Source organism: Notamacropus eugenii, chromosome 6, assembly GCF_028372415.1.
Source record: "Notamacropus eugenii isolate mMacEug1 chromosome 6, mMacEug1.pri_v2, whole genome shotgun sequence".
In the NCBI taxonomy this organism is placed as follows: Eukaryota; Metazoa; Chordata; class Mammalia; order Diprotodontia; family Macropodidae; genus Notamacropus; species Notamacropus eugenii.
This window is the reverse complement of record NC_092877.1, coordinates 196,802,256-196,946,434: the sequence shown is the minus strand read 5'-3', so window position 1 is coordinate 196,946,434 and position 144,179 is coordinate 196,802,256. Positions and strand designations below refer to the sequence as shown.

The 144,179-nt window shown below is 38.1% G+C and overlaps 1 protein-coding gene and 1 non-coding gene across 2 annotated transcripts; one reads left to right on the top strand and one right to left on the bottom strand.

Moving 5' to 3' along the window:
* Window positions 1-8,238: 8,238 nt before the first annotated feature.
* On the top strand, window positions 8,239-8,342 carry LOC140513004 (U6 spliceosomal RNA). Its single transcript, XR_011970048.1, has one exon. It is a non-coding gene; the product is annotated as a U6 spliceosomal RNA (small nuclear RNA).
* Window positions 8,343-32,755: 24,413 nt separating this feature from the next.
* Window positions 32,756-135,932, bottom strand: SLC9A4 (solute carrier family 9 member A4). The gene is made up of 12 exons (XM_072621732.1): window positions 135,025-135,932; window positions 109,696-110,159; window positions 89,957-90,216; window positions 87,683-87,900; window positions 68,135-68,337; window positions 66,087-66,173; window positions 63,190-63,260; window positions 57,743-57,904; window positions 51,946-52,042; window positions 48,321-48,452; window positions 46,151-46,238; window positions 32,756-41,019 (listed from the first exon to the last, which is right to left on the bottom strand). Exons 1-12 carry the CDS (start codon window positions 135,317-135,319, stop codon window positions 40,667-40,669), a joined length of 2,430 nt encoding a protein of 809 aa, XP_072477833.1. The 5' UTR covers window positions 135,320-135,932; the 3' UTR covers window positions 32,756-40,666.
* Between the last annotated feature and the right edge of the window lie 8,247 nt (window positions 135,933-144,179).

Here is a 144,179-nt window from a genome sequence, read left to right as displayed (position 1 = left end):
AATCCTGCTTTGAGAGGGCATTATTGGACATGTGGACAGTCTATACTCACCTTCCGCTAAACTGGAGAGGTGTTTGTTACATTGGATTGGTGAGACCTAAATTCTTTTTCTTGCCTGAATCAGGAAAACAGCATCTAGGGGTCCCTCTATATGATGATCTAGCAAAAAGAAAGAGGAACATCGACACCTCCCTCACTCAGACTGGAAATGCAAATGTGTGGGGCGATACTTGGCCTCCTGAGAGGATAATCAGAGCGTATGGGCCTGCAATTTGGGCTTAAGATGGGAGCTGGGGTTATAGAACCCCTATATATCTATTAAACAGACTAATCAGACTCCAAGCAGTAGTTGAAATTATAACCAATCAAACAGCAAAGGCTTTGGACTTATTGGCTGATCAAGCCACACAAACTAGGGAAGCAGTACTGCAACATAGATTAATCTTAGATTATTTACTTGCAGAAGAAGGAGGAGTTTGTGGGAAACTCAATTTATCTGCATGTTGCTTAAAAATTGATGATAATGGAAGGATAGTGAAAGAGATCACCAAGAATATCAGGAAAGTTGCTCATGTTCCCATACAAAACTTGGGGCTCCCCTTTCAATACATCCTGGTGGTCCTGGTTTGAGGGGAGCTGGTGGAAGAGGTTACTGTGGTTTGGCTTTATAGCAATTAGTGGTATTGTATTATTTCCTATTTGTTTATCTTGTTTGACTTCACTAATTACTAAAATAGTTAGAAATTCTTTACTAAAACTTGCTAGAGCAGGAGAAAGGACTGAAGGAGCCATTCGACTGATGATATTAAAGAAGGAAGGTTGGGCACCTGTGGAGACAAGAGGCAGGAATGATCCTGATTGGGATGAGGAGATTAATAGACAGTGTGAGATCATGTTACAGAACTTTGAAACATTCATGAGAAGTCTTCAGGTTGATAAATAAGAGGAGGGATTGAGTGGGATAGACTTAGTGAAGACTCCTCAGATTGTAATTTTTCTCCCAGGGGTGAGGTAAGGCCTAAACGCTCAAAGTTACAATATTTTTAGAATAGAATAGTTCCATAGAAGGATATAAAACTGTGTTGTGTATTAGGGTCTCAATGATTGGACAAAACTTACATAATTCCTCGATGTCTTCATTTCAAAAGGGATTGGTTAGATTTCGTGTCTAGAATGTAAGACCATATTCTCAGCTAATGAGGATAATGGTCAGTGGGGGGAGGAGGGACTTGCGTTAGGGTCTATATAAATCACTGTCTTTTCTTTGTCTTCAGCTTTCCTACTCCTACAGGTGAGCCCCACTTCTCGAGAATAGAATAAATCTCTTTTCTGTCATCACTTTGAGAGGCCTCTGACTAACTGTTTTATGTAGGGACCTGAGCCATCCCACACATACCTTTACTTGGAAAATGAGCCTCTGAAAACCTATATGTAGCCCAAAGATGGTTAGCCTATTTTAATTTTGGTCCCCACCTGCTGCCAAGTTGTGCAGGTCTGATCTAAAGGATGCCTCCGATTACCTCTTAGCAGTTCATGTGTGCTATTTTTGTCTCATAAAGACCAGTATGAACCCCAAATCACTGATTCTTTTTGACTGACCAACAATAAGTCCCAGGCCAAACCCTGCGTGGTCATTGGGCTCCCACTGACTGGCTCAAAATGAATGTAAATAATAACTGTTTCTGTTCTGGCCAGAAACCCTGAGGGTCTTCCCCTCCCAGATCTCTTTGAAGTGTCATTCTTTGCCTCATTTCTTATTAAGCCTTAATCACTGAATGAGCCTGCAAAAGATAAGGTCCTGGGGGCGGAGCCAAGATGGCGGAGCAGAAAGACACACATACGCTAGCTCCGAACCCACAGCCCATAAAATATCTGTAAAAAAGAACTCCCAACAAATTCTGGAGAAGCAGAAGCCACAGAACAATGGAGCAGATGAGATTTCTGTTCCAGAGGGACCTGAAAACCTCTCGCAAAAGTCCTCGTGCTGCAGACCCAGAGCCGAGCCCAGCCCTGCCTTGGCTGTGCGGCACTGAGAAGAGCAGATCCGAGCGGGCTTCAGGGACGGAATCTCCAGCAGCTACGCAGGTACCTCCACCCATGGGCCCCAAAAGTTGGGGAGATGGTCTTCTTGGCTTGCCGAGAAAGGAGTGGGGTGCCCCCATAACTCAGGCCCCTTGGGAGGCAGCAGCAGAGGCAGGAGAAGACTGGGGCTCCCCAAGCAGGCAGGAGCCCAGATCCATTGTTGAAGGTCTCTGCATAAATCCCCCGAGGGAATCAAGCCCTGTGAGGTGGCCTTGTCCCCACCTGAGCACCTGAACTTGATCTCACACTGAATAGCAGCCCTGTCCCCACCCAAAGCCCTGAGGCTGGGAAGCAGCATTTGAATCTCAGACCCCAAGCACTGGCTGGGTGGATCTGGAGGCAAAGTGGGTGTGAAGAGAATATTCAGAAGTCAAGTCACTGGCTGGGAAAATGCCCAGAAAAGGAAAAAAAAAAATAAGACTATAGAAGGTTACGTTTTTAGTGAACAGGTATTTCCTGCCTTCCTTTCTGATGAGGAAGAACAATGCTTACCATCAGGCAAAGATACAGAAATCAAGGCTTCTGTATCCCAGCCCACTCAGGGGGTTCAGGCTATGGAAGAGCTCAAAAAGGATTTTGAAAATGAAGTTAGAGAGGTGGAGGAAAAACTGGGAAGAGAAATGAGACACATGGAAGTAAAGCATGAAAAACAAGTAAACACCCTGCGAAAGGGGACCCAAAAAATGCTGAAGAAAATAACACCTTGAAGAATAGGCTAACTCAACTGGCAAAAGAGGTTCAAAAAGCCAATGAGGAGAAGAATGCTTTCAAAAGCAGAATTAGCCAAATGGAAAAGGAGGTTCAAAAGATCACTGAAGAAAATAGTTCTTTCAAAATTAGAATGGAACAGATGGAGGCCAATGACTTTATGAGAAACCAAGAAATCACAAAGCAAAACCAAAAGAATGAAAAAATGGAAGATAATGTGAAATATCTCATTGGAAAAACAACTGACCTGGAAAATAGATCCAGGAGAGACAATCTAAAAATTATGGGCCTACCTGAAAGCCATGATCAAAAAAAGAGCCAAGACATCATCTTTCATGAAATTATCAAGGAAAACTGCCCTGAGATTCTAGAACCAGAGGGCAAAATAAGTATTCAAGGAATCCACAAATCACTGCCTGAAAGAGATCCAAAAAGAGAAACTCCTAGGAACACTGTGGCCAAATTCCAGAGTTCCCAGATCAAGGAGAAAATATTGCAAGCAGCTAGAAAGAAACAATTCAAGTACTGTGAAAATACAATCAGGATAACACAAGATCTAGCAGCTTCTACATTAAGGGATCGAAGGGCATGGAATAGGATATTCCAGAAGTCAAAGGAACTAGGACTAAAACCAAGAATCACCTACCCAGCAAAACTGAGTATAATACTTCAGGGGAAAAATTGGTCTTTCAATGAAATAGAGGACTTTCAAACATTCTTGATGAAAAGACCAGAGCTGAAAAGAAAATATGACTTTCAAACACAAGAATGAAGAGAACCATGAAAAGGTAAACAGCAAAGAGAAGTCATAAGGGACTTACTAAAGTTGAACTGTTTACATTCCTACATGGAAAGACAATATTTGTAACTCTTGAAACTATTCAGTATCTGGGTACTGGGTGGGATTACACACACAAACATGCACATGCACACGCACACACACATAGAGACAGAGTGCACAGAGTGAATTGAAGAGGATGGGATCATATCTTAAAAAAATGAAATCAAGCAGTGAGAGAGAAATATATTGGGAGGAGAAAGGGAAAAATGGAATGGGGCAAATTATCTCTCATAAAAGAGGCAAGCAAAAGTCTTATTAGTGGAGGGAAAAAGAGGGGAGGTGAGAGAAAAACATGAAGTTTACTCTCATCACATTCCACTAAAGGAAGGAATAAAATGCACACTCATTTTGGTATGAAAACCTATCTTACAATACAGGAAAGTGGGGGATAAGGGGATAAGCGGGGTGGGGGGGATGATGGAAGGGAGGACATGGGGAGGAGGGAGCAATTTGAGGTCGACACTCATGGGGAGGGACAGCATCAAAAGAGAGAATAGAAGTAATGGGGGACAGGATAGGATGGAGGGAAATACATTTAGTCTTATACAACACGACTATTATGGAAGTCATTTGCCAGCGTACACAGATTTGGCCTATGTTGAATTGCTTGCCTTCCAAAGGGAAGGGGTTGGGGAGGGAGGGAGGAAGAGAAGTTGGAACTCAAAGTTTTAGGAACAACTGTCAAGTACTGTTCTTGCCACTAGGAAATAAGAAATATAGGTAAAGGGGTATAGAAAGTTATTTGGCCCTACAGGACAAAAGAGAAGATGGAGACGGGCAGAGAGGGATGATAGAAGAGAAAGCAGATTGGTGATAGGGGCAATTAGAATGCTTGGTGTTTTGGGGTGGGGGGAGGGGACAAAAGGGGAGAAAATGTGGAACCCAAAATTTTGTGAAAATGAATGTTAAAAGTTAAAAAAAAAAAATGATAAAATCCCCCACTGCCTCCTGGGATATCTCCAGTTATCCTGATCCATATCTCGCCACTGGACCCAAATGGCTCCAGAGGAGAAAAGGAGGCTGGCAACTTTGCACAGTCTTCTCTGACTTAAATCCAATTCACTTGCATGTCATGGCATCCCTGAGGTCACTATCTTCTTCTAGAATGGAGGACAGAAGGTGGCGGAGTAGAAAGACGCACATACGCTACCTCCGAACCCACTGCCCATAAAATACCTGTAGAGAAAAGAAACACCAGCGAATTCTAGAGCAGCAGATGCCACAGAATGGAGCAGACGAGATTTCCGCTCCAGAGAGCCTGAAAACCTCTTGCAAAAGGTCCCTCGTGCCCCGGACCTGAAGCAGCGCCCAACCGTGCCTCAGCAGCGCAGCGCTGAAAGGAGCAGATCCGAGCAGGCTTCAGGGACAGAATCTCCAGCAGCCGCGCGGGTCCCTCCACCCACAGGTGACAAGGGTTGATGAGAGGGTCTCTTTGGCAGGTCGAGAGGGGAGTGGGGTGCCCCCATAGCTCAGGCCCCCTTGGGAGGCGGCAGCGGAGGCGGGAGCAGACCAGGGCTCCCCAAGCAGGCAGGACCCTGGATCCATTGTTGAATGTCTCTGCATAAACCCCCTGAGGGAACGGAGCCCATGAGCCAGCCCTGCCCTGACTTGAGCACCTGAACTTAATCTCACACTGAACAGCAGCCCTGCCCCTGCCCAAAGCCCTGAGGCTAGGAAGCAGCATTTGACTCTCAGACCCCAAGTGCTGGCTGGGCGGATCAGGAGGTGAGGTGGGGGTGGAGAGGACACTCAGAAGTCAAGTCACTGGCTGGGAAAATGCCCAGAAAAGGGAAAAAAAATAAGACTATAGAAGGTTACTTTCTTGGTGAACAGGCATTTCCTCCCTTCCTTTCTGATGAGGAAGAACAATGCTTACCATCAGGAAAAAATGCAGAAGTCAAGGCTTCTGTATCCCAGCCCACTCAATGGGCTCAGGCCATGGAAGAGCTCAAAAAGGATTTTGAAAATCAAGTTAGAGAGGTGAAGGAAAAACTGGGAAGAGAATTGAGTGACATGCAAGCAAAGCATGGAAAACAAGTAAACACCCTGTTAAAGGAGACCCAAAAAAATGCTGAAGAAAATAACACCTTGAAAAATAGGCTAACTCAATTGGCAAAAGAGGTTCAAAAAGCCAATGAGGAGAAGAATGCTTTCAAAAGCAGAATTAACCAAATGGAAAAGGAGGTTCAAAAGCTCACTGAAGAAAATAGTTCTTTCAAAATTAGAATGGAACAGATGGAGGCCAATGACTTTATGAGAAACCTAGAATGGAGGACAAACAGCATTAGGTGGAAATGGAGAAAATTAAGAGTGAAATGGACAAAATTAAGAGAACCAAAGACAATTTCAGACCCCTCAGAGTTTTGTCTCAGGATAGACCTGCTTTATCTACTATCATTCTTCCAAATTTCCCATTAAGAATTACAAGGAACTTCAATGTTAATGTTATAATGTTGTGAATATGTGTAGATACATATATGTGTGTATATATACGTATATACACATGAACATACATACCTCACTTTCTGAGAATCTGCTAAGATTTTAGCCTAAAATGGCCAGGATCTCACATTGCATTCTGGGACATCTCCAGTTGTCCTGATGAATATCTAGCCATTGGATCCAGATGGCTCTAGAAGAGAAAGTGAGGCTGGTGGCCATGCACAACATCTCTCTCACTCAGATCAAAGTCCACTGAGAGTCATGTCATCATCTTGATGTCACAGTCCTCTTTGAGAATGAAGGACAAACAGAAAACAACAACATACCTCAAATACATACACATGCAATTAAATGTGGATATAAGACAGCATCGTGCAGTCCATGGAGCGTTGGTCTTTAAAGAAAGAAGTCAGTTCAAGCTCCATCGCTGAGGCATACTGATTATATGACTCTGGACTAGTTTCTTAATCTTTCATCAATCTAGACAGCATCTTAAGATATACATTGCAGATAAAACACTGACTTGCTTTGAGATCCTTCACCTTTGGAGTTCACTATAACAGTAGAATCATAGGTCCAGTTCCTTTCTATAGATTACATAGATACAAGATCTATAAAAAAGACTATATACTAATACTATATACTCATATATATATATATGGAGAGAGAGAGAGAGAGAGAGAGAGAGAGAGAGAGAGAGAGAGAGAGAGAGAGAGAGAGAGAGAGAGAGATACTGGACCTATAATTTCATTGGCATACACAATTTTCTCTGACAATTCAGGTCATCACTTTCTTTAATGTATAGTCTTACATAGTTACCTGGGCACTAAGAATTTATGTGATTGAGCCAGGGTCACTAAGAGACTGCTTTTGTTTTTCTTTTCTTTTTATTTCCAGTGGTTAGGGTAGTATCTGAGAAAGAGTAGATGCTCAATACTTACTGGTTGACTGACTAATATATCCATATATATGCATATATATGCATATATACACACATACACATATTTAGTATATGCATTGTATGTATAGGTAGACAGATAGATAATACACCAACAGACAAATAGACAGAAAGACAGAAAATTTATCTGGTATGGGGAAGGGAGAGTTGATGATGGTGTTAAAAAACTTCTTGTAAAAGATGGCCTTCAGTTGAAATTTAAAAGAGTCCAGGCAGAAGTTGATGGTGGCAGTGTCAGAGGAAACAAGGGGTGGTCATATATAAACAACATTTATTACAAAGGAAAAATTGTGAGGACTTGACTACAAATTGGATTTTTTTATATTGCTTATATGCACATATGTTACTATATATGTATTATATATACATGTGTGTATGTGCCAGTATGTGTATATCTTGCACATATAATTTTATTTTATCCAGATTAACAGGAGACTAAACCATTATTAAAGTGACCATCAAGGGAATCTGAAGTAGATCTTACTTAATCACTGTCTCTCCATAATAGAACTGAATTTTCCATGTTAGGAATGGGATTTTTTTTTAAAGGAAGAAAACAAAGAGGTCCATTCAGTGTGGTGTCCAGTTGAATTAATTTAAGGTCATTTAAGGATTCCTAGAGCTCTGTTTGGTGGGCCCTAGGAAGGACATATAACATTGTTGCAAAAAGGAACCTCACCCAATACATTCATCTCAGGTTTCAACCACAGTACTTTGAGACCAGAGAGAGGACACAGTGGAGGGCAGGGAGTGGCCCCCATTATGTCACAGAAGTTGGCCTAAGAGAAGAATAAAGCTTCAACAAGCCAAGAACTCATACAGAAAGAAATGAAAGAGAGAAAAGAAGAAAGAGAGAGAGAGAGAGAGAGAGAGAGAGAGAGAGAGAGAGAGAGAGAGAGAGAGAGAGAGAAGGAAGGAAAGAAGGAAGCAAGGAAGGAAGGAAGGAAGGAACGAAGGAAGGAAGGAAGGAAGGAAGGAAAAAAAAGAAAGAAAGTAGAAAAGAAAGGAAGGAAGGAAGAAAGAGAAGGAAGGAAGGAGTAAAGGAAAGGAAAAGAGCCATTAGATATGCTCTTTTTGAGGGTGAAACTGTACTCAGTACTGCAAGAAACTATTTTTTCACTCCTTATCCTCAGTGATAACAAGATCAAACACCAGGTACTAGGTCCTAAAAGCACTAGAATACAACACGCCTCTAGAAAGTCAAGCTTGTGCTCACTTCAGCAGCACATATACCGAAACTGGAACGATATAGAGATTAGCATGGCCCCTGCACAAGGATGACATGCCAATTTGTGAAGTTGTCCATATGAAAAAAGAAAGTCCTGCTCAATGAGAGCTGTATTCTGAAGTCCTGTGCCTAGATCGGGGGTTTACCCAGTAAAGACGTCCAAGGGTCCACCTTTGTCTTTCATCATGCATCAACAGCTTTTGGTTGTAGCTGTTTGCTCACTGCCTTCTCAGCTGTACAATTCTGGAGGAGGGAACCTCGATCAACAGATTTTTTTTTTTAAATGAAAGATTTAAGAAATAATTCTCCAAGGAAGCAATAAAAGAATTGAGTAGAAGTTTTGTGGGAAGAAAGTGCACAGATTATGTGGGCACACACAAATTACATATGCACCCACAAGTTTTCAACACCTACACTGTATGCTCACTGCTGTGCTACGTGGGCCCTGAAAGGAAGACAGAGAAACTATTAAGATGCAGCCCTCATTCTAAAGGAGCTTATATCAAGTAATGCTTGAAACAGTTCAATGACTGCATAATATAAAAGGTATGTGATTGAGTGCCCACACTAGCATTAAAGGAGTTCAGAGCACGGGAAAATCAGTAGAGGCTGAAGTGGTCTGAGAAGGCTTCATGGAGGAGAGAGGTGGGGTTTAATAAGCTGGATCTTGAAATGAAATGCAGCCTGGAACAATGGAGAAAAATAGCTGACTTATACCCAAGAAGACTTCAATTCATGTCTCATCTCATATTTGTTGTGTGACTCTGGTCAAGTCACTTGACAGATCAATCCTCTTCTAGGCTAAAGAGCAGGTGTCATTCTGTATTGGCAAAGGGAGTTTCTTTATTTGAATGTTCCCTTTACCAGTGAAGCCATAGATCCAGTAACTGGGATGAATTTAGGATTTTGAGAGAGTTGAGATCATTTTGGGGAGGGAGGAGAGAGTCAAGAAACAGTAACAAGTCAAGAGAGAAAAAAAAGAAGAGAGAAGAAGAGAAAAAGAATATAGAAAAAAGAGAAAGGAGAGAAAGAAGAAAATAAAGTGGGAGAAAAACAAGAGAGAAAAAAGAAGAAAGGAAAAGAGGAGATAAAAAGAAAGGGAATGAGAGAATGAAAGGTAAGGAGGATGTGAGAAAGAGAATGAGACAGAAATATATATGTGCATATATATATATATATATATATATATATACACGTAGAGAGCCAAAGATACACACACAGAGAGAGAGAGAGAGAGAGAGAGAGAGAGAGAGAGAGAGAGAGAGAGAGAGAAGATTAGAGATATGAAAAAGAAAAGAGATGATCAATGGAGAAATGTCTAAGAGAAAATGAGAAAGGATGGAAACAAGATTTGAGTCAACATATTTGATGGAGGTGATGTATCAGTAAGCACCCCAACATACACAGCGGGGGACTGTTATCACAGTTTCTTAGATCTGCATTCATAAAAGGAAAAGCAACTTTTCAGGGGTTAACAATCACTTTAATTAAGCACATGTATCATTCCTTTAACCAAGCACATATATCATTCACCTGGTTCAGGGGAGTCAGCAACCTAAACTTCAACGAAAATACAGAGAAATTAAAAGTCAACAGATATGGCTTCCTCTGCCTGAATTCAACAGGCAGTTCCAACTGTCTGACCATCGTTACCAGAGACGGAAGCACTGCATCTGGGTTCTGAAAGCTGAGGGGCTCCTTAGCGGCTTCCCAGAGTCCTAGGCTGACCAAACAAACAAATGCTTCCAGTCAGTAAACCCCAAAATAATCAGCAGACATGGATTCCTCTGCCTGATCATAATTCAACAGACAGGTACAGCAGCCTGCCCATAGTTACCAGAGAGAGAAGCATGCCATTCAGTTTCTGAAAGCCAGGGGCTCCTGAGAGGCTTCCCAGAGTCCTCATCTGACACTCAAACCTTCTTATCAAAAACTCAGCCTCAAAGTAAAACCTCACCCTCAGAGTATTTATACCGTTTTTAAGAGCCAGAGGGCCTAACTCCCTCACCCAGTGCCTCAAAAGAAAAAACAAAAGGCACTAGGGACCCTCCTAAAAAACAACTCCCCTAATCAAGCTTCCCACAATAGGCAGGCCCATCAATGACTGGGAAAGATCTTTAATCACATTATTCAATCAGAGGTACTTTTAGTGAAACAAAAAGAGCAAAAGATCTTAATTTGATTGCCATCACAGGTGAGGGACTATGGATATAAAATGCTGCATGCACTTTCAGATATGGTTGCTGTTAACTTATTTTGTTTTATTGTTTTGTCTGTATATGGCAACATTGGAAAAATTATTGTGACTAAAATTATGGACCTTTGCTGTTATAGAAAGCACAGGATAAGTAAGAGTTCTTTGTAGTTTTAGGAAAGTAATTCAGATCACTTTTTAACTAAAGGTCAAATTCATCAGCTGTCCCAGATAAACAAAGTTTTACCCAGGAACCTTGAGGGTCTTCCTCTCCCAATTTGATTTTTTTTTAATTAAAAGGGCCATCTCTTTTTTTTTAATTAAAGGGGCCATCTTTAAGTTACAAAGAGTAACTTAAAGAAGCCTGTTCATTGAATGGGTGTATCTCACTCAAAGTGAGATTGTGATAAGGTTTTAGCCCAAAAGGGCCAAGGTCTTGAATCCTGGGCCATCTTCAGTCATCCTGATGAATATTAGGCCACTGGACCCAGAAGACTCAGGAGAAGAAAGTGAGGCTGATGACTTTGCACAGCCCTCCCTCACTCAAATCAAAGTCAACTGCAAGTTATGCCATCATCTTGATGTCATGGTCCTCTTCGAGAAAGAAGGACAAGCACAACTCCTAGATAAACTCCATAATATATTCAATTAGAAGAGTGTTGAAATAGACATTTGTGTATGGACAATGGACATTTGTCATACATTTGGATGGATGAGTCAATTGTTTTTGAGTGACTTCAGATCTTTTCCAGGAGATTCTGCAACAGTTGGGGCTTGAAGCAATTAATTTTGTTGTTGTTCAGTTGTGTCTGATTCTTTATGACACCATTTGGGGTTTTCTTGGCAAAGATACTAGAATGGTTTGCCATTTCCTCCTCCAGTTCATTTTACAGATGAGGAAACTGAGGCAACAAGGCTAACACAGTAAGTTTCTGAAGCCAGGTTTGAACTCAGAAAAATAAGTCTGCTGGACTCCAGGCCCAGCATTCTGCCCACTACATCACCTAGCTACCTCAAAGCAATGAATACAGTATCATTAATGAACAGAGCATGTGGAAGATTTCAGCAACCACAAAGAATCCGTGCTTAACCTGGACTTTGTGCTGGATCTTTTCGGTCACAGTCAAATCAAAATGACAAACTTCTATTAAGTGCCTACTGTTTGCCAGATACGTCACTACTAGTGGCAAATGCTTGTGCTTATCAGAGGTGATCGAACAAAGTTCTGGTTCTAAAGACATGAAGGTGAAATAAGACATAATCATTCCTCTCAAATAGAAGTGGGATCATCTGATAAATGGGGGATGGGGATGATAGTGGGGGAGAAAGAGAGAGAGAGGAGAGAGAGAGAGGAGAGAGAGAGCGAGAGAGAGGGAGAAAGACAGAAAAACAGAGAAAGAGAGAGAGAGATACTTTGTAAGATGAACAAATAGAGGGAAAATTGGTTTCTTCTTCCCTTCATAGAGACTTCAGGGCATTTTCCCCTGGTTGGGATTGAGACTTTTCTCTTGCTTTAACTGAGACTTCATCTCACTTCCATTTGAAAGGCTCATTCACTCTAGACTTGGAGTCAGATAAGACCTGGGTTCAAATCCTCCTTCAGACATGGGAAAGTCTCTTCACCTTCTGGAGTTTCAGTTTCCAAACCTGTAGCATAGTCATAACATCTGCCTTACAAAATTGTGTGGATGAAATAAGATCATTTCTGTAAAGTATTTTGGGAGCCTTGAAGTACCATGTAAATGTAAATCACGCACAGCTGGATTATTTCCCAGTTGCTCACATCAGGGGAAGGCCTAGTGTTCCAAACAATTACAACAAAGTGACCAATGTTGGATTTGTCTGTAATACAGCATTCTCTTACTTCAGATTTGATACTGGTGCAAAGGAGTACTTGTGCATTGAATAGTTAATAAAAGGTGGTTTACTTTGCCCTAATACAGCAAGAACATACAACAAAGATACAGTGGGATTTAACTTCTGTGGACAAGGCAACCCCTGCCTTTATACATGAAAAGCATGACTCTTGTAGTCTTCCCAAATCTACCACATTGGAAAAGTTCTGCGTCCACATGACTGGGACTTTCTCTGTCCTTAGGTGACCAGGAAGCTAGGGCCAATCAGGCCCCAGGGATAGCTTTGTATCCTTCTAGGAAAAACTCATCTCTGTCTCAGGAAGGAAGAGGCAGGACTAACCCATGTTGTAGGGAAATGCTAGTGGATTTCCCTCCTATCACAACCTGCTATGACAATAACAAATAACGAGCATTGTGCCTTGGGAAAATTCATAAAAGCTTTGGAAGGATATTTTTACACATCCAGACATATTCAATAACTCCAAATGTCATCAGAAGAAAATACAGAAATAAACATTTTAGGAAACTGAAGAGACTGATCTGATTGATCTAGCCCTCCCATTTTGTCCCTGGAATACTGCCCTCAGGAAATTCCAGGTAAGACCGGTGAATTGAAAAATATGAATGCTGAAAAATATTGGAGTTCAAGCCTATCAAAATCAACCCTCCCCCTCTATTATGCAAATACTCTCCCTATTTGTACAGTAAATACTTTTCTAAGTCTGTTGGAGTATGTATTGTTTATTAGTGCTCTCACCTTCTTTGGGAATGTCATTCTCATTGATCTCCCCTTTGGTCAAACCTTCCCAGACAGGGATTCAGCTTAATCCCCTTCAGTGTAGTTTTGTATTCTATAATGAGATTTATTACTGCTTTTTCTGAATAAATACTCAAGTTTCCTCATGCCTATAGTCAAGTTTAAAAAATTCTTCTGTTCATTGTCCAACCTTATACCAAATAAAAGTCATTTCTCTTGGAACATTCTGGTTTAGGGCCCAATTTGATGGCATGAGAATTCTGTATGTGTGACACCTTTTCCTAATCACACATTAGAGCTAAGGTACATGTTGGAGCTATAAATAATACAGTCCAATACCAGTTAAGCCTTCAGCTGTTAGGGGACCCTCATGTGTTCTAAGGTTTCAAACTATCAGTATAGTTTAGTGGAAAGAGTTGGAGGCTGAGTCAGCAGACCTGTTTCTAATCCAGGCTTTATGACTAACTAGCTGTGTGTCCTTACTTTAGGAAAGGCAAAAACTTTCCTGTACCTCCATTTCCTCAACTGTAAAATGGATATAATGATAATGACACCTGCCCTGTCTTTGTCACAAGTAGATTTAAGAATAACATAAAGAATTAAGTGTGAAAAAGTTAAATTTACTGTTATGATCATTATTATAATATTGATATTAAATAATAATCATTCTCATTAATAATGACTAGCATTTGTATAGTGCTTTAAGATTTGCAAAAAAGCTTTACAAATATTAGCTCACTGTATTGTCACAACAACCCTAGGGATTAGGTGTTACTATTATCCAGTTTCACACCTGAGGAAAGTGAGGCAGATAATGAGATTAAATGACTTGACCAGGGTTACATAGCTGTTCACTGTCTAAGGCCAGATTTCAGTTCAGGTCTTCGTGATTCCAGACTCAGCACCCTATCCAGCTTGAAAATCTTTACTAGTCATCTAAACAGAAGGAATATGGTGTAGTAGATATAGTATTGGACCTAGAGTCGAGAAGATCTGGGTACAAATCCCACCTGATAAATTCACTAGCTATATAATCCTGAGCAAGCTGTTTGGACCCAGTTGCTCACCTGTAGACTACACCTGTAGGGTTTGGACTCGACCTTTAAGGGGAATCCTATTTCCAACTATATGATTCTATAGTAAGAGCTATCATTAATAATGTGATTTAGGATTTACAAAATGTTTTCAATGCATCTCATTTGCGCTAGGAGGTAGGTGCTTTAAACATCTTCCATCATCACCATTTTATAAATGAGCAAACTTAATCCCTGAGATGGAGAAACTACTTTTTCAAGGTAACACTACAAGTTCATAACCTTTTGCGGGGTTGGAGGCAGGGGAAGAAGGGTAAAGGGTTTGTCTTAACTATGATTTTCAATGTGGTTGCTGATCATTAATGGGAATTAATTTATATAATCTCAGAGAGTTGATAGGAGGCACTGAGAGGCATAAAGTGACTTACCTCTGCTCTCACAGCTAATATGTGACTAAGACAAGATTTGAATCTTCGACTTTTAAAATCCAAGACTGACTTTTATTCCCTGTTTGATGCTGCACAGTGGATAGAGTTGTACCTGGAGTCAGGAAAATTTGAGTTCAGATCTGTCCTCAAATAGTTAACAGCTATGTGACCCTTGGGAAAGTCACTTAAGTTCTGTCTCCCTCAGTTTCCTAAACTGTAGAATGAGAATGACAATAGTACCTACCTCCCAGGGTTGTTGTGAAGGTCAAATAAGGTGATATAAAGTGCTTAGCACAGTGCCTGACACTATAGAAGTGCTAGCTACCAGTAACAATCATTACTGATGCCATTTTCCATAATGTAGCCACAAAAATTGCATTGGTTTAAAGAAACTGCACTATCATAGGATTTAGAATTAGAAAGGGTCTCAGAGATTATCTAGTTAAAGCCCTTGACTAACTCAAGTCTCTCAATTCCCCAGGCCCATAATCTAGGTGTCATCCTCCAGGCCTTATACTTACCGTCTCCCTGCATACACATTTTTTTTTTTTATCAAGACCTGTGGATTTTATATCTTTTGAATATGCCTCCCTTCTCTCCACTGATACTGTCACCACCCTGGTGCAGCCCCTCATCATCTCATACCTGCACTATTGTGATAAAAATAAAAGAGAAGTTTGGAAGGAGTAGATTTCAGGGGAAAGATAATGAATTCAGCTTGGTACTTGTTCCCTTTAAGATGACTACAAGACATCCAATTTGTTTGTCTGATTGCCAAAAGTGTCTCCCCACAACAGTCCACTTAACTGCCAAAGTGATCTTTTGGAGGTGTGGTTCCCACTATGTTAGCCTCATCCCTCCATTTAATAAACTCTTTTGACTCCCTATTGCCTCTAGGATCAAATATAAATCCTGTTTGACTTTTAAAGCCCTCTATAACCTGTTCCAGGACAATTTGGTTGCACAGCAGGTAGAGCACTGGGCTTAGAATCAGGAAAACTCATCTTCATGAGTTCAAATCCAGCCTCAGACTCATCCTAGCTATATGATCCTGAGCAAGTCACTTAACCCTATTTGCCTCAGTTTTCTCATCTGTAAAATGAGCTGGAGCAGGAAATCGCAAGTCATTCCAATGTCTTTGCCAAGAAAACCCCAAAATGGGGTCACAGAGAACTGGGCACATTTGAAACAACAGAACCTGCTCCAGTCCTCTTTTCCAGTCCTTTTACACTTTATCCCCACATTATGATTGAAGTAACACTAGATTACCTGCTTTTCTTCACCTATGACTCTCCATCTCTCAACTCATGGCATTTTTACTGCTGTATACATATCATTTCTACCTCCTGCCTTCCTTCATGTCTTAGCTAAAACTTCATCTCTTATATAGGAAGCCTCTCTCTGTCCTCTTTAATGCTAATGCCTTCCCTCTGGTGATTTATCTCCCATTTAACCTGAATATATCTTGTTTGTACATAATTATTTACAGGTCTTCTCCAGCATTAGAATGGGAGCTCATTGAGAGAAGGGACTGTGTTTGACCTTTCTTTGTATCCCCAGTGCTTAGTGCATTGTCCTAGCACATAGTAGGTACCAGAAAAATATTCATTGAATGACTGACTTTAAAGGTCACACATGTAGTAAGTAATAGAACTTATATTCAAAACCAAGACTTCAATATCCCCATACATACCCCTTTCCCTGCCTAGACTGTAAGTCTACCTAAAGATAAGATTTTGAATGCCAAATAAAGTGTAGTCTACCGCATTGATATGACACTTCCTTAGGCTCTTTCACTCACCACTGTCAAGTGCGTCACTCTGTGACACTGGTAAAAATGGGAAGTGACAAAGAAAATTCCACAGGTAGAAAGATTTTTGCATTCTATATTTAGGCTCTATGTTGATTTTTAACCTCTATGCTTTATGTGAGACTGACTTCCTTGGGGAGAAGAAGAGAAAGACAGACAAAGAGACAAACAGAGACAGAGACAGAGACTTAGAGACACAGAGACAGACACACACACACAGAGAAAGAGAGCTCTTTTGCCTCTATCACAACAGCAAGAGTAATTAATTGGTGCTACATATGAATATTTTTAGAAACCAGAAAACATAGAAACTGAGTACAAAATGAGCAGAACATTGAAGAATTTTTTCCTCCAATTAGCTAGATATTTTAAATGATCTTGGGTCATTTTTTTTCACTTGTTTGGAATTTTAACTTTAGTCTTTAACTTTGCATATCTAAAAAATATAACTTGCTGATGTATCCAAAGCCCTGGGGTACCATGTCCTCTCCCTCTCCACCAAGAGAAATTTCTGTTCTGGATCAAAGCATGCAGTGTATGGGTTTAGTCCTGAGGAAACTTGGCCCCTAAGGAAAGATGTTAAGCCCCTTTCCTTACACTTATTACACACCTATGAAAAACTCCAAGCATCTGTTTACTTAAAACTCAGATTTGACTCATGTCTATCTTCTCCCCAAAATTGGGGGAGGAGGAGGGAGAGGAAGGGAAGCAAGTAGAAGGGTACTTGATTTATAACATAAATCAGTCATAGGACAGATATTTATTTCCTTCACACAAAAGGAGAGGTAAACATAAAAGACTCACACAAGCATGCTATGGTAGGCCAAGTACAAATGAGACTTAGTCAAACAACTCAAGTTTGACATTTTATCATGCAATAAACACTTGTGAGCCATAAAATACAATTAAAAACCAGTTTATTAATTAGAAGATAAAAGAACATACAATATAAAGATCCTATAAAAAAATACTATCCTCTTGCAAACAGCCTGGAAAACATTCTTAGGAGGATAACAATAAGTAATATAAAGCTTCTGATCCCCAAATTCCCAACATACCTCAGGCAGCAAGGAAGCCAAATGGCCTCACTGTCCCCTTAAAGTACCAATCCAGCCTACACAAAATGAACATTGTTTCTATCACAGCCCCCTTTTTCAGGGCAGAGTTTCTAAAATTTTCCGGAAGATTTTCTACAATTAAAATAATCATAAATAAAAACCTGGCTTAAGCAGCACTGAAAGAGGAGCTCAATACAAACATGAAAAGATAAAACAATAAAACAACAAAGAGTTTTCTTCAATTAGTATGAAAATGATGTCAAGGATGGTTTCTAAAAGCCATTGGGGATAAGATTATTCTGATGGTCAGGAAGGAGCAGCACCAGCAGATCAACTTCCCCAAATAAATGATGATACTTTTGACACCATAAGTGGTTCCCGTCACATGTTTGGGTCTTTTTATTTAAAATAGTTAAGTGGTGATACCTCTCTTAAATGTAACTTTTCTCAATATTGGTATAGGAAATTCCTAGTGAAGGAAATTGTACCAAAGTACATTGGCCCTTACAGTCTTAAAGAATTATTGAGACTCTTGAGAGTGGGTATAAGGTCACTCAGCCAATACATATCAGAAGCAGGACTTCAGGTTGGGTCTTCCCAGCTTCCAAGGCAGTTATCTGTGCACTGTGTCATGATGTCTTTTTTCAAAGACTCGAAATTGAAATAAAGCACTATTCCCCAATGGATAAAAGGTCAAATGATATGAATATGTAATTTTCAGAGGAAGAAATTCAAGTTATCAGTAGCCTAATGAAAAAATATTCTAAATCACTAAAAATTAGAGAAATCCATATTAAAATAACTCTGAGCTATTGCCTCATACCTATTAGATTAGTAAAGGTGACAAAAAGGGAAAAGAAAAAAAAAAGTAGAACTGTGGGAAAACAGGTACATTAATGTAATGTTGGTGATGGAGCTCTGAAATGGTCCAGGCATTCTTGAAATCAATCTGGAACTAGAGTCAAAATGCTATTAAATTGTGTATACCCTTTGATTCAGGAATACTACTACTACTAGGTATATAATGAAAAGAAATAGGAAAGAGACTTATATGTATTTTTTAAAAAGTATTCACAGCAGCTTTTCTCATAGTGGCAAAGAGTTAGAAACAGAGGAGGTGTCCATTAATTGGAGAATGACTTAACAAGTTATGGTCTATATATATGATGGAATGCTATTGTATCATAAGAAATGATGAAGGGGGTGATTTAGAAAAACCTGGAAAAATTTATATGAACTGATCCAAAGTGAAGTGAACAGAGCCAGGAGAACAACATAATGGAACAACATAAAGGAACATGTTGTAACATACCATCCCCATACAGATAGAACAGTGACAGATTCAGAGTATGAACTGAAGTATAATTGAGGGTGGGGGGTTGGCTAATGTGAGAATTTATTTTGCTTAACTATAATATTTGCAATGGGTTTTGTTTTTCTTGCTTTCTCAAAAAGTGGGGGAGGTAGGAGGGAGAGGATTTGAACTGAAAATAAAATGAAATTGAATTTAAGAAATAAAATTTTAAAAAATATTCCTCAGCTCTTCCTGTAAAATCAGAATAGCCAAGAGCTTTGGAGCACTCCTTGAAGGGTAGCAATAGGCCCAACTTGCCTTGAGCTGAACCTTTGATGCTTTAGTCAGCAAGAGAACAAATGACTACCCTGTCACATTATAGAAACACCCCAGTCTACATTAAAAAGGTGCCATTCCAGCACATTTGTGTTGACAGAAATTTAAATAATCAGCATTTAATAAACTACTTTTATATTCTCCCAGGAGGCTCGGACTTGTTTTTATCTCAGAAGACTTTTATAAACTATCTCTGGCATCATTCTTCTATTTTAAGAGGGTCTTTGTTGTTCTATTGCTGTATCTATTTATGTTTGTATTAAGCTTCTCCTGTAAGCTTGTGTTAGGGCTGTTTTTAAGATTATTTTAATTGTTGAAAATCTCCTGGAAAATTTTAAAGACTTTGCCCTGAAAGAACATGGAAGAATGTGTAAAATTGTGTAACATTTAAAAGTTTTAGAGGCATAATTTCTAGATAATTAATAATTTTATTAGTAATGTCAGTATTATAGAAAGAGGTCAGTGATACGCTCAACTGCCAAAGATTCCTCATGGCAGTGGACTTACAGTTTATATGCCCTATACAATATGAGACATGACCACCTCAGGAATTTGTTTTAACTTGTATTTTTCTCTTTTTTTCAATGGTGAGAATGAAGTAGGGAGAAGAAAAAACAGATTTGTTTGTTTAAAAATTAAATAGGGCAAGAATAAGGAAAGAAAAATATCTCATTGTCTCCATGAGTCACAGAGGGTGTAAAGTTAGATATATACAAGAACTGAAGTTGGCTTTATTCTATTTTGTTGGTATTAAGCAAATAAAAATGGAAAGGAAAAGAGGATATAATAGGAAAGAAGTATGGAAGAGGAGGGAGGAACTTTTAAAAATTATTTTACTTATTTCATTAAATATTCCAAGTTAACTGGAAATTTACCTTCCTTTGGAGAGGAGAAGAAGAGGGAGAGGGAGGGGGCAAGCTGAGTTACTCAACTAGCTGGGTCCCCATTCAGGCAGCTTAGTCTACTCACAGGTTGTATTTGTCCTTTGTTTTAGAAGAGGACCATGACATCAGGGAAATGATGGCAAGACTTGCAGTTGACTTTGATTTGAATGAAGCAGGGCTGGTAAGCCAGAAAAGAATTAAGGATTTCAATAGAATTTTAGAAAAGGTAGATATAAAGGATCTCTATAAATAACAGTAGGAAATGAGAGAGCATACATATACCTCAGCTTTGCTTGGCACTTTTACAAAAAGTGACCATGTTCTAGGGTTTTAAAAAAAGTCCACATATACAAATTCAACAAAGCAAGACTATTGAACACATCCCTTACTGAACACGATTTAACACAATCAATAAAGGGAATCTGAGGACAGAATTCAAATTTAAATGGAGACTAAACAGTATAATCTTAAGAATGTGTGGCTCAAGGAGCAAATCGTAGAAACAACAAAGAATTTTATCAGAGAAAATAATAATGAGACAACATATCAAGACACTTTTGGTGTACAGCCAAATCAGTCATTTGGGGAAGAATTAAATCTCTAAAAACTTTCAGCAACAAAAGAAAGAAGAGATTAATAAACTGAGCATACAACTTAAAAAAAACCTAGAAATTAAATGTCAAATACTATAAGATTGGTGTTGATTCCATTGACCAATATTGCAAAAAAGAAATTAGATAGAATGTATACTAAAATAGAAGCTGAATTTCTACATTGTTTTTTAAAAGTTGACATGGGATTGTTCCCTGGTAAGTAGGCTACCACAGGGGGAAAGACACCATATGCATTTTTATTAGCGAAGTACAAAAGCACTGAGAAGCCTGATTGGATCCCCCAGTCAAAATCTGATATCCTGACTTGAAATAATAACTAATCATTGCTATTTACTACTTTATAAGTTTGGTTAACTATTAAATTAATATTTTATTCCCTACTTCCTTAGAAATCACATCTCTTGACATTGGCATATAGTTTACAGAAAACTTTTCTCTCAGTTCTGTGACTGTAACTCTTTCAAAGATTGTTATTCAAGAAAAATATAAACTCCTTAAGTGCAGAATAACTTTTTGTTTTGTTTTGTCTTTGAATCTCTAGCAATTAGAATTGTGCCTCACAATGGAATCTGCTTAATAAATGCTTGAATGAATGAATGAATCTGCATTTAAATATGAAGAAACTGAGGTTCACAGAGGTGACTTATTCATGATTACACAAGCAGTGAATATATCTGTCTGGTGATCAAATTCAGGTGTGTTCTTCCTACTGTACTGCCCTCCCCTCTTGAAAATATTAGACTGTGATATATCCATTGATTTTGATGAGTTTCTAGGATAGAACCACTTTATGGGATTTAGAACTATGTTCATGTAATGATCCTTTGAAAGCTGAATGACTTTACCCTTAAATGGCAAGCAAATTGTAATGCTGAGAACTCTCCCTCACTCAAGCAAGAAGCATTATGTCATCCAAAGAAAGCAAGACCTAGAATTAGGAGAAACCTGACTTCAAATGGCAGCTCTGTTACTCACTAGTTGTGTGACTCTAGGCAAGTCACTTAATGTCACTGAACCTCAGTTTTTTCATATGTTTCACACAGCTACTGCAAGATAAGCACTTTAGAAAACTGAAAATGTTTAATAAAGTTGAATTGTTTCTTCACTTATCTAGTTTCATTGCAGAGACAATCCTTAGAAGGATAGGGACAACACAGAGATACAACCACACAGCAAGAGACACTCAGACACACAGACAGACACAGACACATAGACACAGACACATAGACACAGACACACATAGACACACACAGACACACACAGACACAGACACACATAGACCCACACAAACACACACAGACACAGACACACACACAGACACACACACACACACACACACCTGTCCTGAATTCTGCCAGACATGCCTGTTCATGATGCTATCAAAACTTTTTCTTTTAGTGCTTTATTTGATCATCTCCAGTCCCCACCCTTGGATGAACACATTCTTGTCGTGCTTCTTTAAAGACTTTAAGTCTGTTTTGCTATTTTTATCGCTTGGCCATAAGAAACTCCTTGTGGTTGTGGAGTGAAACTTCAGAAATTCCAATTGCATTGTCTGACTTCAAACGTTAATAGTCATCTCTCGGGAAGTAGGCTGGAATAGCACACTGTATTGCTAAGCCTGATGCACATTGAAACTGCCAGGCTTTGTACTGCCCCACTTTGCATGTTGTACCCTGTGGGAGTATCCTGGATGCTGGATCCTGGATCTCTCTTTTCATTCCTTCCTTTTGTGACTAACCTCCTTTTCACAGTACTGTATATCCCCCTCCCCCTTTCCTGTAAAAGCTTAGCCTGAAAGGTAGTCTCGTTTACTTTGGATTTTTTAAAGACTTTTTCAGCTCCCTTTTTGAAGATAGTACAGTTAGATAACACAGGAGCAACCTGAAACATTTCCAGTAGAAGAAACACACTGAACACAAGGGCAACCTTGACTTTGGAAACAGTATACCAGTGAAACCACAAGTCAGAGTTTCACTTGCTATTAATTACTCAGGAAAGATTCTTATAAACAAAATAAATGAAGCACTGTGGTACTTCCTTCCTTTTGAATGGTCCAAGGTCATGCTGATGAGGGATACCTGTCATTTTTTCTGAGGTTGTAAAGCAATGCCAAGCATTTTTGGTATTTCCATTAGTCTAAGCAAAAAAAAAAAAAAAACAAAACTCAAGGCAAAAATGAGATTCAGTATCTAGACAAAATGATCAGACCCAAGCATGATTTTATCCATCGTAACAGATGCAGTTCACTATGAAATTGACTTGATAACAGCCATGAGAATCAACCAGATGTTAGAAGCTTCCCTGCAGTCATCACCTGATTATCTTTTAATACCTGGTTGGCATCTCACGTATTTAAGGGAGGTAGGAAAGAAGTACTAATCTAAGTCAATCCAACAAACATTGCTTAGCATATTAATGTGTGCAAGGCACCCTGTTAGGCAATAGGGATACAAAGACAACAGTGGGTATAGTGTAGAGAGTCTTGAACTTGAAGGTAGAATAATCTGAGTTTGAATTTTATCTCAGACACTTATTAGTTCTGTTATCTCAAGTAAGTTGCTTACCTTCTGAACCTCCATTTCTTTATCTACAAAATTGGAAAAAAGAATATTTGTAACTTTAACTCATAGTGTTCTTGTGAGGACTAATTATACGTACTATACTCACACACATAATGTTTGTGTGTATATATAGATATATGCATATATTGATGGGCAGCATGGTGGCACAATGGGTAGACTGCCAGGACTGGATTCAGGAAAATCTGAATTCAAATCCATCCTCAAACATTTACTAGCTGTTACTTCACCAGCTTTGCCCTATTTCTTTTCCTATAAAATGAGCTGGGGACAGAAATGGCAAACTATTCCAGTATTTTGCCAAGAAAATCCTAAATGGGTTCACAAAGTGTCGAACATGACTGCAACAACTGAATAACAACAACAGATATGGAAACACATATATACACATAGATAACAAGCATATGTACATGCATACAACATATATACACATACATATACATATACACACATACATGTATACACATACATATATGTGTGTATATATCTCAGTCTTTATACTTATATCTATAGCCTATTTCTACATATATATTTATAATATTTTCTTTAGGTCCTCACAAAAACTCCATGAGTTGATGCTCCAATTGTTATTCCCCCAATTTATTGTTTACTATATGTGAGTCACAATACTAAGGAGTGGGGATACAAGTGTAACCAAAATACAAAAACAAAAGACAATTCCAGCTGACAAAATGTTTATATTCTAACAAGGGAGGACCACATACAAAGGGAGCTGAAAGGCGTGGGAGCGGGAAATGGAGATGAAAGTCATTGTGTTGAAGTCTAGAAAGTCAGAATCACAGCTGGGAGAGGAATGAAGGGTGACTGGCTATACCTCTCTCTCTTCCCTGTGCAGAGAAACTGAGAGAAACTCTCCCATAGAAGAAGGAACAGGATGGCAGATGCATGTTACAGGGTGAAGAAGCCCTAAGTGCAGAGGGAGATTCCAGGCTCCAATAGAAGCTTATGTACAATATGCGTGTAAACACATTCATGCAAATGGAATGTGTGTATATGCATGCATATGTGTGTACATGCATGTAGATACACAGATAGGTGTGCATAAAATCTAAGTAAAACGTATATAAATCTACAAATATGCGGGTATGTGATCTAAATATGTACATATGTTCACATTCCTGTGCGAGGTGTATATATAAATATGCATGTGTCCATATAAATACGCATGAATACATACATATAAAGCAATTTGGAAACCTTTAAGCCCAATATAAATGCGAGATTTACTTTAAAAGATAGTAATGCAACACTCCTTGCTCTCAAATAGCATGCATTCTACTTCTGAGAAATAGCCCGATCTAGAGTAAAAGGTCAAACAAAAGGGATATTTGTAGAGTGTGATTTGGATGTCTTTTTGCATGGTGAAGAGCAGGCTTCTTCTAGTTTCAACTAATCCTGGTCCTTGAGGTACAGCAATAGTCCTCTCAGCTAGAATGCTGATGTGCCTGTTGACATGGGATGCAGAGCAGCATGATCTAACCCTGTGCTCCTCCCTGCCCTGCCCTCCACCCACACACCACGTTTTAAGGAGGAGCTAGAGAGCAAGTACAGGTGGACAGGTTTTAAGAGGAGTGGAAAAATACCTGTGGCTTTGTGTTTGTGACCTTGGACACAGAACATAGCTTTTGAAAAGTAGGAAGACTAAAAGCCAAAATCACTGGCTTCTTCCATTTTTTTCATTTCTGTCTGTCTGACATGAAGGTGCCTTTCAGCTGGGGGTGGGCAGATCCCTGTGGGAGTGATGTAACCTTGGTTTCAGAGAGTCTATAACCTGAGCATTAGGACAGGGACAGATGTAGCTAAAATTTGCTTCCGTCCTCCCTGTGTATGTGAATATATAGAAAATGGATTTTAGATTTCATACTAGGGAGGAAAAAAATTTTTAAAACCCTTTTTCCCTTTCCCCAGAGAAAACAGACATTTTTGTAATGTACTTAATCAGATAACCCCAGCTCTTAAAGTTGTCTCTATGTGTATGTGTATATATGTGATTTATGGTGGGGGTAGGGAGAGGAGGAGGGATAGGAGAGAGTGACAGTCAATGAAAATTCCCTATTGCCACTGCCCGGATTCCAGGATTTAGAAGATTCGTTCTATAGGGATTTTCTCAGATATTCTCAGAAAATCAGAGCCACTACTCATAGTCAGTACAGTCTTTGAGAAAAACGATGGGAGGAATAGACTTACCTGAGGTGGCTGTCACTAATTCACCTAGACTTCTGCCCAGCCAGCAGTGGTGATTTATTAGTTTCATCCTCAGGGCAAGGGGAAAAAAACATGCTGGAACCAGTTTTTCTCTGCTTTGCAGATTTTATCAAATTTCAGTAAATCAAATTATTTATATCATTTAGTTAAAGCTCCTAACCAGAGTAAAGTTTGGCCCTTTAGACAGATGTTCAAACTTCTGTACTTTCTTTTACTTCTGTATACTATAAGACATGCACCAGCCGTCTTTTAAAGTTTTCCATTTGTAAACAGGGAAACACAGATCAAAAGAACTTAACAATTTTATATCTATAGTGAGAAGGCTTGAAAGTAGTAATTTAATCAGAAATTATATACAATCTTAAAGAAGAGAGAAATTCTGTAATAAATCTCTGCCATCTTGTCAGAAGAGGAAATAGGAAGGGGCATTAAAGCATGTCACCATCTTTCTTAGATCTCCTGAGGAGAAACATTTGAGCAAACTTCTCTCAGGTTCCTGGAAGGTAGAAGCAGTGACCTATGGGTCCAACTTGCCTTCAATACTCAGTCTTTCTTCTCTTGATTCAATTTCCATTTCCCTTCTTTCCTCCCTCTCATTTAACTCCAATTAAATCAGGTACCCAGCTTCTTTTTCTCTCTTCCCTAAACATCAAGTCATCCAATCCTAACCCTTGTTTCTTGTTCTACAGGTTTGCCTCACTCAAATAGTCTCAGCTTTCCCTATGATGAGAATAAAGAATACAGTTCATTTGGACTATATTTCCCAAAATCTCATACTGCTACTCTCTGAAAACCTCCCTATCTGTAGAGATCTGTCTTCAAAAGTTTGCTGTGATTAATAACAAGCAAGAAAATCCTAACACAGGTAGGACAATTTGACCTTGTAAGTACCACTGAGACTTAGTGATGTAAAAAACAATAATTTGTGATATAGCTCTGGAAAGGTATACTTTATTCAAGAGAAGTAGGAAAGTTGAAAGGGAAGGGAGAAGAACAGTAGTATTGTGTATTAGGAAAATATACCTCCGTAATGCTTTCTTAGGGCTCACTCCCCCAACTCATACTAGGATTGGCAGTTTAGGTCTTCATTGGGGTAGCTACTATTATAGATTTTGGGTAGCTATCATAATAAACATAAACTCATGAGCCTCTACTGGTGTGCTTCTCCTTCATCAGCTCATAGATTCAGTTAGTTCTTTAGTAAAGGTATTTACTAGGTGGTACAATAAATAGAGTGTTGGGCCCAGAGTCAGGAAGGTCTGAGCTCAAATCCAGCCTCAGATACTTACTAGCTATGTGGTCCTGGGCAAGTCAACTAATCCTGTTTGCCTCAGTATCCTCATCTTTAAAATAACCTGGATAAAGAATGACAAACCACTTCAGTGTCTTTGCCAAGAAAACTCTAAAAGGGGTCACAAAGAGGCAGATGTGACTGAAAAATGAATAAACAAAGACAACAAGGTATTTAATCACATGACCTTGTAAGAACAGTAGTTACAAAACATTCTCTTTTAACAACAGAGATGTAGTGTCCCACAAACACACTCAGAATCCAAGAAGCGGAAAGAGTGGGCAGGAACAGGAAGTAGAATGGTAGCAAGGCATACAAGTAGGAAAAACATGTAGCTAAGGCAACTCACAAGACCAGAACAACAGATGGGAGATGTCCTTTTTTCTCCAGAGGGTGCTTGCAAAGTTCACTATAAATCAGTAGGCTGACTTTTTGTAAGACTGGCTCTTTGGAGAGTTCAGTGTCTCTACTGGACCAGTGGGTAAGCTTTTGGTAGTCTCGGCTGCTCCCTCTAGTGTTCAGTATCTCAGCTGTAACACCCAAAAGACTTTGAAACTGTATTAAGCAGGTCATTTAGTGGCTGTGCTTGCTTCTCATATGGTTCTGCTGCTGCTGGACTGGGCCAGTCACTCAGAGATTGATGGTCAGGGGTCAGGCAGGTCACTCTGTCAGACAGAATGTTACTGTACTTTTGTCGGTGGGAATGCTACAGAGCTCTTTTTTTCTTCAATGTCAATGACCATTAACTTAAGATCAGCATAAGATTTTTCCCTTTAACTTCCTAGAGGATGTTGTTTGCTAACTCCAGATAGGGCATGAGATTTGCCTTTCCTTTGACATGATGAAATTCTTCATCTGTTTCTTCCTCTTATACACTCAGCTATTTTCATCTCCCATATTGCTTTGGGAATCTAATATAAATAAGTAGCTTAAAAACAAAGGTGTGACTGTAGTCTATTCCCCGGAGGTATGTTCATTTTCTTACTGGCTTCTTCATAAACAATTAACATAAGCCTATTTTACATCCCTGTTTTAAATACCTTTCAATATCTGTGCCTTTTGTCCTCTATAGACCATCAGCTTTTGCTGAAGTTTCTTTGGGACAGCCTCCCTATACTCATGTGAGAAATCCAGGAATCAGAAAGGGAAAACTTCTTGAAGAACACCTAGCTAAAGATCAAAGGAAGCAAAAATAAGGAGACGATGTCTTTAGAATATACTATAGACCACCTAGACAAAAAGAAAAAATAGATGCCAAGTTTGGGAAATGTCACAAGTTTAGTATAGAAGTATGACTTAGTAGTGAAGAACTCCAATAATATAATCTTCTGATGGAACTCTATACCCAAAGCAGAGCAGCTGTGTCCTAATAATTTCATTCTCTAAAATGTGGAAAAATCATAAGAAGAAATTTTATGTTATCAGTCAGCCAATAAATATTGATTAAGTGCCTATGTTCTAAGTACTGTGCTGAACATGAGAAATACAAAAAGAGGAGAAAGATAGTCCCTGTTCTCAAGAACCTTACAACCTAATGGAGGAGAAAATAACAAAATATGTACAAGCAATCTATCCACAGCAATAATAAGGAGAAAGGAGTCCTGGAATTAAGAGAGGCTGGGAAAGGCTTTTAGTCAGAGGTTGAAAAAAAAAGTCAGGGAAGCCAGTAGGTAGAGATGAGAGGAGAGGGTATTCCAGGCATAGGGGAAAGACTTGGAGCCAAGAAATAGAGTGTCTTGTTTGTGCAGCATCCCTGGTATAAAGAGTATATGGTAAGGGGTAAGGTATAAGAAGATTGCAATAGTAGGAGGAGGCTATGTTATGAAGGGCTTTGAATCTGATCCTGAAGGCAATAGGCAACCACTGGAGTGTATTGAATAGGGAGATGACATGATCAGACTGGAGCTTGGAGGGTGAATTGGAAGGGAGAAAGACTTGAGAGAGACAGACTCACCAGCAGGCTATTGCAATATTCCAGGCATGAGGTAATGATGGTGTAGCATTTGGTGATAATATCAAAAGAGAGAAGGAAAAAAATATTCAAGAAAAATTGCAAAGGAGAAATTAACAGACCTGTGCAACAGATTGCATATGGATGATGAGAGATAATGAAGAGTCTAGGATGACGCTCAGGTTATGAGCTTGAGGGAATGGGAGCATGGTTACTTTCTATAGTAATTGCAAAGGTGGTAGTGGTAGAGAGGAGAAGCAGGTAAGGGGAAAAGATAATAAGTCCTATTTTGGACTTGTTGAATTTAAAATGTGTATAGGACATTCAGTTTGAGACTTCTGAAAGGTAACTGGTGATGGAAGATTGAAGGTCAGTGGAAAGGTTGGGGCAGGATATGTAGATTTGAGAATCATGAAAGATGATAATTAACGAGTTGATCAAATAAAGTAGTATGGAGCAGAAGAAAACAGGAAACAGAACAGAACACTGTGGGACACCTGTGGAATGCAGGTGTGTACTGGATGAGGATCTAGTAAAGAGCACAGAGAAAGAGTAATCAGGTAGGTAGCAAGAGAGTGTCCTGAAACTTAGAGAGAAGAGTGTCAAGGAAGAAAGAGTAATTAACCAGTGTCCAAGGCAGAGAGATCTCAAGAAGAACGACAATTGAGAAAAGGTCATTGGATTTGCTTAAAAAGACAGTAAGAAAAGAGAAATAGAGGCACTTATTGTAGCTGACCTTTTCAAGGACTTTATCTACAAAACCTTCTGGGTCATATTTTCACTGACAAGGAAAAAACGGTTGATGGAGATGGGGGTCAGTTGGCATACATAATGGAAATTAAGCAGAGAAACTGACCAATCCATCTTAAATTTGTGATAGAAAATGAGAGAAAAGTTCAAGTTGTTTTACAACGTACCCTAGATTCACGGAGAGAAAATCTCAAAGAGTTCAAAGAGAAGACAAAATAGATCTAATGGACTGAAGTCTTATGGAGAGAATCAGCCCAAGAGGATAGGAAACTCTGGGGAATTAAATTCTGAAGACCTAAAGAGAAACCATTTTGGTAATGAAAGAAAATGGATTGCATAAAAAGATGCATATGGATGCACATAAAACTATATATATATGTATATATACATATACATGTATATGTGATACACATATATACACACATATATGCATACACACAAATATATATTAAAATAAACATTATACATTACTCTCTAGATATTATGCTAAATATTTCTAATATTTGGCATCTACTATTTAATATATGATGGATGATATTTCTGTATAGACACCTATATAAACATAGATATAGATATATACAGGAAATGAAAGCAAGGACAGACAATGGAAGATGGATAGAAAGTGAAACACAATACCAAAGCAATGTTTTAGGGGTAATAAAACTCAAAATAGGCTGAGGCTGGCCTTAGGATGCTAAAGATTCCAAAAATAGTTTTTAAAACTATATTAGGGGAAAGCAGTGGATGAACAAAGGAATCCAGCTGCTAGATGAGGAGAGTGGGACATTGATAATAGGTGACAGAAAGAATAATATTGAGCTGCTGCACTCTTATTTCACTTTTTTCCCCCTGCCAACAATGATCTTTGAATAGGAAAGGACAAAATATCTAAGTTAATATCCAAGAAGAGTAAGGAGAGAGTGAGAGAGCACCTAGCTGCCACTGTTGAGTCCAAATCACTTAACCCATGTAAATACCCTACAGTACTAAAAGTACTAGCAGATGTGATCCCTGAATCACTGCTAGTGATCTTTGAAGAGAATGAGATAGATAATGAAGGATTGGAAAAAGAGAGGTGTACCAAAAAGGAAGTGAATGCAATCTGTTAAATACAAGCCATTAAGTTTGACTTCAATTCCTGGCAAAATTCTAGAACATGTTATTAAAAAATAGTAAACATCTAGACAAGGAAGTGGTGAACACGAAGAGCTAGCATTACTTCATCAAGAACAAGTCATGCTAGACTAACGTCATTTTCTTTTTTTGGCAGGTTTAAAAGGGTGGCAAAACAGGGGAATGGTACAAATGTAATTTACTTAGATTTTAAGGACATTTGTTAAAGTATTTCATGCTATTTTTTGGAAAAGATGGAAAAAATGTAGGCTAAATGACAGTTCAATTGTGGTGATTTGAAATTGGTAGAAGAACCAAATCCAACAAGTAATTATTAATGTTTTGAAGTCACCTTGGAAGGAGTTCTTCAGTAAAATGATCCAGGGATCTATGCTTGTCCTTATACCATATGATTTTTTTTTTATTAATGATTTGAGTGAAGGCATAGACAACCTGTTGTCACCAAGTAGTGTGAGATAATGAAGAGAGAACTGAAATCAGTCAGAAGACATAAGTTCCAATCCTATCTCAGATGGCATGAGCTGTGTGACCTGGCAAAGTCATTTTATTTCTATGAACCTCAGTTCCCTTCTGCAAAGTACAAGATTTGATTCATTTGGTCTTCATGGTCCTTTCAAAAGAGATATTTGTAAAATGCTTAATACAATGGCTTAATACAGTGCTTAATAAGTGCTTATTCACTTTTATTTCCCTTCCAGCTCTCAAATTATAATTCTTTGACATTTGTCAATGCTATCACATTTAATCAGGATCAATGTAAAATCTTATAAAACAGTTGAATGAGTCCACTACACAATAAGATAGTAGATTGTCTACAAAATATTTTGGAGTTTATTAGACTACAAACATTAACCTGTTATTCATTAATGTGGTATGGCATCTAAAAGAAATAATCAAATCTTCCACTCTAATGAGGAGAAGCACAATTTCCACATCAGGAGTGTTATTTACAATTCCGGATGGATGATACAGTTTAGGAAGAGCATTGGCAAGTCGGGCAATGTACAGACAAGGGCAATTAGAATAGTAAAGGACTTTGGGTCCAATTCATATAAGGTCTAGCACAATGGAGAGAAAACTCAGGGAAAAGAGGATAATTGCCTTCAAGTATTTGAAGGGATTTATTTGCAAGAGGTAACCCAAAAGACTACATTAGGATTAAAGGGTGGTAGTTGAAAAGATACTACCTCACTGGAGTCTTCAGGTAAGTTCTGGGAGACCACTTGTGGGTTTATTGTAGAGGTGAATGTTGTTAGGACATGGGTTGAATTAGGTGGCATTTGGGGCTTTTTCCATTTCTGAGTTTCCATGCCTATTTAAGAGATGATACCCCCAAAATTTGAGATGCTGCTCCCAGGGAACAAGTTTACTCACTTCCAAACAACCACAAAATTTTCATTCAATTTATTTTTGTAATACTTTAATTTAAAGTCAGGGTCACACCCCTGCCTCTTCCTCATCTGTTCACTGAAGATTGGCTAATTAAAAAGAACATAACCCACAGAGCAATTACCATTCAAAAGAAAATCCAATTCAGAAAACATACAGTGACTTCCTTGCTTACATGAGTCATCAAAGAAATAATTTTAGTAATTTTAATGAATGGACTAGTTATGCTCTCATCCACTTTCCATATGTCCCACATATTTTGTGAAAACAGAACTTCCAAATCTCCACTGCTCCCAAGGAAGATCAGTTAGTCATTTTTCAAAAGAGGACCTATGAGGAAGTATAAATACATTATGGCAGGTTGGAGTCCCTCTGTTTCCTGCTACTAGGTTTTCTGCATCAGAGAAAGGGGAACGTTGATGTAAAAGCACTTTGTTGTTCTTCATTCTTCAACACTGAATTCTGAGAATGTGGAGTAAACATCAAGATTTCCTACTTTGATTTTCATTTTGTGTCACCTTGTACTGGAACTGAGATCCTAGTCCTCTTATTTTGTAATTAACTTGCATTTACATGGTGTTTTAGAGTTTGCAAGGTATGTTCTTCCCAATCCTTATGCACGGTAGACAATGCCAATATTATTAGCCCTATTACAAAATAAGGAAACTAAGGCTCTGAGAGTTTGTGATTTGCCCTTGATTATACAGCTAGTATTTGTAGCAAAATTCTGCCTCAATTGTAGTCTTTTATCCACTTTATCACATCATCTCCCATTCCACTTGCCTAGCAGAGCTTTGATGGCTTTGCTAAGTGCTTAGCATCTTGAAAGTAAGCCTGGGCAATGGAAAATTTGATTTCTCCTCCATCATACTTGCTGAGGCACCCACAAAACTAGAGCTCATTAAGGTCTCAGTGTGAAAGATGAAAATTTATTAAATCAATTACCAGGTACAGATGAAACAACAAAACACTTTATAATTGCTAGATTGGCTGGCATTGATACAAGTAACTTTGAGTTTCTCTTGGATTTTTACCCAATTAGCAATTAACAGTGACTGATGGCCCCAGAGAAAGCTTTCTATTTACTCTGTTGTCTTTTCTCAGAGGAAATTAGAAATAAAACAATTGACAGAGTAGAGTTAGGAGAAAAAAGAATAAAAAAACCTCAACTCTTTATTTGTGTATGAAATATGTTTGCAAAATCCTTGAAGAACATGAATATATTTTACGGCCTCTTAAAAGGAAAGAAGTATTTTTTACCTTTTCTAATTTTGGGTAGTTATGAAGGTAACATTTCCCCATACTTAAAATCTTACACTTTCTCTTAGGCTTTCTTCTCTAATATTAAAGAAACAATTTTAGGAGGAAAATTAGCCCTGCATCGGCCTAGGAACCTAACCACCTACCTCCAGTCTCTTCCCTAGAGGGCCTTTCCAGATCATCCCAAGTCATTTCAGATGTAGGCCATCTCCCTCTGACCTCTGCAGTTCTCCAGAGACTAGTCTCCAGACTAGACTCATTGATACTTCTTGAACACTTTTCCCTCTTCCTGCCTTCTATAAGGCTTCCCAGGATATAATATCAATCTGCCATGACTTTAGACCTCAAGGAAGAGTTGATCTAATTACCTGCCTCCCTCATCACACTGTTCCTCAACCGCTGATATTCTGCCTAAACTCATTCCTCAATGGCCAGCATACATTTTCCCCCTCATACTCTACCTATCCCAGTGATTCTGAACCCCTATTTGCAGAAATATTATGTTTCCACTCCCAATTGCCTTCTCCTTTACTCACATCTTCCTAAACTTTAATCCCCATAGTCTCACTCCAAATCTACCCACCTCTCCACTGGACTTTCTGGCTATCTGCTCTATAATTAAATACACAATTAAATACACAAAAGTGTGTATGTATGTATGAATGTATGTATGTTCGCATACATATATGTATATATACATGCATGTATGTATTTGTTTCATCTTAATTTTTTAATTGTCCCACTCCTGTCTCCTGCCTCTCATTGACTTCCTCCTGATGACACTGAAACCCTGGGCACCCTTTCTAGTAATGGGTGAATTTTCATGCCTCTCTGATTCAGTCATAATGGGGAGCTGGCATATCCCTTGATCAAGATTTTAACTCCCAGATTCTCCCTATACCAGCAACAGCCTCTCCTTTGAGGTTTAAGTTATTCAAATTTATCACCCTGTCTAGATCCTGATGGTTGTTTTCTCTCCCCTCAAGTTATTCTTTTATCGATAATGTCAGTGCATGACCAAGAGCTTTTCTCTCCATTCTAAGTCTTGTCTTCCTACCAGGGAAACTGAATATACATATTGATATTCTCAAGGACCCTAACTTCCTAGTTCTCATTCTTTTCAATTCCCATTGCCTACTCCTCCACTCCACCTCAGTTACACAGTTATTTATATCTTTGATTTTGCTAACACTTATAAATGTTCAACTTCCAGGTTAAATTCCTTGATCTAGTCACAATTATTATTCCATCTAACCTTCTGCCTTGTCTCACATGAAGAATTAAAACTTCTTTTTGAAAGGTAAATGCATACATATACCTTTGATCCCACAAATTGTTCCCACTATCCTTATTCTCTTTCTTCTTTAATTTCTCTGCATCTATTGGCTCCTTTCCTGCTGCCTACAAATATGCCAATGTCTCCCTTATCTTAAAAAAAAATAGCACCTCACCTGATACTACCATCCTGTCTAGATACTGTTATTTATTTCTCCTTCTTTTCCTGGCTAAATTCCTTGAGAAAATGGCCTATACTCATTGCCTCCACTTTTTTTTCTCTCTATTGTAAACATTCTGCAATCTGGCTTCCAGCATCATCAGTCAACTGAAACTACTCTCCCCAAAGTTATCAGCGATCTCTTAACTACTAATTTAATGAATTTTTCTCAAACTTCATCCTTCTTAACTTCTCTTGTAATTGACACTATTGATCATACCCTTCTTTTTCTAGATGCTCTCTCCTCTCTAGATTTTCCTCTTCCCTGGTTCTTCTCATAGTCTCATTTATTGGTTCTTCATTCAAGTCACATCTGCTAATCATGGTTGTATCCCACAGCTCTGCCCTGTGTCCCCTTTTTGCTCTATGCTCTCTTGCTTTGTGATTTCATCAGGTGTCATGGCTTCAGTTGTCTCTATGGAGATGATACACAGCTATCCAGCACTGACATCTCTCCCAAGTTCTGTTCACCAACCTCCTTTTGGATATATTGCACTAGATGTCTTAAAACCATTTCATACTCATCATGCCCAAAACAGATATGATTTTCTCTCCCACCACCACCTTAAGGTTCCCCTTTTCTGAATTCCTTTATTACTGTCTAGGTACCACCATTCTGAGTTACCCAGACTCACAAACTTGCTGTTTTGAACTCACTTCACATATGCCTATTGGTGGTCAAGTCTTGCCATTTCTACTTTCACAACATTTCTTGTATACATCCCCCTCTCTCCACACACTCTGCTTCTATTCTGGTCCAAACCCTCATCCCACTTCATGCCTGGACTATTATAATATCCTTTTAGTTGCCTTCCTTCCACCCTCCCATACAAGTCTCTTTCACTTCAATCCATCCTCCACTCCCAAGGTGATTTTTTTTTCTCAAGTGTGGGCAATGTCATCCTACCTACCCCTGCACAATAAACACCAGTGGCTCCCTATTATCTTCAGAATCAAATACAAAATCCTCTGACTTTTAAAGGCCTTCATAAGATCTGTTTAGTCTTCTTAAACTTTGCTTACTTCCATGTACTCTATGGTGTAGGTATGTTGGGTTTCTTATTCTTCCTTATTCATGGCACTCCATCTCCTGAATCCTTATCTTTTCATATCCTTCATGTCTATAATGCTCTCCTTCCTCATCTCTCTCTCCTGACTTCTCTGGATTCTTTTAAGACTCATTTCATATCCTATCTTCTGCAAAAGACCTTTCCCACCCTCCACTGCTCATATCTCTCCTCTGAGATTATCTCCATTTACCCTGCTTGTACAAACAGCAACTCGTATGCTGTTTCCCCCATTTGAGCGTGAGCCTCTGTAAAGCAGAGATTGGTTTTGTTGTTGCTGTCATTTTGTTTTGTTTTATATCTTTCATTGTGTCCTTAGGGGTTAGCTCTGATTGTTGTGTTCATCCTTCATTGCTGAAGAAGACCATGCCATTAGAGAAATGATGACATGACTTACACTTGACTTTGTTTTGAGTGAAGGAGTGAAGGAGCACTGTGCAAGGTCACCAGCCTTATTTCTCCTACAGAGCCATCTGAATCCAGTGACCAGATATTCATCAGCATGACTGGAGATGACCTAGGATGCACTGGGAGATCTTATCCCCTTCAGGCCAAGGTCTATTCAGCTGTTCACTTAGGGTGAGGTAAGGCCTACTCATTGAATAGGCCTGTTTAAGAAGTAGCCGGGGGGGGGGGGGGGGGGGGCGGCCTTTACTGAGACAAAGAAAAATGAAGGCATCAGGTTGGGAGGGAAACAGCAACAGTAACTATTGACAATCACTCTGAAGCCAGGAGGGTCCAGAAGACAGCCCTTAAGCAGGTGATTAGTTTGGGGAAGGGAAGGGAAGGAAAGGGAAGGGAAGGGAAGGGAATCTAGCCAGAAAAATCCAAATTAACTGAGCATCTTCTGGCCATTCAAATTTACCTTACTTTGGAGAGAAGGAAGGGAAAGGGGAGACAGACAGGAGTGGAGGAGCTGAGTTACAAAGTCCATAATAAATGCTCATCGACAACAGAGTTATCTGAAGCACTGGATTTAAAAGTCCTTTGAATTCCCTCCTCCCCGTCCCCCATATGGAGATTTCCTCCTCTGGACCAGTTATAAATTTCTCCCATTCTAGGTCCCATCAGAATGAAGACAACTGCATCTTTTCAAATGGAAGGCTTATGTCCTTTTTGCAAAAATGCCTGTTTTGGAATTAAACCATGATTAAAGTTGTTAATTAGATTAATTGGCTCACAGGTGGAGAAAAAATGTGCCCACTTCTGGTTAGCAATACTAAAGTCATTGATATGAGTTTACTTCAGATCAGAAATATTAACTCAAATCTGTCTTTGTTCAATTACCCAAACCTTGCAGATAGCAAGATTGGAGAAAAGGTGCTCTTAGCCTCATTTTTCCATACCCAACCACTCCCTCCATAGCCCTTTGGTTCATAGATATAGTTCTAAAAGGAGTGGAAGCCATTTCACCCAACTTGATCATTTTACATTTAAAGAAAATGAACATTTCATAAGAAGATCTACTTCTGGGGAGTTTTAGCCTTCTTGATATTTTTATAGGATCTTGCATTCTTCCTCGTTGCCTACTTCTAATTTAGGAACACATTTGGTTTAGTTTGGTAGCCTGATTTGGCTACTCACTTTCAAAGCACCCTACCCCCCCCCCCCCCATCTACAGGTGCCTTGTATTTCACTCCCATCATCCTTTCTATTATCATATGCTCATAAAAATATCTAATATCCTTCACTTATGCCTTAAATGCCAACTTAAGATTTTTTATGACACCAAGTTTTTTGTTTTGTTTTGCATGTTAAGCCTTATTTCTAATCATATTGGGAAAGATTTTGTTCCAGTTTAAGGAAAGTCAGCTATGGCAAGGAGGGTTCCTATTCCTATGAAATCATGTCACTACCCAAGATGGGTGGAAACCTCTTCAGGGTGGGTATGAATTATCTCAGTGAAACCAATATTTTTTAACCCTATTTGACACAATCCTTAGCCCTTTCCCAGAAGTCATAAGAATGAAGCTCCCTTCCTACTGTCTGAGAAAGAAAATCCATAAATCTAATCCCTAAATTTATTCCTTTAAGGTGCCTAAGGTGTGGCAACATGGCCTAGTAGAAAGTTAGAGCAGGAGCTTGGAAGACCTGGGTTCAAGTTCTGACTTTGATCTGGTTGTGACTCTGGGCAGGTTACTTTTATTATTCTAGGTGGTTCTTTGAGACCCTAATTTGCAAGGTCACAATGTACATTAACCAAAGGAGTTCTGAAATTCCCTATATCAATGAAACCACAGCCCACTCCATTTTCCCATTAATTTTTTTCCAGAAAAAAAATAGAAATGTGATGTAATTCTGAAAGAAGGGAGGGAAGGAGAAAAGAAAGAGTAAGAAAGAAAGAAAGAAAAAAGAAAGGGAGGAAGGAAAGAATGAAAGAAGGGGCTAAAATATAGATTTAAAAAACAACTTTATATAAATTCATATTTGGTAAATATGTAAGTTACCAAGTGAAATTATGACTCTTGCTATCATTTTGAGCTTGACAGCAGAAAGTCAACCCACTCTCCCACTCTCCCAGGTCCCTTGATGTCACTGGCAAAGACAAACTACTGAGTGATATAACAATACTTCTTCTCTTTTGTTTCCTTCCCTGAGGGAAGGAAGAAAAAAAAAGCAAGTCCTTTATTATCTAGCCAAGAGGGAAACCATGCTGTTGACACTGCAGATTCACAATTGTGAGCTGGGCTCTTGATGCTTGTTGGAAAGCACATTATGTAAAACCGATACTGAGGAGAATACAGGAGTGCCCATTACACACTCGACCAATCCCCTGACTGCACTGCCAACAAGGAAAGCATGAAATGGTGATTGCACTGTAGACTGAGACAATATTGGGTGATTAAACAAAGAGGCTTTTATCATTTTTTTTAATTTTGATTTGAACGGGTGCCATTTTTTTTTCCCTCTTTGAACTCTTCAAGTCAACTGCAGCAATCAAGATCTCTAAAGGGGCCCTCTGTATTTCTTGTTCTTCCTTCAATCAGCAGCTAATGGTAAAAACTGCTCAGTTAAGAGGTACCTTTCTCCTTTCTTTATCAGATTTCTTAGAGTTGTCAGGGGTGACAACTGATAGCTTTTCTAGATGGCCAAATGCCATTACAGCAAATGACTAAAAATGATAAAAGGTTTCAGTTCCGGTATATGTCATACCTTGATGAGATATAATTTCCAGTTTCTTGAAACTATCTGGAAAATGATACTAATATTTAAGAGTAAAAGGTCACCATATAGTCAAGTGGCAGAGTGGCTCTAGCACTGAACCAGATGTCAGAAAGACTTGCATTCAAATCCATCCTCAGATATTTAGTAGCCATGTGAACCTTGGCAAGTCATTTGACCCCTAACCTGTCTCAGTTTCCTCAATTGTAAAATGAGGAAAATAATAGCACCTGTGATGTGAGGATCACATGAGATAATATTTGTAAAGTTCTTTTAGAGCTTAAAGCACTAAGTAAATACTATTATCGTTATTACATAATGATTGGATTCCCCTGCTTGCTATTTTGTGCCAATTAGTACATGTACACATTTGAAGATTGGTTTTCTGTGTAATTTTGGGAGAGTATGAGAAACTTATAAATAAGTGACAGAAGCCATCCTCCCATCAATTTGCCCCACCATATTTCTATGTGATATCAGATGCTCATTTTGGATACTTCTCTCTGTATTAAGCTATCTGATAATATTTTACTACTTTCCTATTCTGGTACTGTAAAATTCATATTCATAAAAACAGCTTGAGAACTCAACTTAATGTGCAACTCAACTTAGAAAGAGAACATTATTATTTAGCATTTATAAAAATTAAATTTTTATAGAGATTTTTCAATAAAACATAACTTTTCAGAACCAGTATTTGAGACATGATTAATGGAGTTTTTATTTATTTATTTTTTTTATGAAGAGCTGTACTGCTGTGACTGGAACATTGCCCTGAGTTGGATGCTTTCTATAAGGCTAAAGAAGAGCTATTAGCAGGGCAAAAACATAAAAGATAAATCATATTTTGCTCTCCACTGATTGATGACTGACATGTATGTCTAATATCAGATTATTAGCTCCTTGGGGACAGTGACTGCTTTGTAAGAGCACTGGATGATAATTCAGGACATCTGGACTTTTGGTCCAAATTGGTTTTGCTACTAACTACTCATTTGGTCTTGTGCAAATATCTTCACTTTTCTAGGCCTCAGTTTCCTCATCTGTAAAATATGGTTGTTGGATTAGATGATCTTCTGTCTTCCCAATGCCTAGCTGAGTATACTACACAAAGATAACACTCAGTTAATGTTTTTGTTTCAGTGATGATATTCAAACATTCAGTTGGAATGATAATGATGTAGAAACTTCTGTTTGTTTTTGAGGCTTGAAATATAAGGTTTTGGTCACACTGTATATTTACAAGTTCACTTCATAGAGACTAATCCTATGGTCTATGAATTACCTGTTATTTCGTATTGAGCAAATATTAGAAAGTAATTACAGCTCTCATAATTTTTGATTCTATGGATTTATCTACCCCCAAAATAAGAGACTGTATAATAATGTCCAAGTAGGAAATACACCAGAGCACACATTTAAAAGCTACACATTTACATGGTACAGCATGCACCACTGATTTACCTGAATTATTTAGCATGAATCTGAATCTCATGCTATACCACTTTATGGTAATTCTTAGTAGTTAATTGCCTTCAGAATAATTATCTTTCATCACTCATTAGTAGTTCTCCCACAAAACTGTGTCAGCTAAGAATGTGGTTCAACTTGCTTAGTTAAAAGTTAGAATTCCAAAACATGACTCCACTGACCTTTCCACAGATAATTTTTCTTCTGCGCTCACAGATACCTACCTAATCTTTTCCTTAGCTTGGGAAAACAAACCCAACCTAATTGTCCTCCTTAAAACTCTGAAAAGTCCTCTTTGAAAGCAACAAGCAAAATACAGAAGACTAACTTGCTGGAGAAGAAGGTAAAGTCTTATGGAGAATAATATTATTTTCTGGGGAGCAGAGGACTATGGGATTTGTGGTACTCTTTTCCATTTCTGGGTTCTGCGGTCCATCTAGGCCCCACCACTCTTGCCCCTTCCTCTTCTTCTTCTCCTGACTCATACTCCTCATCCACTGCATGAAACTGTGGCTTTGGTATTAAAGGTGGTCTTACTCTGCTCATTTGGTCTCCTCGGGAAGCCTGTCTTTGGCCACCCAAGTTTAAAGATCTTCCCCCTCTACGCAACCTCTCCATTGGAATCATCTCTGGCTGCTGTCGTCTTTCTTGAAGTGACCCTGTTCGAGCATGTGGTTTAAATATAACAGGAGGGAAAACCGAATCACTGCTGTCATCATCTGAAGGACAAAAACAAAATTTGAAAGGAGTAAGGAACATAGAGCAAGGTATTCAACTCAGATGGTCAATATGTCTTGATGAAAACTTCGTTCTTGGTTATGACATTTACATTGGGCAAGTTGTTTGTGGTTTTCGTCTCCCACAACTTTCTCTTCAGTATAATTATTTTCATTTTCAATTCTCGGATAATATTTAACACATTTGCAATATTTTAAGTAAATACTCCCAAATTTCTAGCCCATTTTCTACCAGCTTACTCTTTCCTATATTGGTCCATTTCTCTTACCAAAATTCTTATTTCCCTGGATTAGTAAATTAGTGACTGTTTGTATTACCAGATTAATGCTTACAAAGTACTTTGTTTCTAAAAAACAATACAAAGACTAGTGATGTCATAGTGTTAGAAAACTATTTACAACTCATCGAAAAGCATAATTGAAAACTGGGAAATTAGATGTGACAATGAACAAAAAACTATTAGTATTCTGATAACATTGTTTTTTATAAAGCTTTTAGTTGTTTTTCAGTCATGTCCAACTATTCAAGACCCCTTTTGGGATTTTCTTGGCAAAGGTACTGGAGTGATTTGCCATTTCCCTCTCCAGCTCATTTTACAGATGAGGAAATTGAGACAAACAGAATTAAGTGACTTGCCCAGAGTTAAATAGCTAGGAAGTATCTGAGGCAGCTTTTGAACTCAGGAAGATGAGTCTCCCTGACTCCAGACCCAACACTCTTTCCATTATGCCACATAGCTATAAATAATTTTAAACGCAATTATATGAATTTCATCACCCTTTGTTTATAAAGAGAGATAGATAGTACAGTGGATAGAACAATCGACCTTGACGTACAAAGACCAACCTGAGTTTAAATCTAGCCTCAGAGACTTACTAGTTGTATGACCACAGGAAAGTTACTGAATCTCTTTCCCCTTCACATTTGATGATAGCAGCTGCCTATCAGGGTTTTATAAGGATAAAATTAAATGATATACGTAAAATTCTTTGCAAATCTTGTTGTTCTTGTGTTGATGCAATAGTTAGTATGTTTGCAAACACACAGCGGAGAAAATAATCAAAAAGTTATTGATGGATTTAACAAAAATCTTTCTATTGAAAAATAACATCAATATGTTTTCAGCATCTAGTTTTCAAGGTGATAAGTGGAAATAGAATACTTCATCATGAAATGAAATAGGTGACATCACCCAGGTCTCATTCTACTTATATTATACTTACATTTGGTATAGCCTGTTTCTCTGTTTGCCAATTCAGGTATAATTGGAAGAAAGTACCATTTAAATATCCTTTTAATTGCCATCTTTTTAATATCAATCTTCTATTGGTTTTGTACGTTTCCAAGATATGGAACCCAATACTTTCCAATGAATTGAAAATGAGTATTTTACAGAGAACATATGGGGAGGTGTTTGGTGGGTGAAGGCAAGCTGCCATTTGTGAGACAAGGGAAGAATTTAGAGGAAGAGTAGGTCTAAAAGATGCCATCAGGAAATGTGTGAGAGAAAAAGATGACTGGGGGGGCGGAGCCAAGATGGCGGAGTAGATAGACACACATGCACTAGCTCCGAACCCACCACCCACAAAATATCTGTAAGAAAGAACTTCCAACAAATTCTGGAGCAGCAGAAGCCACAGAACAATGGAGTGGATGAGATTTCTGTTCCAGAGGGCCTGAAAACCTCTCGCAAAAGGTCCTTGTGCTGCGGACCCAGAGTCCAGCCCTGCCTTGGCCACGAGGCACCGAGAGGAGTGGATCCGAGCAGGGAGCAGATCTGAGCAGGCTTCAGGGATGGGATCTCCAGTGGCTGCGTGGGTCCCTCCACCCACAGGTGACAAGGGTTGGTGAGAGAGTCTCTTTGGCAGATCGAGAGGGGAGTGGGGTGCCCCCATAACTCAGGCCCCCTCGGGAGGCAGCAGCAGAGGCGGGAGTAGACCTGGGCTCCCAGAGCAGGCAGGAGCCCAGATCCATTGTTGAAGGTCTCTGCATAAACCCCATGAGGGAACTGAGCCATGAGATGGCCCTACCCCCACCTGAGCACCTGAACTTGATCTCACACTGAATAACAGCCCTGCCCCCCCCAAAGCCCTGAGGCTGGGAAGCAGTATTTGAATCTCAGACCCCAAGCGCTGGCTGGGCGGATCTGGAGGTGAAGTGGGTGTGAAGAGAATATTCAGAAGTCAAGTCACTGACTGGGAAAATGCCCAGAAAAGGGAAAATAAAATAAGACTATAGAAGGCTACTTTCTTGGTGAACAGGTATTTCCTCCCTTCCTTTCTGATGAGGAAGAACAATGCTTATCATCAGGGAAAGACACAGAAGTCAAGGCTTCTGTATCCCAGCCCACCCAATGGGCTCAGGCCACAGAAGAGCTAAAAAGGATTTTGAAAATGAAGTTAGAGAGGTGGAGGAAAAACTGGGAAGAGAAATGAGAGAGATGAAAGAAAAGCATGAAAAGCAGGTCCACACCCTGCTAAAGGAGACCCAAAAAAATGCTGAAGAAAGTAACACCTGGAAAAACAGGCTAACTCAACTGGCAAAAGAGGTTCAAAAAGCCAATGAGGAGAAGAATGCTTTCAAAAGCAGAATTAGCCAAATGGAAAAGGAGATTCAAAAGCTCACTGAAGAAAATAGTTCTTTCAAAATTAGAATGGAACAGATGGAGGCTAATGACTTTATGAGAAACCAAGAAATCACAAAACAAAACCAAAAGAATGAAAAAATGGAAGATAATGTGAAATATCTCATTGGAAAAACAACTGACCTGGAAAATAGATTCAGGAGAGACAATTTAAAAATTATGGGCCTACCTGAAAGCCATGATCAAAAAAAGAGCCAAGACATCATCTTTCATGAAATTATCAAGGAAAACTGCCCTGAGATTCTAGAACCAGAGGGCAAAATAAGTATTCAAGGAATCCACAAATCACTGCCTGAAAGAGATCCAAAAAGAGAAACTCCTAGGAACATTGTGGCCAAATTCCAGAGTTCCCAGGTCAAGGAGAAAATATTGCAAGCAGCTAGAAAGAAACAATTCAAGTACTGTGAAAATACAATCAGGATAACACAAGATCTAGCAGCTTCTACATTAAGGGATCGAAGGGCGTGGAATAGGATATTCCAGAAGTCAAAGGAACTAGGACTAAAACCAAGAATCACCTACCCAGCAAAACTGAGTATAATACTTCAGGGGAAAAATTGGCCTTTCAATGAAATAGAGGACTTTCAAGCATTCTTGATGAAAAGACCAGAGCTGAAAAGAAAATTTGACTTTCAAACACAAGAATGAAGAGAAGCATCAAAAGGTAAACAGCAAAGAGAAGTCATAAGGGACTTACTAAAGTTGAACTGTTTACATTCCTACATGGAAAGACAATATTTGTAACTCTTGAAACTTTTCAGTATCTGGGTACTGGGTGGGATTACACATGCACACACGCTCACATACATAGAGACAGAGTGCACAGAGTGAATTGAAGAGGATGGGATCATATCTTAAAAAAATGAAATCAAGCAGTGAGAGAGAAATGTATTGGGAGGAGAAAGGGAGAAATGGAATGGGGCAAGTTATCTCTCATAAAAGAGGCAAGCAAAAGACTTATTAGTGGAGGGATAAAGAGGGGAGGTGAGAGAAAAACATGAAGTTTACTCTCATCACATTCCACTAAAGGAAGGAATAAAATGCACACTCATTTTGGTATGAAAACCTATCTTACAATACAGGAAAGTGGAGGAGAAGGGGATAAGCAGGGTGGGGGGGATGATGGAAGGGAGGGCATGGAGAGGAGGGAGCAATCTGAGGTTGACACTCATGGGGAGGGACAGGATCAAAAGAGAGAATAGAAGTAATGGGGGACAGGATAGGATGGAGGGAAATATAGTTAATCTTATACAACACGACTATTATGGAAGTCATTTGCCAAACTACACAGATTTGGCCTATATTGAATTGCTTGCCTTCCAAAGGGAGGGGTTGGGGAGGGAGGGAGGAAAAGAAGTTGGAACTCAAAGTTTTAGGAACAACTGTTGAGTACTGTTCTTGCCACTAGGAAATAAGAAATATAGGTAAAGGGGTATAGAAAGTTATTTGGCCCTACAGGAGAAAAGAAAAGATGGAGACAAGGGCAGAGAAGGATGATAGAAGAGAGAGCAGATTGGTGATAGGGGCAATTAGAATGCTCGGTGTTTTGGGGTGGGGGGAGGGGATAAAAGGGGAGAAAATGTGGAACCCAAAATTTTGTGAAAATGAATGTTAAAAGTTAAATAAATAAATAATTTAAAATTTAAAAAAAAAAAAAAAAGAAAAACATTACTGATTGTTATATGCCAAGGGTGAGGGATAACAAGGTAGATAGCTAGACTGTTGCTTCAAATGGCAGAGGAGAGGAATGGAAGGTTTCCATTATGAGTGGATTTTTTGTGCTGAACTTATAGGAGGACCTGGACCAGAGCTTATCATGGAAAAGATATCGTTTATTTGTTTCATCAGAGGGAGTATCCAAGTCAGTGACATTATGGATTCACTTGGACATCATTATAAATGGTAACAATCGTATATCCCAAAGGTACTACCTGAGGAAACAATTTATAATCCAAAAATTCTGCTGAGGAGTTTGGATAATTAGAGCTTTCTATATTTGAATGATGTCTTACCAGATAGAGACAAGTACATGCTTCCCAAAGCTTTGATATTAACTGTTGAAACGCTTTAAAATTCAGTTACCTATATTCTTTGAAATCTCAGAATTAAAAAATAGAAAAGAAACCAAATCTTAAAAAAAAACAACCCATATCTATGAAGACTCCAAAGTAATTTTACCTTCAGCTGTCTCTATGAATTTGAAAAAAAATACTTTTTTTATCAATTTTATTTTGGGGGGGTTGTTTTTTGTTAGATAAGTACTTATTGAAATTTGTAGACTTTAAGAGATTAGAAAATCAAAAGAGAAAAACAATCACTAAAATATTGTGATCAGAAACCCATGAATTATTATCATAAAGGTAAAAGTTTTAAAAAATTTCAGTAGTTTGAAATGGGCAAAATTCCAGAGACTCATGAGATGGGTCTTTTTTCTTCTTTGGAGGAAGAAAAACTAACAGACAAATTACCTGTAAAAACACCAGTCCTTGTTTCTCTGTTTGTTGAATGAGGGTTGCTATAAGGGAAGGAGAGGTAGCGGACATTTTTGATGCCACTCTATATGTAACGAGAAAGTTAAACAAAAGGTTAGTTGGTAGAGATGGAGCTTCAGAAGCTAAATAAAATCAGACAACACGTAGACACGCACACACTTACTCACATACACACATACATACATACACATTATAATAGTTCCAATTTAATCCACTGGCTTTTAACCATTTTAAGTAGTTCAACTTATATATTTATTGAGCACCTATTTCATGCAAGGCACTATGGTAGGTACTGAAGGAGATTCAAATATGAATGAAAGAAACAAGAATTTTTGCTAAGTTTTAACAAATATTATCTCATTTGATCTTCTCAGTGATCTGCTATTATCATCCCCATTTTACTATGGAGGAAACTGAGGCAAAGACTTTAAGTGACTTGCCTAGAGCCACATAGCTAGTTGTTTCTGAGGCCACATTGGAACTCAGATCTTCCTAATTCTAGGCTTATAGCCCTAGATTTAAAATAAAAAAACCTGGATTCAAAATATATCTATTTGCTACCTACGTGGCATTGAACAAGGGACCCTAATTTCCTACTTTTAAAATGAGAGGTTGATTTAGATAGCATCTGTGGATCCTTCCAGATATAAATCAGTGATCTCATGGGTGCTCAGAAGAGGGAGAGGTCATATCTTGTTGGGGGATCAAAGAAGGTTTCATGAACAGTAAAATTTTATATGGGCCATGACAATGGATTGGATATTATTCCAAATGAAAGGAGCAAAATGACAAAAAGCATGGAAGCAGAAAAAAGGGGGGCCATACCTGAAGACCATCAGATAATTGAGTCTGGATGGAGTTTCATATATATGTAGGGCAATAGTGAGAGATAGAGCATAAAAAAGTATTTAGATACATATCAGAGTCTTAAGTACCAGAGTCAGGGGTCTGTCTTTGAGTTAACAAGCAGTGGGAAGCTGTTGAAAACTTTGAATCATGGAAATACTGATTAAAGTTGTGCTTTGTTTAAGAAAGGTGAAATGCTTGAGTCCTTAATGGTACCCATCCCTAATTTACCTGGCCACTCTAGCTTATGATGAATGTTCAAAGACCTTTCACTTAAATGCCAAGAGCCCTGGAACAAAACTCAAAGCTCCCTGGAGCTCCTCTAGATATACAGTAGTTCAGTAGGGTCTCCACCAGATTGTTCCATCCTGTGCTATAAGAATAGGATCTATGCCAGATCAGACCTTGACCTTCTCTGGGAAAGACACTAAGGAAATTGGCTTGAGTGTAATTTTGTATGAAGAATTCAGATGCACTATGGGAGAAGTGGTAAGAAAGATGCAGTAGCTCATGTATAAAACTAATTCTAATCCATTCTGACTTGGAATGAGTCTAAGCCTTTAACACTCATGCCCTCATGTTTTGTGTCTACCATGTAAAGGCAGTCAAGGGCAGCCTCATAATTCTAAGGAATGACAGTTATAGAAAACCGGTTTTGCTCAATTAGTTAATACACATAACTAATAGGGCCTAATCTTATGCATTATAGATGACTCTCACACAGTTTCATCCTAAGGGATTAAAACATTAGTAATTTTAATGGTATTAAATGTAGCAAATGAAAAACACATAGAATAATTCACATACTCCACAAGTTGAAAAATTTGCCTGTGTCTATGCTAAAGGTTCACTGGAACCAACCTAGCCCAATAGGTTGGTAGGATTTCAATTAGAACCTTTTGGAAAACTGAATCAATCCCAGAATGCAATAGGCCTCCCAGAAGAATCCTGACGTGGAATGTGTTGGTTATTGGTACCCCAGTCCTAACATATCGTGGAAAGATCACATCATGCTCAGAAATTCTTTGGCAAATGCAACTTTTGGTCTGGTTCAACATGCTCCTGAAGCCTGGAGGAAGGGAGAGAAGGTTGCCATGATGTTCAGCACCCAATTTTTTTTTTAGAGGTTCACCAAAAAAAATTAATGATTTATGCGATGGTAAAAATTAATTTCTAGTGGTTTAAATTTTATAATTTATATAAACAGGTATATAATAGGTGCTCAATAAATATTGGCAAATAAATGAATGAATATGTGAACAAATTTTTCTATGCCAAGTAAGTAAATGACAGCTTGTACCGGCTTTCCCCAAGGCAGGCTGTTGCCTTTCCTTAGACTTTCTCTGAAGGTATGTTGGCGACGAATTAGAATTTCCTTTGCTTGTTTCTCACTTGTTTCTGTTCTCAAGTTATACTTATTGTAGGACAGGGTCTGAAATGAGAATGGAATTACATACACATGCTCATTTTGTAAGCATTTTCAATATAGCTTTCAACTATAGGCAAAATCATGAATTTGACTAAGTTCATTTTTCTTGTCTCTCCTTTTCCCCTTTTCAATAAACTCACCCAGATGTCTGGTGCATGTGTTGCCTCCTGCTTACCTAAGATCTCATCCAAATATGCTTTCCTTAAATAGAGACCCATACACTTGAGATCTTTTCTTCCCCTTTCAAACCTAACCTACCATATGTCCCAGTTCCTCAGAGATTTTCTGGTGACCATATAACATGTCTGATAAACAACTTGGTATTGATATGATCTTAGGTGATAGCAGCTTAATGCACTATCATTCCCAGCATAACTTTGTTGCATTGCATTTTAACAGATGCTATCAAAGACTCAAACTAAAAGAAAACTTATTTTTTTAGTCATTTTCAATTGTGTCTCACTCTTCATGACCCCATTTCAGGTTTTCTTGGCAGAGACACTGGAGTGTTTTGCCATTTCCAGCTCATTTTACAGATGAGAAAACTGAGGCAAGTCGTGTTAAGTGAACTGCTCAGGGTCACGTGGTAGGTGTCTGATGCCTGACTTGAACTGAGGAAGAAGAGTCTTCCTGACTACAGCCTCAATCTTCTATCCAGTACACCACTTAGCTGCCCGAAAGGAAAACTACTGTTTGGAATTTCTGGTCTTAGGGTCTGCTGGGAGACATAACTGGTTGAGGATGAGGAGAATGGAAGAAATACCTTTCAATGTTCCTCTGGTCAATGTCATACAAACTTTGCTATTTCTTACTTCCTGCACTGATATAAAGGAAATATATTTCTTCTTGCTTTCTAACCTCATAAATTTATAATGCATCAAGTTTTGGAACTGACATCATGTGATGTTACAGACACATCAGCATTTTGACTAAACAAAATATCTACATTTCAGACATGTACTATGAATTTCTTTTTTATCAGTCTTTGAAGTATATACCAGAATGTTATCTACCATATCAAGGCCATATTGGCCCATAATCCAAGAGAAACATTTGGGAGATGTATCATCTCCCACAGTCTAATGATCTAGTATATGGAGTCATAGGGACAAGACTTTCTTTTTTTTCCTTTACTAAGACTTTCTCTTTTTCCTGTTCCAGCCTTTAGAAGCTGAAAAATTCATCTGAAGACATTACTATGAAAATGCTGGGAGTGACCTGACAATTCAAGATCACTCCTGTGATTGAATAAGTCAACCACTGATTTACATCTAAAGGCTCAACTAATGGCCGAGGCCAGTGGCTCCACCTGGAGGACAAGATACTTCATGTAAATATAGTACTATTCAAATATGCCATGTTGCTTACAGTAGCGGAACGTCACTCCAGTCTGATCTCTCCTGAGTCCCAGAAGGACTTCCCTTATTCTACATAGAAACAAAAGCAAAAAGAGAGATAATAATGGCTTCTCACCCTCCATTGGCTAGTTGTGTTCCACTCCAGCCCTTGCAATTCCCCATCACATTGAAAACACAGAATAGGATAGGCTAAGGGAGAATCTATCCGAAATCCCTAGACAGAGCAAGCCTGATTATAGCTTCTACCTTGTTCAGCAGACTTTGGGAGGAGAGTTCAACTGCAGGAATGCTCCACAGAACTAACGGTAGCATGACTCTTAGTGATTTAATGAGAAACCTGAGCTCACCTCAGACATGCATGGTATGACTCCAAACTCTGAAACTAATCCAGCTACTCCTAAATTAAGAACTCCTTGGATCCTGGGAATTCCTTTTTCCTTGAAGATAATATGGGGCTAAGCTAGACCCCCAGGTCCTGGAGCTAAACAAGAACAGACCATTCTCTCTCCATCCCAACTGTGAACTTTTACCCATTTGCTTGGCATAAAACTGAACCATGACCCACATATGGGAAGAAATGAAGAGATATTGCTATACAACTATTACTAGTATTTATATAGTGCTTCAAGGTTTTAAAAAATGTATTACAAATATTTTCTCATTTTATTCTCCACAAAATTTAGCAGACCATCATTTGACTAGTGAATATATAACTATTCATTTGAATTAACTATGAAATCATTTTTCTATTTTGCTTGCCTCAGTCTACCTACTTATCAATTATTTTACATAAACAATACAAACAGGGGTCCAACAGAATGTCTGGCACATTGGCCCTGGCCTCTGATTTCCAGCACTTACACAGTGCCTAGCAGACAGTAGGCATTTAATTCATTGATTAATTTCATTAATTTAATTAATTTTGATTAATTGATTTCATTGGTGCAGGGAACTTTTAATGAGAAATTTTTTCTATTAATGTAGATCAGCAATTTCCCTTCAACTTATAGCCCTAGACATGGCTTGAAGAACAACTTACTTAGGGGACAATGCAGCTGACGGAGGATTTGTCTCCCTGACTTTGAGGTCCACTCTCTAGTCACTGTACCATGCTGACTCTCACATGGTAGGTACTAATACATATTTACTAACTGATTTATTAATTATAGACATAGAATAAAGACTGGAGCTGTGATTTCCTTGGTATAAAGAATTCACTGGAGAAGAAACTTGCCAACGTAGGCTGTTCTCCTCTCCATACCTTATGGAGTCACATAGCCAGGAGGTGTTAGGGGGTGCCTGGAACCAAGACACCCTGGTTCTGTGCTTATCTCTCCATCCTTATGGAGAGTAAAGCACAGTAAAAAACATATTATTTTAATAGGTACAGACACCTTCATAGGCATATACCCCTTAATCAGCTATTTTTGTGAAGCATGACAACTCTTCATTTGAACATTTATCCTGATATAATTGTAAAAAGAACAGAATTAGAAAACTGAAAAACAGAATTCTAGACCCAACTCTGCCATTAAGAAGTTGTGAGATCTTGGTCAAGTTATTTAAGCTCTTTTGGCCTCGTTTTCTTCATCTGTGAAATGAAAGGGATAGACCAGAACATCTCTCAGAGTCTGTCCAGAACTAAGAACTTAGGCACAAATAATCAACTGGCAAACACTGAATCAGTCTGAAGTCAATTTCAAGGAAGACAAATGAGAAAGATCAGGAATTTTCTAAACTAAGCTTAGACTGACCAAAAGAACAGTTACTTCATCTTGAGCATTTTTTTTTTTTTTTGGTGGGGCCATAGATATAAGCATGAGGAAAGTCTGATAACTCCATACAGGGGGAATGGGACTCTCAGGCTAGGGTAGCCTGACCCCTAGAGTAAGATATCAGATCTGCCTTTGAGTTCATCTTGCTGGCAAAACAAACAAACCAAAAAAAAAAAAAAAAATCCACCACAAATTTCTAGTTATGGGCACTGCCCTTTCTTTTGTAGATCTTACTTTCTTACCGAAGAGGAATGAAATGGTTTAGCTGAGGTTAGATGAAGAGGAAATAAGCCAACCAAAAGCAATGATTCAATTGACAAGGCTGAAGCCTTGTCACAAGAGCCCAGAAGGCCTGGTACACACCCTTTGTCGAACTTGGTACATGTTGTGTGTCAGAATGTCCCGCATGGATTCCACATCCTCAGGGGAAAGCCTTTTGGTTCCTTGAATTCTCTGTGCCCTGTATGTATCAGGGAAGGAAAGGCAGGCATTATTCTGCTAAGTAAAACAACAGCTGGAAAAATGGTTCACTGCTTTACCAAGATTAGTATCTCCAAAAAAGTCATGTAAGAAAAACCACTGAAATACCCTAGATTTATACAGTATTAGAACAATGCTGGCATTCTCCCAAGCTTAAAGCTGACCACTTAAGAAGGAGCCAGATTTAATTCAATTCAATATATCTTGTTGGCTTGAAGGAATATTACAGTAACTCCTGAGTTACCTGCTCTCATGCCTAGCAAGATATGTTTGATGCTACACACAGGAAAGATGATCTGGATGAACTTAAAGGAAATGAAAACTAGTAATGAAAAAACTAAAATGTCTAGAGCAACTTAACTGAATGACAATTCATGTTAGTAAAAATAACAACAAAACAGGCATTTCTTATACAAAAGGGTATTTTATTTATCTTATGTCAGTCATGAATATTATCTGAAATTCAATGCATGCCCTGGAAGAATCTGACTCAAGATGCATCAACAGAAAAGGTTTATATTTTACTTCCTTTGCTTCTTTTCATTTATACCAAACTTTTAATAGAAAGTTATTCTATGTTTCTAATCATATCTACATACAAATTTACTTCCAAATTAAGTTTGGTTTGACCTGCAGTTTTATTGATGTGGGGAACTGTTAGAATGATAACTCCCTCACCAATGCATATCAGTAACTACTCAGCAGCCTATAATCATGGAAGCTGCCTAGGGCGTTAAGAGATTAAGTGACTTGATCATAACCAGTAGGTAGCAAAGTCCAAATCTTCCTGACTCAAAGGCTACCTCTTTTTCCCCTACACCACTTTACCTACCCACCAATAATTTTACTATTTGGAGTATTCATTTCTCAAATGGGTATCCTGTAAAATAGTATTTGTGGTATTTTATTTTTAAGTACAATTTATTTTTGTATGATCAGGGAGCAGAGTTCTGATCCCTGATTCCAGGGGAGATTTCTTGTTCCACTTTCAGACAAAGAACTCAGTGGGAGTCCTACAGAAAGAATGGCTGCTGAACACATACAATAGAAAGAATGCTACAGAAATACAGTATGGTTTGGGGTGGGGTGGGTGGGGAAGGACATTTTGATCAGTATCTATTGACAAAGGTCATACTAGTGAGCAGCTATGTAGAACAAATAAAAAGTTGGTGGTACACATGGTTCTGGCCCTATCTTTTCATATATCACACTATCTCCCAGCTCTAATGGAAAAATTACACTGGCATCATATGATTTGTTTCGAATTTTTGGATTTTATCAAAATGAGAAGTATTGGGGGAGACAAGAAATAGTTATTCTATATTGATAATGGTTAGATGTACAATCAATTCTAAGTAAGTTCCCCCTGAAATTGATTATTGTCTCATTTATATAAAATGGTTCAGTTAATGGGGGTTTAAATGATATGATATTCTAACATTTCAGACAGGTAAAATATATTTTTCATATCCTTTCAATATTAATAATAATGTAAAATTAAAAGGGAAAAAAAAACTTGTCAATACAGTCCTTAGAGCTTCTGAGATTCATTTAGGGTCTGGAGTCTCATACTAATACACAATACTAATAAACACCCCAAATCCTTGTCCAAGGAAAGACTCATGTAGAAGAAACCAAGCTAAGAAACTTCCTCATTTTTACCTCCAAAGTACAATAATTTTAAAACTGTGGTTAAAAGCCTTGCAAATATTCGTACTAACAATAGGGAAAAAGCCACATCCACCAATTACTAATCCTTTGAGTTCAAAGGGGTCCCTTAGCCCTTTCAACTTCCTCATTTGAAAATGGGATTGAGAATATTTATCCTGTTTATTCTATTTATAGAATTATCAGGATAGAATGCTACAATAGTGGAGGTTTGCAAAGTGCTTGCTATGCATCTCATTTGATGCATGTGAAAGTGCATCTAAAACTATAGAAGCACAGGGAATTATTATTACTGTTATCATCACCACCACCACCACCATCATCCTCATCATTCTCTGCTGTCTCTAGGCATCCAACTCTTACTAAGAATATTGGAAACTAGAGCACCAAACAAATTCTTGGGGGCAAATTCCACTCTGAACAAAATTTAGGGGAACAGCTAGGTTTCCAAGTTCGTATTTGGCATTGTAAGTCCATAGAGTATTAGCATTTAAGAAGTTTCCGTCCACATGCTTCTTTCCTAACATTGTATAAAGGTTTGTTTGTTCAGAGGTCAACTGCCTTGATCTCAACAGAGGAATTCCTTTTCACTAGGCTTCTTAGGAGTTTCCATAAGATCAAACAGTTGTCTTCTAAATACAGAAACTGTCATCATAGGGTAACTTCTACTTACCCTCTTTTTTTTTAATTACAACTAAATTTTGTTTTTAAGTTCCCCAGGTCGATTAGTTCAGAAAAGAAAGTAAAACAGGAAAAAGAAAAAGAAAATCTTTACCTGAGAGACTTGCTGACCCTGAACCATTGCCTAAGGGGGTTGTGCAAGAAATAACTGATTCCACTAGATAGGTCTTTTGAACACAAAGGAAGTTTATATTTTGCCTTGAGGAAAGAAAGTCAGGGGATTGAGAGCTATGCCTTTAAATAGTCAAGCTCCAAAATATTTTTAACCACGTGACAAGCTGATTTTCATTGAGATAAGTGCAACTTACACACCCAAAACAAGTTCTGAAGGAGTAATAAGGGAAAGCCAAGGAAATTCCTCACTTTCTAACTCAATCGCACTTCCACTAAGCATTTCCAAAACTATGGTTAAAAGCCATGTAACTGCTGGCAGTAATAATTCAGACTAATCCACACACGTTTATACATAAAGCAATGATGTCTTTCACAGCACAGCTTAATCCTTGTTTAAGGCTATGGAGGATTAACCTTCACTAAAACCTTATTCCTCTATTTCCTCATGCTTGGTCATGGTGTGGGGGTGACCTGGTTCCTTAAAGTTCACAATAGAGCCCACCTTTAGTGGACTCTGCCAAGATGGAAAGGCTTTGACAAAAGACTCAATGACAAACTATGGATTTGTCAGCCAAGGATTGGCTTAAGTTTGGAGTGATTCATCACCAGAAGTTTAGCCTTCACTTCATCATCAAGCAATGTGTTGTAGAGGATGGAAAGCTGTACTCAGAATTAGGAAGTCCTGGGTTCAAATCTAAAACAAACTTGCTGTGAGATTAATGTCTAAGTCCTCAGGGCAATTCTTTAATGAGACTATAAATTACAGAGCAGGGGCTGATCTATATCGGTAGAGGGAGTTTTCTTCCTGAAGTTCCTTATACCAGTGAAGTCACAGATCCAGAACAAAAACAAAAAACAAACAACTCCCCCAAGTCATAAAACTACTAAAAGTATAAAATGATGAAATTATTCATTCTGCTGAAATGACAGATATTTCAAAATAATAAAAAAAATTCATAGGATCATCTACTGGATTTTAAAACTAGAAAGGATCTTTATTAGTTTTAGCTAATTCAGCTCCCTCATTTTATAAATGAGGCTTCCAAGAGGTAAAGGAATTTGCTTAAAGTCACCCAAGAAATAAGAAGCACATAATCTATTCAAATCCAGGTCTTCTGAATCTAAATTCAATCCTATTTCTATTACACAAAACATGTAAGAATGATGTTGGTGATCTTTTATCTAAACAGAAGGGAGTTATCCGATAATTAACTGATGTAGACTTCAGTGTCATTCCTTTTGATTTTCATTGCTAATTCTTTCAAGTTGCTTGATTAAACTAATGGTGATCTCTAGCTTCATGATGAGGGGGGATGTTTTCAATCCTACCCTTCCAATTTCCTGTGTCACTACTTCTCACCCTTCCTTGTACCAGTCTATCTGCACTACTTTCTGTAGACTACAGTGGACTTATGTTTTCTCATCTCTGCACAATGGCCCATATGATTTCCCATTCCTGGAATGTCTTCACCTTCCATTTCATCCATCTTTGATCATTGAAATCCAATTAATCTTTCCAGACATCCTGCAAAGGTAACATCTCCTAAAAATTCCTTCTTGCTCTCTTTCTTTTGTACTTCCAGATCAGAAATTATCTATTCTTACTTGGAAACATCATAGCATTTTATTCCTATTTCCTTTATGTACTTTTCATGCTCTATTTTACACTCTAATTACTTACATATGTCATATCATCACTACTAAATTATCAACTCCAAATAGGGGCAGAGATACATGTTTTATATCTCCTTCCAGAGAGGATCTAGAAGAACACTCTGAACAAAGCAGGTACTTAATCAAGAATGTTGAATTAAATGGACCCATAAATAATTGTTATATCAACCTGAGTAATCTCTGAGTCCATAAGCTAGTAAGTAAATCAAATACCTTTGGAAGTATCATTGCCTCTTAGAGGAATTGATGCAGTAATTTATTAATTGGTAGGATAATGGCTCAAAATAAAAGTTAAAGTCATTTTCAGATCTTTCTAGCTTATTCTTAGTGTCACATACCCTGGGAAAATCAGCTTTAAGAAACCCCATAGGAAAAGAATTGGGATGGGTGGGGAAAGCTTACGTTGATTTGCTTCATATTTTCATATTCTTTTTTATCTACATTCCAGTCTTCCCTTGTGATACAATGGAAAATAATGCTGGATTTAGAATCAGAGAGTGTGGTTGCAAACCCACTTCTGACACTTAGTGCCTGTATAACCCCACTCAGTGGGGTTAAGGGGAGAATTTTCCCCATATGAGCGTGTTAGACTAGATGACTTTTGAGGTCCCTTCTAGCCTTAAATTAGTGATCTTGTGGACTTCAACTTCCCCTTTACCATATTTCCTCAATAAGTTATACTCACCAGAAATACTTCACATGACCCCAAACCTCCCTATAGACTCATACACTCATACACAATTTGTCTGTAAACACAATCCTAAATGTACTTGGATCCACATGACTTTCTTCATCTGACTCACCAAATTTTATATCTTTCCCCATTTCCTCATCATTTTACCCCTGCAACCCCACATGGGGGCTCCATCCATTCCATTTCATAATACCTTGGTCAGCAGAGGTGAAAGGGGGTCTATGGGGCAAAGAAGCAATTGAGCAGAAACTACAAGCGAAGCCACTGACAAGAGCCCCATGCCTGAGACCAGGCTTGAGGTGCTTTCAAAAAAGAAAGAAAGAAAGAAAGAAACAGATCGATAGGCAGGAAAACACAGACAATTGTGTAAAATTTAGATTTTAATTTTACCAAGATGTCTTGGATCTTTACATAAGTTAACTTCTGCTTAATAGGTGTTTGCAGAAACAAGATAAAACATTACATGCACAGGTGAACCTCTAAATGGAAAGGCTAATATTAACACATAGGATATTCATTCCTCATGCCTCCATCTCAAGAGGTAGCATGCCACAATGGTAACTACTGGCTTTGGAAACAAGAAGACCCGGATTCAACTCCTGCCTCCAACACTTATTAGTTGTGTCACTCCCAGGCATGCCACTTAAGCTCTCTGTGCTTGTTTCCTCATTTGTAACACCAAGGGGCAGGTTTTGGTCTTTAAGGTCATTTCCAGCTCCAAAGTTATGGAATCACCATTATCATTATTATTACTATTGGTAAATCATCATCTTTAATTGAAATTCAATGATTCAGTCACTATTGAATTCTGGCATACAGTTCCTAGATTGAGAAATGGAATTTACTTACTGGAGGGGAATCATAAAGGCTGTGGTACTTAGAATCCCAGTCTCCACCATCTCAATAGCCTGTTTCATTTCCAGCTTCTTATACAATGAAACAATGCTTGATTTGGGTTGGTTCTCTCGGATCAAAATCTTCCGTAAGTATTTATGGTCAAATTTCTTAAACCTGAAAATGAAAACAACTTTTTAGAAATCAGTGATGTAAATGTATATGTGTGTGTGAGTGAGACAGAGAGAGAGAGAGAGAGAGAGAGAGAGAGAGAGAGAGAGAGAGACAGAGACAGAGACAGAGACAGAGACAGAGACAGAGAGACAGAGAGAGAGAGAGAGAGGTTATCATCAGTATCACTTATCTCTACTTTTTAAAACACTGAGAAAAGACCTGGAATCATAGCTGTCTTAGCCTTTTAACAATAATTCCTTCCCATTCCCCCAAATAGTGCGTTTTTACATAGAGAAAAGAAAGAAGGAAATGAAGCCCTACTGTCCTGCATATATTGGAAATCAACTAGACAAAGGGAAGGGACAAGTGGCAATCAGGACAAAAAGTGGGAATGAGTGGGGAATGGGGGAGGCACAGCAGAGCTTAGTTCCAATTGTAAGAAAAGAAATGAGGGTGGGTTGAAGCTTTTGAACAAATGTTCTATTCTAATAGTACATAACAGCAGCAGCTGCACTTACAGTAATACTGGCCTATTCAGCCAGACACCAATAAGTTTAAATGGCCCAGTAGTTACAGTACTTTTGCCCTATTATGTTGCAGATAATTTTGAATCTTGCCAATTAAGAAAAAAACAAAACAAAAAGTCCAAAAAACATATGTCCTGACAGTCTGAATGACAGAGAGACTGAATAGGCTGCACACTGATTTTCTGCTGATTATTATACAGCACCCCTTGCCCATTATAGAGTCAGCCTCACATCAAGCATGGGGTCCAGTTTGCACTCTAGTATGTGTTAAGTGGTTGTTATCAATCCTTCTGATAATTTACTATTCAAAGGGCAGTTCATATGCCTCCTTTCTTTTCCAGAAGAGGGCCCCACTTTATGTGATTATAAGGTTACAGAATTAAAACTAGAAATAACCTCAGATACCATCTGCTATCCATCACCACCACTGTTTTACCAATGAGGAAAGTGAAACCAAAAAGATTAAATGATTAGCCAAGGCCATACAAGCAGTCAGAGACAGGATTTCAACCCAGTTCCTCTGACTCCAGAACCAGTATTCTTGAAGATTTCTAATGCAGATTGACCCATTACTCACTGAGGCAACTTATTCTGTGTCTGCAGATTCTAATCATTTGGAAGTTTTTTTTTTTCTGACAACAAGGTTAAATTTCCCTCTTTGCCATTTCTGCCTATTGCTCCTACTTCCACTCTCTGGGGCCAAAAAGACCAGATTAATCACCCTAAATCGGTGACCTACAGAAAAGGTTTTCATCCAGAAATCCCTAGGAGGTCAACCACAATCAAACCCAAAACATTACCCACCCCAAAGCCTAGAGTTTGCCATGCATGTGCCACCACCACACTATAGTTATTCATAGCTCAAGTTGTGGTCTCCCACTTGGCATCCCAGGAGGGAAAGAGGTCACAGAAAAGGCCTGAAAAGTTGACAAAGTGACTCACTGCATTCATTTGAGCCTACATTTTGCTACAGTCACCACTAAAAGGCTAGTTTTTTTAAACTTCATAACTCTAAGCTTTATCCTGTACTCTAGGAAATATTATTCTGAAATGAGTATATTCAAATAATCAGATCTGAAAATAGGATAGTGTGGAGAAAAGGGAATTTGAAATTATGCACCTCAGAGGTTATCTAGTCCAGCATTCCAGCCAATACAAAAATCTCTTCTACTGTTCCTGGCAGATGGGCAACTTCCTTCTGGTGCCTCACAGGACAATGGGTTCCATTGTTGGGCTTCCTTACATTTTCCTTTTCCCTTTCATTTTTTGAGGGGAGAATTCTAGATCTGTTATTTCCCCGGAGAAACTGAACAGGAAAAACTCTTCATTGTGAAGATTGGCAACAGCTTTGTAACTTTTATTCTTAGAGGGCAACCAGGGACATTGAAAAGTTAAGGGACTGGCCCATGGTCACAGAGGTAGTTCTTGAAAACTGGTCTACCCAATTGGTTCAGTCATCCTCAAGGGATGACTATCCCCTTACTTTCCAGCTCTTTGTTACCACACACACAAAAAGACTTGTTATGAATATTTTTATTCATATGGGTCATTTTCCTTTTACTTTGATCTCTTTGAGGGTATAGTCTTAGTAGTGGTATTGCTGTGCCAAAGGACATGTGCAATTTAGTGACTTTAGTGACATCAAGACCCTCTACATCTGTCCTCTACAATGACCACCACAGAGCACATAAGGAGCTAATAATATTGAAGAGATTCTGCTCTTTTGGTTAAAGTCAATGCAGAAAGGTAAGAGGAAGAAGGAGAAAATAAGAGAGAGAAGGAAAAAGAGAAGAAGTAGAGTGATGAAGTCACCTGTCTTGAACCCAAAGAGAGAAAAAATATCAGAGAAGGATGTGTTCTACTTTAGACTTTTCCCCACAAGGAAGGAGGAAAACCTGTATGAGTGTGACCTATATTTTTCCCACTATTTTCTGATCTAGCCAGAGTCATATGATAAAGAGAGACACTTGTCTCCTTGTCCCAGGACTCCCAGGAATTGTATTGTTGCATCTAATTGTTTACCTAAGCTTCCTCCTCTAATATTTTAACAAGGGAGATATGTACATGGGTATAAGTATATGTGTATACGTATGTGGGTATGTATATATATATATATGTATATATATTCATGCATATGTACACTCACACATATGTCTATATAAGACATATACAAATTAAGAGAGGAAACGTGGTGTAGTGAGTAGAGGGTTGGCTTCAAAGACCAAAAGACCTGGTTTTTTTTTTTTTGTTTTTTGTTTTTGTCAAGTGTTAACATTTAAATTATACTGATGTATACATATTATGCTTGAGAAGAAAAATCACTTCGGTGGAGAAATTGTATCTTAGAAACATAGGAAAATAGAAAGGAGAAAAAAATACCCTGTCTTTCTACATAAGGATGATCACAAGTGTAAAGAGTATTTGGAGTTGGTGTAAAAGGTTATGGGTTCAAAAGCCACCCCAATCCATTCTGGTAGCTTGTGACATAGGGCTCCATCACTCCAACACTTCGTGCCTAAGTTTTTTCACTGACAATATAATAGTGTTAAATGAAATTACTTTTAAGGTTCTTTTTATCTCTAAACCTATCAAATAGAAATAAAAATATAGACTAAAGTATAGGGTCTCCTCTTAGTGTGACTCAATCAGTAACATCTGATTCTGTTCCATTCCAATAGGAAAGAGTCCCAGAAGTGTAGGTATGATATAGTGTATGGCAAGCTGATCTCAGAGCGAGGAAACACTGGCTTTATGTTCTGTGTCTGATTGCCCTAGTCTAGGCAACTTTTTAAGATGTTAAGTTACAGAGAACGTGCTCCCTTCACCAACGCAGGTGATGGGAGTTTCCTCACTTGGCAGTTGCCTATAGTAATGAAATCATAGGTTCAATTCCTATCTCTGTAGAAAGTGAATACAAGGAAACCTTGGAGAAGAAGGTACTAATTTAATGGTATCAGGAAAAGTTTCATTTACAAAGAGGCACTCAAGTTAATTTTTTTGGGGGGGACAAGGTAGTCAGGGTTAAGTGACTTGCTCAGGGTCACACAGCTAGTAAGTGTCAAGTATCTGAGGTTGGATTTGACTTCCTGTCTGCAGGAAGTCAGTGCTCTATCTATTTCACCACCTATCACCCCTCAAATTAAATCTTTCAAGACAATAGAGATTCCGGGAGGCAGAGGGATAGAGAAAGAGCATTGCAGGCATGGGGGACAGAATACAAAGGTGAGTCATAGAAAGAAAACCAATGGGACTGGACTATAGAGACTGGAAAAGAGTACACCACTAAGTCTGGATTAGTTTGTGAATAACTAATCCAGTACAAACGGTTGCATTATTCAGATTCTCACTACATATTTCTACTGGGACAGAACCAATTGCTACATTTTGCACACTTTAAATCTTGTGAACTGGAAAACTGGGAATAGACCAGTTTGTGAAGGGCATTAAATGTTAAACGGAAGAGTCTATATTTGATCCCAGACATAATAGAGAGACACTGGAACTTATTGGGTTGGAGAGGGGATCACATGATCAGACCTGTACTTTAGAAAAATCAATTTAGCAATTGTGTAGAGGAAAGGCTAGGAAGCTGAAATAAAATCAAATAGAAAGCTAATGCAATATAGTCCCAGTGAGAGGCAATGAGGATCTGGCACCTGTGTGAGTGGAGAGAAGATGGCATGTGTCAGAGATGTTACGTGGAGATAAAAGCAACAACATTTGACCACTGATTGAATATGTGGGATGAATGAGGAGGTGATACTAAGGATGATATCAAGGTTTTGAACCTGGGTAACTGGGAGAATAGTGATCAATCACAATAACAGGGAAGTTCAGGAGAGGAATGTGTTCCTTAGGAAAGTTACTAATCAGTTATTGCACAGGTGTCATTCAGCCTCTCCAAGGTGTCTGATTTCCTTACTAATTTATGTCCTGGGAGATTACATACATTGGCATAATACATTCTTAGGAATATTATAAATTTACTTTGGACATATTGGGCATGAGATATCTATGGGACATGCAACTTGAAGTATCTGATTGATGATCCAGGACTGAAGTTCAAAGAGAATGATAGAGAGGACTATGTGATCTTTGGTTGGGAGGAAGGGGGGAGAGTATATACAGACTAGAGGAAATTTGGGAAGATCCTAGACTAGTTTTGAATGCAGAACTTAGCTCCACAATTTTCTCAACTTTTAAAGAGTTCTCTTGACTTAGATCTGTTATTCTAATGAAAGCTTGTCCAGGTATCTAGATAATAAGCAGGAGAATAAGGAGATGTGGTATACCTCTATGTTTCAGAACACTGGAAGAGATAATTGTACAGATTTCTAAAGGATATCATCTCCCTTTGACTTTCATCCAGTGGCCTTAGGTTCTGCCCATTGGAATGGGAACTCCTTGAGGGCAGGGACTTTCTTGAATCCACAATGCTTAAAACAGTGCCTGGAACATGATAAGTGCCCAATGTTTTTTGACTGGATTGTTGAATGACTGGAGCAACACTCAATAAACAAGTTGAGTCTCTTCCTCCCATCAACTTTTCAAACCTTCGAAAAGTCCCCATCATATATCCCCATAGTCTTCTCCTGGTGAAAAATTCATAGTCTCTTTGACCATTTCCCACACAAGATTTCCTGATGATTTCCCCCAGATACTCTTTATTTTTATGTCTATATTTCTTTCTAATTTCATCTGTTCATTAGGATGTTTTCTTTCCCAGGTGTCATCTGCTCGCAAAATACCCCAGTGTCTTACTTGTCTCTCACTTGGTAGTGGCTCCACTGTCCACAGACATCTTCAATTCCAGCTTTCAAATGGTCCATCAGCTGTCAAAATGGAACACAAGAACATGATAGTCTATAAGATGTTAATTCTGACAAATACAGGAACAGGTCATCCGTGGAGAAAATTAGGCACCTGGCGGAAAGGGCCTTTAATATCTGGAACTCTCAGCATTCTCACCTATCTTTCTAAGTACTTTACCTCCATAGCATCCAAACTTGTCTCATCACTTAGTTTCATGGATTGAGAGACGTAACATTAATTTTTTGATGATGACCAAAATTTATAACAACAAGAAATTCAGGTAATCTGTAAAATGCTTTGTATGACCCATTTGAAATCTTACGAGAAGTAGCTTAGAAGGCAGTTAGTGAAACCTAACTTAGATACATCCTAATACTTAATAGCAACCTCTGATCTCTCTAAAAAGAAAAAAAAAAACAAAGTTAGATAGTTAGATTTGGCTTGCTTCTTCTATAGTAAGTAGAGTCAGCTATGTGATATAGTGGTTAGCGTTCTGGACAAGAGTCCGAAAGACCTGATTTTAAATTTCGCCTCTGTTACTTACTAGCTGTACAATTCTGGACAGGTTGCTTAAATTCCTTCAGCCTTAGTTTTCTTATCTTAAAAATGGGGATGATAAAAATCCATACTTTATGAGGATTGTTATAAGGACCAAATGAGAAAATATGTAGGAAATGCTTTATTAACATTAAAATGTTATATAAACATTAGCTATTGTTATAACTATCACAATAGCGTAAATATTACTGTAGGCAACATTAAAATTCTGTCCCTATCAACTTTTATTCTATCATTAGGCCTATAATATATTGTATGCATTTATCTAAAGCTGTTTAGGGAAAACAACATGGGAAATCTGGACCTGTGATTTCATTGTAATAGCAAGGAAGGAAATATTCACTAGCAATAAAAAGAAATGATATTGCTGAAATTTAAAGTACCCTTGGGCCACTAGGGAGGGAAAATGAATTGCCCAGGGTCACTTGGACAATGAAGCAAAGGCAGAAATTTAAAATCTAGGTGTTCCTGACCTCTATGCCAGCTTTCTATCCAACATGCTACAGGGCTTCTCTTTTAGGAATTTAGCAACAGCACATTAGTCTGAAGGAAATACACATCAGCCTTCAAATGCATTTAAGGCAGGAAACTTCAGAGTGTTAGCTTTTGATCTTTTTACTAAATAAAATTACAGAATGAGTTTAGACCTAAATACTACGTCAATTCACTGACTTCTGCTATGAACTAATTGTTCTCTCTCAGAAAGAAAAAAAGGACAAAAAATTTAATATACCAGTTCCTTTGCTGTATACATAACTTGTGGTTGGTTTTTCCTAACAGCTAATGCTTTTCAAGTGAACTTCTCCTCCTTCACTAGATATTCCCACATTTCTATCAGATTCTAAATGTTTGGGTTGGGATTTTTTTTGTTTCTGCTGCTGTGATCTCTCTCTCTCTCTCTCTCTCTCTCTCTGTATCACCACAAAAATATTTCCAGTCTTTCACCAAAATCCTACTCCCTTTTCTTGTTTTACCAAGCTTAAAAGGCTTTAAATATGGGCCTGATGATGGAGTGTGTTGTTGCCTGAGGATTAGCCCTGGATGATGGCCAGGGCAGCCTAAGTACATCTAAGTACAGCAATGTGTATCACAAGATGGCCAGATACCAGGTCATAAAATTTTTTGTCCATAACAATCATGAAAGACTAAGATGAGGCAGTAACTTACTTTGATGGATAGTGTTCCCATATCATTGAAACCACTGACTTTTTAAAGTAAAAAGTTCCTAATGCTAGAGAAGAACCTTAAAAAAGTGAGAGGGGGGCTTTGGTCAAACTGATTTTCACTTGGAATAGGCCAGTATGACTTTCAAACCACGACCACCATCTTGTCTAAGATTCTGGTGGAGGCTGCCCAGAGTCTTGTGCTCAAAAGCCATGGAAATAGCAACTCTCTCCAGGCCCCTGGCTCTACTTCCAGACCCACCCTCCACAACCATTATCCAGGAGTAAAATCCATCGAACAGGGACCTACCATTCCTGCCTCCACTGATACCACCATTATCAGCCAGCTTTCAATTACCCCCAATGGTGGCAGCTCATATTGTCAAAGAGCCAGAATGTGATATGACCTGGCAATTGCCAATACAGGTGATATAGTCCCATCTCCTCAGTACGTGTAGCTACTGAAGACTTTTAAAAAAAGAAGTCTTCACTTTTGTAATGTAAAACAATTCACCATTAGAAACGGATATGATCTTATTAATGTAAGTGACATTCAACAAGATGTCTTATATCTGTCTTACTACCCCAAGGAGTACTAGTTGTTACGATCTGACTTGATGATCTTATTAATGTAAGTGACATTCAACAAGATGTCTTATATCTGTCTTACTACCCCAAGGAGCACCAGTTGTGACGGTCCGACTTGTGGCCAGATCCTATGTGCATTATCTCCTTCCTCCTCAGAGCAGGGACTGTCTTACTTTTAGATCTGTGTCCCTGGCACTTAGTGCTTTGCATATAGTAATTGCTTAATAAATGATTTCTTACTCATTCCACAAGGCTGGAAAAATTCCTAAAACAGGAGGCCACTGGACAGTACCTGTCTAACATCACCCCACCAAAAATTCGAAAAGAGTAGTTACTCCTAGTGAGAGATCACAAGGTCAGTGACTGATTAGCCTGAGGCTTGGTTATTCTGGGCCAGCATTTTAATGAAAACTGCATGACATATGATCGCTTTCCACTCCTACTACAGGTGGATGCAATTACTCTATTTGGGAAAGTTTTGTGGTTTGTACTGAATCATCTCTCTAATTCTCTTTCTTAGTTAAGGAGACACCTTACACGTGTATGGAGTTCTTCATTGATGGATTCCTTCTTGTTGGTCTTTTTCACATCTAGGTATCTGACCAAAGGGCCAATTGTGATTCCCTGTATTGGAAAGAACAACATTTTTTTTTTCATTTTATTATTGTTATTTAAAACTCAGAGATGAAAATTAGAAGTTAAATGAGATCATACAGTTTAGAGTGGAAAAGGATATTAGAAATCATCTAGTCTGATCTTTTACAGACAAAGAAACTGAGGTATAGAGAGATGAAGTGCAATTTTCAAGGTCCCATTACCAATAAGTGATAGTATTGGGATGTGAGTCCAAGTCATCTGTAATGACTTCACCTAACCTCCCCACTGTGCTAAATGAAGAAACCCCAGGGAAGCTCAAAGCACCTGAATAACCTTGTCAAACTAAGGTTGGCAATAATGGACAAAAGCTCTCTTTCCCTTTTCCTTTTTATGAACTAGTTGTCATTCTCCAGCAGTTTTCTAACTTCCTTTCTCCTCTACCCTCCTAACATGAATCAGCACAAGTCCTCAGCTCCAGGCTTCCTGTTCCGGTTCCCCTACACCCGGTTCTGTTCCACATTAAAGACCCTATAAAACCCCAAAAGATTTTACAGTTTTGGGATGCCCCATTCCATCTGAGGCCCCAGAAGGGTATGCAATTCTATTTGGGCCCCACCGGACCTGACCTGTAGCCATCATTCTTCTTCTTTGTCCTTCATGTTGCAAGTATATACCCCTGCTCCCTGAATAAAGCTGGTTTGTTTTTGTTTTTTCTCATTGTGATGCTTCATGTTTCCTTGCACTAAGCTACTGTTATTCCAAATCTTCCAAAACTTGTAAAGACACATGATGCTTCCTAAAATCAATAGTATTTCTACTTCATGAAATCTATGGATTTACTTAATAACTTAGTGTTCTTGGTCTAGACTCTCAACTAGAAAACTATTCCCACGTTATAAAATACAACAAAGACAGGGAAGGACTGAAGGGGTCATTTGAGTCCAGTCCCTTCTTTTATAGGTGAGAAAACTAAGACCCGGGAGAAGGAAAGTCCCAGGGTCTGAAAACTATTTAGCTGCAAAACCAGAATTAGAATTTGGAACTCCAGTATCCCTACTGAGTTGATTGATTATCTGGTTATTATTAATTATAATACTTTATTATAATCAAGAAATCTTTGGTTATTATTAAATATCACAATTAATAATTTTTTATCACTAATTATGTAATTTTACATGTTATTAGCATGAATAATAATAACAAAATAAGTAACTAATGCACTCAATGGGGATTCAAGAGCCCAAAATTCGAGTCTTGGTTCTACCATTAGCTACTTTTAATAATAATATACAACCTGAGCAAAGTAACTAATTTTTAATCTTTATTTTATAAAGAAGGTATAAAATTTTAACATTAATTTTTAATTCTGTAAGGATTAATTCTAAGTGAAACATGAAATAGCAAGTATATCTTAATATTAGAGGGATGAGATTGAAGCTACTGCAATCGCTTAGTTGTTAATACTCTCTCCCTTCTCAAATTATCTTAGATTTACATATTCTACACAGCTTCTTATAGTTGCAGAGAAGATGCAGACCTGCCTTGGTGGAGGGAATTTCCTCACCTGGGAATTCTCTATATCAATGAAATCGCAGGCCCAGTTTCTATCCCTATCCATGGTTATGTCCATGTTGTGTGTCCCTTCTCATTAGACTATAAGCTCCTTATGGGAAGGTGCTCTTTGTAGTCACAAGGGCTCAGATATAGCACAAGCTTGATAAATTAGTTGAATTTGAATTTGCCTACAGTGGGGCTTGCTTAATATAAATGAAAGCTGCAATGTAGTTAAAAGTCAACTTAAACCAAGACTTTTCAGGAGAATTTGAAGCCTCTGTTCTGGGATAGCTTTCCCTTGAGTTATTAAAGTCAAATACTGAAAATTAAGGAGTGTTTCTAAAACTTATGCTGTACACTATTGAAGGGTGAGGAGGAGGAATATTGGAAATATGATAAAAGTTATTTTCTTTATTCAAAAGAAACTCACCAACCTGAATGAATACAGTAAAATATATAATAACAAGAGTGGCTGTCACAAACATTTTCTTCCTAGGAAACAGAGACAAGGGCAGCAAAAATGCAAGTGAAAAACTCCCAGCTCCTCTGAGCCCACTGTAGAAAATAATACACTGGTCCTTGATGGTGAAGGGAAACGTCCGAAACTGGTTGCTGACGTAGAAGAGAGTGAATACACCTACCGAAGGAAAAGGATATGTTAGAGAATCCAATCCAATAAATATTCATTAAGCCCCTACAATGTGTCAGGCTCTGTGCTAAGTGTTAAGGATACAATGAATAAACAGAAAGAAAATCCCTGTCTTCAATGAGGTTACGATTTAAAAGGGAAGACAATACACAAAAGGAGACTAAGAAAAGATTCATAGCAGCATAGGAATCAAAGTCCAATAAATGTGGCCCTAACACTGGGACTTTTCTACACAGACTAATCAAATTCAGTATCTAAATAAGGGAGTGGGCTCTATTTAGTCAAACAGGCAAGTTCAGAGTCAGCTTTGGTCTACAACAAGCAAAGAAAACTAGTGTAACTGAACTGTTCACTTTGCATTCAGCTGCTCTGGCATCATATTTATGGCTGAATTAACCATTGTGAACCAGTATGCATCTTGCCTTTTGGAAAATCCAAAACATCCTATGCCAGAGAGTGTTCCTTGATTCGAATAATATTCATTCATTTAACAAAAACTTTTGAAGTATCTTCTAGAAGCAAGACATTGTGACAGGCACATCATACAGACCTCCAAGAGGCAATATGCTCTGGTAGATAGAGTATAAGCATTGGAATCAAGCCTTGAAATCTTATCTGACACATACTAACTAGGTAACCATATCATTTAACCTCTCTGGGCCCAAAATACCTGCTTAAAACTATAAGATTCAGTTGAGTTTCCTACAGAAATGAAATCACAGGTTTTACCTTCCTTCATTTTTCCTCCTCCCACCCCCCCACCAAAAATAAAAGTACACTAAAAATCTAAGTTTCCAAATTGGCAGCAAGATGTGGGGAAATAGTTTTTAAAAGGTCTTCTTAATGTTATATAATGTATAATAAATAATTAATAAACACTATTTCTATATAATAATGTCTAATAATGACTATAAAAATAGACTTAATATATTTATGGGTATTTTAGAGGAGGATCTTATGATCATGGATTTACAATTGAAAGGGACCTCAGAGACCAACTAGTCCAACCTCTTCAATTTATAGATGAGGAAACTGAGATCAATGAGGTCCAGTGATTTCCAATGCCATATAGTCTGCATCATAGACAGTATTTGAAGGTAGACTTTCTGATTGAAGAGCCAAAGCTCCTTTCCCTATAATACCCAGTCAGGAAAGATTTTTAGTTTCACTCCTCTTTTATTTTTAAATACAGTATAATACCAAAACTTTGCTACTGCAAGAAAAAAAAACTACACATACTTTTAAACCCAGAATTCATGAATATTGCTTTTTAAAAATTGCCTACTCTGATCATCAAGATAAAATGTCATCAGCCAGAGTGGATGATTAGGAGTCATATTCTCACCAAGAAATCAAGATGATAGGCTATATGGAAGTTTTTCCTGAAGGGGTGACTGGGAGATTTAGCCCTAATCAACAGAAGATGACAGCCCACTAGAAGTATTTATCAAAAAGACACCTGGGAGTTATATTCCAAGAATGGTGGGTATGTTGTAGCAGAGGAGAGTAGGGCAACATATTTCCTGTTTATGACAGGGCAAATAGAATAGTCTTGAATAGGGATGACATAGTGAGACATTCCAAAGTACCAGACATCCAAATGTTGGAGAATGGAAGAAGCTTGAAATATAGAATCAAAGTTAACCCAGATAGGAGTAGAATGCTTGTGCGTCTGAAGTAGACAAGTAGAACTGCTTAGCTGACTGTCAACGGCCTCTGTGTTTAAAGTTCAATCAGTTCCATCCCTTTTGTGAGGACTTGGAGATTTAATGTCAAAAATGGCTTTATCTTCTATGGCAGTAATGAGTTCACTTTATGGAGATTTATCCTTTCTACCTGCTGGTCTTTTGAGTGCCTGAAAAATTTTATATCTTTCATTCAATTGCCAGTAATATAATTCTGCATGGAGGTGATGCATATGGAGATAAAGCAGGACTTCCAAGAAATGTGGGAGTCATGTAATCAATAGATTCTAAGAATCACCAGGAGCAAAGGTTAAGCTGATAATTTCAAAAGGGAGTGTTAGGTATTGTTTGTCCAGGTGAACTGGTGGAAAACTGATCCTATGAGTGTCTGGATCTGTCTGAAGATGTTAGTTTTACTTTGATTTTTACCAGAGCTACAACAGCCTGCGGTGCAGCTAGATGGTGCAGTGTATACAACGCGGGTCTAAAGTCAGTGAGACTCATATTCTTGAGTTCAAATCAGGTGTCAGACACTAACTAGCTGTGTGATCTTGGGCAAGTCACTTAAGCCTGCTTGCCTCAGTTTCTCATCTGTAAAATGAGCTGAAGATGGAAATGGCAAATGACTCCATTATCTTTGCCAAGAAAACCCCAAATGGGGTCATGAAGAGTTGGAAATGACTGAACAACAATGGCCTGGGCCTATAAAAGCATGAGGATGTCTAAGAAGACTTTTTTCCCCACACTGAACTAAATTACAGTCCACAAAGCTGTTACTAACCTCAGGCCTAATCCCATAGGATTCAATTATTTCTGCTTTCCAGTATGAGAGGCTAGGATTCAAATGGCCAGCCATGACCCTCCTGGTGGAGGCCAGGGACATGAAACTCTTCATTAATGGATGAAGCAGCCTCCCTACTGTGGGAATCCTTTTATCACTTATTTTCTTGCATCTTGGGAACTTTTGGCTAGACAACCTGCGATCAAATTCTGAGGCTGGCCACAATACAGGACAAGGTTATCAATAAAAAATTCAGGAACAATCTGTTGAGGGTCGATTGTGGCTACCCTCTTCCCATCCTATATGTATTCCTTGAAAATCAGAATTGCACATTGTAGCCTATGTAGAATAGTAGCTTGCCTCCAGGTCTAGTCTACAGATACTTTTTGCTATATGGAGGCAAGCAAAGTGATAGTTGGCTGTATCCAAGCAACTCCATCCTTGAACAAATAAAATAATCCTCCACAAGTTGACAATGACTTCGTTATATGGAAATCATTGGATAATAAATTTAAAACTTGAAAGGATCTTAGAGTACCATTAAGTCTAATCACTTAGCTTTACAGATATGGAAAATGATGCTCAGAGAAGGTGCTATTGGATCAACATCCCACAGCTGGTAGGTATGTAAGGTAGGATTTGAACTCAGGTCTTCTTCACACTACTCTAATGCTCTCTACATTATGCCTTACTTCCACTCTAAGACCTTGGATGGACATGCAGAAGATGTAAATAGTAATTATGTCTCTTTTGGTCAGCAACCCTGAGGGTTTTCCTCTACCAGTTTGATTTTTTTTTTAATTAAAGGGGCCATCCCTTAACTTACTTCTTAAACACGTCTAATCACAGAATGGGTGTCACCATATGCATAGTGAGAACTCAGAAAACCTTAGCTTAAAAAGGTCAAGGTCTCTCACTGTATCCTTGGTAATCTCCAGGTGCCCTAATCTATATCTGGCTCTGGACTCAAATGGCTTTGAAGGAGAAAGTGAGGCTGGCGACTTTGCACAACCCTAAATCACTTAAATCCAATTCAGTTGCACATCGTGGCATCATCTTCTCGATATCATAGTCCTCTTTGAGAACAAAGGACAAACTACACAAGAACTTCAATAGAAGATAATTTTCTGGTCTTATTGAAACCCTCTTGTTTTGCTAGTTCATGGTTTTAGCCTGGAGTAGATCATCAAAATCCTCACAGTAAGCCAGTAGCATGCTGTTTTCATTAACATATGGTGGAAAATTCCTACTCCCATGCTTTACCATGTCTTAAATGTGGATAGGTTCTGAAAGTCTATTCTAGAGGAGCATAAGTAAAGTTCTGACAAATAACACCAATCTGGCAAGGTTCTCTTTCTCTACCTCCTCTTCTCTCTCAGCATGTATATATATTATATATACAATAAGTCACACACACACACACACACACACACACACACGGAAGTGAACCAGCTTTGTATCCATTAACTTCTAGTATCTCTGGGCACTGGAAGCCCCAAGGCTAACTTCCTTATTAGATTATTGAGCACTGGAAATTAGGGTCTCCAAACCAGAAGAGCTGGTTTGGAAGTTAGACAGAGGAATGTAATATTTGTTATCTTTGCTTTGAAAAAAAATTACTGAAGTCAGTGGAGGGAGCATAAAGATAGAGAGGGATGGAGTGGGAGCAAGGAGTCTTTCTGAATCCTGAAGGCAGCTCTCGAGCTGGGAGTGCTCCCAGGGATCTGAGGAGGCTGTTAATATGTTTTCTGTAGCTGCAGTCTTTGGGTCTGGGGGTTTTCAGATTCTGGTAGGGTTCTTTTTTTTTTTTCCTCTTTCTTTCATGGAGCTTTAGGATAAGACTGCTTCACATATCCTCAGATCCCTGATAGGACTCTTTTTCCTAAGGATATTCTTAAAGAATATATTTAGTTGTGCTGCAAAGATTCTTTTCAGCTCTGTATCAGAGCTGAAAAGGTCTTCTTGAGCTTCAAGGGTAAAGAATTTCAAACCACATTTCCCAATCTAAGGGGAAAAAAATGCATCAGGATGTACAAAAGAACATTGATCTCTGAGTCATGGATTCTAAGTCTAGGTTTGCCACTAACTAGCTCTGCAACCTCAGCCAAGGCACTTTTTCTCTGAGCCTGATTTCTACAGCTATAAAAATAGGGAGGATGACACATTGTACTGGATGATTTCTAAGATTCTTTCTTGCTCTGAAATTCCATGTATATGCTACTCGGAAAACGAGCCCCTCCCCCGTTTTCCTTTCCATATGCATGAGTATGGACAGCTAGGTGGCAAAGTGGATGGAGCACTGGTCTTAATATCAGGAAGATTCATCTTCATGAGTTCAAATCCAGCCTCAGACACCTACTAGTAGTTATATGACCCTGAGGAAGTCATTTTACCCTACTTTGCCTCACTTCCTCATCTGTAAAATGATCTTGAGAATGAAATGACAAGAAAACTCCAAATGGAATCACAAAGACTGAATCACACAAATGAAATGACCCGACAACAGCAAAGCACAAAATGCATGAATGTTTATCAAATATTTATATTATAGAGATAATGAGTTAGTGAAGTACAAGGAATTGGCATCAGGAAAAACCAGGTTCAGCTCCTAGATCAGATACTTGTTAGATATATGACAGCGGGCAAGACATTTTACCTCTCTCAATATCAGTTTCCTCATCTGTAAAATAGGGATGGTAATAGTAGCACTTGCCTCACAAGACTGTTGTTGGGACCCAAGTGAATTATGTTCGCAAAGGTCTTGATAAACCTCAAAGACTATGTATGTATGTAAGCTATTCTTATAAATCAAAATTACCCATTCAATCAACAAGTATTTATTAAGCATTACACTATAGCTAGAGATACAAATTAAAAAATGAGGTAGTCCCTGGCTTCAAACATTTACATTCTATTGGGAGGCTACAATATGTTACACAAAGAATATATATAGAAAGTGGACTTGCTTGGAGCTATCCTCAGAGATATCAATATGTGTTTCAGTACTCTGGGTATGATAAAGCTATATCCCTGTTTTCAAGAAAGAATGTTGTTCATTTATTGGACACAATTTGCACCATTATCAAAATATCTAGTTCTGAAATATTTAGGGAGCAGCCTTATTAACAGTTTTGGCTGAAACCTTAAAATATACTTTCCCTCCCCTTATACCTTTCTTGTCCCTTGCCTTTCTGGCAGAATTTGAGCAACTGTGGAAACAGGTCCTATGGCTCTACTCATTACAATTATAGTCGAGAACTAGTGACTTGCTCTAAGACATATGTCTAGTTAGTTACCTTAGTTTAAGTTACGCATCCATCATTCATACTATTATTTAATGTCAGCTTCCCACCCTTGCTGAAATTACTTAGAATCATGTTCAGCTAGGTGGCAAAGTGGATAGAGCATGGGAGTTGGTGATGAGAAGACTCAAGTTCAAATCAACTCTCAACCACTTCCTAACTACATGACCCTAGGCAAGTCTTAAGCTCAGTCTGCCTCAGTTTCCTCATCTGTAAAACAGAGATAATAATGATAGCATCTGTATTCCAGAATTGGTGTGAGGATCAAAGGAGATAATAATTGTAGCATGCTTAGGGCAATGCCTGACGTAGTAAGTGCTAAATAAATGTCAGTTATTATTATCACTGTTGTTCTAGAACTGGAAGATCGCTTAAAGGTCATATTATTTAATCCATACATTCTTCAGTTAGGGAAACATGCCAAGAGCCGTTAAACCCAACTTTGGTCTTCTGACTCTTAGTTCAATGTTCTTTCTCTATACCACATTTCCTATGTTTTGCATTCTTCCATGATCATCTCTGATAGGTACTCATATTGAGTATTATATTCAGTAGTATACTACTTGATGCTCCTTCCCAAGTGATAAAAGTACGGTGTGTACTAAAGGAAATTCATAGCTGAACATTCCAAGGCAGTCTTCCTAACTTCCTAACAGATATTTTTTTCTTTAGTACCACAGTATCTCAGAGATGGAAGGAGCCCTGAGAGCTCATCTAGTCCAGTCCATGTCAGAAAAGGAATCCCCTCTGAAAAGAATGCCAACAGGGGATCATATAACCACTGCCTAAAGCCCTCTAGTGGAGGGTAGAGCCAAGATAGTAGAGAGAAGCCAGGAAGTTCCCTAAGCTCTCCCCAATTTCCCTTAGAAACAATATTAAACCAAGCTCCCAAACAGGTTCTGGAGTGACAGAATCCACAAGACAGAGTGAAACAATTTTCCATCTTAAGATAACTTAGAAGGATTTCAGGAAAGGTCTGTCTCAATTGGGTAAAAGTGGAGCAAAACCAAAAGTGGAGCAAAACCAGTGTCTGGGCAAACCAGCAGCAGGAGTCCTTATTCAGCAGGCTAATAGTACATCAAGCCAGCTATGAGGCCTCCAGCCCTATGCAGAAGGCAAATTGCCAGCCCCAGAACAGACACAGCTCAGTTATGCCACCCCAGCACTGTGGGCAAGCTGACAGTACCTGAGTCCCTGGGGCAGAAAGCCAGTGACTAGGCCCCTGGTCCCTAGCACAAGAAAGTTGGGACAGTGCTCCCTGTGCCACAGGAACAGAGCTAAATTTTTTACAAATGAGCAAAAACAAAATACAAAAAGGGCTCTGATCATAGAAGGTTATTATGAACATTAGGAAGATCAAAACACAAATTCAGAAGAGGACAACAATGTCAAAATGTCTACATGTGAAGCCTTAAAGAGGAATGAGAATTGGTTTGAAGACCAAAAAGAGCTCAGAAAGGATTTTTAAAAATTAAGTAAGAGAGGTAGAAGGAAAACTTGGAAAAGAAATGATTTATGTAGGAGAATTATGAATAAAAGAACCAACAACTTAGAAAAGGAAGCATAAAAATTAACTGAAGAAAACAAATAGAGGTGGACAAATAAAAAAAAAAGAATCCACTGAAGAAAACAACTTCTTTAAAAGTAGAATTGGCCAAATGTAAAAGGAGGTACAAAAGTTAACTGAAGAAAACAATACTTAAAAATTAGAATTGGGCAAGAGAAAACTAATGGTTCTATGAGATGTTAGTAAGCTGTCAAACAAATTCAAAAGAAAGAAAAGAAATAGAAGAAAATGTAAAATACCTCACTGGAAAAACAACTGACCTGGAAAATAGATCCAAGAGAGATAACTTAAGATTTATTGGACTACCTGAAAGCCATGATTTAAAAAAAAAAAAAAAAAAAAGAGCCTGGATAGCATTTTTCAAGAATATCAAAGAAAACTGCCCTGAGGTCTTAGAACCAGAGGATTAAATAGTCATTGAAAAAATCCATTGATCACTTCCTGAAAGAGATCTCAAAATGAAAACTCCCAGGAATATTGTAGCCAAATTCCAAAATTATCAGGTCAAGGAAAAAATGCTGCAAAAAGTCAGAAAGAAACAATTCAAATATTAAGAAGTCATACTCAGGATTACATAGGACTTAGCAGCATCTACTTTAAAGGATAGCAGGGCTTGTAACATGATATTCTGGAAGGCAAAGAAGCTTGGATTACAACTAAGAATCACCTACCCAGAAAACTGAGCATAACCTTTCAGAGAAAAGATGGGCATTCAATGAAATAGGGAACTTTCCAACTTTACTGATGAAAAGACCATAGCTAAACAGAAAATTTAATCATCAAATACAAGATTCAAGAGAAGCATAGAAAGGTAAATAGGAAAAACACAACAACAACGTTTTATTCAATAGGGTTAAACTGTTTATAGTCCTACATATGAAGATGATACTTGCAAATGCTGAGAATTGTATCTCTGTTAGGGAAATTAAAGGAGTATACACAGACACATAGATACATAGAAAAAGGTGATTTTGATGAGATTATATAAAAAATTAAGCGGTAATAAAAAGTATTCTACTGGGAGAAGAGGAAAGGGCGAAACAGAATAGGGTAAACCACATGATATGACAAGGTGCAAAAGACTTATTATAGTAGAGGGAAAGAAAGGAGGGAGTAAGCATTATTTGAACCTTACTCTTATTGGATTTGGCTCAAAGAGGGAATAACATACACACCTAGCTGAAGTGTGTTTCCCCATAGGGAAGTAGGAGGGGAAAGAGGAGAGAAAAAGGAAAAGGGGAGTTGATATAACGGAAGGCAGAAGTAGGAAGGGAAAGGGGAAAGAAAAGAGGGGAGGCTGATAGAAGGGAGGACAGACTGAGGGAGGTGATGGTCAAAAGCAAAACCCTGATGAGGAGGTGAAGGCTGAAAGAAAAGTATAAACAGGAGAAAAATAGAATAGAGGGAAATACACAGTTAGTCATAATTATGAATGTGAATGGGTTGCACTCTCCCATAAAATAGAAGCAGATAGCAGAGTGGATTAAAAACCAAAGTTCTACAACATGTTCTTTACAAGAAATACATTTGAAGCAGAGAGATAAATGTGGAGTTAAGGTAAAAGGCTGGAGCAGAGTATATTATACTTCAGCTGAAGTAAAAAAGCAGGGGTAGCAATTCTGATCTCAGACAAAACAAAAGCAAAAATTGACCTGGAGATAAGGAGGGAAAATACATCTTGTTAAAAGGTACCACAAACAATGAAGTTATATCAATACCAAGCCTATATGTGCCAAGTAGTATTACATCCAGATTCTTAAAGGAGAAGTTAAGTGATTTACAAGAAGAAATAGAGAGCAAAACTATATTAGTGGGGGACCTCAACCTCCCTCTTTCAGAACTAGATAAATCTAACCACAAAATAAAGAGGAAAGGAGTTAAGGAGTCAATGAGAATTACTGAGTTATATATGGTAGATCCCCGGAGAAAACTGAATGGAGAAAGAAAGCAATATTCATTTTCTCAGTGATACATGGCATCTACACAAAAACTGACTGTGCATTAAGGCATGAAAATCTCACAATAAAGTACAGAAAGTCAGAAACAACAAATGCATCGCTTTCAGATCATAATACAATAAAACTTGTGTGTAGTAAAGGATCATGGAACTATAGATTAAAATTAATTGGAAATAATCTAATCCTAAAGAAAGAGTGGATCAAACAACAAATCCTAGAAACAATCAACTTCCTTAAAGCAAACAGCAATTATGAGACAATATACCAAAATATACGGGATGCAGCCAAAGCAGTTCTTAAGAGAAATTTTATATCTCTCAATGCTTACATGAATAAAATGAAGAAAGAAGAGATCAATAAATTGAGCATACAACTAACAAAAAAATCAGAAAAAAAAATTAAAAATCCTCAATTAAATTCCAAATTAGAAATCCTGAAAGTTAAAGGAGAGATTAATAAAATTGAAATTAAGAAAACTATTGAACTAATAAATAAAACTAAAAGCTAGTGTTAGGAAAAAAATAGATAAACCTTTAGTTAATTTGATTTTTTAAAAAAGAAAGAAGAAAACCAAATTGCCAATATCAAAAATGAAAAGGATGAAGTCACCACCAATGAAGTGCAAATTAAAGGAATAATTAGGAGCTATTTTACCCAACTGTATGCCAATAAATCTGATAATATAAGTGAAATGGATGAATATTTACAAAAATATAAATTGTTCAGATGAACAGAAGAGGAAACAAAATACTTAAATCACAACATTTAGAAAAAGAAATTGAACAAGCCATCAAAGAATTCCCTAAAGAAAAACCTGCAGGGAAGCATGGATTTACAAGTGGATTCTACCAGATATTTAAAGAACCCTTAATTCCAACACTGTACAAACGATTTGGAAAAAAATAAGCCATAAAGGAATCCTACCAAATTCCTTTTATGACACAAATATGATGCTGATACCTAAACGAGGAAGAGCCAAATTTAGGAAAATAAAATTATAGTCCAATTTCCCTAATGAATATTGATGCACAAATTTTAAATAAAATATTAACAAGGAAATTATAGCAGTTTATCACCAGGATAATACACTATGGCCTTGTGAAATTTATACCAGGAATGTAGGTCTGATTCAATATGAGAAAAACTATCAATATAATTGATCATATCAATAACAAAGCTAACATAAACTATGTGATTATCTCAACAGACACAGAAAAAGTTTTTGACAAAATACAGCTCCCATTCATATTAAAAACAACAGAAAACATAGGAGTAAGTGGAGTTTTCCTTAAAGTGATAAGCAGCATTTATCTAAAATGATCTCCAAGCATTATGTGTAATGGGGATAAGATAGACGCATTCCTAATATGATTAGGGTGAAACAAGGATGCTGATTATCACCAGTATTATTCAATATTGTACTAGAAATGTTAGGTAACAGTAACAGAAGCATTATGTGATGATGAACTATGATGCACTTAGCTCTTCTCAGCAATATAATGATCCAAAACATTTCTAAAAGATTCATGATGGAAAACATTATCCCACATACAGAGTAAGAATTCTGGAGTCTGAATGCAGATCAAAGCACAATATTTTCACTTTTTTTGTTGTTTTTTCTTTCTCATGGTTTTTCTCTTTTCTGATTCTTCTTTCACAACATAACTAATATGGAACTTTGTTTAGCATGACTGTACATGTATAACTTGTATTAGAGTACTTGATCTCTTGGGGAGGGGAAGGAACAGAGGGAGGGAGAAAAAATTGGAACTCAAAATCTTCCAGAAACAAATGTTGAAAACTATCTTCACATATAATTGCAAAAAAATAAAGTACTATTAAGTGAAAAAAAAGAAAAAAGAAAAAAAGATCTTTAGTGAAGATCTGAGATAGCTCCATATACTTTTCTCCATCTCTATTAACAATTTGCTCCTTACATCAGGCCAAAACCTGCTTCTGCAACATATACCCACTGACCCTTCATAGTCAAGCAGACCAGTAGAATTTCTACCACTAAAAGGCTTGGTGCCTGAGATTTAGGGATGAGCCTATTTCTAATACTCTTTTCTCTCTAATAGGGCTCTACTTCCTAGAAATAGCTTTTTCAATCTTGGAATGCTTTGAGGAAGCAGCTGGTGACACAGTGCTCCTAGAGTCAGGAAGACCTGAATTCAAATGTGACTTCAGATACCTACTAGCTGTGTGATCCAGGAAACATTACTTAAACTTTGTTTGCCTCACTTTTCTCAGCTATAAAATGGGAATAATAATAACCCTCAGCCCCAGAGTTGTCATGGCAACTACTTCAAACTGCTCCATACTGTAAAATCAGCCTGGGAGCCAGGATTCCACGAGCCTTACCTTGACCATCAAATAGAACCATAAAACAGACACTTGTTCTATTACTCCATCCATTGCCTCTTACTCAAAGACTGATAATCAAATTAACACTGTCTTGGCCACTTTGCCTCCTGCCCTGTGGCTCCTCTCAGTATCTCTGTGATCCTGAGTTATTGTCTTACAAGGCTGAATCTTCCTTTGTTGACTACATGTTCCCTCAAATCCATCCATGTTCCATTCCTTTGGCATCCCTATCCCAATCTTCTCTACTCTTTCATTGTGACCTTCAGAACCCCAGTTCTATTGTTAACAAACCACCCTTCACCTTTGACTTTGGGACCTCCCCCTAGAAGTTATTTTGAGCATATTTTATACATTTTATAATTTTTTTAACTTAATATACATGTCCCATCCCCAGTCCCCATAGAATCTTAGTTCCTTGAGGGAAGAAGTGATTCTATTTTTGACTCTGTAGCCCTAGTGACCAGCACAGTACCTGACACATACTAGATGCTACTAAATGCACATTGAATTGAATTAAATTGAACAATTGAACTGACAATATTACTTAGCCATAGGGTAAGAAACTTGTAGTCTTCTAGGTCCATGAATACAGCCTTTTGACTGAGTCCAAGTTTTACAGAAGAAATCTTTATTAAGGGTATTTGTTCTGTGAAGTTTGGATTCAGTCAAAGGATTATACTTGAAGACCTAGAAGGCCACATGTAGCCTTGAGGTCACACGCTCTACACCTGGTAGAGCTTCTAACTATGGAACAAGTCATTTTATTTTGATTTCAGTTTAAAAGTATTACAAATACAATGGAAGCTTATTATGTAGTTTGTAAAATCTTACCTTAGAGACAGATAAAGCCACTGCTTAAATGTATTTCATTTGTTTGCATGATTTAATATAGTATCATATAGCAGTTTTTCCCTAATAAAGACTCAAAGCGAGAGGATTCTGGGAAGATGTCAGAGTAAGTCATAAAATTCTAAGCTCTCCAGATTCCCCCCAAAAACAAGACAAAATAGTACCTCTGTGTGAACATAGAGGAGTCACAATAAACAAGAGTTGGGGCAGAACAGTGGTCCTCCTGGGACAACCAGGAAAAGATCGAGATCGTAAGAAAAATCCCAGGACCAAGATTTAGCACCTGTGAAGAGTAAACACCTCTAGGCTAGTTTTGTTGAAACAACAAGTGACTGTGAGTCCGAGGGCTAGCTAGGTTGGGAAGTAGCCTTGAACTCAGTCATTGGAACTTTCACTTCCCAGACAGTGTCTAGGATCTCTGTCTCAGTAGGGAAGATTAAGGGAAACTCTGCTGATAAGGCATGTCAGACCCAGCTGTACTGTGGAGAAACAGCCCTGGGACAGAAGGAAACTGCATAGGCCTAGTGAGTGCAAAAGCAGTGGCATAGGGATGCCACTGGTTGTGGGCATTTCAGGAGAAGAGAGTTCTTAGTACTTGAGGAATCCTGCTTTCATAGGGAATGGGTTTAAGAGGGAACAATACATATATTTAGAAGGGTGTAAAAGTCTTCTAAATCCAGAAAGAAATAAAAAGTTAAAGGGATAAGGAGAGGGGAGGTGATAAAGAAAGGATTTTTAGAGGGAAGGATAAGTGTGGGGTATAAGAATTGTGTTTAGATTAATGGGAAAATAGAAGGAGGGATACTTGGAGTGGGGGTAGATTAAGTAACAGGAGGGCAAGATAGTGGGTGGGAATGAAATAGAGGAGTCAGGAGGGATAGGAAATAAGAGATACACACAAACATAAAATAAAGATCAGGAGTAGAATTTATTAGGGAAAAAAGCAGGGGTAGTAATCATGATCTTAGAAAAATATATTGCTTTGGACTATCTAAAATAAATAGACAGTATAAGGTTGGAATATTGCTGTGGTATAGGAAATGATGAGTTGGCGAACTTAAAAAAAGATGGAAAGATTCAGATTTATGAAGGAAGATGTTATCCACCCTCAGAGAAACAGAGAACAAATAAGTATAGTATGGTCTTACATAGAATCATATGAATGTATATGTCTGCATATGAGTATGATTATAGATATCTAAGTATATGTATAAGTGTATGTATGTATGTTGGTATGTACTTATATATGTATGTTTGAATATGTATATATGTGTTATATTCTCACTTAATTATAGCCATCTTGGGTGGAGGAGAAAGGAGGGAAAAGAACAACATAAAAAGTACACAGCAGAAAACAAAAGAAAACTTACAAGAGCGCAAAGAAAAGATGTACAGCTCTGAACACAATGTGTAGTATTTATTATATAGGCTTTCCTGAAATGGAAATTTATTGTTGAATATTTTCAATCCTTTCTTATGTTCTGCTGTGCACATGGTGAAGCTTTTTTCTTTTCTTATTTTACATTCAAGTTTCAATATTTAAGTTTATAATATACTTTGGTTTCTTTTCTTATTGTGTATTTAAATTTTAGAATTTAAATTTAAGATGAAAAAAATAAAGCCTGATAAGCTGTTTTTCCTTATGCCAGGTATATTTTCTCAACATTCTTAACACTCATTCCAAATAAGGAGCTCCTGTCTTATTTTAGGGGAAAGGTTTCTAACAGTGTTAATATTTGTTTGGCCCAGGAAATAATTTGCAATCTCATCCTCACCACTCAAAAAAGTGCAAATTATAGCTGTTTATAATCTATAGCTTTTTAAGATGCTAAAATGTAGAAACTGGCAGATAGGTGAGAAGGAAAGGGACAAATTTATCAGGCTAAATATAAATGTGTTGATGTAAAAGTTCTCTTAGCATTTTTTTTAAAGCCCATTCACTCTAGACCAGTGATCTGCACATAATTTGGTTATGTAATAAGAAGACAGGACTCTTTGAAAAAGACCCTGATGTTGGGAAAGATTGAAGGCAAAAGGAAAGGAGATGTCAGAGGATGAGATGGATAGACAGTGTCATAGAAACAATGAACATGAACTTGGACAGACTTTGACAGATAATGGATGTAGCATGCTATGATCAATGGGGTCATGAAGACTCAACAATGACAAGTGATCTTGTTCTGTGCCCCTCAGTAACACTCTGACCTGACTGCATAGAAGCTATAGCCTGACCCCAAGAATTATATCAGAGGGTGAACCTTACCCTCAATGACTTCATTTCCAATATAACTATAGTGATCCTGATCTCCTAACATTCCCTTGTCCCTACTCATCTTTCCCTGCATGCAAATTGCAAACTTCCCTCTTTTAGAATTGGGCTTGGGGTGGAGCCAAGATGGCAGAGTAGAAGGGCACACATATGCAGGCTTTCCCCATACAGCCCATAAAATACTTGTAGAGAGGGACTCTCAACAAATTTTGGAGCAGCAGAAGTGGAGAAAAACAGAGTGGAGGAGATTTTCAGCCCATGGTGAACTGAAAGGCCCACAGGAAATGTCTGTTGCACTAGATGCAGAGCAAAGCCCAGCCCAGCCTTGGCCACTCAGCGTGGTATGGCTCTGGCAGGAGGACACCTCCAGGGTGGAATCTCCAGTGTAGCAGCAGCAGCAGGTCCACAGATCCCTCAACCCACAGGAGCCAAATGTCAGTGACAGGGTTTTTTCAGCTGGCCAGGAAGGGAGAAGGGCATTCCCATAGCTCCGGCCTCAGGCAGTGGCTGCAGAGGCCACATTGGCAGTCGGCAGCAGTTTCCACTGCAGCCGGTACAGCCGCTGGCATCCATTGTTGGATCATAAAACCCCTGAGGAGCTGATTATTACCTCAACCCTGTTTAGAAGCCCTGAAGGAGCTGATCTTTATCTCACACTGAATGACAGCCCTGCCCCCACAGTTTATCTGAAAATCAGTCTCCAGAGCTGGCTTGGCAGAACTGGAGACCAGGTGGCTGTAGAGAGGAAACTGCTAAGATTCTGGGCACAAAAATCTCTTCCTCCTCCCAGACCAGTGTACACACTTGATTGTGCCACCTTGGAGGAACTGAGATCTTACAGATTCCCAGAGTATACCCTACTCTTGACAAAGGATCCAAAAGTCAAGCAACTGGTTGGGAAAATGCCCAAAAAAGGGAAAAAAAATAAGATTATAGAAGGTTACTTTCTTGGTGAACAGATATCTTCTCCCATCTTTTTGGATGAGGAAGAACAATGCTTACCATCAGGGAAAGACATAAAAGTCAAGGCTTCTGTATCCCAAACATCCAAAATAAATATTCAGTGGTCTCAGGCTATGGAAGAGTTCAAAAAGGATTTTGAAAATCAAGTAAGAGAGGTGGAGGAAAAACTGGGAAGAGAAATGAGAGGGATGAAAGAGAAGCATGAAAAGCAGATCAGCTCCCTGCTAAAGGAGACCCAAAAAATGCTAATGAAAATAACACCTTTAAAAATAGGCTAACTCAATTGGCAAAAGAGGTTCAAAAAGCCAATGAGGACAAGAATGCTTTAAAAAGCAGAATTAGCCAAATGGAAAAGGAGATTCAAAAGCTCATTGAAGAAAATAGTTCTTTCAAAATTAGAATGGAACAGATGGAGGCTAATGACTTGATGAGAAACCAAGAAATCACAAAATAAAACCAAAAGAATGAAAAAATGGAAGATAATGTGAAATATCTCATTGGAAAAACAACTGACCTGGAAAATAGATTCAGGAGAGACAATTTAAAAATTATGGGCCTACCTGAAAGCCATGATCAAAAAAAGAGCCAAGACATCATCTTTCATGAAATTATCAAGGAAAACTGCCCTGAGATTCTAGAACCAGAGGACAAAATAAATATTGAAAGAATCCACAAATTACCTCCTGAAAGAGATCCAAAAAGAGAAACTCCTAAGAATATTGTGGCTAAATTCCAGAGTTCCCTGGTCAAGGAGAAAATATTACAAGCAGCTAGAAAGAAACAATTTGGGTACCATGGAAATACAATCAGGACAACACAAGATCTAGAAGCTTCTACATTAAGGGATCAAAGGGTGTGGAATATGATATTCCAGAAGTCAAAGGAACTAGGACTAAAACCAAGAATCACCTACCCAGCAAAACTGAGTATAATACTTCAGGGGAAAAAATGGTCTTTCAATGAAACAGAGGACTTTCAAACATTCTTGATGAAAAGACCAGAGGTGAAAAGTAAATTTGACTTTCAAATATAAGAATCAAGAGAAGCATGAAAAGGTAAACAGCAAAGAGAAATCATAAGGGACTTACTAAAGTTGAACTGTTTACATTACTATATGGAAAGACAATATTTTTAATTCTTGAAACTTTTTTCAGTATCTGGGTAGTTGATGGGATTAGACCTACACACACACACACACACAAACACATAGAGAGAGAAACAGAGAGCACAGGGTGAATTGAATAGGATGGGATAATAACTTAAAAAAATGAAATTAAGTGGTGAGAGAGAAATATATTGGGAGGAGAAAGGGAGAAATGGAATGGGGCAAATTATCTCTCATAAAAGAAGCAAGTGAAAGACTTTTCAGTGGAGGGAAAAAGGGGGGAGGTGAGAGAAAAAACATGAAGCTTACTTTCATCACATTCGACTAAAGGAAGGAATAAAATGCACACTCATTTTGGTATGAAAACCTATCTTACAATACAGGAAAGTGGGAAAGTAGGGAATAAGCAGGGTGGGGGGATGATGGATGGGAGGGTAGTGGGAGGAGGGAACAATTAGAAGTCAACACTCTTGGGGAGGGATAGGATCAAAAGAGAGAAAAGAAGCAATGGGGAGCAGGATAGGATGGAGAGAAATATAATTAGTCTTATACAACATGACTATTAGGGAAGTCATTTGCAAAACTACACAGATATGGCCTATATTGAATTGCTTGCCTTCCCAAAGGGAATGGGTGAGGAGGGAGTGATGAAGAGAAGTTGAAACTCAAAGTTTTGAGAACAACTGTTGAGTATTGTTCTTGCATACAACTAGGAAATGAGAAATACAGGTAATGGGGTATAGAAAGTTATCTTGCCCTACAGGACAAAAGAGAAGATGGGGATAAGGAAAGGAAGGGATGTTAGAAGGCAGGGCAGATTGGTGATAGAGGCAATTAGAATGCTTGATGTTTTGGGGTGGGGTGAGGGGAGAAATGGGGAGAAGATTTGGAACCCAAAATTTTGTGGAAATAAATGTTGAAAACTTAAATAAAAAAATTAATTTAAAAAAAAGAATTGGGCTTGCCCTTTCCCTCCTTCCCCCCATACTGTTACAACTGCTACCAGGGCACAGATGCCCCTGTGAAAATCCACTTCCCTCCACTTTATTCCCCACCTTCTTCCACCTTATTCTTCACCATCTTTCCAGAGCATCTGTTGACTTCGGAAGGCACCCTTGCAGAGAATCTGTCTGCTACAGGGAAGCAATGATGAGTTCACTAGGTGAGTTCATGGGTGTATAAAAGACCTAACCCCTCTTTCACTTAGAGTAGGACAGAATTAGCTGACATGGGTGAATTGGATAGCACAGATCTCATGAGTCTTTATCCCCAAACCCAACATTATTCAAGACCTCTTTTACTGTTAAGAGCACCACCATTTTTCAAGATTGTAACTTTGGTGTTATCTTTAGTTCCTTACTCTCCCTTACCTCCAATTTAATCAGTTTCCAAGTGTGACTGTCTCTAACTCTACAACATCCTTAGTATTTGTCCCATTTTCTGTACTCACATCTGCCATCTTAGGTCAGACCCTCATCATCTTTTTCCTGGTCTACTGCAATAGCCTTTTATCAGGTCCCCTTGCTTCAAGTCCCTCCTCCATCAATCCATCCTTCATTCCATTGATAAATTAGCTTTCCTAAAACTCAGACCTGACCACGTCACTCTTCTCAATAATCTCCAATAGTTTCTTATTTAATCTAGCATAGCATTATTTCACCTTCATCCTGTCTTTTAAAAATTTCACACCCCTTATCAATAAACTCCAATGGATTCCTATTACCTTGAGGATTAAATATAAAATCTTCTGACTTTTAAAGTTCATGACAGTTTTGCCCTTTCGTATCAACACTGACCTTTTTGCTGCTCCTTCAACATGGCACTCATTCTTTGGACCCTGGGTATTTCCACTGGCTATCCCCTATACCATGAATGTTCTTCCTCAGATCCTTCCTGGATTCCTTGGCTTCCTTCAAATCTAAACACAAATCTTACTTTCTGCAAGAGGCCATTTACACTGTATATACCTTGTCTCTACTTTGTTTTTTTATGTTTACTCTCCCATTAAAATATGATCTCTTTGAAGCAGACACATTTTTTTCTTTTCTTTGTATGTCAGTACTTCCCACATTTCCTGGCATATACCAGGCTCTTAATGCTTGTCTTTGATAGTGTTTAAAAAATTTTTATGTAAGTTTTATATATTATTAGTACAATGGTACATATACATAGTACAAATAAATATGTACATATTGGGGTCCATGTTCAATTTTCTTTTTACTAATGGGGTACGTGATGAAAAGAAAGTTTAGAAACTACTGCTTTAGGCAATTGTGTATTGTCTTATCATATGAAAAATATTCTGATATGCATGTGTAGGTGAAAAAATGTTTCCTGGCTGTATAACATGCCTATTCTTTCCTGACTGGTTAAACCAGTTAGTGTCAACTTTCAATGTTATTTTTGTATCGAGTCTATTTTTTCCTTTAAGAAAAAAAGACACAGGATTGCAACTTCTCAGGGTTGTGACATTAAATGCTGGCTTCTTACTTATTGCTCTCCAAATCTGGCAGAAGATCAGGGTGAAGCAGACAAAGGCCCAGTTCCACTCATGATCTTTTCCCACAGTCGACACTCCCATGAAGATGAAGATCAGGGTCTCACTGACACTGCTTAGCATCTTCATGAAGTACTTGATGGTGGTGTAGGAGGTCTGAGACACATTTTCTTCCACATATTTTTTCATTGTCACGGCACAGGCTGTGATCCTATTGGAATGACAGAGTGTCAGTCAAAGCTACAGATTCTTCAGTGACAACATCGAAAATCATCTTGCTGACAACATAGCTATACACTTATCCTATCTTTTAACCCAAATGACCTTCCTTTTTCTTTGTAGACATATCATAGACTTTTTAAAAAAAAATGATTTTCTTGCACTGACTATCTCTTTAAGGTGAGGACTCAGACTGGAATGCAGTTTTATATAAGCAAATATATAAATGTTTTAACCAGATGTATAAGGGATATAAAAATTTTATTTAAAGATAAGATTTTTATGTTAGACTTTGTCATGTATTTATCTCTCTAGATATGTATATACATATACACATACACACATATATACATGAATGATTATATATAATACATGTGTATATGTATATATAATATAGGTATATGTATACATATATATGTATATGTCTGTATATATATGTATATACATATACATATATATATATATATAAACTATTTTGATCTAGTTGGTTTCCATTGCAATCTTATGCAATTTAATTTATTCTTTTAAAAATATTGTTCTAAGAAGGGATTCATAGTCCTTACAAAATTTCTGAAGAGGTCCATGACATAGAAAAAGGGTTAAAGGTTTCCCCAAAGTTAAAAGGTGGAAGCAACTTAATTATTCAAAGTAGAGCAGTTAATGCAATGCCAAGTTATGATATACTAACTTCTGCCACTAACTTGGGAAGAGTGGGCATGGTATGACCTTCATATGACAAAATGTCAATAAATCTGTATGTAAACAGTGGAAAGGATAACTTGTATCTTCCCCTTCATGTCACCAGTTAAGCTTTTACCCTAAATGTCTACATTACCATTCTTTTCTCTTCATTTCAAAGAGTGCTTTTTATGGCACCAATTCAACATCAATTGCCTGGAAGGCATAACTCAGTCAGGCAAGCTACCAGTCTTGTTCTTACCACCTGTACAGCATTTCTTATAATTGTTTTCATGTATATAGTTCAATTAAAATGTGTGAGTTCCTGGGCACTGGTACAGAAAGGCCACAGAGAGAACTCAAGAGATCAGATCAGATTAAAAAACAGAAACAAAACCACTCTTAGGAACCAAAATCTGAGACTTACATTGAAGAAGGCAAATTTAAAAATTTTCACTTCAGAAAACATCCAAACATTTCACTTTCTACAATCGCCTGTTCTCTCCCCACAATGAAATAGATGAATGATAATCCTTGCCCTGCCATAGGAGAGTCAAAACAAAGTCGTTGGTGGTAGTAGTCAGGAATGAGTTGTTTTGGTGCCTACCTTCCCTTATTTGTAAATATATACACACACATATATATATGTATATGTATACACACACACATATACATACATATGTATATATACACACATATACATACACACATATATATGTATGTATTCACATGCATATATACATACAAATCCATATATGTGTATGCACACACATATATAACATTATACATTATATATACAATTTTATATAACGAATATATACAATTACATATATAATTTTGATTCAAAATAATTGAGTTACTTTGGAGGCTTGAGACTGCCTTCAATTAATTGAAAGGTACTGTTAATTCAGTAATTTCCCATCACTGGAAGTTATTAATAGGAAATTAACACTGAAATATTCTTCCTGCTTTCTCCTTTAGGACTGCTGAAGATTCTAAATGGATATTACAAAACCACAACTCTTCCCTAGGCAAATAATGGAGGGAATACAGATGCAAATGTTGGGGAAATATTTGTGCCATGCAAAGAGACTGAAGTAGACTTTGTGAACATTCAAAGCTATAAACCCTTAACACTTTCAAGGGTTATTTTCAAAAGTAATGCCTTTATTCTTGATGTATGCTCCGAAGGAATGTAAGCTCCTTATGGGCAAAGACTGTTTAATTTTTGTCTTTGTGTCTCCAGAGCCTGGCACATATTAGGTGCTCAGTAAGTGTTTGTGGGTGGGTTGATTGATTAAAAATAGTCCCCATGAGGCTGTTCTGATTTTCTTTTCACTACTGTGAGGGATGACTTAATTTGTACTCACGCCAGGATGCCAGAGAGGTAGAGTGTTTCAGCCGCTAAATAAGATAAGTAGCTGAACATGAAGACGATCAGTGGCTCAATTGCAGAAATATTCTGTGTGAAACGTGTGATAAAGGCAGAAATGAAGCCGAAGATGATGCCAAAGAACACCCCCCCAACCCCTACCACAATAAACCGGGCAAATCCAGCCAGAATGTCAACGGGTTCTATGTCTTCAAATTTATGCATCTTCGTGAAGGCGATTAATATATTGTACAACACCTGGACAAAGAAACAATGAATGCTAATTAGAAATATTTCAGAGTCTCAAATTTCTAATTTGGGTTTGAATTATAATAACTATTGATGATAATAAAAATAATAAAACTAATATTTATAGAGCATTTATGTTTCAGGTGCTAAGTGCTTTATAATTATCTCACTTGGTCCTCACAACAACCCTGAGAGATAGGCACTATTGTTATCCCCATTTTACACAAAAGAAAACTGAGGCAAATTAAGGTTAAGTGACTTACTCAGGATCACATAGCTAGTTTAGTGTCAGGTCTTCCTGTCTCCAGGCCTGGTATTCTATCTGCTGCACCACCTTTATAAGTCTCGTCTGAATCTTTGTGATCCTATCTGGGGTTTTCTAGGCAAAGGTATTGAAGTGGTTTGCCATTTCCTTCTCCAGCTCATTTTACAGAAGAGGAAACTGAGGCAAACAGGGTTAAGTGACTTACCCAGGGTCACACAGTTAATAACTGTCTGAAGCTAGATTTTAACTCAGGTCTTTCTGACTCCAGGCCAGGCACTCTCTCCACTGTGCCACCTAGCTGTTCTCTAGTTCAGTATTTAGTTTTTAAAAATCTGTTACATAACCTAATTTATATACGTGGAAATATCAAGGAACCATAGTATAACAGAAAGAGCAGAATTAGAGGATCTAATTAAATTATTAATACTATTAATGATATACTATGTCAATACTATGTCAATTGCACGTCTACAATTAATAAAAACTTAGGCAAGTCATATAACCTCTCTGGGCCTCAGTTTCCTCACCTGTAAAGTGAGGAAGTTGGACTCAATAACCTGCAAGTTTCCTTCCACTTCTAAATCTAAAATCTATTATAGTGACAGGATCTATCACATAATAGATTCAATAACAGATTTTGAGTTGGGAAGGTTTGGGTTCAAGTTCCACATTTGAAACTGAGTAGCAATGTGACCCTGAACAAAAAATCGATATCTGCGTGTATCAGGTAAATTTCCCTGAGACTTATCTATGTAGTAGAGGTTGGGATCTAAATAGGTGGCAAGTATTCCCATACCAGGAGTGTCCCACAATTAGGAAAGTCATTGATCTTTCAATTATTCCCATTTGTATCAGCTAACCTAGCTTTCCTAGGTTGAATTCCTATGAGGAGTCGTAAGGGACATTCATGAAGGTTGTTCATCATGCCGCATGACTCTGTCTATTTGAATTCTGCCTTGCTTTAGGGATCAGCTTGAGTCACCTTCTACAGGAGATTTTCCAGATTCATTCCAGTAGTAGCATCCTCCTCCCTAACCTCTGAGCAAATTATTTTGTATTTACTTTGCATATATTTTGTCTTTATTTACCTTATTTTTTTCCTGTTTGTTTTTATCAATACCAAACTCTGACTTTGGCTTCACCCTTAGTATTCTTGGGGAAATTGAATTATCTCCTTTCCACATTAAGTGGCCTTTTAGCTGTAGTCCCCAAGCTGCTTCTACTTTGGCCCTTGATCCCAGAAATGACTGATGCCTATGCAAATTGACTCCCAAATTTTGTGTGTGTGTGTTCGTAGGGGAGGAGGGGAAACTTCATCAATTTGCAAGCCTTTTGACAAATCTGGATTCAGTTAGTAGTTAATTGAGTTGGTAGCAGTATCTTTTATTTAAATAAACTGAGGCCACATTTCTAGCAAACCTTGGCTGAGTTTTGAGAGGGAAAACAGTAATTTATGGTTACAAAAGAAATCCAAGAGAAATTCAGTGGTTTTACTGTTCCACCCCAGCATGACTCTAGTCCTGGAACAATATAGATGAGGCCCTTGGAAATCACTGGGTGTTGCATATTCAAAGTTCAACTCAGATCAAGGAAGTATCCCACAGCAACCAGAAACATTAGCTTTGCTTGAGCTTAACTGGAGTTTGTGGGGTGGGAGTGCGGGATGGGGTGCCTGTAGGCAAACTTAAAGAAAACTCTAAGAATATGTTGTAACTCGAAGATTTGAATGCAGCTGCCACAAACTGAAATTGTCTTACATCTGTTTGCTGCACTGTTGAAGCATTGGGTTGGAAAGGATCTTGAGAGGTCACCAAGCTCATACTCATGCTATCTGATTCATGCCTTTTGGGAAGAAGATGCCACCCATATTATTATCATTACTCTACTTGTTTTCAGTGTTCTACAATCACTTCCATAAAACTTCGATTTTTTTCCCCTCCCTTCCTCTCTTTCCCCCCACCCTCCCTGAGATGGCATACAATCTTAAATAGGTTCTACTCATACATTCCTATTAAACACATTTTCACCTTAGTCATGTTGCATAGAAGAATTAAAAAGAATGGGAGATATCATAAAACAAACCAAAACGTAAAAATGGTCTGCTACATTCCACAATCAAATCCCATCATTCTTTCTCTGAATGTGACAGGCATTTTGCTTTATGAAATCATTGGGAATTTTGTAAGTCCTTACATTGCAATGAAGTACTAAGTCTATAAGAAAAAATCCTTGTACACTGTGGTTGTTGCTGTGTACAAAGTTCTCCTGGTTCTGATTCTTTCATTCAGCATCAGTTCATATAAGTCTTTCCAGGCCTCTCTGAAGTTTTCCTGTTCATTTCTTAGAGCACACGAACCAGTTTGAGAAATTGAAGTCCAAGTATAATCAAGGAGGTTAACTTTACAGTGGTAGCATGGAATAATGATAGTGGTAGTCAAGATTGGGGTTCAAGCCTTGTCCCTATACATAATATCTGTGCTACCTTGAGCAAGTAACCTCAACTTTTCAATGCTCCCCAGGAAAACCTCTAAGACCTAAAGTTAGGAAAAAGCCCCAGGAATTCCCCACACTGATAAAATTACAACTCTTCTCCCTCACACCCACTTCAGACCCCTAAAAAAACAAGCAAAAAAAGAATCCTTAGCAGTATTTCAAATATCTGTATAACTATAGAGTAGCATTCTAGTAGATGTTTAAGTAGGTCTTGGAGGGGAAAAGTAAACATGCAATGCACTTTTAAGCTTAATCTGCATTATTAATTTTTCTCCATTACTTTTTTAAGTCTAAACAATCAACAAAACAATAAACCAAATCCCAAATTATGTTACTGTTGTTCAGTTGTTTCAGTCATGCCAAGTCTTCATGACCCTATTTGGGGTTTTCTTGGCAGAGATACTGGAGCAATTTGCCATTTCCTTCTCCAGTTTGTGTTACAGATGAGGAAACTGAGGCAAATAGAGTGAAGTGACTTGCCCAAGGTCACACAGCTAGTAGGTATCTGAGGCTAGATTTGAACTCAGGAAGATGAGTCTTCCTGACTCCTGGCCCAGAACTCTGTCCACTGCACCACTCAATTTCTAGTATTTGCCAATTTCTTAGGTGTAAATGTCCATACTGAAAACTCATCAGTCAGATGGTAGAGTCAGTAAGAACTGGCTTGGCTTGTCTTTGATACACCCCATGTAACCATGCTCCAACCAAGATTGATGTGTTTTGCAGGCTCCTGTACATGCTGAAGTCTCTCCCTCCTTTCTGATGTCAGAAAGATCCAGGGTTGAGGCATGTTGGATTGGTCTTTGAAGAGCATGGGCTCGCAAATGATATATTCACAGCTGTGGCTCTAGGCCACAAGTAGTATGAGTGTGATATAGCAGGCAGAATCTTTGCTCTCTATTATGGCCAGGGAGCATCATCAAGAGCCATCCTCATTTGTCTTACAAAAGCATTGTATAGTTTAATGAAATCAGAAAACTGTTTTTCAGTAATAGATACTATCATTTTAAACTGTATCCTGGGCAGTTCTGAGAAAAAATAATTGCTAAGGCTGGTGAACTAAAATGATTGAATTTATATTTAAGAAACTGAGAAAAGATGGGGGGATATATTACTCCAATTAGAGTGGGGAATAAAAAGCATAAGGTTTTTTGATTTAATTAGAGAGACAAAGGTTTTGACAGCTAGAAGTGTAGAGATGCTAGATTTTCTTTCTTTCTAGTTTTCTTCAACAGAAACTGGTAAGATGATTTGATCAAAGATTAAAGAATATATCAGAGAAACCTTCAGAGACAGAATTTTGATAGACCTAAGAAGCAGACAAGGGGAGAGATCCTTAAAGAAGCCCAGAGCATTATTTCAATCAATCAATCAATATTTAATAAGCCTCTACTATGTGCCAGACACTATTCCAAGTTCTAGGGACACAAAAAGAAGCAAAAGATAGTCCCTGCCCTCAAGAAACTTGCAGTCTAATATGGGAGACATCATGCAAACAAAGACATACAAAGGAAGATATATACTGGACAGATTTTGTTGGGTAGTTTTCAGTCAATGTCCAATTTTTTTTTGTGACTCTATTTGGGATTTTCTTGACAAAAATACTAAAACGGTCTGTCATTTCCTTCTCTAGCTCATTTTATAGATGAGGAATAGAGGCAAAGAGGGTTAAGTGACTTGCCCAGGGTCACACAACGAGTGAGTGTCTGAGGCTAGGTTTGAACTCAGAAGCATGAGTCTTCCTGATTCCAGACCTGGTCCACTGTGTCACTTATCTGCCACAGGATATATAGGAAATAATTAACAGAGGAAAGGCACTGAAATCAAGATGGTGTAAGAATGATTTCCTGTAGAAAATAGGCCTTGGAGATTACATTATAGTCTGATCACATCATTTTACAGAAGAAGAAACAGGCCAAAAAAAGGTGAAGTGATTTTTTTTTTTTTAACCAAAGGTTACATGTCTAGTAAGCAGTAAATCTGAGACGACAATTAGGTCTCCTGACTTCCTGTGTCAGCTAAAAAGTAAGTAACCAAGGACTTTGAAGTTTCAAGACAGAGAGCTGTGTTTCAACTGCCCAATGATATTTATGATCAAATTAGGACATGAATATAAAGAGGCTGCTGAAAGTTTCAGCAAGTTTGCTTCTAGTCAGATACTTATATTAATAATAGCATAGTACTTAAATGCTTGTAGAATGCTTGCTAATTTATAGCAACACTATAAGATATAGGTGAAAAAGATATAGATATAAGTATTCAGAAGTTTATTTGTTTTTAAAAGCGATTTAGCCCAACTGTTCTGGGAAACAATTTGGAACCATTCTAAGAAAGTGTGTATGGGCTTAAATCCTTCTACCTTTGACTCAGAGATCCCATGGCTAGAGATCTCAACTGCAAGAAAATCAAAAGATTAAAAGAAGGGCCTATATGCCAAAATCCTTATGTCAGTACTTTTTGTAGTAGTAAAGAACAAGTAGATGCCCAGGAATTGGGGAATGGCTAAGTAAGTTGCAGTAAAATGTGATGGAATATTACTGTGCTGGAAGAAATAATGAGTATATAGAATGCAGAGAAGCATGAGAAAACTTCTGTGAGCAGATTCAAAGTAAAGTAAACCAGAACCAGAAAAAAGCAATATACATAAAACGACAGTATAAATGGAAAGAACAAAGACAATGACAATAAATCAGAATTGAAGACTGTGAAATTAGAATGATCCTTGGCCTTCAAGATGAAATATGAGAATTTACCTCACTCTTTTTCTTGGAGGACTATAAGTGACGAATATTGCATACATGGTTGGTTAGTCTTGCTGAAGCATTTTTTTCTTTCTTTTTTATTGTTTCTTATAGGTATTGGGTCTCTAGCTAGGTGACAGGAGAAATGATGTATGTTGAAATGAAGATATATTAAAACAAAAAATATTTAATATGATAGTTTAAAGTTGTTCTACAATGTTCTTTAACTAGAGTCTATGAACTTTTTAAAAAATATGTTGATTTCTTTTTCTGAATGTGACTGATTTCCTTGGTAATCCTATGCATTGTGTTTTATGCATTTAAAAACATTATTTTAACTGGACTACCAAAAGGGTTCAATGGCACAAAAATGAGTGAGAATACTTATTTTTGAAAAAGATCATCTTTTGTATTAGTTAACATTTACTTAATTTTAGGTATTTTAAAAAGAGATATAATTTGATAGAGTTTGAAAATTGTGTTCCATTTGAAAGGTCCTATTGGTGTGGTACAGTTGAAGTAGCAATGGATCCATAATCAGAAAACCAGGGTTCAAATCCTAGTTTCTTCCAATCATTATCCATGAGACTCTGAGCCAGTCCTTGTCCTCATCTGTAAAATGAGGGGCATTGAATTAGACTGTCACTAAGGTCCCTTTGACCTGTAAATCTGTGATCTTGTGAAAGCCCCTTTGAGATTGGAAGCTGTCTTTAATTCAGGATAAGTATGATTTCATGCTGAGATGATGGTAGCATGCCTAAATTGTGAGGGAAGTAACAATTACAGTCATTTATCTTCTTAAGTGCTGAAATGAGGGGGACAAAGGTTGTAAAGAGGTACATTATGATAAATAAGTGGTTCGAGGAAGCTAGGCAGTTCAGAGGATATAACACCGGGTCTGGAGTCAGGAAATTGTTGTTTTTCATTTTTCATTCTCAAAAAGGACCAATGACACCACAAGGTTGATGACTTGACTTGTAAATGAATTGGATTTAAATAAGTCAAGGCTATACAAAGTCATCAGTCTTGTGAGTCATCCAAGTCCAGTGGCAAGACATAAGTTAAGACAAATGGCAATGGCCCAGGATTTAGTGGATGACCTTGACCTTTCTACATAAAATTATTTCCCAGGTCTCAGTTTGAAGGCTTGAGTTCAAATCTGGCCTCAGACACTTACTAGCTGTGTGACTCTGGGTGAGTCACTTAATCCTGTTTGCCTTTGTTTCTACATCTGTAAAATGAGTTGGAGAAGGAAATACTAAACCACTCCAACATCTTTTCCAAGAAAACCCAAAATGGGATCACGAAGAATGGGATATGACTGAAATGCTGAACAACAACAAAGATTCCTTATCAACTCCTTATCAACAACTTCTTATTATTAACTCCTGGACTTGGATAAGCTGCTTAGCAAGCTTTTCTGGCTAAAGAGCTAAACACTAGAGGACTAGGGAGACTAGAGTTCAAACTCTCTCACTAATTTAGGGGAGACTCTGGAAGTAGCCCTAGGTTTACAGACTGAGGTTTGAACCCTGCCTCTGTTCACTTATACTTACATTGTCTTGGGCACCTCCCTTTACCTCTCTAGGTTTCAAATTGTTTTTCCACTAGAGCGCAGAGCATTATAAACTCTAAGGTCTCTTCTGATTCTCAGTTCAATGATGTTCATTGCTAACTCGGGAAATATTTTTTCACCTCTCAGTCATCAGTTTCTTCATCTGTAAAGATAAATGAGAGGGGGACCTAAATGGTGTCTAAGGTTCCTTCTAGCTCTGAAATCCTATAATAATCTGTATTAATATTATTAATAGCTAATAGAATATGAGCTACTTGAGGGTAGGCACTATTTTAAAATGAGACTATATGTAAAGCACTTTGAATCCTTCAAATGCCATATAAATGTTAGTTGGTAGAGCTGGTTTTGCTGTTGGTGTTTTGATTTTTCTATCTGGTACTTTGCAGTTCTTGACAAATAGTAGATGCTTAATAAACACTTGTTGATTAATTTTTAAAATAGCTAAAGGCTACTCTTCTGTGTTGTAGTTTTTTACTGAAACCATTTAGAAGGGACTCAGAATGCTCATTCTTACGTTTTCAGTGTGAGCAAATACACCTTAGAAATTAGTAAATATTTCAGATCAGGACATGATTTATTGTTTTGTTGACCAGACTTAAGAAAGAGATGGGAAAAATGCAAATAATATAGCTCAAACTTAAAAGTATGTCCCGCATGCTTTTTCCCCCGAAAAGTTGGTTGTTAAACATTTACCAGGATAGCTATTGGATGTAAAGTACCACATCCTTGCATCAGAATCAGTGGCATCTCACATACCTTGTAACACTACTACAATGAAACAGGGATGCATTTTTCAGGGTTTTTCAGTTTATTTTATATACTAATACTTGGAGAAACTACATGGAGTCTACCAACTGTATAGAAGACCACATAGTCCAAGGAAAATAAGGCTGGCCCTAAAATCAGAAAATCCATTTTCAGACCCAATCTCTTTATTCTAAAAATGCCAAAGGTTTCCTTGTTTCTTCCAAGAGCCTCTCCTGATGATACATTTGCCCTGCCTCTTTGCCCAACCTTCATTCAGGTATTCTTCTCCACTTTGGAACTCTGCTTACTAATGAATTAGACTGAGATCTCCTACCTAGTTTTAATAGGTAATCCCCAAAGCTTCTAGATGAAAATAACTAGAAACTATTCACAATGTGGACTGCCCTGAAATCAAGTTGACCTCCTTATTGCTCTGGGAAAGATGACCTCACTCTCTATGCCCTAGAGACCCTCCTATTACTTATCACCTGAAAGAAACTGGGCATGTCATAGAATCTCTTTGGGCCTCAGTTTCCTCATCTATAAAATCAGAGTTGAAGGCCCATTTCAGCTCTTGATATATGATCCCATGAACTAATATTAGTCTATGACAGCAGACCTCTGGGAAACTCACACAACAATCGACAAGTACCATGGGGGCTAAAAAGCCCTAGAGATAATTGCTCAGGACCTAAGCAGTCCATAATCTTGGGCATGTTTTGGATAGACAATGATGGTATTTTTAAGAGTTAGAAAGTGCTTGAGAGATCATTTAGCCCAATCAGTTCATTTTACAGATAAGAAAATTACCATCATGGATATATTTCCAAGAGGGCTATTTTTGCCAAGAACTGAATAAAAGCAAAACAGATTGGTCAGATTGGATGTGTGGGGATGATAGCAGGGTAATGGAGTGGGTGCTATGCACTGAGCTGAGCTGGAGAGGGGGTGACTGAAGGCATAGGCTAAAAAGAGAAAAAGTGACTGCGTATTAATCATGTCTGCTACTGCCTAGATTTAAAAAGGAACTGAAGACATACTGTGAAAGGCTTCTAAAGGTCACAGCAGCATCTCAGACAACATGAAGAAAATCTTTCTCCAATTGTGTAGAATTGTTTCAGGATGTAGCATATTTATATAGCCACTATTTTCTTTATGTGGATATCAGAAGAATTCCAGTAACTTAAGAGACAGGCATTGAACAATCTAATGCAGTGAGTGGTTTCACTATACTCAAGTATATGTCAAATCATATGGCACAGTATAGGTCCTGGATTCAAGTCCTAGGCTTCAGGTCCCTCACCTGTAAAATGAGGATATTGAACTAGATGGGCTCTCAGGTCTGCTCTAAAACAGAGATTCAGAACATTGTGTGTGTTTGTGTGTGTGTGTGTGAATGTGATTGGCTCCTTTGTCAGTCCAGTGAAACCTATGGATTCCTTTTCAGAATAATGCTTTTAAATATATAAATAAAATACATAGGATTACAAAAGAAATAAATTATATTGACATGATCTATCTATCTATCTATCTATCTATCTATCTATCTATCTATCTATCTATCTATCTATCTATCTATCTATCTGTCTATCAGTCCGTCTATCTATCTGTCTTTAAGTCCATAGACTCTAGGTGCAAAACACCTGTCCTAGATGCACAATTATAAATATATATTATGTCCCCAAAGTTCAAAAAAGTACAAATATTTCAGTTTCAAAATGTCATGTAATGTATGGGTGTATATGCCTGTGTGTAACCTTATGCTGATTTGACATGTACCCATGGAAAATACCCTGACCATTTGGAATAGAGGCACCTTTTCTTTCTCCCAAAATTTCCTTGTTTCTTCCAGATGCTCCTCCTGATGATACGCCTGCCCCACCTCTTGGCCCAACCTTCATTCAGGTACTCCTCTCCACCTTGGAACTCTGTCTACTTACAAATTAGAATGAGATCTCCTATCTAGTTCCAATGCTTTGAGATGAAAATGACTAGAAATTATTCACAATGTGGGCTACCCATAAATCAAATTGACCTCCTTGTTGCTCTGGGCAAGATGACTCTACTCCTAATGCACTAGAGACCCTCCTTCTCCACCTCCCCAGGGACAATCCTATTCATTGGTTTCTTTGATCTATTATGAGGGAATTAACCAAACTGTATTGAAGTTTTGTTTCAAAATCCCTCTCCTTTTTCCTCAGTCCTCTATCTCTAGAAAGACAATTCTATAGGAGAGGAAGAAGAGGAAGAGGAAAGAGAAAAATTCTTGGGGCCAACATAATCTTTGGAGAAGGATCACCCTCCCCTACATACCAGATACTAGATTAGATACCAGACAGTTAGTTACTCAAAGGTAAAAATAGGCAGTCTTTTATTTGGAAACTGCCTGGGCTTTTTTTTCACAAAATACAACTGGAATTCAGAGAAGAGAGAGTTCAGTGTGGGCTGTAATAATCTTGAGGATAATTCACTGAAGTGAGTTACGTTTTGCAAGAGAAAAAATAAGCTTTTGAAGGAGGGGAGGGAGCAGTGCCATTGCAGTTAGGAAAGCCATGAGTAATGGTATTTTGTCGAGAACAAGTATGACTTGTAAAAGAGACATTAAGGAGACCAGCCTGAATGGAATGAAGTTTGCATAGTAGAAACGGCTTTAAATTTTATCTATATGTGAATGTTTGTGTGTGGATATATGTATGTACGTATATATATACATATATATGTGTGTGCATGCATGCATGTGTGTATGTACATATGTATATATATGTATGTCTGCATATACATAACACACTTTCATAGGTATAGTTATGGCAATAGTTAGATAGAATAAATCTCATATTAGACATTTTATATATACATATATTAGATGTATTAGATCTCCAGGTATAATTTACACATTTATAAATTTGGATAGATCAGAAACTTAAATTAGTATGGGACAAATGAACTCTCCCATTTAGGACTCAATACCCTCATCCGCCAAATAAAGGTTTTGGATCAGATTATCTCCACGATCTCAACTCTGTTGTATAACAGTTATTTCAGGAATTTTCTTCAGCACAGGGCAGGTTTGATGCATCATGGCACGTCATCATCATCATCATCATCGCTTTAAGCTTTACAAAGCACTTTATAAATCTTATTTCATTTGATTCTCACAACAGCTTTGAGAGGTAGTATTTTTATTATACAGATGAGGAACCTTAGGCAGGCAAAGGTCTTTTGACTTTTCCAGCATCACAAAACTAGTAAGGGTCTGAGGCCGATTTGAATTCAGGCCTTCCTGACTAGATCTAGTGTTGTATCCACTGAGATTCCTAGCTACCACATAGAGATGGATCGAGTATGCCCATAATTTCAAAGCAATAAGACTGTAAGTGTAATGAAGTTGTACAAGTTTCCCTTGTAGAAGTTTGCTTAGCAAAATGATCCAAAGATATAAATATTATAAAGCCTGGCTAGATATAAGCTATGTTATACAGTATCAAATGAAAGCGTATCATTTGTAAGTATTTACTGAGTTGCAAGCACTGAGTGCTGGTGATACAACTACAAAAGCAAGGCCTCAAGAAACTGTATCAGCAAAGACCCCCTCGGGCATGCACGAGACGGGGTCCTGCTGCACAGATTCTTGGATCTACTTTTCTAAGAGAGCAACTTTTGAGGGGTCAACAATCAACTTTAATCAAGCATATACATTATTCACTTAGTTTTGGGGTAAAAGGCAGCACCCTGAACTTCAGAGAAAATACAAAGAGAAATTATAAGCAGAAATGACAAAACAGGGCTTCCAACTGTCTGACTATAGACAATGCATACTTCATTACCAGAGAGAAGCACCAGCATCTAGGTTTTCAAAGGGGGTGGGAGGAGCTTCTTAAAAGGACGGCTCAGAGTCTTTCAAAAAATAAGCCTCAAAGCAAAACCTCACCTCAGAGTATACTCTTTCCAGGGCTGGAGGGTGTGACACTCCTGACCTTGTGCTTCTTTAGAAATTAACAAAAGGTATCTGAGGCATGTTAATGGATGGGGAAGATCTTTACCTCTTCCCCACATCCACCACTTTACAGAAACTTACCTTCTAATGGTGTAGAAAATACAGATAGAGGACTGGGAAGCATATTTTGGTTTGGGAAGTTACAGTAATGGTGAATAGAATAGATATTCACTTCATATACCCTTTCCAGAAGCAATGTTTATGTGGCTTGGATAACTGTCTCCAGAGCCAAGTGATATAAATATATAAAAAGGTGACTGGATGTAAGCAAAATTTTCCTGTATGTTTAAATTCATTACATACCGACAGTGCACAGGTGGACATTATAGAAGGAAGATGTCTCTTCCTAGCAGCTAAGGAGGCAGAATGGTGAACATGCTGTAGGCAGTAAATTAAGGAGCACAAGCTTTACATTCTAATCCTGATCCTGTCATTTACTAGCTATGTAATTGTACGCCAGTCTCTTCATTTCTCTGGGCTCCAATTTCCTCATCTTTGAAATAAGGACTGGGACAGATAATCTTCAGATCTCCTTCTATCTGTCGTATTCCATGAACACTAGATGGCATTTGTCTTTTTATCCCTGGTGTCCATCATAGCACCTGGCATATAGTACGTTTCATTGTTGATTGATGAGCTTGTTGGCAGCAAATCTGAGGCAGCTCCAGTGCCATGTACCACAGTGAATCATTCATCATGGTGAACTTATGAAGTAACATAATGTAGAACCAGAGCATCAAACTCATTTGACTTTTTCAGTTATAGGCAATGGTGATGGAGTCCCAGGACCTGGATGCTCAAGCCATGGTGACCATGGAGGCAAGATTTCAGGTTGGATGTTGCTTCCAACAAAAAGAGAAGCTTGGAGAAACCAGAATGCTGGAATATGGACACAAGCCCAGGTGGACTTTGCACTTGGAACTTGGTGACACCATGCTACCAAGTCCCACCAACCGGTGCTCCCTTCCTCTACTCCCTAGAGACTGAAGTGGTGTCCCTAGGTGCTGGAGGGAAATGTGTCTGTTTGTTCTTACTGTACCTAGAAGTAAATATCCCTTTGTAAAATTAGTGTGATTGTTGTCACTAAATGGAACTGGGGGACCTCTAAAATTGGAGGAACACAAACTGGTGTGGTATTGAGTCAGTGGCAGAGAGACTAATCATCAGACTAATTCTATTGATTTAGCTTTAGATTTTAATGTTATCTACACTGTATTGTATTTTTATTTGTGTTGTTTAATGGTTTCCAATTACATTTTAGTTTGGCTCCAGTGGCACTGATGGGGTACTTGGGCACATGTGTTTGGGGCCCAATTCTAAAATCACATTTCCCCCTAACCTCAAAACAGTATCCCAGACAGTTTCTCCCCAGCCTAAGGACACAGCCTGTTCCAGCAGCCTGTTATCTTCTTTCCTGCTATAGTAGCCAGCTGCATCTACAGAACTCATTAGTCTGAACCAGCTGTGTACTGGCTGAACAGGATGGGCTCCAGGTCATAACATTTATTACTCACTGACCAATCACATGTATCCTAGACTTAGACATACGTATACTCCCTTACATTTATCTTGTCTAACAAGACATTGATGAAAGCAACCTGGTATTTCTCAGCCAACTCTGACCATTGGTTGATTTGATGACATTTCAGGTCTAAAACCACACATCCAGGTAGCCCCACCTTGGGCTGTTTCCCAATGAATTTTGGGTAAAATACCTGTGAAGTAGATACCAGAAGTGCATGTTCCTTTAAGAACTGACCACTCCTTAACCACTCTCTAATCCCACCCCAAAACACCTAGTTAGCATATTTGGCACAGGCTTTATTATAGAATATCCTACATACACTTTATCTGAACCCCTCTAAGATTGCGGGTTTCCTAAGAACTTTTGTCTGCTGAAAAGCATAATTACTCTTTACTTTGACCTCTACAATGCTTAAGTCCATGAATTCTTCTCGAGGCGACCTGCCCCTGGTATCCTGGTCTTTGTGAGGGTCTCACCCCGCTTCAGCCTTCATCAACACTAGGGAATGTTGCGGGCCACATAAGCATGTTTGACACCTCTAGTACCATGAATGCTGGATATGGAATCAGGAAAGTCTGGGTTCCAATTCCATTTTAGACACTTAATAGCTATATGACCTTAGAAGGAAGAAGAAAACAAGCTTTTATTAAGCATCTACTGTGTGCCAAGCACTGTGCTAAGTGCTTCACAAATGTTATATTATTTGATCTTCACAACCATCCTGGGAGGAAAGAGACATTATTATTCCTATTTTATAACTGGGGAAACTGAGGCAGACAGAGGTTAAGTGACTTGCTCAAGGTAACATAGCACTGGATTTTAATTCAGGTCTTCCTGACTCCAGACCCAGTGTGCTATTCACTGTACCTCAATCTTCTCATCTGTAAAATGTGGGAGAATGGATTGATAGTGATTTCTAAGATCATAAAAGCTCTAAATCCATGATCCTATGAATTTCCAATCATAGTTACGGGTGGGAGAAAATATAGCCGAGATATCAGAAATTTAGAGATAATCCACAAAGTCCATTTTTATTCATTAGTTTCAAATCTCCACCCCATCCTCCCCAACACCAATATATATATACCCAGTCTTGAAACAAACTTATTAATTAATTTGTCGTGATTTAAGCCTCACTTTTAATCTCTTCCCTGGAATGGAAGGACTGGCAAGGTGTGTAATGATAGAGAAGTAGAGTGCTGGAGAAAAGGGGAGAAGTAAGAGATCTTGGAAATCACAATGAGGAGTTTGTACCATGTCAATATGTTAAGATGCCTTTGCTTTTCTCATTTTTAAATATTGTATCAAAAACCTAAATCCTGAGTATCCCTACAACGAGAAGAAACCACAAAGGTAAAATAAAGGTAGAGCTAAGACAAGATGTAGGAAAGGTAGACCCAGGGCAAAGATATGGGGGTAGAGGCAGAGAAATATGGCCCAACAAGGGTCACTTTTTAACACATATTGTTTCTGAATGCACATAATTTTGATGCTGTAGGGCACCCAAGTGGCACAGTGGATAGAGTATAGGACCTGGAGTCAGGAAGACTCATCTTCTAGAGTTCAAATCTGGCCTCAGACACTTACTAGCAATGTGACCTTGAATAAGTCACTTAACCCTGTTTGCCTCAGTTGTCCATCTGTAGAATAAGCTGGAGAAGGAAATTATAAGCCACTCTGGAATTTTGCCAAGAAAACCCCAAATGGGGTCATAAAGAGTCAGACGTGACTGAAAAATAACTGAGCAACTCATTTAATGCCAAGGAACTCAATTCTGTGTGACATGTAAGTATTTATTTGGGGACAAATCAAGTCACGTAGTCCAATGAAATAATAGGATTGAACAGAATCTGGCAACGTGTCTTACATATCAAGTAAAAGTTCACCCTCTGGTAGGCAATAACAAGGAGGGGAAGTACATGCGCATAGTGGAAAGGGCACAGGGTTTGGAGGGAAAGGATCCAGATGGAAATCCCAGCTCTGACACCTATTAGCAAAAAATGGCACTCTCTAGGCACCAAACTACTTATCTGTTAAAAAAAAAAAAGTTTGTGGCTGGAGAGGGAAAAGGGGAAGAACTAGAAGACTTCTGGGGTTCCTTCCAACTCTGTGGCTCTGAGAAACCTCTTGGGCCTCAGTCTCTTCAATTCTAAAACAAGAAGTGGACTAGATTTATTTATAATGCAATTTTGCTGTACATGCCCAGATCATTCGAGATGAAGACATTCATGAGGAAGATGGCAAGAACTTGATTCTGAGAGAAGACATCCTACTACATTTCCCTACCATGTAGGTAAAAGCAGCCTTTTCCCACTGTTTGTGTAGCTAGAACAGGCTGCATTTTTTTTAAAGCTACCAAACCTAGATAGTCCCGATCTTTCTTTCTTTTTTTTTGGCAGCATCTAAGAGATGAAGATCCTGTTCATCTGAAATTTGTGTACTGTATTGAGCTGGATGGGGGTGAATGGCTATCTTCCTTCTCTACCTTATACTCTATGGTCCTGAGAATCAGGTTTGGGCTTTTGTTCTATCTTATTTGGCATTTTCAGTTGTAGACACAGGTGATGGAGTCCCTGGACCTGATGATCAAGCCATGGTGATTTTGGGAGTAGTATGCTAGGCTGGATATTGCTTGCAACCCAGAAGAGAAGATTGGAGAAACCAGAATGCTTGCATATGTACATAAATCCAGTGGGGCTTTACACTTGGAACTTGGTGGCACCATGCTGTATAGTTTTACTAACTAATGTTCTATCACTCCACTTCTTAGACTAAGGTGGTGTAAAAGGTTATTATGTCCCTAGATGTTAGGGCATGAGAGGGATGTATATAGAGTTGTTCTTGCTGTATCTTGAAGCAATTATCCCTTTGGAAAATTAATCTGTTGTCACTAAATGGAACTGGAGAACCCCTAAAATTGGAGGAACACAAAGTGGCAGGTCTTGAGTCAATGGTAGAAAGACTAGACACCCCAAATCCCATTAAGGTTACTATAGAACTGTGGGGGAAGGGTGAGATATAACATATCTGGCCTTCAGGAAGTAAGGACAAGGATAGTCACTGTTATATCTCTAAAGAGCTTTTCATTTCTTGAGCCCATGAATTTCTGGACCTTGTCCAGAGCCATCAAATGCCTTTTCTAGTTTGGTAAAGGGTTTCCTTTGCTCTGCTTCAGTGGTTTTGAGCTTGAGTTGACATAGTTGCCCCATCTGTCATCCCCATGTGAGAATGCACTGCTTTTTCAATGACTTTTGCTTTCTCTCTTCCACTCAAAAGAGAAAAAATAGTTTCTGTAATACTCAGAGGCTCTTTGCCTTAATAGATATGACTCTTTAGCATGTTGACTTTTCAAATACAAATAGAGGGTTTGATTTAGCTCTGACCACAAGAATACCGATTCTAAGCCTGATTCTGGGAGTAAATTTGGCTTTGTTTAGTCAGGGTAATAGGAGGGGCCTGGTACACAATTAATGGTTTCTGTTCTGTAAATTTACCACAGAGATAATGTATCAGTGACTCCATAAAAGGCACTATAAAACCATGATTGGATACCCTAGATACAAATCAGTTCCATGAATTACTATAACTTTATAGTTATTACCTTATTATATATATGCATATATTTATATACACACATACATATATGTGTGTATATGTTTTACATATGTTTTAGCCTATAATCTAGTAGGGGATTGTATATTTGTTTTTTGGAGACCAGCAAAGCTAATATTGGAGAGGCTAACCATTGAACTTAGAGGGATGAATATTTTAGCCACAGAAATTTGAATTTGACAAATTAAGTCATTAAGAAGTTTCAATCTGCAAAAACTTGAAGTACTGAAATACAACGCTCTAAAAGATAAAGCACTTATTAAATGCTTGCCAGGCAGATAAGATAGGGGTTCCTCCATTTTGGCAGAGGTGTAGCACTATGGGTGTGGAACATTGTCATTTTTTTTCTTTCTTCTTTATTCTTTGTAACAGAGAGGGCTCACTGGGTAGAAGAGGAAACAAGAAATATTTGGAAATTAAGGTGATAGAAAAAAAAGAGGTCAATTTTTTTTAAAGGAAAGAGATCTAAGCAATACTTAAAGACATAGAGTTCAGTTTTTGTTTTTTGTTTTTTTCAAATGGCTTTATGAAAGTGTCAATATATTTACTTATTTTCAGAACTATATTAGAGAAGTCTTGGCTTAGAGGTTGTCTAATCTATCTGCATAATTTTCTTTTTTCTATTTTCTTCGTTTTCCTTTTCTCTTTTTTCCTTTCCTATCCTTCCTTCTTTCTCACAATCCTCATTTCCTCCCTTCTTCCACCATATTTCCTTTTTATTTCTCCCTTCCTTCCTTTCTTCCTTTCTTTCAGACTAGGTCCTTATATCTCACCAAGCTGGAAGTACAATGGTCAGTCAAGCACCTGATTCAAGTGCCAATCAGCACAGAAGCTGTGACCTACTCCATTTTCATCCTGAGCTACTTTGCCACCCTTTAGTAGGCCTCTGCTAATAGAGACTGCCAAGACTGGTGTCAGATGGTTAACAGTTTGGATGTCTAATCAGCTTTAGACCTACTGCAAGCTCAGGCCTCCAATAGCCCTGGTCTCCTCAGTAGCTTGAATTACAGGCATCTGCTACCACCCCCTGGCCACCTCCTTTTACAGATACAGGAACCAAAACTACAGAACTTCTTTCACGTGCCCAAGGTCACACAGATCCTTAGTGACAAAACCAGGACCAGCCCCCAAGATGTATGACTCCCAGTCTTGATCTTTTTCCATTGAACCACACTATCTCCCAGGTACTGCCAAAGCTAATAAAGACTAAATCTATGTTTGGTGAAATAACTGAGACCAGCCACAAAAGAACTAGATGTATGAGGCAAACAGAAAGAATTTAAGAACAAAAAGGTATTTGTAAAGTAGTTCTCAAATAGCTTTGGTCACCCACTAAGAACAGATGAAATGGATAATAACAGAATGTGTGGGGAAAAAAACCCTTCATGCCCAAGTGGTTGCGTATGAACACTATAAATTGCACATGTTACAGGGACATAAATACACCATGGATATTTTGGTGAGTCTGTGAGTTCATCAGTGACTCCTGCCATCAATGCAGATCACCATGCTGTCATATCATCTCATCCTGCACAATTCTTGCTCAAAGAATACCAGATATTACAAAAACGATAAAACAAATGCCATCAAAATGTTTGCCAGTAGCATTTCTACCTAATTTTTTCTCAGATAAGAAAAAAAAGTATCTAGAGCCACTCCCTACATGATTATTGAAGGGTTTTACTCCCTGGTCAGATTAGATCAATGGAGGCCCATCTAGATGACTCTAAGCTCCCAAGTGAAATTTGGATCATAAATTAATTGCGTTGACTTGGCCTTCGAGTTAATTTCTCCTTCTTCTTTACCTAAGTAATATAGGTTTATAGGATTTAAAACTAGAAAAGGACCTGAGAGGTCATTTAATCTAACCTTGCAGATAGAATAAACTGAGGGCCCCAGTGGTTAGGTGACTTACTTAAGGTCATACTGGTAGAACATATCAGAACAAGAATTTTTACTAAGGATCTTTTGCTCCTATTCCAGTATTCTTTCCCCACCATTAGTTTGTCTCTTATAAAAAGCTACATTTGTACCTATTCCATGTTAGTCACACAACTGGGAGTGATTTAAAAGATATTATTTAAGAAAAAAAAGACAACCTACTCCCCAGTCATCTCCCATCAAAGTAATATTCATTTAACTCAATTCTTTTGGAAACAAGACAGAAAAAACAGAAGGATAAAAACCTTTAACTATTGCTTCTTCCACTGTGTGAAAGCCCAGAAGAGCCCTTAGCAACAATTTCCCTATGCTAAGTGAAAAATTGAATTTAACTACAGAGCTACTTGTTATGTCCCTCTGTTATTTTTTTAAAGAAGTGATTAGTCTACCAAATGACATGTAGAATTAGTAAGCTGTTATATAAGTAATGCAGATACTAATTAAAGTCACCATAATCTATCATACCCACCACTGAGTCTGAAATCTGTCATGTTTCCCATAATAGTCAATTAGGAGCATACTATCTCAATTAGTCCTATGGCTACTCAGTTATTCCTAACCCCACACTTGATGTTCCCATCCCCTGAAACTTACCACACTTATCCCATCATTGAGCAGGGCCTCCCCAAAGATCATCATGTATAGTTGCTCATTCACATGAGCCTCCTCAAATACTGCCAGCACTGCCACAGGGTCCACCGCAGAGATCATACTCCCAAAGAGCAGATTTTGAAGCAAGTTGACATCACTGAGGCCAAAAGCCTTGATTTGGCATATCAGGTAGAGAGAGAGACCAATGCCAAAGGCATTCAAAAGGGCCCCCATTCCTGACCACCATAGGATGGAGCCAATGTTCTCAAAAAAGGGCCGGGTAGGCATGAAGTAGCCCCCTTCAAGGACGATGGGTGGAAGGAGGTACAGGAAATAGATGCTTGAATCCATTACAGGTGGAGATTTGTGATCGGTGCCAAAGATGATACTCCCCACAAGAGCACCAACAATGATCAGGAGGCAGCTCTCTGGCATAAGACCTGGAAGCTTGTGATAGAGATGGAAACCTAGGAGAAAGCAGAGAGAGGTAGGGTTTCAATTCATTCATCAAACATTTAAGTATCTAATACTGCATATGAAAGGCAGTGTGCTAGGTATTAAAGTATACAAGAACAAAAATAAAATAATCTTTTCCTCCAAAGAATTTACATTTGATTAGGGGGAAATAATACATACACAGAAAAATAAATGTAAAATATATACAAAATAATTTTTAAGAGGCATGTGAAGGAAATTGAGAAGACTAGCAATCCCAGAATGAAATTTTTTTTAATGTATTTTATTTTTAATTTATGAAATAAAAGAAGCATTTCCATAACATACCATTAAAACAGATGATTGCAGATGAAACTGCAAATTTATTATGTACAACTTGCTATTCCTTTTAAATATGTAAGAGTTATCATATACATTTCTTATTTTTTCCTTCTCCACCACCTGCCCTAGAGATGACAACCATTAGATACAAATATGTGTATATACCCATAAATATCTATATCTACATATATGTATATATGTTCACACACACACATGTACGTTGTATATGTAAAAACCATTCTATATATACTTGGATTTATCAGTTCTCTTTCTGGATGTAGATGTCTCCCTTCACAGTTCCTTTGTAGTTAGTTTGGGTATTTATAATAGTCAAAATGACTTAGTCATTCAAAGTTGTTTTTTTTTTTATTTAACTTTTAACATTTATTTTCACAAAATTTTGGGTTACAAATTTTCTCCCCTTTTATCCCCCCCCCCCCAAACCCAAGCATTCTAATTGCCCCTGTGACCAATCTGCTCTCCCCTCTATCCTCCCTCCCTGCCCTTGTCTCCGTCTTCTCTTTTGTCCTGTAGGGCCAGATAGCTTTCTTGACCCCTTAACCTGTATTTCTTATTTCCCAGTGGTAAGAACATTACATTTGATCCTAACACTTTGAGTTCCAACATCTTTAGCTCCCTCCCTCTCCACCCCTTCCCCTTGGAAGACAAGCAATTCAATATAGGCCAAATCTGTGTAGTTTTGCAAATGATTTCCATACTAGTTGTATTGTATAGGACTAACTATATTTCCCTCCATCCTATCCTGTCCCCCATTACTTCTATTCTCTTATGATCCTTTCCCTCCCCATGAGTGTCGAACTCGGATTGCATTCTCCTCCCCATGCCCTCCCCTCCATCCTCCCCCCCACCCTGCTTGTGCCCCTGTCCCTCACTCTCCTGTATTATGAGATAGGTTTTCCTATCAAAATGAGTGTGCATTTTATTCTTTCCTTTGGTGGAATGTGATGAGAGTAGACCTCATGTTTTTCTCTTGCCTCCCCTCTTTATCCCTCCACTAATAAGTCTTTTGCTTGCCTCTTTTATGAGAGATAATTTGCCCCATTCAACTTCTCCCTTTCTCCTCCCAATATTTCTCTCTCACTGCTTGATTTCATTTTTTTTTAAGATATGATCCCATCCTCTTCAATTCACTCTGTGCACTCTGTCTCTATGTATGTGTGCGTGTGTGCATGTGTGTGTGTGTGTACTCCCACCCAGTACCCAGATACTGAAATGTTTCAAGAGTTACAAATATTGTCTTTCCATGTAGGAATGTAAACAGTTCAACTTTAGTAAGTCCCTTATGACTTCTCTTTGCTGTTCACCTTTTCATGGTTCTCTTCATTCTTGTGTTAGAAAGTCAAATTTTCTTTTCAGCTCTGGTCTTTTCATCAAGAAAATTTGAAAATCCTCTATTTCATTGAAAGACCATTTTTTCTCCTGAAGTATTATACTCAGTTTTGCTGGGTAGGTGATTCTTGGTTTTAGTCCTAGTTCCTTTGACTTCTGGAATATCCTATTCCATTCTTTTCGATCCCTTAATGTAGAGGGTGCTAGATCTTGTGTCATCCTGATTGTATTTCCACAATACTTGAATTGTTTCTTTCTAGCTGCTTGCAATATTTTCTCTTTCACCTAGGAATTCTGGAATTTGGCCACAATGCTCCTAGGAGTTTCTCTTTTTGGATCTCTTTCATGCGGTGTTCTGCGGATTCCTTGAATATTTATTTTGCCCTCTGGTTCTAGAATCTCAGGGCAGTTTTCCTTGATAATTTCATGGAAGATGATGTCTAGGCTCTTCGTTTGATCATGGTTTTCAGGTAGTCCCAGAATTTTTACATTGTCTCTCCTGATTCTATTTTCCAGGTCACTTGTTTTTCCAATAAGATATTTCACATTATCTTCCATTTTTCGAATCTTCATGCTATGTTCTGTGATATCTGTCTTTCTCATAAAGTCCTTAGCATCCATTTGTGCCTTTCCAGTTTTGAAAGATCTATTTTCTTCAGTGAGCTTTTGAATCTCCTTTTCCATTTGGCTAATTCTGCTTTTGAAAGCATTCTTCTCCTCATTGGCCTTTTGAACCTCTTTTGCCAATTGAATTAAGCTAGTTTTCAAGGTGTTAATTTCTTCAACATTTTTTTGGTTCTCCTTTAGCAGGGAGCTGATCTGCTTTTCATGCTTCTCTTTCATCCCTCTCATTTCTCTTCCCAGTTTTTCCTCCACCTCTCTAACTTGAGTTTCAAAATTCTTTTTGAGCTCTTCCATGGCCTGAGCCCATTGGGTGGGCTGGGACACAGAATCCTTGATTTCTGTGTCTTTGCCTGATGGTAAGCATTGTTCTTCCTCGTCAGAAAGGAAGGGTGGAAGTGTCTTTTCTCCGAGAAAGTACCCTTCAATAGTTTTATTTCTTTTCCCTTTTCTGGGCATTCTCCCCAGCCAGTGGCTTGACCTCTGAATATTCTCCTCACACCCACCTCACCTCCTGGTCCTCCCAGCTAGCGTTTGGGGACTGAGATTCAAATGCTGCTTCCCGCCTTAGGGCTTTTGGTGGGGGCAGGGCTGCTATTCAGTGTGAGAATTAAGTTCAGATGGTCAGGTCAAGGCAGAGCTGCCTCTCAGGCTCTGTTCCCTCAGGGGGTTTACGCACAGACCTTCCACAATGGATCCAGGCTCCCGCCCACTTGGGGAGCCCCTGTCTGCAGCCGCCTCTCAGCTTCTATCTCCCAGGGGGGCCCGAGCCATGGGGGCACCCCACTCCCCTCTCGACCCGCCAAAGAGACTCTCTCATCGACCCTCATCACCTGTGGGGGGGGGGGGTGGCTTGTGCCGCCACTGGAGATCCCGTCCCTGAAGCCTGCTTGGATCTGTACCTTTCGGAGTTGCGGCCACCGCAGGTCTGGGCTGGGCTCCGCGTCTGCAGCGTGACGGACCTTTTGGGAGAGGTTTGCAGGTCCCTCTGTGGGTGGAGGGACCCGCGTGGCCGCTGGAGGTCCCGTCCCCGTATCCTGCTTGGATCTTTTCCTCACGGTGTCACGGCCACTGCAGGGCTGCCCTCTGCTCCCAGTCCCGGCGCCCAGTCCTCAGCGTAAAGGACCCTCCCGTGAGAGGTTTGCAGGTCTCTCCAGAACAGAAATCTCCCTCGCTCCAATATTCTGTGGCCTCTGGGTGCAGAATTCACGGTGAGTTGGTCTCCTCTAGCCGTTCTGTGAGTTGTGGGTTCGGAGCTATGTGTATGTGCGTCTTTTTACTCTGCCATCTTGGCTCCGCCCCCCTCAAAGTTGTTCTTAAAACAGTGTTGTTAGGGTATACAAAGTTTGCCTGGTTTTGCTCATTTAGCTTTTCTTTATTTGGGGCAAGTCTATTCATGTTTTTTTTTAAGATCATTGAGCTCATCATTTCTTATAGCACAGCAATATTCCATCACAATCATATACCAAAACTTGTTCAGTCATTCTCCAATTGATGGGCATCCCTGTAATTTCCAGTTCTTTGCCAACATAGAGAGCTGCTATAAATATTTTGAATATATAGGTTCTTTTCTTTTCTCCTTTACTTTGGGAAACAGACCTAATTGTGATATTGCTGGGTCAAAGGGTTTAGGTAGTTTAATAGCTCTTTGAACAAAATTCCAGATTGCTCTCCAAAATGTTTGGACCAGTTCACAATTCCATTAACAATGAATTAGTGTCTTAAGTTTTTGACATACCCTCCAACATTTGTCACTTTCCTATTCAAACATTTTTTGTCAATCTAATAGGTATAAAATGATATCTCATGATGGTTTTCATTTTTATTTCTCTAGTCAATGATGATTTACAGCATTTTTATATTGCTATAAATTGTTTTGATTCCTCCACTAAAAAGCTACCTGTTCATATCCTTTGATCATTTATCAATTGGGGAATAACTCATATTCTAATATATTCTGACCTGAATAAACCACAGCTGGAGTACTGGATTAGGTTTTAGTTATCACATTTTAGCAAAGAGATCATGGTCATACAAGCATTTCGAGAGAAGAGTGACCAGGTATATTAGTAAGCATCTGAAATACATAGGAGGTCCTGCTATCACAGGTTCTTAGATATGCATTTATAAAAGGAAAGGTAACTCCTGAGGGGTTAGCAATCACTTTATTATCATTCACTTAGTTCAGGGGAAAAAATCAGCACCCTGAACTTCAGAGGGAATACAGAGAAATCTAAATCAACAGACAGCGCTTCTGACAGTAAGCAATACATACATCAAAAATCACACAAACTTTCTTCCAAAAACTAAGCCTCAAAGTAAAACCATACCTCAGAGTCTTTATACACATTTTAGAGACAGAGGATATCACAACCCTTGAGAACCAGTGGCTCATTAACAAAAGGTGTGGGCCTTCCTACAAACCTTCCAAGGCCCTTTAATGGGTGGGGAAGATCTTCTTCAATCACATTATTCAATTAGAGGTCCTTGGTTATACTAAAAACAAACAAATAAACAAAAGCAAAAGATCCTACTTTGCTTGCTCTTACACCAGGATATTATTGAAAATCTGAGAGACTAAAGACTCTTATCTTGAAGAAGAGACAAATCAGGGCACAAGAGACATAATGGCCTTCAGCTATCTGAGGGGCTTTCACGTGGAAGATGGATCCTGAGAGAAAAACAGAACCATGTAGAAAAATTGCAGAGAGACACATCTGGACCCCATCATAAGAAGGAAAATCGTAACAATTAGAGCAATAGAAAAGTGAAGTTAATGGAGAGGGGAAATACTGGGTGTCTCCTCATTGGAGGTATTCAAGGTAATGTTGTGAAAAAGATTTGTGTTCACATACAATTGGAGTTGGATGGTTTCTGAAGTTTCTCCCAACTCACATAGTTCAGTATAACTAATACTAGTAGAAAAATGCACGAAGGGTCTATCTAATATTCTTTTTTTAATAGTATTTTTTCATCAATTACATATCAAAAAAAGTTTTAGCATTCATTTTTTTTACAAGACTTAGAGTTCCAATTTTTTTCCCTCTTTTCCTCCCCTCCCCTCTTCTGAAAATAGTAGGCAGTTTGATGTAGTTTATATACGTGCTATCATGTAAAACATTTCTTTATTCATCACAATTGTGGAAGAAGAAATAGATCAAAAGAAAAAAAGAACACAAGAAAGAATGAATTAAGTAAATGCACACACACACACACACACACACACACACACACACACACGTATGTCTCCATCTGCATTTAAAGTCTATCAATTCTTTATCTGGATATGGATAGAATTTTCCTTCCCAGGGTCTTGTACCTTATCTTGGATCATTGTGATATTGAGAAGAGAGGAGTCATTCACAGTTGCATATCACACAATGTTGCTGATACAATGTTTTCCTGGTTTTGCTCATTTCACTTTGCATCAGTTTGTGCAAGTCTTTCTAGGTTTTTCTGTAATCTGCTTACTCACCATTTCTTATTGCACTGTAGTATTCCATTACATTCGAATATCACAGCTTGTTCAGACCTCTAATTAATGGGGATCCCCTAGATTTCCAATATTTTGTCACCCCCCCAAGACACAAAAAATATCTTTGCACATGTAGGTCCTTTTCCCTTTTTTATGATCTCTTTGGGATATAAATCTAGTAGTGGTATTGCTGAATCAAAGGGTACCCACAGTTTGGTTGCTCTTTGGTCATAATTCCAAATTGTTCTCCAGAATGTTTCAATCAGTTCACAACTCCATAAATAGCACATTGGTATCCCAATTTTCTCATATCCTCTCTAATATTTATCATTTTCCTTTTTTGTCATATTAGCCTATCTGATTGGTATAAGTTGGTTTTTCAGAGTTGTTTTAATTTGCATTTCTCTAATCTAAAGTGATTTAGAGCACTTCTTCATATGCCTATAGATAGTTTTGATTTCTTTATTTGAAAATTGCCTGTTCATATCTTTTGACCGTATATCAATTGGAGAATGGTTTGTATCCTCATAAATTTAACTCAGTTCTTTACATATTTGAGAAATGGGGACTTTTATCAGAGACACTTGCTGTAAAGATTGTTTCCCAGCTTCCTGCTTTCCTTCTAATATTGATTGCATTGGTTTTGCCTGTACAAAAGCTTTTTAATTTGATATAATCAAAATTGTCTATTTTTCATTTTGTCACGCTCTCTATCTCGTTTGATCATGAGTTTTTCCTCTCCCCATAGACAGGACAGTTAGACTATTCCTTGCTTTTCTAATTTTACTATTCCATTTTTTACCCTTTATCAAGATGTAGATTTCCTTATCTCTTTTAATGTTTTTTTTTTCCCCTTTTACTTTGTCCAAGATCAAGATTTCTATCCCTGCTTTTTTTTCAACTTCAGCTGAAGTATAATAGATTCCATTTCAGCCTCTTACTTTTACTCTGTGTGTGTTTCTCTGCTTCAAATGTGTTTTGTAAGCAATATTTTGTAGGATTTTGGTTTTTGATCCATTCTGCTCTCTGCCCCCATTTTATGAAAGAGTTCTTTCTTCCCATTCCCATTCACAGTTATCATTACTAACTGTGTATTTCCCTCCATTCTATTTTTCGTCCTGTTTGTCCTCTCTCTCCTTTCATCCTTTCCCTCCTCATCTGTGTTTTGCTTCTCTCTGCCACCTCCCCCAATCTCCCCTTCTTTCTGTCAATTCCTGCCCCTCTTCTTCCCTCCCCCTTTATTTTATCTCCTCCCCTCCTACTTCCCTGTTGGGTACAACAGATTTCTACATTCAACTGATTGTGTATATTATTCCCAATTTGAGCCAATACAGATGAGAGTAAGATTCAAACAATGTCCATCACTCACCCTCCCATATTCTCCTTCACTGTAATATGTGTGCCTTGCTTCTTCATTTGAGATAATTTACCCCATTCTACTGCTCCCTTTCTTCCACATCCATTATACTCCTCTTTCTCATCCCTTAATTTTCTTATGTCATTCCCTCAAATTCATCTTATAACTATGCCCTCTGTCTATGTATATTCCTTCTATCTGTACAGTTGGTAGTAACTTTTCATATGGCAACATATCCCATGTAGGGATATAAATAGTTTAACTTTACTGAATCATTGTTTCTTTTTCCTTTTTTACCTGTTTATGCTACTCTTGGGTCTTGATATTGGAGGTCAATTTTTTAAATTAAATTCTGGTCTTCTCCTTATGAACTTGAGATCCTATTTCATTGAATGGCCATTTTTTCCCCCTTCATGAATTAAACTTAATTTTGCTGGATTAGTAGTTGTCTGTCCTTCATTCTCAAAAAGGACAATAACTTCAGAGAGGTGATGTGATGATATAAAAGTGAATTTAATTTAAATGAGGAAGCACTGTGTAAAGTCACCAGCCACACTTTCACCTCTGGAACTGTATGAGTCCAGTGACCAGATACAGATCAAGACAACTGGAGGACCCAGGATGCAATGGGGAACCTTGGACTTTTGAAGCTAAGGTATTTAACAGGTCTTAGTTTGACTCAGGCAATGCCTACTCATTGATTCAGGGTTAATAAGAAAGGAGACAAAGAATGACTTCTTGAAAGGAAAAGAAAGAAAAAAAAACAAGGAAAGAAAAAAAAGAAAAGAAAAAAGATCCTGGAGTAGAAGACCCTCAGGGTTTCTGGCTAAAACAAAAACAATTTTCTATTTACATTAATTCTGAGCCAATCAGACTCCAAACAATGAAGAAGCAGGGAATCACTCTGTCCTTGACTGCCGGGTAATCTTGGTTGTACGCCTAGATCCTTTGCCCTCCAGAATACCTTGCTTCATAACCTCTAATCATTTAATGTTGCAACTGCCAATTCCTGTCTGACCCTGATTGTGACTTCCCAATATTTAAATTGTTTCTTTCTGGCCACTTATAGTATTTTCCCCTTGACCTGATAGTTCTGAAGTTTGGCTATAATGTTCCTTGGGGTTTTTATTTTAGAATCTCTTTCCTGAGGTGATTGGTGTATTCTTTCAATGTCTTATTTTGCCCTTTAGTTCCAGGACATCAGGACAGTTTTCTTTCATAATTTCTTGAAAGATGTGGTTCAGTTTCTCCTTTTGATTATGGTTTTCAGGTAGTCCAGTGATTCTGGTATTGTCTCTTCTGGTTCTACTTTCAGGTTAGTTGTTTTTCCATTTTCTTGCATTTTTCTCAATCTCTTAAATTTGTTTGATTGATTCATGATGTCTCGTAGGACAGTCATTAGATCCGACTTGCTCAATTCTAAATTTTCAGATGTGGTTTTCCTCAATTAGCTCTTATACTTTCTTTTCCATTTGGTTAACTGTACTTTTTAAGGAGTTGTTTGCCTCACTGGATTTTTGTATCTCCTTTTCTATTTGGCCAATTCTACTTTTTAAGCAGTTTTTCAAGGTGTTGAACTTTTTTTCACAATTCTCTTGATTCACTCTCATTTATTTTCCCAATTTCTCTTCTATCTCTTTTATATGATTTTTTATCTCTTTTTTTAGGTCTTCTTTGCAATCTTTTGGGGCTTGAGAACCACTTCCTATTTTCTTTAAGTTTGTGTCCATAGGTATTTTGACATTTTTGTCCTCTTCTGAGTTTGTTACTTGGTCTTCCCTGTCCCCATAATAACTTTCTATGTTTAGATGCTTTTCTGTTTGTTTGTTTTTGGCTCATCTTCCCCCTCCACCCAGACTTTTTCTTTTCTTTTAAATTTGAACTCTGCTCCCAGGGTGGAAAGGACCTATGTTAGGAACTTCAGCCTCTGGATTTTTACCTAGTGCTGCAATGATGTTGCCCTGAGGTCCATAGGGGCCTCTTGTTTCTGGTGCAACACTGAAGGGGTGGAAGTTATCTGGTATTGCTGGAGGCCTTAGGGGTCTGGTAGCTTACCTGGTGCTGAGCTAGGGTCCTAGTGGTGCTGTCTGGAGAGTTCTGAGGCTTGGTGGGTTTTTTCTGCATTTCCCCATGACTATGCTGAAGGACATGGCAGTCTGGTCTCTGGAGTCTACCTGTTTGCCCAGGGCTATGTAGAAGCACATGGTGATTCTTGAAGCTGGAATCTGCCAGTTCCTTGCTATGCTAGGTACTGGGAGGGAAAGGGGGAGGATGGGGGTTACTGATATTGGCATTTGCCTGCTCCAAAACACTGGGCTTAGGTTCCCCTTCTGGTTTGGTGAGGTGGAGCTTACTGCTGGATTGCTGGGACCCTTCCCATCCTGGACTGTGCTCCCCTTTTACCTCAGTGAGGCAGACCTTTCTTGTCAATTGTCCAAGTTTCTTGTGCTAAAAGACCACTCCATCACATCTTTCTGCTAGCTCTGCTGTTCCAAGATTTATTCTGGGGTGGTATTTTATGGTTGTTTGGAGGTGAACAGGGGAGAGCTACAGCAATTTACTACATATTCCACCATCCTGACTCCCAGAATTGTTATGTAGTATTCTTTCTTGTAACTTCCCACCTTCAGTCCAACAAAGATTACAACATAGTATATATATGAAAAGAATTTTGAATCTGGAGTCAAGTTGATTCAATTCAATAAGTAATAGTTAAGGATCACTGTGGGCCAGGTGCTGTGCAACCATAGGTGCCGGGAATATAGAAACAAAATGAAAAAAAAATCTGAATCTAAGAAGTTTTCATTCTATTTGAGTCAGAATAATGAGATTCAAATTCAAACTCCACCATTTTTTAAAGCTGTTTGATCTTAAGTAAAACAAGTTTTGAAGGCCTTAGTTTCCATATCAGCAAAATGAATAGGTTGGAATTATTTATTTCTATGATCACTTCCTTATCTGAAAGCAATGAAAATGCTTATAGACAAGGAAAAGGAAATGAGAAATAGTGCCTCAATTGGACTTAAGTCTGAGTTTGAAACCAGATATTAGGGATAATATAGTTTATTCAGAGATCTGATAGTCAGCTTTAATTCAGTTCAATTTGTTAGACATCTAGTATGTTCAGAGCTCTGTGATGGGTGATTGGGAAAGATTTTAATATTAGATAAAGGCTAAATGGTGTTCTCCTAGATCTTAAATTCCCCTAGGAGGATATGATATATACACAAATAGCTATCACGGAGAAAGGCATAAATAAAATGCTATGTGGTATCATTGTTCCCAGTCTCTTCTTTTTTTTTCAAGGAAGACTTACTAGAGGAGGTAGTATTTAATATAGGCTTCTAAGGATGGGTAGGAATTCCTTGGGAACAGTTCATCCTAATTAATTCAGTCTAAAAGGAGTTCATTACTAGGATGATTATTAGAGTAGTAACTGAGGAGGGGACGGATTTGAAAGGTAGAATCAGTAATTTCATAGCTAATTGAATACAAATTCACAAAATCAGAATTGGAAGAAATCTTTACAAGTCCTTAAGGCCAACATTGACTTGATAAATGAATGTTCTGGACAACGTCCTCTAATACACGGTCAATTCTTTAATCAAATACTCAGTAATAGTGAACTCACTCCTTCATGAGAAAATCATTTTTCCCCCAAATTTATAGAAGCCTCTTCCCTTTATTGAGTACTAATATTTCAGTCATTTTCCTCAATTGGTCTTGGATTTCCCTTGTGCAATTCCACAAGACAGTCCTTTAAATGCCTGAAGATAGATATCATACTTAAGTTTTCTCTTCTTTCAAATACTCCTTATATCATAGGATTCTCATTTCCCTTACCATTCTCAGAATTCTCTTTCAGACTTCAGAGTCAAATATAATGCCAGTTCACTTCAATACATATTTGTTAGATGCTTATAGTGTACTACATTCTGAATTACCAAAAGCAAAAATGAAAGCATCTATGCCTTCAAATAAATTATGCTGTACTGGAGGGATATTTATAAACAGATAAATTAATAACAGCTAATTTAGAGAAGAGAAGAATATGATAATAACTGAGGGGAGGGTCAGGAAAGGAGTTTTAGGAGGTGGTACTTAAGGTACTTTAAAGTAAATTAGGTAGTGGTGGGGATATGTTCCAGATAGTTTGAGGAAGGGCCCCTAGATGGCACAGTGGATAAATAGAGCACTGGGCTTGAAATTAGGAAGGCCAGATCCAGCCTCAGATTCTTACTAGAAATGTGACCCTGGCAAGTCACTCAACCCTGTTTGCCTTAGTTTCCTTATCTGTAAAATGGTCTGGAGAAAGAAATGGTAAACCATTCCAGTATCTCTACCAAGAAAACTTCAAATGGGGTCACGAAGAGTTAGACTAGACTAAAATGACTGAACTGAATTTAAGAAAAAGTACAGAGCAAAACACAATGTTATGTATGGATAAGAGATAACTTCTCCCTGTAACTGGATTAGAGAATTCATGAAGGGAAGGAATATGAAGTAAGACTGAAAGTATAATTGAAATCAAAATTTCAAACATGGGACAGTAGGTACCTGGTCCCACTGACAAAAACTGACTAGACACAAGGAAGAAACTGACCTTACACTTGGAGAATAAAGGCAATAATAATTTCAGTTTCAGACATGTTGAGTTTGAAATATCGATTGGACATCAGTTTTGATGCCCTGTAGGAAGTTGGAGATGCGATCCTGGAGGGATAAATTTGGAAGTCATGGGTGTAGAGGTGACAGTTGTAAATGAAGAAGACAGAAGAAGAAGAAGAAGCAGAAGAAGAAAAATAAGAAGAGAAAGAAGAAGAGGAAGAGGGGAGGAGAGAGAGAAAGAGAAAGTCACAGACAGAACAATGTGAAACACCCACCTGAAGTCGTCAGGATGATGGCAAGGGACCAGCATATAAGACAGAGAAGAAGCTGTTGATGTGAAAAGTGAACCAGAAGAGTGTTGTGTCTCATCAAAATAAAGGGAAAAGTAATTAGAGAAATAAAGGAGTGTTCAATAGGGTCAAATTCTGTACAGCAAAGATGAGCACTGAAAAAGACAATGAATGAATTTGACTACTACAAGTGACTTTTCAGAAAGTAGTTTCAGTAGGATAGAGGACAGAAGGCAGATTTCATCAAGCTAAAGTGAGAGAGTTATATGGAAGTGGAGGTATCATAAGTAAAAAGCTTTTTTTTCAAAAAGCTTGGCAATAAAAAGTAAAAAAAAAAAAAAGAAGAGCCGAAGAAAGGCATTTTCTTTTCTTTCTTTTTTTAAGAATAGGGAAAACTAGGGAATATTTGTAGCATATGGAAAAGAAGCAGTGGGAAGTGAGTGACTAAAGATGAATAGGGGACAAGAGATGACTCTTAGGGCAAGATTCTGGAAGAGGAATGATAGGATGTGATGAAGGGCACAGGAAGGTGGAAGAGCTTCAGCAAGTTTGAGAAATATCTCTCTTTCTGAAACATAACAGAAGTTAAAAAATAGATGATGAAGCTGAGAAGTTTTGATGAGTGGAAGAGGGAAGTGGAAGGATTTTTCAACATATCCTTATCAGTAAAGAAATGTCATTTACTCTGAGTATGGAAATGGGGTTATAGTTGGGAGGCAGGAAGAGAGATGAAAAAGGTTTGAAACAGTTACTATGGTGAATAGGAGAAAGAACCAATAAGAGCAGACAAAAGAATTGCTAAGCAACAGGGAGGGCTTTGCTAAGGTTATAACTCTAAATTTACAGCCAGTGAAATCAGCTCCATTTTTGACTTTCTCTGGATGCCTGGAATAAGAGAGGAGAACAGATCAGTAATGGCAGAAGGTCCTGGCAGTGAGGAATTTTAGGGTGGCAGCTAATGAATCATTAAGTAGCAGATCATGGGGTCAGTGCTGGCTTTGAGGCTGATGAAGAGTGAGTAAGATGGAAGGGGAGGAGAGGTAGGGGTAAAAGGACTAGAGATGATGATGAGTTTGAAGAGCAAAATGAAGGAGTGGAAATGGTAGAAGGAATTGGAGGGGACATGATCACAGAATACAGTTCTAAACTTTGAGATCTAGAAGGGGAAGAAGACAAAGGGAATAAGCATTTATTAAACACACCTACCATGTGCCAGGCATTGGGGTACATGCTTTACAAATATTATTTCATTTGATACTCACAATGACTCTGAAGGGTAGGTGCTATTATTAACTACATTTTATAGTTGAAGAAAGACTTGCCCAAGGTCACAGAGCTAGTAAAATGTCTGAGGTTGGACTTAAAATGAAGTCTATCCATTGTGCCATCTAACTGCCTCTGGCTCAGTTCCCTGGCAGCCTGAAGTTCTAAGTTATGACCATGTGCATGTGACCATGTGTTTCTGAAATGGGAGAGAAAGAGGTCACTGAGTGAGGTGTTTGAGTAATTGAGTAGCTATGGTGTAAGAAGAATTATCAATATGAATACCAAAGTCCCTGAGGATTATAAGAGAAGATTGTGTGTGTGTTTGTCCTTGCTTGCCGAAGAAGACCATGCCATCGGAGAAATAATGACATGACTTGCACTTGACTTTGTTTTGAGTGAGGGAGGGCTGTGCAGGTTACCAGCCTCACTTCTCCTCTGGAAACATCTGAATCCAGTGACCAGATATTCATCGGGATGACTAGAGATGACCCAGGATGAGGCAAATGAGGTAAAGTGACTTGCCCAAGGTCACACAGCTAGTGAGTGTCAAGTGTCTGAGGTGAAATTTGAACTCAGGTCCTCCTGACTCCTGCACTGGTGCTCTATCCATTGCACCACCTAGCTGCCCACAATAAAAGAAGATTATCATGGGGAGGAGAGGAGGGGGAGGGGGTGTTGGGGAGGGTCAATGCCAAAGATTGTGAGAATCTTATGGGAATGACCTAGAGGTCAATAGATGACTATAACAAGGATAGGGAGAGGGTGGCATATACAACTACCACAGATCAGAAAGGTGGAAAGGAATAGATGAATGGCTAAAAGTAGCTCTGGACATCAAGGAGCAGTCCAATGTCTCCTCCTGACCCTCTTCAGTCATTTTCAGTTACGTCCAACTCTTCATAATGCCATTTGGAGTTTTCTTAGCAAAGATATTAAAGTGGTTTGCCATTTCCTTCTCAGCTCATTTGATAGATGAGGAAACTGAAGCAAAGAGGGTTAAGTGATTTGCCCAGGGTCACACATCCAGTAAGTGCCTGAGGTCAGATTTGAACTCAGAAAAATGAATCTTCATGACTCCAGGCCAGGTTTTCTATTCACTGTACCACCTAGCTGCCCACTCCTAAACTTGTCAAGGAGATTTGGAGAAATAGTCACATTAAGGCATGTGGGGTATTCACAGGAAAAGCCACTTTTTATGTAAAGAAAAGGTAGAAGGGGAAGTAGGGACTGTAAGGGGGAGTTTCCCAAAAATGGAGTTGGGATTCTCAAAGTAATAGAATTTTAGTTAAAAGGAACTTCAATGGCCACCTAGTTCAAATCTTACCTGAAACAGGAATTCCCTTGACAACATTTTGACAAGGATTCAGGGATTCTGTGAATAACTCAGGGGAGTTACAAGCATTTTAGGACTAATTTCCAACATACACAAATCTCTGTTTCGATTTTCTCCTTTCATCTTTTTCTTTAACAACCTTTTTTTTAAATTTCATTTTTCAGTTAATGAAAATTTACCTTCTTTTCCTCCCTCCTCCTCTACCCCCTCATTCAAACAGAAAGAAAAACAAAAACCCTGTAACAAATATATATAGCCAAGCAAATAAATTCCTTCATTGGCCATGTGCAATATAAATGCCAGTATCAATGAAAGTAGGCCAATATATACTATGTATGTATGCATGTATATATTTGTACATGATAAGGCCTAGGGAGGAATTTGCACAGAGAGACATGAATGACATATAGTGTATATGACATAGCCAATGAATGAATTTGTTTTGCTTGACTATGCATATTTGTTAACAAGGATTTTTTCCTTTCTGTTTTAATGAGGGAGTGGAGAAGGTAGAAGGAAAAAAACTATATATATAACTATATATATATATATGTATGTATGTATGTATATACACATGTATTCTTGCACCCTGATTTCATCACCTCTCTGTCAGGAGGTGGGGAGCATGTTTCATCATGAAACATGGAATTGTAGTTGGTCATTGTGTTGATTTGCTCAGAATTTTTGTCTTTCACAGTTGTTTGTCTTTATATTGCATTATATATATATATATATATGTATACACACATATACATATATATATTCATATGTATATATGTGGGTGTATGTGTATATATGTGTGTATATGCATACACATATACATATATATTCTCTCAGTTCTCACACACTCTGCATTAGTTTCAACAAGTCTTCCTAGAGTTCTCTGAAATCTTTTCTTAGCTCTTTTCCCTTCCAAAATCTTTGATGATATCTTTGTGAGTGAGGACACACCCTCAGAGATTTGGGAAATACCATACATATCTTTAACCAGGTGTCTTCAGTGGGAGCTACATGTTGACAGAGACAGAGAGACAGGAGACAAAGAGAGAGAGAGAGAGAGAGAGAGAGAGAGAGAGAGAGAGAGAGAGAGAGAGAGAGAGAGAGAGAGAGAGAGAGAGAGATGTACCTTTGGTTCATGAGAGTGCAGCAGGACTATCATCCCCTTATCCCCTTATTTTGGACTATTCCAGTGCTACCCAAGATTGATTTTTTTTTCTGACTGTCTTGTCACACCATTGACTCACTGAGTTTGCATTTCCAAAGAGTTTAGAATGCAGCCTTTCAACTTTGGTTTATCCTATTAGTAAAATAAAAACTATATACTACTATATATTTCTTTTCTTCTAGAATCTAAGCAGTCAGAAAATTCAAAAAAATCAGAATGTTTTTTGTTGATATTTTTATTTCTACATCCAGTATCTAAAGAGAAATTAATGACAAGAAAATAATCTGATGTCAGGGATTTATTCATGATTCATTTAACAAGTTTTTTTGTTGAGTATTAGTTATTTTTATGGCAGTGTGATAAGCCTTTGGAAGATACCAAAATGTTTTTAAAGTCCCTGATTGTGAAAAGCTTACAAACTCATTAGGGGCCCAAGAATACACATAGCAAAAATTAAATAATAGTATGACAGTATAATTCTAGTCTAATCCAGAATGCATTTATTAAGCTCCTACTATGTACACTGTAGTGTTAGCAGGTCTGAAGATATAAAGAAAATGAAAAACATTCTCTGCTCTCAGTTTAGTTCAATAAACCTTTATTAAGTGTCTACTGTGTGCCAGGTACTGTACTAAGGATACAAAAAAGAGGCAAAAAATAGTCCCAGCCCTCATACAGCTTATAAGCCAATGAGAGAGAGACAACATGAAAACAAATATATACAAAGCAAGTTTATATATATATATATACACACACATATATATCTCACATATATATATATGTATATATGATAAATAGGAAATAATTAAGAGAGGGAAGCACTGGAATTAAGAGGGGTTGGGGAAGACTTCTGTAGAAAGTCAGATTTTAGTTGTGACTTAAAGGAAGCCAGAGAAGTCAGCAGTTGGATTGAAGGAGGGAGAGTGTGTGTTCCAGGCACATGGCGTAGCCAGAGAAAAATGCCTGGAGCAGAGAGATAGAGTGTCTTATTTGTGGAAAAGGTAGAAGGCTATTGTCATTGGATGGAGGAGTACTACGTGCCAGGGAGAAAGGTGTAAGATTGGAAAGGTAAGAGGAGGTTAAATAATAAAAGGCTTTGAATGTCAAATAGAGCATTTTCTATTTGCTCCTGGAGACTATTGGAGTTTATTGAGTGGTGTGTGTGTGTGTGTGTGTGTGTGTGTGTGTGTGTGTGTGTGTGTGTGAGAGAGAGAGAGAGAGAGAGAGAGAGAGAGAGAGAGAGAGAGAGAGAGAGAGAGAGAGAGAGAGATGATCATAACTGTGTTTTAGGAAAATCACTTTAGTGGCTGAATAGTAAATGTAGTAGTGAGGGCATGAAATTATGGGAAACTGCACTAGAATAGTGGTCATTTCAGAGGAGAGAAGGGAACATACTTGGGAGATGTAAAGGTGAAATCAGCAAGCCTTAGCAACAGCTTGTATATGGTGGGTGAGGGATACTGAAGAGTCCAGAAAGATTCATAGGTTAAAAGGCTGAGGTTCTAGGAAGATGATGTTGCCTTCTACAGAAATAGGGAAGGTAGGAGAGGAGGGGGGATTTAAGGGAAAATGAGTTTTGCTTTGTATATATTGAATTTAAGATGACTACTGTAATCAAGTTCAAGATGTTTGAAAGGCTAATAGAGATATGAGAAGAGACATTGGTGCAAGAAAGGTAGATCTGAGAATCATCAGCATGAAAATGGCAGTTAAATCCATGGGAGCTGATGAGGTCACTAAGGGAAGTAGTATAGAGGGACAAGAGAAGACCCAGGACAGATTCCTGAGGGTTTCAACCTATGGTTAGAGGGCATGATCTTGAGGAGGATCCAGTAAAGGATATAGTGAAAGAGAGGGCAGATAGGTATAAGGAAAACCAGGAGAGAGTGGTGTTTCAAAAACCTAAAGAGAAGAAAACATTCAGGAGGAGAGAGGAGGTAGAAATGACATATGCATTTACTTGATTTGAGAAATGTAAGAACTCTAAACATATTTAGGTTTAGGAAAAACTTCTCATAGAAAAATATACCTGAGGTTGACCTTAAAGTAAAATAAAGATTCTAAGAGGCAAAGGTGAGAAGAAAGTGCATTCCTGGCATGAAGCACAGCTTCACAGAAAGTCATGGAAGTAAGAAGAGGAAAAACATGTTCAGAAAACAGCAAATAAGCTAGTTTAGCAAGAAAGCATATAGTGTGTGCTGGTTAAAGAGCCCTGGACAGGTGACTTAACATCTCAGCACTCAGGGAAACCGTCTATGACCTGGTACACTTTGGTAGAAAGAATCATTTGTTTATTGTGAATTCCTAACCCCATTGAAATCACAGGTCTGTTTAAATATTTTTTAAAGCGTATTGTGTTCAGGGCAGCAATATACAATAAATGAGTAATCACAAAGTGCTTTAAAAGTCACGATGGTGAAGTAGAGTTAATGAGTCACTGAAAGGTCTTGAAAGGGGAGGGAGGCAGAAATAGTCATAGGGAGAATCTACAAGATTTGACAATTGATGAATTATAGGGGTGAGAGAGAGGGAAGAGTTAAGGATGACACTGAGGTGGTGAACCCAGTTTAATGAAAGATACTGACAATTAAAATAGGGAAGTTTGGAGGAAATATAGGTTAAAGGAGGAATATAATGAATTCTGTTTTGAACATGTTGAGTTTGAGATACTTACATAACAAAGAAGTGGTCTCCAGCAGGTAACTGGAGATGTAGCACTGGAACGCGGGATAGAGACTAGGGCCGGATATACGGAACTGGAAGGCATAGGCATAGACATTATCATCGAACCCATGAAAGATTATAAGATCACCAAGAAAGAAGACACTGCAAAGAGGAAAGGCTGTAAGGACAATATGTTATAGAAGACAGGGCACTAGATTCAAATCCTGCCACAAATACCAGTTGTGTGACCCTAGGAAAGTCACTTAACCTCTCTGTGACTGTTTTAAAAAAATTAATTAGCAGAGTGGATTTGAGAGAAGAGAGTGAAGAGGAAGGGAGATGTGTGAGTAAGGTTAGTGCAATAGTCCAAGTAAGAAGTCGTGAGAATTGTCCTAGGATGGTGGCAATGGGACTGGAAAAGAGGGATTGGATGTGAAAGCCAGATTAAATTCTTGACATTTCCTCTTATCTTCTAAGTACTTCACTTGTTCTCAAATGGAAGAGCAAAAACTTCTAGCTTAATTTGTTACTCCATGAAGGAATCAAGCTCTATAGGATGTATACTGAATTGTTCAGGAGTTATCCTCAGCTTCACCAACTGTTTCATCCTCTTTATTCAACAGTAGATAGAAGGTGCAGTGGACAGAATCATGAAGACTCTTCTTTCATGAGTTCAAATCCAGTCTCAGAGTCTTAGGTATATGATCGTGGGCAAGTCATTCAACCTTGTGTGCCTAAGTTCCTCATCTGTAAATGAGCTGGAGAAGGAAAAGATAAAGCATTCCAGTATCCTTGCCAAGTAAAATGAGGGGCATGAAAAGTTTAACACAACTGAAACGACCAAACAATAACGATAACACCTGTGTTTGTCTCGGTTTCCTCAACTGCAAAATGGGGATAATAACAGCATCTTCATCACAGGGTTGTTGTGAGGACCAGATGAAATACTGTTAAAGGGCTTAGCACATGCTGAGCACATAGTAGGTGCTTAACAACTATTCATTCTCTTCCCTTGCCCTTATCTTATGGGTAAAGTGTTGATTAGGTGTTATGGCTGCTAACAGGTTACTGGTCAATTTTGTGGGGAAGCCTGTGATGTGAGTGGGATAGAAGTGAAACTTTTAGCTCAGTTACAAGGTCAGTAATAACAAAGTATTTACAGTTACAAAGTCAGATCTACTTAGCTACTTTCCCCAAACTTTTAACTAGACTGAGAAACATTAGAACTTTCCTCTAAACATTTTGAGTTGAGTACCATATTTTCATAGTTCCTAGGGCTATTAGGGGTCTCAGAGATCAATCTACTCTATTTATCCATAAGATCCATGTTGAGGGATCTAGTTATTAGTTTTGTCAAGACATATAGTCTGAGTTGTCCTGAGCTATGGAAGATGACCCTATGTATCAGTAGAAAGAATTGTTTAGTTTGAGTTGCAGAAAGGATCTCAGTTGTCATTTAGTCCAACCCATACCTTAAATGAGAAGTTCTTAATATGACGTCCATTAAATCATTTAAAAAATATTTTTATACCTGTATTTCAAGATAATTGGTTTCCTTTGAAGTCCTCTGTTTATTTTATGGATCTAAAAACATTTTCTTGAGAATAGATCAATATATCTCACCAGATAGCCAAGAGGGTCTGTAATGTATGAAAATTAAGGACCTCTGTTAATGGTACTCCCTTTACAACATACCATTACAACAATAGGAAGATCACTGTATTTATCACGAAATAATGGGATTAGATGGCCTCTAAAATCTAATTCTAAAGTTTGTGACTGTATGTATCCCTCATAACCCAACTACCACTGCCACTATCTTCTTTCCATTAGTGTATAAATGCCTCTATAACACAGAATGTAAGCTTGCTGAATGAAGATTAGACCCTTATTTTTAACTTTGTAACCCAGTGTCCAACACAGTACATGGTACAGAGCAAAAACTGTTGATTGATTGATCAATTCCACTCCCTCGCTAATTTTATGCACATGTTTTTGTGTCTCTATTTAATCTATACTCTCTTGTCCCAACAATGCCATTATTTGTATTGCCTTGTCCCACTTCCAACAATAAAGGTCTCAACATAAGGTCCAAAGTGAATCCATGTTATGCTACATTCTGCTATAAGGCATATAAGTCTGTAATATGGCTACAAAATCATTCATGGATCATTGTAAAAACATACACACAAAACTGATGATAATACCATCTGCTATATGTCACCACAGGGAAAAGATATTAAATTATTTCCCATTTTAAAACTATGCTCTTGATACACACATTCTGAAGTTTACTCCTTTTGTGTTGTGTGTCCGACTCTGACTTAACATTTTTACAGGTCTAGAGTTTCTCTGAAAAGCTCAGCAGTCAAACATCAGACCTGTATAAATCTAAAAAGGTACTGGGCAACCATCAATGAGCTGAAACAACATGGAATGGGTGATTAAATTAAACATCTGGCTTGATCCCATTTGCTTTTCTTGGTAAAATTTAAATGTGGGTCTTTACACTCCAGATTTTTCCTGCAATTAATTTGACTGTGACATTAAAAGAGTAGAGGAGAAAGCTGCAGAGGAAAAAAAATGTAATTTGATCTAAAACATAATGAACATATTGTGAGTTACTACTGCCCATCAAATCCTAGATCTGAGATGGATTGGGGGGGAGGAGAAAAGGAAGAAAGGGGAAGATCCTAACCAGGGGATACAGGCTAATTACAAATATCTGGAAGGCAATATTTCAATAAGCACAAAAAAAAAATGGCTTAAGAGGATAAGAAAGAGGTTTTTTGTGCTTCCTCAATAGTACTACAGTACTTAGTGTTATAGGATATTTTCTTCCCCACATCCTAATATATTAGAAGTGTTATTGTCATGTTCATTTTAGAGATGATGAAGGAAAGTTTCAGAGAAGTTAAATCTTCTTAACTTTAGAGAAGTTAAATAATTTACTGACCATCATATAACTAAGAAGTGTTACAGTCAGGAACTGAACCTATAATGACTGTCAACTCCAGGTCTTGCATTCTTTCTATAATAGGATGATGCCTCTCTTTCATTTAGCCCAATGATTCAACAAATATGTTTATATTTTTGTAATATCAAGATGTGGGGCAGTTAAGTGCCACAGTGGATAGAGTGAAGGATCTAGAGTTAAGAAGACTCAACTTCCTGAGTTCAAATCTAACCGCAGACACTTAATAGCTGTGTGACCCTGGGCAAATCATTTAACCCTGTTTGCCTCAGTTTCCTCATCTGTCAAATAAGTTAAAGAAGGCCATGGCAAATCACTTCAGTATCTCTGCCAAGAAAACCCCAAAAGTGGTCATGAAGACTCTGACATGACTGAAAATGACTGGACAAATATTAAGATGTAATAGACATGAGCAACTTAGATTGAAAATTCAAGAAGGAGAGTTAGCAATTAACTTGTTCTGTAAAGTGTCATACCTAGGGATTTCTTCCTTTTTTTCTTTTGGAAGCAGATAATGATTATGAAGAAATAATGACTGCAGTTTACATAGTGCTTCAAGATTTGCAAAGTGATTTGCATATATTACATCATTTCGATTCTCGACATAATCCTAGGATATAAATGTTAGAAGTCCCATTTTATAAAGAAACTGAGATTGAAAAAGGTCAGTGTTTAAGGCAGGACTTGAACTCTAATGTCAAGCCTATAATTTTATGCAGTATGACAAAGTAAGAAACAGTTTTTATAATAAAGAATATTTTAGAAGTGGTGTATATGGGGTCTGTGAATTTACAGTCTTTAAATTCACCATTTTCCTTCCCTTCAGACACAAAACTCGGCTAAATTCATTAAAAACGATGAAAATGAATGTCCCTTAATTTTTGTTCAGTCATTTTAGTTGTATTGACTCTTTGTGAATGCATAATTTTAATTGCTATAAAATTTCTCTAAAAACATGGCATCCCTTCACCAATCCGGGTCTCAGCTTCTACATCTATAACATAAGATCTTTATTTTAAAGTCCATTTAGCTTTGAAATCCAAGGATTCTATGCTATTGACACATCACAGACTTAACATTTAGAATTAAGAAAGCTGTAATTAAGAAACTCCAATTTACAATTCTGTTCCTATATACCTGTTATAAATAGTATTTAAATCATTCCTCAGAGTTACAGATTATGAATGAAGATGAGGTATGATCATGATGAAGTACAAAATTTCTGCCCTAACATGCTTCTTAATTATATATTTCTGATTTTTTTTCAGCAGAATATGTAAATTTAAATATACTGTCCCCAAATAGCTGCTGGGTAAAGAGGTAAGTAGATCATAAGTGATGAGCTCATGACACACTTAGGTTTTAAAATTACCTGTTAGGTTTTCCAAGGGAATAAAGTTTTCTAAAGCAAACATGAGCATTGGTGACTGAATATCTAGAACACTATTATTTCGGATTTCAAGCAAATAGTATAAGAGGCCCAGAATCTTACAATTCTTATTCATCCTTCATTCTTTAGTAACCCCAAAGCAGCAGAAGAAATAAGATATCACTGTAATATATGATGATGACATCTCTATAATCACTAAAGATGGCTAGATGTTGACCAAGTCCCCTGCCCCCAATAGCAACAAAGTATGATTGAGTGCCAATTTTCATAACAATATTCTACTCCAATATTTCCAATATTTAAATCCACTACTAAAGAAAGAATTAGCTGTATCCATATACAATGACTCAGAGATACCACAGCTTGGCATATGCTTCAAGGAGTTCAATGATAAAAAGAAAGTTCCCACAGATACCAAATAATTAGAGCAGCATGTCTTATAGTAGCAAAGAACTGGAAACAATGTAGATGTCCTTTGATTGAGGCATGGTTGAACAAATGCTAGCATTTAAATGCAATGGAATATTGCTATATGGTAAGAAATATGATGAATACAGAGAAGCATGGGGAAATTTCTATGAACTGATACAAAGTGAAGCAGCTAGAACTGGGTAAACAACATGCCAATGACTACAACAATCTAAAATGAAAGAACAACAAGAAAACAACAGAAACAGAATACTTTCAAATTATGAGGACAAAGTCTGTTCCCAAAGAAGAGATTTCAAAATGAACCTCCTTGCCTTAGCTGAAGCAGGAGACTATTAGGCAGCTAATACAGGACTTGGTGGCTATGTTGGTTAGTTTTGCAGAACTGTTTTGTACTTCCTCTTTTTAATTCTTTGTTTTAAAGGGTGGTTCTCTGAGAGGGCAAAGGTTATGGGAATATTGGAAAATACAGGTTATATTTCTTAAAAGATATGAATAAAAATTTTATGAAGAATTGACCAGAAGCAAAAAAGAAAGATAAATCACTGCTAAAGTCATTTTGCCCACAAACTCAATGAGGGGATCTACCTATGAGATCCAAAGTGGGAAATGATGATTGAGGCAAATGGTGATTCAGAGCTTGAAATATTTGGATATGTAGCTTCATTTCTCTCTTTCCTTCATATGTGTTCATTAGAAAGAGCACTCTCTCTGAAGTCAGAGGCTGTAGGTTCAAATCCCATCTATGATATTTCATACCTCATTCACTGGGCAAATCCCTTATCCTTTCTGGCCCTCAGTTTCCTCATGGATAAAATCAGGGAGGGGGTAGCCTAATGCCTTCTGAGTTTCTCTCTACTATAAATCTATGTCCCTAAGTACCTTCTGGGATTATTTAAACCACTTGACACAACATATCAGCATGGATATTCACACAGAGGCCTCTTCCATTAGAATTTAGGCCTTGAGCCCAGATTGACTTTCTTTTATAAAAAGAAAGTGGAGACCAACTGTGTCCTTCCCTTTTGGCTAAGCATTGAACCAGTAATTTAGAGATTAACATCCTACAGCCTCAAAAGAAAAAACTGTGATGCTCAAGTGATTTGTAAGTTGCCTTTTAAAAGAAATCCCTCTTCCTGCAAATCAATAGCAGCTACTGCCACCGTATGAACTTACAGGTACGTATGAGAGAAGAGGGTTTTGTACAATTAGAGTTGGACCTTGACTTACATTTTCAGCATGAGGCAAGCGCATTGTGATCTATGACTGGTGCTGCTCATGCTCATCACTAGAGAAGCTGAATTTTTTTTTCCCCATGGCAAATAATTAGTCACATGGCATCACACCCAAATTGGGAAGGAAGCAGCCACTGCTGAGGCTAAAATAGCCATCTGTGCAAAAGTGGGCTCTCCAATACCAGGGCATGATTCAGAAGTGATAATGTTTCTCTTTTAAATGGCTTGAGACCTACGGAGGAATTTATAAATTTCCTCTTATCTTAGTTGAGTGGAACAGAATTTCAGAAAATACAAAGACTCACAAATAGGCATGCATATGTGAGGATGTGTGCATTCACACACAAACACAAACACCCCCCCTCCCCATACATACAAACAATATGCTTTTTACCCACCTATTTTTGCAAGGGATGCAAGAAGTATCCAAAGAGTCACTTCATACGGAATTTGTACATAATCATAATCCAGAGAAAAAACAGGCAGTCTCTCATCTTGCTCAGAGCTGGCAGGGGTAGCAGCAGCAGAAGCAGAAGCAGCAGCAGCAGCAGCAAAATGAGCCTTAGGTTCAGAGAGAGAAGTAGAGTTGCTAGATACATTCAGATCACAGGCAGCACCAGGAAACTTGAGGACCACCAGCAGCAACGGCACCCAGTTCCAAGCATTAGGAGGCACAAAGAGATGAGAAGCCATGGTGTGGATTTCAGCCTCCCACCTATGTACTTGTATGATTAAGTGAGCAGCCCTCCACAGGGCTTCTAGAGTCTCCTAGGAAGCCACACTGCATGCACCTTTGCCACAGGTAGCTCCCCTCCTGAGGCCAGTCTCCTAGGTCATTCCCAGCAGTGAGCTGTCATGTCAGCAAGTTCCCAGTTCTGGTGTTCTCAGACCTTCTCTGACGCACAGGCATCCAGACAGCTTAACCTCTGTGTCAGATGCAGGTATGGGTTAGACTGAGTGAAATCCAGGTAAGACTCTTCATCAGCTTCAATTTGGCCATGATCTGAAATGGAACTGATATAGGGGGGAAAAAAACCAGTCACTTCTCTCAAATCTGATCCCAAGCTTCATAGCATAAGGATTCTCCTTTATGTGGGAAAATTAAGGAGGATGCAAAGCCCATTCCAGATCCAAATGAAGTTCCTTCTAAAAAGAAGAAAATAAACCCTTTCCTCTTGACTCAGAGCCCAGAGAATGTTGCGTTTTGTGGAATGTGTGTGGCTTTTTTCAGGTGCTTTCCTCCTCCTCCTTTTCTCCTCCCCCTGTTCCTTCATTTATTCTCTATGGCCAAGAGAGCAGGTAGCTTCTGAACCATTCTTAATTAAGCGCACTCCTTTGACTTTTGTAGTGAAATGCTTCCCCCGCGTATGCCCTCCAGAGCTTACACTGGTGGCACCTAGTGGGCAACCGCTACAACTACACCTTTGCATCACTACACCTGGGGCATTTTATTGATGAAACATCTGCCAAGTACCCAGTAGTTACAAAGTACTATGCTACCTACTAGGCGTAAAGCACACAAGAAGAAAACACAGTCCTTGCACTCAAGGAGCTTGTGCAGTCATAAAGGAGAGATTAGGTGGCAGAAAGAGCACAGTATAGAATTTCAGAGAAACTGCATTTTGATCCATCCTTTGCTAGGTGACTAACCCTAATAAGTTACTTCCTCTTTGGGGGTCTTAATGTCTTGAAAGGAGTAGATCAGATCTCTAAAGTCATTTCAAGTTCTAAAAAATTCTTATGATTCTAGGAGTTTATATGACCACAGAACCAAATACAATTTCAATTAACAAACATTTATTAAGCACCTATTATATTCAGGGCACAGATTATGTTTCACCTACAAGAGCTATACAGGGCTTGAATGTTCTCATAGAAAGCAATTGCATCAATCTTGGCCATTGATACCCCTGACTCAGTGTTAGGCTCAGAGGATACAGAACCAAAATAAAAGAGTCCCTACCCTCAAGGAACTTACATTCTTCTAAATATGAGGAAGGTATATACAAAATGTTTAGTAATCAGAGGTCAGGTAATATAAGCAGTACTGGCAGAAAGGGTAGCCAGAAAATATAGTTGTTTTTTTTTTTTTAACTAACTAGAAGGAGACACTGAAGGATTATGAAAGGGTACAAGATTAACTCCAAGGTTTTCACATTTTCTTATGTCTTTTCTCATAATATTTCAGTTTCATATTCATCTAGTAAAAACTACTCTTTCCAACAGTCCTTGCTATAAGTACAGAGGCATCATAGCATCAAAGGGGAATTTGAGCTAGTGAGGCCTTACTAGGTTAATGGGAGATAAGCGGGCTTCCTCAAGACATTCAGGCATTCACGTAAAGTCTGAAGGAAGAGAGGTATATAATGTGGTGAAGAGGGAGACAATATCCATTCAATCAGTCTTTTTCAACAAGTATTTACTGAGTACCTAGTATGTTCAAAGAATTGTGCTAAGAGATATTGGAGTTGTAAATACGAATAAGATATAGTCCCTGCCCTCAAGAAGGGATTTTTATGTACGAAGAAGTCTTGAGGAGAGAAAGATTTTACTCTTTTTCTGAATGGAGTAGAAATTTGGGTATGATGAGAAATCAGGGCATTTAAAGAAGGTAGGTGTTATTGATAGATATCCTTAAAATATAAGCAGTATTAAAAATCCTCACACTGCAGTTGAAACCCATGTTAAAGTTCTATCCTTAATGGCAAGATGAATGTTGGATTTGGAATTAGAAAGCCCTGAGTTCAAATCCTATGTGATACACTGACTAGCTTTGTGACCTCTTAAATAATTCATTATAATAGTAATAGTAACAATAATAATTAGCACTTACATAATGTTTAAGATTTACAAAGAACTTTACAAATATCACATCTTATCATCACAATAATGCTGGGACATAGGTGCTATTATTATAAACATTCTTACAAAGAAGGAAACTGAGGCTAACAGTAATGAAGTAACTTGCTCGGGGTCACACAACTATTAAGTGTTTAAGCCTGGATTTGAACTCAGGTCTTCCTCACTCCAGATCCAGTGCTGTAACCACCGTGTCAGAGTTAGGTGCACTGTGTCTGTGCCTGTGCCTTATTTTCTTAGGTGTCAAATAGGGACAAGGGTTGTACACCAGATGGCGTCTATCCCTAAACCTAAGAACCTATGATCTAGTTGAGTAACATGAGAGACAGACAGAGGGACACAGAGACAGAGACAGAGACAAAGACAGAGAGACACATGCACCCACTCAGAGGAAGAGACAGAGTTGAACATGGAAAAAGCAGTAGCACTTATACATGCGGATATATGGTATATATTCAGATATATATATAGATATAGATATATATATAGATATACATGAAGTAGTGAACTAGACTTTGCATGTTTTTATCTTGGTTGAGTTCTATGATCATGAATGTAGGAAACTCCCAGTTACAGATTAATTTGTTCTGAAATTTACTGTAATGAAGAACATAATTCTTGCCCTGAGGCACTGGAAGGTTACTTGCTTAGGGTGTCTGAGGTAGGGCTTAAACTCAAGTCTTTCTGCCTCTCTTTCTGCTCAGGACACCATGTCTCAGACTTGAAGTGTGAGTGCGCACGTGTGTGTATGTGTGTATCTAGAGAGCATCCAAAATGAAAATAAGAAACATGAAAAGTAAATTTTGTTCTCCATAAATAATTATCTTCAGTGAATTAAGGTAACTATCCAGATACTTTCAGCCAACAGGAACCAACTGAATTATCTGTACATCTTTTCAGTGTTATCTAGGTAATTGCCGTATTTGGATTAAAGTCCCAATTTCATTTTGCAGTGAAAACCTGACCTGAAGGCTCAGCAAGTTCCTGTGACTGTCTGGTTCTCAAAACTAGAGTCCTTCTCTACTTTCCTCATTTTGAATCTTCCAATCAAGAAAGGTGAGACGTAGTCCTGAAGGAATGGAACTACTCAGGTAGATCACAAGCCATTTAATTGACAGTACTAGATCCATCTTCAGAGGAATAAATCAAGGATAGCATGCTCTGTGGCAGCATCACTGGCAACACAGCCTGCAACTGTACATTTCTGGAAGCATGGTCCTTTAGGGTTTTCTTACCCTTCTACTTCCAGATTCCTAGAAACTGGCTTTGTTTTAGACATTCCCACAATATTTAATGCAAAGGGAACCCCAGAGAGAAAGTTAACCAACTAACAAATTCTTCTGTATGTGGTCAACCAATAGTCCCATCTCTCCATGCTCATACATTAAAAGGTTTAAAAAGAAATTAAAAGTTGCCAGTGTTACGTTTCTTCCCATAGCATGTGGAAGAGTTTGACTTTGGCTGGAGTTCCCTCACTCCAGCTTGCTCAGCCCTTTGGGGAGTGAATATCTGCTACATGTCCTTCTATTCTGACAGGGCTCAAATTTTCTATTCTTTTTTTAGGGAAGGAACAGAGATACAGAATTGGCCCCAGGTTGTTCAGAAAGACGACTTGCTTTCCAAGTTTGTAGCTACTAATTAAGCTGGGATGGTCTTGAATCGCATCTTGGCACTTCCAAACCTTGAATTGAGGGCCCGCATCCTGAGCTGGAGGACACTCAAAAGTTTTGACCCGGCTTTGGGGACACAGACCTAGCCTTGTCCCTACCTCCCAAAGCCAAACATTCTCACAGTCTTTGACATATATGACTGACAAAGAGATTCTTCGAGCAGCTTAACACTGAGATAGAAGAAAAAAAGATTATTTTCTCTTTGAAGACAATCAAAACTTCTCTGAGCCTGTTTCCTCTGCAATAATAAAAAAAAAAATGATCTTGTGCTTTTACATATATTATCTCACTTAAGCCCCTACAATGGCCCTGCCATGGAGTACTATAGGTATCATTATCCCCATTTCACAGCTGAGGAAACTGAGGCTGTGAGAGCTAAACTGACTTGCTTAAACTTGCATATCTAGTAAATATAAGAGGTGGGATTTGAGTAAAGGTGTTGCTGACTTCAAATCTAGTGGTCTAACCATTAAGCAATGCTGCTTCTCAAATGGACTAGATAATCTCTTAGTCTCTTCCAGGTAAGACATTCTATGACTACGACATGCGTAAGTCACCCTCTACCCAGGACTTTCAGGACCGGTTCCTTTTCCTCAAGACAATTCATCTGCTGGTTACTAAGGCTGCTTTGACTTTTAGATGTAACATGGTTTCTTCATGCTTTACTTAGATTAGCTGAAGGGCTCTGGAAGGCAAGTTGTTCATTGCTGTGGGTCTCATTTCTGAGCCTTGCTCCCCAAATCTGGACTCAGCAAAGACCCCCAAACCAACTCGACTCCCTTTCCTTGTCAAAATTAATGGCCACTTTGGACCTTCCATCATAATCCTCTTTCTGATTAGAAATTGACAGAACTTAGATAACAGACACATCTTGAAAACAATGAATATGCCACGCCTTTCTGGACACAGCTACCAGGTCTATCCACTGCTCTCTGCTTTCAGATTAGTGGTTCTTCTCAAATCTCCTGGCCTCTTCTTCCTCTTGTCTTCCGCAAGAAAGTAGATTCTCTAGAATCCAGTTTAACAGTAAAACTATTTTTCACCCACAGTCAATGATTATTCCCACTATCCAGAAGGCTAGGTCTCAGTACCTTGGACTTCCTCAGAGAGCTTCAGTATCACTCACAGGCCTCTTTGTGATCCCTGAAGATATGACTCTCTAGGAGATAAAATAATTTCTCTCTTTTCTGACTTTCTCTTGAGCACATCAAAGAAAAAGAGGAAAAGAAGGGAGAGAAAAAGGAAAAGATAAAGGAAGAAATAAGGAGCATAGATAAGGAAAGGAAAGCATGGCAAGGAAAGAAAAAAGGGAAAAATGATAAAAAAAAAAAAGAAAAGAAACCTGCATTTTCTTTGATGAGGGGAAAGAGGGAGGGGGAGGAATAAGTCTTTACATAGTGCCTACTATGTGCTAAGTACTTTACAATATTTTCTGATTTTATCCTCATAACAACCATAGGAAGTATTATATCCATTTCACATTTGAGAAAACTGAGGCAAACAGAGATTAAGTGACTTGCCAAGGTTCACACAGCATGCTTGAACCAGACTGGATTTGAACTCATGTCTTCCTGACTCCAAGCCCAATGCTCTGAAGACTGCAACACCTAGTCAAGAACAAAGCTGCCAAAGCAGATAGGTGGTTGGTCCATTGAAAAGAGCGCTCGATTTGGAGTTAGCAGGATGTGAGTTCAAATCCTGCTTCAGATATTTACTAGCTGTATGAGTATGAGCAAATTATTCCTCTAAGTATTTGTTTCCTTATCTATAAAATGGAGAAAATAATAATACCTGCTTCATAGGGTTGTTGTAAGGCCCAAATGAGAGAAAAAAACAAAGCATGATATAAATGCTAGCTATGATAATCTCATAGTTATTAGGAGGATCAGATGAGATAACATGAGTGAAGAACTTCGCAAGCATTAAAGCTCTGTAGAAATTAACTATTATCAAAATCCTGAGGTATATTAGAGTTTCGTCATAGAGAGACACCTGGTATTCTGGCCACCAGAGAGGAAGCATTTTTCTACTCTGAGTTCTTGGGAAGCCTGGAAAGCCTTGAGCCACACTATGAACTCAGATAACTTTTGAGAGACAACTCCAGTGGTAACTCCAAGCTTTTTTGTTATTAAATCAAGAGGACTCACATTCACAGAATCCTATTCACCCTGAAATGCTTTGACATAGACCCCCAAAATTGTCTTGCACAAGAACCTAGTGCAAAGTTTGGAGCAAAGGATAAAGAGTAAATTAATCTACCCAGGTAGAATCTGGATACCAGAGAATTACATATTAAAAATAAAATCTTATTTTTCTTCAGTTGGTAAGTATTTATTTTATCTTCACTTCACATCCTGAAAAAAAGGGTAAATAAAACCCTTGCAACGGGTCGCATAGTCCAGATAACAAATTCCCACACTGGTGATGTACAAAAATGTGTGTTTCATTCCATACTGAGTCCATCCCTTTTCTGTCAGGAGACTGGTCACATTCTTCACCATCACAACTCTGGTGTCATTTTTCATCATTTTGTGGATCATTGTTTTTAAGTCTTTCGAAATTGCTCCTTTTGAAAATGTTGTTGTTGTATAAATTGTTCTCTGGGTTCTGCTCACTTAATTCTGCATCATTTCACACAAGTCTCCCTTAGTTTTCCCAAAATTTTATAATTTCTTTCAGAACAATAATATTCTATTTATATAACATAATTGACTCAGTCATTCCCTAACTGATAGGCACATTCAATTTCCAATTCTTTGGCACCATGAAAGGAGTCACTGTGAATATTTTTGTTCATATTTTTTTTGCCTTTCTTTGATAAACATAAATTTAGAACTGAAAAGGAATTTAGAAGTAACTAGTCTAGTCACCTCAGTTTTCAGAGTTGAAAACACAGGCCCAGAAAGTTTAAGTGAGTTGTCCATGGTCATATGTATGTTCATCCTTTGCTACTGAAGAAGACCATGCCATCAGAGAAATAATGACATGACTTTGCACTTGACTTTGTTTTGAGTGAAGGCTGTGCAGGTCACCAGCCTCAGTTCTCCTCCAAAGCCAATTGAATCCAGTGACCAGATACTCCTCAGGATGACTAGAGATGACCCAGGATGAGACAATTGGGGTTAAGTGACTTGCCCAAGGTCACACAGCTAGTGAGTGTCAAGTGTCTGAGGTGATATTTGAACTCAGGTCCTCCTGACTACTGTACTGGTGTTCTATCCACTGCACCACCTAGCTGCCCCAGAGAATCAACTAAAAACTAGGTGAAGCAACAACTTCAGCAAAGTTGCAGCTATTTTAACCCACAAAACATCAGCATTTCCATATACTATCAACAAAAAGCAGTAGTAATACATAGAAAGAAAAATTCTATTTAAAATAACTGCAGACAATATAAAATACTTGGACGTCTATCTGCCAAACCCAAAGACTATATGAACACAATTACAAAACACTCTTCATACAAAGATCTGAACAACTGGAGAAGCGTCAATCACTCATGGATAGGCAATATAATAAGAATAGATAGTTATCCATAGAGTCAAGATTTTAACCCACTTCCTCTGACTCCAAAGCCAGTATTCTTTCATTGTACTATAAAGTAAGAAGATCATTTTTCAAATGTAAATTCTAGGGTGAGGCTAACATGTAATAAAGTTGATATGAGATCAACAGGAATCAGGGTTCACTTTATGTATGAGCAGAGTGGAAAGTCATCTATGTTAAGGGACATGTTATACCCTCTAAATTTCTGCTGTTTTACTTGACAGAGTGACCGCAATTCCATTGTTAAATAGTTATCTATTTGGATTAAAGCACTGTCATTTTATTTTTTAAAGAAACAAGTTTCCTATGAACGAGATGGTATAATAAACAATCACTTTAGTATGAATTTACATATATCCCCTTGCTTTCCTCCAATGCAGCTAGATGAGAAAAGAATACTATAATACTGAAGAAAGAAGATTGGTGTGGAAAGATGAAGGGAAGACAGTTTGTGCACGTTGGATAGACCCATGGAAAGCAAGAATATTTGAACTTAGAGAAATTATATATATATATGTATATATGTGTGTGTGTGTCTGTGTGTGTATGTACACACATATATGTATGTATATATGTATGTATCTGTATATATATGAATATATATATATACAGATACATACATATGTATATATATAGAGAGAAGAATATATTAGAGAATATATACACATATACACATATATATATATATGTGTATATGCACACATACACACACACATAAACACATAAATAGTCAAGGGATAGGGACAGGGCTTCTGAGATTCCACTAGGGAATAAAGCCATCTTTAGGATCTTTGCCTCTGACCTCATGTAGCAAGTGGCATTTGATTTCAGATTGGAAATCCTATGCAGATTTGCCTTGAACAGTCTGAGATTAGTTCTACATTTTATGGCAGTTTATTTAATTTGAGAAGTTGTCTGCATTCCCATACCACTGCCACACTTGCCATGAAGAAGAATTAAGCCATTGGGAAATAAGCAAAAAGAATGCCTGGTGATAATATTTTCAGCCATAAAAACAAATGAAGAAGGTCATGGAAACTGAACCTTAACAACTTGCCTAAGGTCACCCAGGGAGAAGTAGTAGAGGCCAGGGCGGAACCTAGGCCCTCTGTCTCCAAAGCCCACACTCCTCCCACTGTTCCATATTCAGTTGTAATTGAATAGGATGGTGCACCCACACTAATAAAACCACAGGTTCTTAAGGGAACAGGAACTTCTTTTCATGGTAAATTATCAGCAAACTCCTAGATTACTGCCCATAGGAATTAATTTAGCATAAAATCATATCATTTTGGAATTGGAAAGGGCCTTTGAGGTAATCTAGTAAACTTTTTTTATTTTACAAATGAGAGTACTGAATCAGAGAAGATAAGTGATCACCCAGGTCACACAGCCAGCTGATGATAGAAATAGGCTGCTACTCCAGGACTCATGACTCTCAATTTGCGGCTCTTTCCAATATGCCATGGTTCATCTTT

What these genes read in the sequence shown, in the direction of transcription:
- SLC9A4 (XM_072621732.1), bottom strand. Translation starts at nt 135,319, where the DNA reads ATGGCTTCTCATCTCTTTGTGCCTCCTAATGCTTGGAACTGGGTGCCG. An exon ending in TGCATCCCTTGCAAAAATAG is followed by an intron (nt 110,160 to 135,024) that starts GTGGGTAAAAAG and finishes GCTTTCTCCTAG; the next exon opens with GTTTCCATCTCTATCACAAG. An exon ending in CACTACCAAGTGAGAGACAA is followed by an intron (nt 57,905 to 63,189) that starts GTAAGACACTGG and finishes TTTCATTTTCAG; the next exon opens with GTTTAAGAAATTTGACCATA.